The sequence below is a fragment of a genome, unplaced genomic scaffold (assembly GCF_019419815.1).
Source record: "Pyrus x bretschneideri cultivar Hongxiangsu unplaced genomic scaffold, Pyrus_bretschneideri_v1 Contig10, whole genome shotgun sequence".
In the NCBI taxonomy this organism is placed as follows: domain Eukaryota; kingdom Viridiplantae; phylum Streptophyta; class Magnoliopsida; order Rosales; family Rosaceae; genus Pyrus; species Pyrus x bretschneideri.
This window is the reverse complement of record NW_025999391.1, coordinates 5,755,823-5,898,449: the sequence shown is the minus strand read 5'-3', so window position 1 is coordinate 5,898,449 and position 142,627 is coordinate 5,755,823. Positions and strand designations below refer to the sequence as shown.

Genomic DNA, 142,627 nt, shown 5'->3' with positions numbered 1-142,627 from the left:
TGTTCATTGATTGATGCATTATATTATTATTATTATTATTTTTAATAAATGATATTATTTACGCTAAGAGGGAGGGAGATGGGCTTAGCTTCGTAATGAGCTAACAATAATGTGGTTTGACTCACCCCGACCCGGTATGTCCACTAGGATTCCGAATCGAGCTGTGTTGGCCAACACCTAGAAGGTGACGAAGCCATAAAGTGTAGTGATGTGGAAAATGTGAATAAATTTAAACCTAAAAGTGCCTAAATATAAGAGTGCGCTGGTGAGCGGGAATGAACCCATTTCACATATGACGTCAGAGCATAAGTACAGTAGAGTGGATAAGGATTATATCCTCAGTGGTAGCCATCTATATTGAGATTTGCCAAGAATACTTGTCAATACGAAAGCTCAGCCATTAAAACCTGGAGGGGCAAAAAATAAAGATGAGTGGGCCTGAAAATAAAGTTTTAATAAAAATATTTGAAAATGTTATAACCCATCGCCACAAAACATGTATAGTTTCCAGAAAATCATATTACATATAAGTATGAAATCAAATGCATGCTAACAGTAAAACCAGAAGTATGCCACGACTCAATGTCTCATCAGCAATATAAATATAGTCATGTGCTTGATAATCTATACTAGTACGCAAGTCGGAGTTACCTAATCTGACCTGTACGACTGCACCTATTGCTCATCCATCTATGCTAACACATCGAGTCGGCACTGCCTAGTATAGTCTATATGATAAGCTAGGTGAGATAATAATGCTTTAATGCTACGATCACATGAAGCTTGCGCTAGGCACAGTCACCATCGAGTCGAAACCACCTATTGTGGTATATACGACAAGCTAACACCGACTTGGATCCAAGGCGAGCGTGCGGTGCCAAGGGGTGAACATACACGTGAAGGCTAGCCTGGCCTCAAGCTGAGCACTCACCTGGGGTGTAGCATTGATGAGCACTACATGAATATATGCATGCCATAATGATGCAATAATTCCAATCAATATAATAAACTTACATGTGCATCCCGTATGATCATCTTGGTATTTCACAACAATGCAACATTTCTCATAACATAATTTAATCATGGCATGAAGTGCATAAATCAATTCAAAAGCATTTATGGAAGCTATATATATATAGTACACAAAGGAAAAGACCCACTCACCTGGAGTTCGCGCTACATCTCCCTAGCATGAATATCGAGGCATCATGAATGATCGCTCTTGTGGCCAATTATCAAATCACGTCTTAGAATTTTTATTGATATAACACGTAACTTACATAAACACATCCCCAAAAACGTTCTAGAATGGTTTGAAACCCATTGACCAAAAGTGAATCGTCGATCAAAGGTTGGAGGTAAGGTCCATAACCCTACGTAACTCAATCTGGAAGATCTGTACCTCGGATTTTCGATCTATAAGTTTCAAATATCTAAATTATGCTTTTAGAACATCATACTAAAGTTTCATTACGATCCAACAGTTGGATCTCTGCCAATTGTAAATTCAAGTGGCAATCAGCGTTTAATTTTACGAACTTACGAATCTAATTTGGGAAGATCCATACGTCGAATTTCCAATCTGTAAATTCCTATTGTTCTCAACTATTACGTACTATAATGTATTAAGGTTTGGTGACGATCCAACGGTCGGATCGTTAATTCATATAAGGATCAAGTGGCGGTCTCTATCATAACTATGTTCAAAAGATGAGATTTCATCAATCAGACTTCACCTATGGAATTGGGGTATCATACTTAGCTTAGGAAGGTTAGGCGGTGCCTCGGCCCATGTGTCGTCGCACACTGCGGTCGGCCGCCCTGACTCGCTGAAAAAAATCAACTATTTCTAAAAATTCTCAAATTTCACAGAAATGAAGATCTCAATGAGTAGAGCAAATTTTATACCTGTAACCAAGTCCAATTTGGTCGGGAAACGCCTGAATTTTCCCTCGAACGGTAGGAACCCTAGTTTTGGGTGAGCTTCGATTCGTCGTCGCCAGTGCTCCACCGCCACTACCAATGCTTGGGCCTTATTCCTGGGGTTGATGGAAACCTTTTGGTGGTGGTGGTGGTGGTGGTGGTGGTTGAGACCTTCGGAATCGGCCAAATTCAACAGAACACCTTCGGAACCCACGAGTTACATTCTCCTCAAATCGGAGGTTAAACTTGTAGGGTCTAAGGTGAAAATTGCAGGAGGAACGATGAGGAGACGTTTACAGGTGGTGGCAAACTTCATCTCACTAGAAAATCGCCTAAATTTGAGGTTGTTGCCGTCGTGGGCTATTCTCTGACCCGACTCATTGGCTCCCTCATTTTCTTTTTCCCTCATTCCCTTATTTCTTCTCTCTGATTCGTCATCACCACCTTCTTCCTGATTAGGCAGCAACCCTCTCTCTTCCTTCGATTGGGCAACTCTGCCCAATCCTTTCTCCTCCATTTCTTATTCTCCATGATTCCTTCCTTTTCCCCACTCAGCCACACACATGTGGCATAATATTTTATATAATTAAAATAGTGATTTCTTCATAATACTTTCGGATTCGTAGCTTCGTAAAACTTTAACCGTAGCTCCAAATTCACTTCTGCTTGCGTCTACGAGTTCGTATCATTGTGTACTACACAAATAAGCTAAAAGAATAAGTCGGACATCTCTCTATACGTTGGTCAACGAAAGTCAATAACCTCGCCTTTAAGGAATTTTTTGTAAAATCACTATTTTAAAATTTATAAAATTGTAAAGGCAGGGACGAGTTGTCACATGGTTCAAATTCGCCTCTGGTGAGAATCGAACCTAAGACCTCTTACTTACACGTACATGTATTAATAAATTTACTAATAATTTTTTAAAATAAAAATTAGTAATTGATTTAAGAGTTTAATAATCACACCCTTATTACACTCTTAATTAATTTTCAATTCAAAACATTTCCAAAATAAATTAGAATAAGTTTGTACCCGTAATTTTGTTTTATAAAAATAATTTTAATTTTTTAATCTTAAGTGTACCCATTCATATATATATATATATATATATATATATATATTTTTTTTTTTTTCTTTTTTCTTTTAATCTTAAATGTACCTATTTTTAAATACATCAATTAATTATATGTAAAATGTATCATTTTTAATACGATGTACCAGTTTGTTATATTAAATCCATTCAATTTTTTTCTAATCCATTTTTTCAAACTTTTATGGTTACATTCTATTTCGTTGATTGATAATGTATTCATGTCAAGTTTAATCAAATAAATTTACTAATGTTATTAAGCCTAGTATCTATTATTTTTCAATGGTTTTGAAAAATGTACCCATGTTTTGTTACAATATTTTTTGGTTAATACAATATAGTGTAGCTTATAATTTATCCTTTAATATTTTCAATCCCATACAATACCACAAGTTATAGGTTTTTTTTTAACAAATGACAATATCTACACTATTTCAAGGCATTTGCATCTACAATTAAAGATGCATTTATTAAGCAAGATAATCCAACAGGTATTTTTGGCTAATGCAATTACCCAAAATTATAAGTCCTAGTCATTGTAGCTTACAAAGTAACAGTTTTAATTATTTATTTTCGGTTAACAGATGTTTCATTTGGAAAGCCGAATGGGCAAAAGGATAGGATAGAAGAATAAGGCCGACAACCTGGGATTGGTTGAATAAGGTGTATATGTGTTGAGTTTATATCCACCTTATTCAACTTTGACATGAGATCTTTGCTAATTGATGCCTGGCCATGATATTGATGACCCAACCTGCCCCTTCGTTTTAATCGTTTTTCCTTGTGGCAACCTATCTTCAAGGGCATGCATGTAGTATCCCACATCGCCCGTGAGGGCGTGATCTTTGGGCCTTATATATCCATTGCCAACCTTAAGTTTCAACTAGGCCTTTTGTGGACTCCCTGAGGGGAGAGCAGGCGTTGGCTACGGCTGAGTACCGGTCCACAGAAACAAAACCGTGCGGTAGCTCTGTCTTCGGGCAGGGAATGCCAAAGTGGACAATATAGTTGGAGCTGAGGGTTGGGATGTGACAATTTGGTATCAGAGCCAGACGCACGGTCGTGGTGTGCCGACGAGGACGCCGGGCTCCCTAAGGGGGGTGGATTGTAGTATCCCACATCGTCTGTGAGGGCGTGGTCTTTGGGCCTTATATATCCATTGCCAACCTTAAGTTTCAACTAGGCCTTTTGTGGACTCCCTGAGGGGAGAGCAGGCGCTGGCTACGGCTGAGTACCGGTCCACAGAAACAAAATCGTGCGGTAGCTCTGTCTTCGGGCAGGGAATGCCAAAGCGGACAATATAGTTGGAGTTGAGGGTTGGGATGTGACAATGCATGTCCCAGATTGATTGCCCAAAAACAAGGGCATGAGCCTATGACTTTATGACAAAAATCATGACTTCATAATCATATGGGCACACATCTCTTAAATTAAAAGTTTCAAAATACGATCAAGAGAAAGGAAAGAATGAGAAAACTTATTTATGGGACAAATTTAGCCCAAGATCTCCCTGGGTTCGTGGGATTGGCCCATCATATATGTATATATTTTTAGTTTTATATTTATAAATTCACTCCAACGACTAAGGTCTAATTTGATCAAATCCAACGGTAAAAAAAAAATCTAACGGTCCAAATTTAAATTCAATGGCTAAAGTAATTAAAAGAAATTATTTTATATGTTTTATATTCTTTCGTAGTGTTTTGTTTCATGGTGTCGGTTTAGTGATTTTCGATATTTATTGAAATCTAAATATTTTTAGGATAAAATATTCATAAAATTAAATTATGATAGTTTACATATATTTTTTTTAAAGTTACTTTAAGAAAAAAATTATCCTAAATTCATTTTTTAATAATTTCGGGCTAAAAATTTAACTCAGAAGAGTTGGAGAAGAAAAACTGTTTCTGGGTTAAAACTTAAATTTTTTGGGTTAAAAATTTTAGATTTTAATCCAAAGGTTGGAGATGATCTAACGGTGTCAGTGTGAATATTATAAGCATTCTACCATTAAAATTGTAAATTAACCAGCTTCAACTTCATAGCGATTTAATCATATTCTTGGTGACGTAATAACTTCTGGTGCTTAATTGTGCCATTCAGCTATGAAACCCATACCTAGCTTAAATCAACGAAGACAAACTGAGTAAACACCAAGTAAATCAAAACCCTTTTAATTTGTGGACCATGGAATGCTAAATGTAGCACCCGTATATCCTGTGATGAAGGAAAAATTTGCGCTCACCATGCATGTGACACGCTTCAAATGGTTTGGTAAGATCTAATAACTAGCTGCATTTATGCATGCTCCATTTTACTGGGTATATGATATGGTCCCTCAACCAGAACACTTGAAGCAGCATGTGGTTGTTTTTTACTGCTGAGGGACGTTGATGCTTTCTGGCTACTATATTCAATTCAGTCTGCCATCCAAAGCTAACATTGGGCCTCCTCATAATTGTATCATTTTACCAGACACATTTAATTTATCACACTTTATGATTATGTCTACAGCCACCGTCTATACTGGGCTCCACACATTTTTGTCAGGTGACAGAAATGAAGACTTATTGGCTTTAGTTTGCAAGGCTAAGAGGAAGTAATAGCCTTAGGGAAGAAATACATATGGTCCAAACCCAAACCTTAGTATTGCAACATATCAATATGAAATAATAACTATAGGGCTCCATGTTTAGGATTGGCTTGGCTTGGATAATCCACTAGATTTAGTGAATGTTAAATAGAAGTATGGATGTCAATTTGCGTAGTTATTCATGTGAAGATAAAAGACGGATAAGTCATGAAGAAAATTTGTCTCTCTCAATCTTAAAAAACTTGTCTCTCTCAATCCTATTATTTTTGTGGGATGAGGAGGGGATAAGTTTCCTTCATGAATTTTTCTACCTTCACTTGAACAAAATATGTAAGTTGGCATCCTTATTGTGATTCAAAATTCAAATTCATGTGGAATGTTAATCCTTTTTGGCCTGATATGATATAACTAATTAGAGAACCAAATTAATGCAAAAGATGCTAGTTATGTCGGTCAAGACTCAAAAGTAGAACGCACAATGCTGCATAATTTGGAATAATTACTCTTGGTCAAATTTCACATGCACTATATATTTGTGATTTCAGATAAGTAAAAACAAAAGTCACCAAGATTACGTTCTACTGATATTTTTTGTACTTGTAAATTAAATATTTCATGTTCGACTCATATTCTCTGTACTTGTAAATTAAATATTTCATGTTCGACTCATATATATTTCATGTTTGACTCATATAGACTCATATGGATAGTAAACATTTTCTATATTAAAAGGGGATACTGAGTAAAAACATCAATCCTAAGACGAAGATTTCCGTTTCACTTTTTTTAAACACTGAAAAGAAAATAAAACGAGGATTCTTGAGGGAAATGCAAATGTTATAGAATGCATATAGCCCTGTGAATTAACATTGTCACCAAGCAAATTAACTAGCTGCTGGATGGATTCTGGGAAACATTTGATGTACTTTTTAGCAAATTCTGAAAGAAATTTTATACTATGTTATTTAGAACAGAAACATGGATTAAGAGACGAACGGATTTTTTTCATTAATATGCACTAAAGAGGGAACAGTGGTACAGAACAATATGAGTTGCTGAGATTAATAAAGATGACAGAAACATTAACTAGCTAGGAAGACATAAGTGAAATAACCCTAGCTCATAATCTCAGTCACATATAATTAACTGCCAAATACACTTCAACAACTAACTTAACAAATAAACAAAGAAGTAGACATTAATAATCCAAACATTTTAACTCAAGTCTTCAAGGGTAAGGAAGAACACCACTTCCACCACCAACACCACCACCGACTCCCCCACCAACACCTGCACCAGCACCACCCAAAACACCACCAGCTGCGCCACCTAATCCACCAAGTCCACCCAAGCCACTTGTCCCTCCCAGTCCACCGACACCACCCAAACCGCCAGCTCCGCCTAAGCCACCAAAACCGGGTAAGCCACCACTACCACCTAAGCCACCGATTCCACCACCACCACCACCAAGTCCTCCAAGGCCAGCAACTCCACCTATCCCTCCAGCGACGCCACCAAGTCCGCCAGGAAGACTGCCACCAACTCCTGCCCCTGCTCCAGCAAATGGGAGCCCACTGTCGCCAATGCCTGAGAAGCCGCCAGCTCCACCAATAAAGTTCTTTTGGTCTTTGAAACCAGCGTCATTTGGCATAGGCACATTTCTAGCTGTTGTGTGAGCTACAACTAGAGCAAGAACCACCACAATGCACCACCTTGACATCTCTCTCTCTCTCTAGATTTTTCACTGCTTTTGGTGTCTCTAGCTCACTTGGTTTAGAAGAGAAGTGGGTTCAGGGTTGCTTTTAAAGGCAAGATGAGCGGTGGGGGGCAGTTGTGCGTAGTAAAGAAAGTTTAATGCACAAGGCAGGGGTTTTACTTTTGGTAGCTAATAACTAGTTAGCTAAGCTGTCATATATATCTGAGGCTGGTCGATAATCTTGATGATAAAGCTTAAAACTGCTTAACCATTTTACTATACAAGATTCATAATTCAATATATGTTTGAGGTTTGAACAAAACTAGGAGCACTCCTATATAGTACACCGGTGTGCTTGTACAGCCACCCACTCCGGTATGTGCAAGTTGAGAGTGTAAATCTCAGATCGAGACAACTAAAGAACTTTACATGTGTTTATAAGGAGTTGAGCTACTTCACATACTAAAAATTAATTTTTATAATATATAGAACCACAACTACATTTATGGTATCAGAGCAGATTCACGCACTGATTAATTTCATTTCTCATATTACTGATTACTTTTATGATAAACCTGAACTTAATTTCTTAAGTGAATCCCCAGGTACCATGATATAAAAATTACTTATTCAATTAGATGATGACATGTTTATAGTTTGGAACTCGAGCTTCCCTTCATTGTCAATTTTGATGATTGTGTTTTTCTTATGAACCTTTGCGATTATCAGTGTAATTTATTGATTAATATCAGAGCGGTCCATGCTAATGTTGCAGGTGAACTGATGCAAAGACAGCTTGCTGCCTGACAAGAGGACTAAATGTGGACTGGATGAGATAATAAACGATATTGACCACCAAGTTCGTATGTGGCTTGGATTTGGAGTTGGGCGAAAGTTGATATATAATGCACTGCCACCAGACTTTGTATAGAGTTCCTGAGCCTTTTTACTGATCTTCCTAACTGTTTTTAATTACTATTTTTCAACCACTTCTTGATTTCCAACAACATTCATTCCAAACACATTCTAATTCACAGTGAGAAAATTGTCATTCGATGTACAATTGGAACGAATAAAAAAGATCTAACTAGATACTCTTGATCAAAACTATTAACAGTGAGAACCAAGCTATGCATTGATTAAGAAACTGAGAAAATGGAAGAACGAAGTGATACAATTTGTTTGTTTGGATGATTTTTTGTTATAGTTTTTGGATTGGTTTCTTCGGGGTAGAATGGTAGAGAATTAATGTGGTTTTCAACTTCCAAGTTGTGCAGAAAAAATGCAGCAGCCATACTTCATTAAGTAGAGAAAATGTGTAAGGGTATGGTACATTTCCATCACCCATACTTGTGTAAAACAATTGGTGATTAGACAATATTTAAACACTAAAATTACCTTACTACTCCATATTAAACCCTAGCCCTTCATTGGGATTTAAGTGATCTAATCTGGAGTGTACATTTGTCACTCACACATTTAAACAACAAAAAACTAGCTGTTGGAGGCCAACCCTTCATTTTCTTCTTCTTCCTTCTTCGATGCAGACATCACCTTTTGCTCAGGAGCTCCTTGCTGCCTTCGACCACTCGACTCCAAGAGCTGGTTAGCTTCCAACACTCCCTTCTAAACTGCTTCTAGGAGTTATTCCGAGTAAACCCCTCAAGTAATTGAATCTCTCATTCGATAGTGCTTTTGTGAATATGTATGCGATCTGATCTTTTGTGCTGCAATAAATTAGTTTGATTGTATTGTCTTGCAATGCGTCTATGATGAAATGATATCTTCTCTTGATGTTCTTTGTTCTTTGATGGAAAACTGGGTTTTTGGTCATGGCAATTGCAGAGGTGTTATCACACAAGAGTGGTATGGCATCAACCTGTTATTCGCCAAAATCTTTGAGTATAAACCTTAGCCAAATAGCTTGAGCCGTAGCTTCTTATGCACTCACGTACTCCGCCTCGGCTGTGGACAGTGCAACACTTTGTTGCTTCACAGAGGCCCACGAAAACACCCCTGAACCAAAGGTGAAAGCGTAGCTCGATGTGCTTCTACTATCATCTTCACTGCCACCCCAGTCACTGTCACAAAATGCAATTAGGATAGTTGACTTACCCCTTTTCATACTTGATCCTATAATCTAGTGTTCCTTGCACATATCTCAGCACTCTCTTAGATGTGCCCATATGTATCTTGCTAAGATTATGCATAAACCTAGAAAGTAGGCTTGCTGAGAACATTAGATCTGGCCTTGTTGCAGTTAAGTACAATAGACTGCCAACAATGCTCTTGTAGAGACTAGCATCTGCAGATTCACTTCCATCATCCTTCTTAAGTTTCTCATTTGCAATTAGAGGTGTAGAGACTAGTTTGTAACCTTTTAAACCAAACTTTTCAAGCAAGGTTTCAACATACTTCCTTTGATGAATGAAAATGATGTTTGCCTCTTGAATTACCCCAATGCCAAGAAAATGATGCAAAAGGCCAAGGTCAGTCATTTCATACCTCCTCATCATTTCTTCTTTAAACTCTTCAATCATTGCAGCATCATTTCCAGTGTAGACAACATGATCCACATAGATTGAGACAATGAGTGTCTTGTTGTTGCTTTCTGTCTTGGTGTAGAGTGTAGCTTCACTAGGACTTTTTCTGAAATCCTTTTTCAGTGAAATAGGAATCAATCTCATTGTACCAAGCTCTTGGAGCTTGCTTTAGGCCATAGAGAGTCTTCCTTAACTTGTACATTTTTTTTCTGGAGACTCTTGACTTATGAACCCTTGAGGTTGATCCACAAACACCTCCTCCTCTAGCACTCCATTTAGAAATTCAGATTTTACATCCAATTGATGTAACTTCCAACCCTTCTTGGCTGCTAGGGCTATCAAAGTCCTTATGGTGTCTAACCTTGCTACTAGAGCAAAGGTTTCATTGAAGTCTACACCTGGTTTCTGTGAGTAACCTTTGGCTACCAACTTGGCCTTGTTCTTTTGCACAGAACCATCTAAGTTGAGTTTTGTTTTGTACACCCATTTCACTCCAATCACAGGCTTGTCACTTGGTCGATTTACAAGTTCCCAAGTGCATAGGCTCCCTTGTTTGCCTTTTGTTGAGGTCAAGTTGTAGAGAGACACTGTCATTTTCTTCTATCTTTGTTTCCCAGTTCCATTTTGAGTCTTCATCAAAGATAACAGTCCTTGATAAGATTATCTTTTGAGTTAACACATTATAGACTTTGTACCCTTTCTCACTGGTACCATAGCCTACAAAAACACCCTTGTTACTTGATTTCTCCAACCTATGCCTTAGTTGGTGAGGGATGAGAGTGTAACACATTGAGCCAAACACTCTCAGGTGCTTCACAGAGGGCTTCCTTCCATTGAACACTTCGAATGATGTCTTCTTGTCCAGTGCTTTAGTATGGCACCTATTCAATAGGTACAATGAGGTGTTCACAGCTTCACCCCAGAGTATATAAGGCATGTTCTTCTCATGCATCATAGACTTAGCCATTTCAACTATAGTTCTATTCTTCATTTCTACAATCCCATTATGTTGTGGTGAATATGCCACAGTGAGTTGCTTCTCCAACCCTACATCTTCACATAATGCATTGAACTTATGTGAGGTATACTCACCTCCCCTATCACTTCTCAGTCTTTTGATTTGGTATCCACTTTGTAATTCCACTATTGCCTTGAACTTCTTGAATATTGTGAATACCTCAGACTTGAACCTCATGAAATACACCCAACACATCTGTGAGTAGTCATCAATGAAGGTTAGGAAATACTTGTTTCCACTTATTGTTGTTGTTTACATTGGTCCACACATATCTGTGTGAATCAATTCAAGTGGCTTTGTTGCCCTCCAAGCCTTGCCAACTTCAAATGGATCCTTGTGATGTTTCCCAAATGCACATCCTTCACATATTTCATTGCAGTGATCCATCTTAGGTATCCCTTGTACCATTTCATACTTTTGTAGATTTTCTAGGCTTGTCATGTTTAAGTGACCAAACCTTTTGTGCCATAGTTTCATAGAACCTGTCACACTTGTTTTCCTTGCCGCTTCGTCTAAGTACTTCAACACAAGTGGAAAACTTCTGTTTTTCACTTCCACTTTGGTCACCAAATTTGATAAGGATCTGTCATCATAAATCTTAACCACAGTTCCCCCAAAGAGTAGGAAATACTCATGCTCCATCATTTGACCCGCACTAAGTAGGTTTTCATCTAGTCCTGGCACTAGCATCACCTCCCTTATGCATCTTCTTCCTTTCTTGGTGTTGATAACCAGAGTTCCTCTTCTAGTGGCCTTGACAATGTTTCCATCTCCCATGTTTACTTTTCCAGTGAAGTTTGTGTTAATGTCAATGAGTAATGACTCATGTGCAGTCATGTGATTGCTGCAGCCATTGTCAATATACCACACTTCATTGTTTTTCTCCACTTTTGCACTGAAAGCACATAACACATTCGCTTCTTCCTCCACTTGATTTGCGCAGTTTACTTGCTGCACATTCTTTGATCTGTAGTCCTTCATAATGTGCCCAAACTTGTTGCATTTGTGGCACCTAGGCTTGTCTTTGAACCAACACTCTCTAAGATGAAATTTATCATAATTTTTGCATTGTTGTTTGGTTTTTGGACCTGCATTAATATTGCTGCCTTGGTTAGGTCTAGAGTTGTGATACCCTTTTCCTTCCCATTTCTTGTTCTTGCCCTTCCACTATGGTTTCTGATTGATTGCACTGGCTTGACTACCAGATCCAACATTGAGTGATTAAAAGGCTTTCTCAGGTGCAAAATTAGCATGCCTCTCGAGTCTTTGGTCAAAGGCTCTTAAGGATGCCATCACATCTTACACACTGAGAATTTTAGTGTCTTTGGTTTCTTCAATAACACTCACTGTCGAATCATATGGTTTAGTTAAACTAATCAACAGTTTCTGGACAATTCTTTCATTAGGCAGTTCCTCACCATATGTTTTCATCTTCTTTACAACATCAAACAGCCTAGTGAAGTAGTCTTTTCACAACTCATTTTCCCTTATTCTTGTATACTCGAAATCTCTTCTAAGGGACTGAAGTTTTACCTTTCTGACTTTAATGTCTCCTTTGTACTCTTGCTGTAAAACTTCCCAAGCTCCCTTAGTAGTCTCTTCATTTGGTATCCTCGGGAAAATGGTGTCTGAGACAGCACCTTTAATGATTTCAAGTGCTCTAGCATTCTCCATCTGATTCTGCTTCAGTGTTTTGAGTTGTGTTTCTGTGAGATCCTCCTCTAGAGCATCGATCTCCATCTCAGGTAATTCATACCCGTGTTGAACCATATCCCATAGATCATAGATCATAGGATTTGAAAATGGTTGTCATTCTTATTCTCCAAAAATCATAATTCTCCCCATCAAAGACTGGAGCTTTTAGCTCACTACTACTGCTGGATCCCTTCATTTTTAGAATTGTTTGTTGGTTGTTGTTATTGTGGACACTTCGTTGGTGCTCCCAAAAGTTTTAACTTGCACAGATTACGCCCAAAAAATTTCCAGATCAGAAACTGAGCTATGAGGCCATGATACAATTTGTTTGTTTGGATGATTTTTGGTTATAGTTTTTGGATCGGTTTCTTCGGGGTAGAATGGCAGAGAATTAAAAGGATATTGGAGTGTGGTTTTCAACTTCCAGGTTGTGCCAAAAAAACGCAGCAGCCATACTTCATTAAGTAGAGAAAATGTGTAAGGGTATGGTACATATCCATCACCCATACTTGTGTAAAAGAGTTGGTGATTAGACAATATTTAAACACTAAAATTACCTTACTACTCCAGATTAAATCCTAGCCCTTCATTGGGATTTAAGTGATCTAATCTGAAGTGTACATTTGTCACTCACACATTTAAACAACAAAAAACTAGACGTTGGAGGCCAACCCTTCATTTTCTTCTTCTTCCTTCTTCGATGCAGACAACACCTTTTGCTCAGGAGCTCCTTGTTGCCTTCGACCCCTCGACTCCAGGAGCTAGTTAACTTCCAACACGAAGCAAGAAACTTTAGAGAGGAGTCTCGGACAAGCCTTTCATTTCAAGTAACCTTTTGGTAAGTACATCAACGGTTTGCTCTTCAGTTGGAACACACATCAGCTTGTTAATTGATCCTAATAGTCAAGAACTAACTAGAATAAAGCATGATATTAAAAGCAATTTTTCCTGAAATATGATTGGATTTTAAGTTTAAACATCACCGTTCTTTATTTTACACACACACACACACACATATATTTGTCAAGCTTTGCCAGATTGAATTAGGCATGGTAGCAAAGTTAAAGGAAATGTATGCATTTTGACTTGGATTGCTATTGCCTATGTGCTTCGGGTTTGTAGGGTTTTTGAGAATGTTTCTAGCAATGTGGAAAATGACCACTAATTAGCATACTAATTAACCAAAAGGTCGACTGATCTTATCACCACAATCCTTCATCTGCTTATCTTCACAAGGTGTTGACTCTTGATCATCCAAAGGAATCTCCTCTTAGCATAACGTCTTCATTCAGAATAATCGATCTGGCCAGCCCTCTTTGTAATCCAGAAATGATCGCCACATCAGGCTAGCTTTTCAGGATCTGATAACAATGTAGTATCCTTCAAAAAATAAAAGATGATCTTTTTTTCCTTAAGAAAACATCGACTGTACGAGGGGAAATTTTATTGATATCGAAAAAAAGAGTACACCTAGTTAGGGGGACATAAACCTAACCCCTCATAATACAAGAAAAAATGATAAAAAATACATGACAAGAAGAGGGGGGGGGGGACATAAACATTACCCCTTTAGAAACAAAATCAACAAAGATACAGGGAAAAGAAGGGAACATGAAACCTAACCCCTCTTAAAAGTCGAACCTATAGGTCTAAACCTATAAAATAGAACAAGTAACATCACAAGGCTAATGAAAGTAAGACAAACCTGTATGCTGAGATTCACATTAATATTAAGCGGCCGGTGGTTTCAAAAAACGTAGTGTTGTATATCTTATGGAGAGGGAATAAATATAAACCTTGGTTAAGGCTGAGAATTTTCTGGAGCACTTCTCAGGAGGAGGAGCAGCACTTTGTTGCAGGCTTTTTTCACCCCACCTCTTTGTGATCCAGATGCAATAACCACATTAAGCCTTTTAGGATGAGATAACAATGCAATGCCCTTCAAGGTACAAAACATGATAACCTAATATTGTACGATGTAGAGAAAGAAGAAATGCAAACCTTGGTCAAGCCTGAAATTTTTTTTGGAGCAGCAGCAGCCATTGGCCCATGCGCGCTCGTGCAGGTGTTTTCACGCTGCCTTCCTGCACCAGCAATGTGGAAAAGTTCAGTAATTCCTGTTGTGAATCATCAGCAGCCTCTTCAACATCGTAAACTTCTCCATCCTCATCAACTTCACGGTTACGAAATTCATCGAATGACCTCATATCAAGTTGGTAGTGTAAAAACCCTCCCAAATCCCCATGCCCCCATTCCTCGGCAGAAATGTGACTTCTCTTGTGATTTGTTGGTGATAAACTCAAGAGCACAACTGAAACGTTTGTACTCATCAGCAAACCATTCCATCAGTGACATCAATTAATAAATATGTGGTATAAAAATGTGTACATGCCATGTCAAATAATAAATTTTTTTTCTATCGGAAGTTGAATGTAGGCATCATTTGCCACATAAGAAAATACAAAAATGTGATTTCCCTGCCATTATTCAATTTTATATGTTTAATAACTAAAACCTTATTTTTTTATATCAAAGACCAGAAAATAGTCAGGTATGGAGGTCAACGGATTTTTGAAAACATATACCAAATGTATATATAGGAAACTGGAAAACGCTCAAAAGTAACAAATTATAAAAGCTAACAAGGTTCATGTCAATATTAAGAACATGTAAACTCTTATTTTATATATGCATATGATCTATACCTGTCAACAAAAGAATTAGAAAAACGTTATAAATCTTCACAAAAAGATATTTTATCCTACAGTTCGACTGCATTTGGTTGGATATTTCTGCATTGTTTTGCTTTTCACTTCAGGCAATTAGCTCCTCAATTTCTCACCATCACGACATATGTTATATCAAATGACAAAGTCGTGTGTGTGTGTGTGTGTGTGTGTGTGTGTGTGTATAATTTGTTACCTCAATTAACGTTCAATCTGATCAATTTTTATTGCGGATTTATCATGGCAGGGCCAGCAGGAGCAGTAAACGAAAATTTGAAATACCTAAGTCCAGAGTTGTCTTTGAGATTTCGAGAGCCATGTGTGAAATTTATAAAAAAAAATCCATTTTTAAGATATTTTTTTTTTTAAAAAAAGGACAATATATTGGTACTAGAAAATAATAACTTAAATGTCAGTTAGTACTATGGTCTAGTGATATTCATCTTCACTTGTAAGTGAGAGGTCTTAGGTTCGATTCTCGCCAAAGGCGAATTTGAACCACATTATTGCTAGCCTATTGTGAGGCTTAGCACATCCCTTCCTCCTTAGTGTAGATAATATCGTTTGTTTCAAAACAAAAATAAAAAACTTAAATCAAAACAATTTTTAGGATTCACTGATTGTAAGTTTACAAGTGTTATTAAGTAAGTAAAAGAGTTACAAATATAACCTTCATTAAGTAATCAAAAGTTTACAAGTGTTATTAAATAAGTAAAGAGAGTTACAAATATAACCTTCACTAAGTAATCAAAAACAGTTCAATTTTAAGCAACCAAATAAAGAAAAAGAAAAAAAACTCCCAAAACTCTAACTTTAAAGTTTCACTTTGTTGTAGACCTATTTGATTGAACGATCTTAGGGTTTAGAGAGAGAGAAGGCCGTCGGCAATTAGAGAGAGGAGAGAGTGCTTTAATTGTGAGGTGTGTTTGTATTACCCCATTATGCCTTTATTTATAGTAGTAGGATAGGCAAAAACCTTTCCCTTTAGGATTACAACATTTAATAGGTAATCAACTCCTAATAGAAATATAAGATACATTCCCATATCTACTAGGATTTACACAATCACATTCATATTCTAAATATGACTACAACACTCCCTCTTAAGTGTGTAAATACTCAACAAACCATCGAATCAGATCTTCAGCAGATAAGGTAGAATAGTTGATGAAGTCATCGGCACAACGGGTGAACACGAGTCTCAAATTTAAGAAAGTATGCATTTATAGTAAAACTCACAAAACTATGCTATAGTAAAACCTAAGGCATGGGAAAACCCACAGACTAAGGCGAAAAGTCTAAAACAAATGTCAAACAGGACGAAAGTAATGAACTCAACGGAGTATGATCATCCCAGGATGGGTGCCTTATTAAAACCTCATTAGGTAGCAAAAACCTAGTGGGAAAACTGCTCTTAATCGTAGGAAAAAGAGTACATTAAGATCATGTGAATATGCTTCTAGATACTCTCCTTGAGTTAGACATAACTTCTAAATAAGAAAACTACAAGTCATTCAACTAAGATAATTTATGCATACCGATTCCTTGGACGAGCTTCTGAAAAATAGACTTGGGCAACGACTTGGTGAAGAGATCGGCCAGGTTGTCCTGGGAACAAATTTGCTTGACTTCAATGTTCTGATGTTACTGTGCTGGTGTGAGTAAAAGAACTTTAGCGCTATGTGGTTGGTGTTGTCTCCCTTGATGTATCCCTTCCTTAACTACTAGATACATGCTACATTGTCTTCAAAGATCATCGTAGGAAGGTCAACGACTGATGTAAGACCACTAGTGCTTCGAATATGTTCCATAACATCTCTCAACCAAAAGCATTCACGCGATGCTTCATGTAGGGCGAGATTCTCAGCATGGTTTGACGAAGTCGCAACTAGCATTTGCTTGGTAGACCTTCAAGATACAGCGGTGTCTCCAATGGTAAAGACATTACCTGTTTGAGAAAGTGCCCTATGTGGGTCATACATATATCCAACATCTGTGTAACCAACAAGGCGAGAATCAATTCAAGAACCATAGAGGGCGACAGCACTCAAAGATTCGCAGGTATAGAACAAGCCTAAATCCGTAGTACCCTTGAAGTAGCGGAAAATGTCTTTAACACCATTCTAGTGCCTACTTGTGGGCGCATTGTTGTATCTTGCCAAAATATTAACAGCGAAGGAGATGTTGGGTCTAGTGCACCGAGCCAAGTACACTAAAGCCCCAATTGCACTTAGGTAAGGAACTTTGGATTCCAAAATCTTTTCCTCATCCTCATTTAGACGGAAGGGATCTCGTTTAGCATCTATAGTCTGACTATGGGTGTACTCAAAGGCTTCCCTTTATCCTCATTAAAACGTCGTAACACCTTTTGGGTGTAGTTCGATTGATGTACTAGGATTCCATCCGAACAATGCTCGATTTCCAAGTCGAGACAGTATCGAGTTTTCCCAAAATCCTTCATCCCAAATTCTGATTTCAAGTATGCAGCAATTTCCTCAAGCTCTGCGAGAGTCCTGATGAGGTTCATGTCATTGACATAAGCTGCAATGATTGTGAATCAGGAATGTGTCTTCTTTATGAACACGCATGGGCATAATTCGTTGTTCACATAACCCTGACTTGTCAAATATTCACTCAGACGGTTATACCACATCCGCCCGAATTGTTTCAATCCGTAAAGTGACTTTCTCAACCTAATTGAGAAAGTGTTCCATGGTCTAGAACTATTTGAACCAATCAATGGAAGTCCTTCTGGAACTTTCATGTATATTTTCGTATCTAGATCCCCATAGAGCACTGTTCTAAAAAATGCCCTAGGTGGAGCCTAAGTACCTTGGAATAGAGGCAATTTTGTGCAAAATGGCTAGAAAAATCGGGGTGGCTCTAGGCGGCTGGGTGGTTTTTTTTTTTTTTTTTTTTCTTTTGAAATTTGTTTAAAGTCTAAGTTCTTATTATACCTTGAAATTTTGTTAATTTTTTAGAATAGGTGTCTTATGTATTAACTTAAATTCCGAGATGCTAAAGATAAGTATCTTGCATTATTAAATTTCCTTATTTTCCTCCTATTTTCCATTTTATGTTGTTTTAAATTGTGAACTTGTTGTACATGTGTCATCCTACAATACTTCTCACTATGGTTATATGGCATATATGCTTAATGTGTTTTTAAATTTTGGACTTGTTGGATACTCTTTTTGCATTTTATCATTCTTTTATTATCTTATCCATGGATTTCATACAAGTATAATTTTTTGTAAGTGTCAATATGCACTTATTTACAAGATATATAACAAATTTACCTAAATCAGCCTAGGCCGCCTAGGCACCTGCCTAGGCGTTAGGCGCTAGCCCGCCGCCTGACTAACGCCTAGCATTTTTTAGAACATTGCCATAGAGATATGCGGTTACCACGTCCATAAGCTACATATTCAGTTTTTCGAAAACTACCAAATTGATAAGGTAGCGGAACATTATATCATCCATTGATAAGGCAGCGGAATGTTATAACGTCCATTATGGGGTGAATACGCCTCATCGTAATCAATCCCAGGGCGCTGAGAGAAGCCTTGCGCTACGAGGCGTGCTTTTTATCACACTATTTCATTATTCTCATTACGTTTCCTCACAAAAACCCACTTTTAGCCAATAAGCTTCATGCGTGGTGGTGTAGGAACGATAAGTCCAAATACTCTACGTTTCGCGAACGAATCGAGTTTGACCTGGATTTCTTGTTTCCAGTTTGACCAATTGGTTCTATGTCAGAATTCACTGATGCAACGTGATTTAATGTCATCGCTAAGCATGATGTCAGTAGCTACTGAGTATGCAAACGCATCATCGACGATCATCCCATTCTTATTCCAAACCTCATCCAATACTGCATAGTGGACCGAAATCTCACGATTCTTGGGAGTTCTGCATGCTTCATCTAAAGCATCACCGTAATTTAGAATAACCTCATGCGTTGGAATGGATGAGTGAGTGATGGTCGGATTCAAACTAGGGTCACTAATTGGTATATTTTCCTATTCTGGGGTTGTGAATCCTTTGAACCAAGGGGTCTGCCACGTTTCAGGGTCGAAGCAGATGATTGGCTAGCTGCCATTGTACCTTTGAACCAAGTGGCTTTCCCAAGAAGTTTGTTGACATACACGGGGTACATCTATCCTTACAAGTGCGCTTGCAACGTGTATATGTGATCTTGTCACCTTTGCTAGATCATTAAAAGCATCTGGCATGCTTTGAGCAATACTCTGAAGATCTATAATTCGTCGCACCTCAGTTTCAGACTAGGCAATGTGAGGATCTAAATGAGACATAGTGGGAGCATACCACGACAATTCGCGGCGTTCTACATGAACACTAGCATGCCTATCTCCCCTTAATGACAGGAAGACTGTCTCATCAAAGTACTAATCCGCAAAACGTGTGGTAAGAGATCTCCTGTCAAGGGTTCTAAGTAGCGAACAATTGATGGCGAATCATAATCGACATAGATTCCCATTTTTCTCTGATGACCTATTTTGGTACGTAGTGACGGCGCTATTGCCACATAAATGGCGTACCCAAACACTTGTAAATGCGAGACATTAAGCTCGTATCCAGTGACCAACTGTAATGATGAATGTGGTTGGGTAGCGGTAGGCCTTAGGTTAACCAACATAGTTGCGTGAAATATTGCATAGCCCGAGGCAGATACCGACAGTTTGGTTTTCATAACCAAAGTCCGAGCTATCAATTGAAGGCACTTTATGAAAGCTTCTGCCAGGCTGTTTTAGGTGTGAACACAGGGTACATGATGTTCCACATCAATCTCCACTGACATGCAATAATCATCAAAAGTTTGTGACGTAAACTCTCCAATGTTATTCAGTCAAATAGACTTAATTGAATAATCAGGGTGGTGAGCCCTTAGCTTAATGATTTGAGTTAGGAGTTTAGCAAACGCAGCGTTGCATGTGGACAATAGGAAAACATGTGACCATCGTGTCAATGCATCAACCAATACCATAAAGTATCTAAATGGTTCATAGATTGGTTAGATAGGTTCACCAATGTCCCCTTGAATCCTCTGAAGAAACTTAGGGGGGTCGTGAATAATCTTTGTATGTGAGGGTTGAGTATTTAACTTCCCTAAAGAACACGCTTTGCATGGCGGGAGTCCAACATAAGGATGTAACCGATGCCCATGTGAAGATTTGAGGATACAACACATCATGTCACATCCAAGATGTCCCAAACGGTCATGCCAAAGCAACAAAGTGTCCTGGAACTCAGGCATAGAGCCGGCCACACTGTGGGCTTCTATGACTTGAATGATTGTGATGTACAACCCATTCGGCAGACGTTCCAACTTCTCGTGAATACGTTTCTGGCCATATTCGTACGAAGTAATACAAAGAAATTCAGAACCATTATCTTCAGTGGTTTCAATATGATATTGATTATCTCGAATATCTCTAAAACTCAACAACATTCTTCCGGAACGTGGAAAATAGACTGGCTCCTTAATGGTTAAGATAATACCATAGGACAACATGATACGGGCCTTTCCGTATCCTTCAATCAGGTTGGATGGGCCTGAGAGAGTAGTCAAAAGAACTTTCTTGGGTATTAAGTTAGTAAAATAGTGTCATTCACGCAAGATGGTGTGCGTGGTTGCACTATTTGCCAAACAATTAACTTCTTCACTAGACATACCTAGAAATAAATTGATTGAATTGGTCACATGCATAAATATAAGTCCATTCATTCAATTAAGCAATTCAAGAAAATAATATCCATTCAAATAACTATCTATAATTCAAAACAAACCAAAACCAAACAAATTATTCCAAACACTTAGAAAAATCGTTCAAAATTAAACCATAAACCTAGAAAAATAGCGGGGAAAGGGTCGGCTACTCCTATTGGGTTCGGCCACTAGGGGTAAACACCTTAAAAATATGTCTAATTTATTCATCCATAGAAGCTGACGCTTCCTGAAAACCCGATATCTCCATTGATGTAGTAGCATCTTTCAGATGATTCACATGTGCAAAGTTAGACTCACGACGGGAATGATACTTGGCAATAGCCTTAGGGGAAGCTCGACATACATGTGACCAATGATCCCTTGATCCACAGTGGTAGCACATGTCCAGTTTAGTATAAGCAGGCTGAATAAGAGCTTTGCCCTTGCTCTTGAAGTTTGGAGCCTTAAATGCAAGTGGTGGACGCTGCTGGGTCACATTTCCTCCCTTAGGTGCTGCACTTTGTTGACATTTGGCCCATGGTGGGGCTTGCCGCCAATTGCCAAAGCCACAATGATTATTTCGTCATTTATGACTGCTAGAATTGGTCATATGCGCTTCAGGCGCGGCGTTTGAGGCAGTTGGTCAAGCTTGATGATTCTTTATCAAAAGCTACTTCTCGTTTTCAACAAGAAGTAAAACAAAGATCAAATTTGAAAAACTTGGTGAATTTATGTGCCCTATATTGTTGCTGCAAGACAATATTGGTGGCATGGAAAGTCGAATAGGTATTCTCTAGGAGATCTGATTCGGTTAGTTCCACTTTGTAGAATTTCAACGGTGAATGGATTCTACAAACTTCATAATTGTATTCGTCGAGGTTTGTTGGCAACAGGTACCTCGATAGTGGCTCCAATACCCTTTGCAGAGAGATGAAGCTTCACGTCTTGAACCCACTTAAGATAGTTTCTTCTTTAGACTTCTAGAGAGGAGAAATCGAGCTTGTTTAAGTACAACATGTCCCTAAAACTGAGGAAAAAAACGTGATCAATCATATGGTAAGCCATAGACATATATCGTAGAACATATAGGTTCTATAGACATTTATTGGTTTAATTTATGCATGAAAACTACAAGTTTCATGTGGTATGTTTTGAATGAAAACTTTGGGTTTCAAAGGCACTAAATTTGAAACTACAAGTTCAATTTAGTTTTATAAACAATTAGTTCATAATGAGAGGTTCCTGCAAGAAACACATAATGCAATATACTAATTTAAATATAGTGGGTTTAAGTTTCTTCAAGAACTCAAGTGTGAGAGTTTCGTTATTACGAAAATATGTCAACGATTCAAAGTATAAAAATAAATTATTGAATCGTTAATGTCCAAAAGTGATCTTCTGGTCAATAATTTTGGATTCATTATCATATTAATGGACTGCAGGTCACTTTTAATTAATTCAATAAATCAGGTTATACAGGGTTGATTGTAGAAGCAAAATAATACTAAAATAATAGCATTGGGTCGAAAATACTATAGCCCAAAAAATAGGGCTGGGTGCTGTGAGCAAAAAGGCTCGGAGGTGGGCTGCAGGCCACGGGCCGGGTTGGAAACAAAAAACCCAGCAATAAGGCTGTTGGTTTTGGGCCTCAAAAAGGCGCGGAAGACTTGGGCCCAGCACGGGGCTGGCTTGAGTATGGCACGGGAAATCCCAGATAAGCTGGGTTCGATTTGGGTTGTATGGGTGAGCCCAGCCGCATGGGCTGGCTGCTTGTTATGCGAGTCGGGGCTAAGACAAAGCCCAGCCGCATGACAGCTTGCTGGCGTGGGCCGAGACCAAGAACCGGGGCTGTAGGCCCGTGTTTAGGAACAAGCCAGCATCCTTCTGGCATGCGGGTTTAGGCTCGGGTGGACCAGGGCTTTCAGGCCCGTGTGACAGGGAACCCAAGCAGTGGTCATGTCCGAGAGAGAGCAGCAAGCCCAGAGGGTTGCGCAGGTGGTCTAGGGCGTCGGGGCGACGTCATCCCACGATGGTGCCGCAATAAATCACCCAACTTTGTTCTTTTTTTTTTTTTTTTTTTTTTTCTAATCTAGGGCTGGAAAACCCTAATTGCTTCTAATTTATGAATATACTTTGACTCACATATTCCACATAGCAAATATAATTGCGTAATGCATGAAACAAATATATAAACATATACAATATATATATATATATATCGTAAGGAAAATATAAACATAGAAAGGTTCATGCATCATGGAGAATGTTTTTATGCTTCGTGGATGTTTCAAAATATCTTCTTTTATTTTAAGCGTACCTGATTAGTAGAAAACAAATATAAGCCTTTGAATTTTGTGGATGATAGCCTCCTCCTACGATTCGTCAATTCGTCAATTCCTCAACTTCTGGCAAAAGCGTGCTGATAACGTGTTGTAGACCTATTTGATTGAACGATCTTAGGGTTTGGAGAGAGAGAGAGAGGGTCGACAACAATTAGAGAGAGGAGAGAGTGATTTAATTGTGAGGTATGTTTGTATCACCCCATTGTGCCTTTATATAGTAGGATAGGCAAAAACCTTTCCCTTTAGGATTACAACATTTAATAGGTAATCAACTCCTAATAGGAATATAAGATACATTCTCATATCTACTAGGATTTACATAATCACATTCATATTCTAAATATGACCGCAACACACTTGAATATATAGTATTATATATAATAAAATTGAAAAGAAAATTGTTTTGTAAGGTGTTGTTATTGGCACTCCTAATATTTCATTGTGCACTCCAAATTTTTATATTTAGAAAGAAAAAAAATTGGGTCATTTTGGTTTCGGTCCCTTATCAACCTAATTGTTAGATTGAAACCTTGTTTATTTAAATATTTTGATTGAGGTCTTTAACATCATTTAAGATATTTAACTCATGCATTTATGCATTTAATGTCCCTCAAATTATGAAATTTAACCAAATTCAAATAATATCTCTAAAATATAATAACTACTTAAAAATCAATAATAGAGTAATATTGTTCTTCACAAAATTATAGCAAAAAATAATGTACCCACATAATTATTAACATATTTTAAAAAATAACTATTGATATATTTTAAAACGTAAAATAAATACATATAATTAGCATGGGTACATTTAGCAAAATTGAAAAATGGGTACAAATAAATTTAAAAAATATGGGTACAAATACAAATAAAAGTTTAAAATATATGGGCACAAAATGAAATTAATATATGGGTACAAATTAAAACTGAAAATAAAATTGGCACAAATTAAAAAAAAGGTTGCAAATTAAAATAGATACAAACTAAAAACAAAAATATATGATAAAAATTTAGCCATAAATATAAATATATTAAATGTAACGGTTCTAACACTAAATGAATGTATTTAGAAATAAAAAAAAAATTATTATTGAAATAATTAATAGCATTTATTAAAACGTAAGGACCTTAATCAAAAATTGAAAAAGAATAAGGTTTTAATCAATGGGGTAACAAAAAGTGCACTATAAGATTTTAAAGTGCTAATAAAAGTGTTTCTTTTTTAATATATAACATTATTACATATAAATATAAGATACCCAAAATTTTTAGGGGCCCTTCAAATTTAGGACCATGTGCGATTGCACCTTTCATTTCTCCTCAACGCTGCCTCTACCTAGGTCTATGTAACAAATACCCAGGGGTTTGCAATGCGGCTTGCAAATTCTGTCATTATAACAAGGACGTGTGTATGGTATTTGGGAAGAAGAAAGATCCTCTTTGCTACCGCAGCTAGTCTTCTGTCCTGAATAACTAATAATACACTCAAATTTTACAAAAGAATAATATTTAAAAATCAATAAAAAATTTAAATAGTGAAACATTCACAAATTGCACATCTCCTCATTAAAATTTTAATAAATACACTCAAATTTTACAAAAGAATAATCTTTAAAAATCAATAAAAACTCTATCAAACTTCATTAAAAATTTCCAATAGTCACGATTAAGTTTTGATTTTCTCATAATACATTGACATTAACAAAATGTTTTGTTTTACTTCTTTCCCAATTAAAATATATTAAAATTGATTTTCTCATAATGCATTGGCGCTAATAAAAAGTTTTGTTTTACTTTTTCATTCCGAATTTAAATACAGTAATCATCCTAAGTTATTATTTTTACTAATTTTCCCGTTACTCTTTCTCTCTCTGTATACATGAGGTCTGCAAGGCTGGTGGTGGTCTTCTTGTTTGGTGTTCCAAGAGGATTGGAAATTGTGGGTTTGGTTTTGAGAAATTAAACCTATTATGGGAAAGGGAACTGCAAGAGTACCATGATATTCCAATTGGATACATGCTAAGGAGGCCTTCTTAATGAAAGAAATTATAGAAACTCCACCTCATACATGACAGGTGGAGTACCGAACCAATAAGCATGTGACACGTTGTTTTTTTTATATTTGTTTTTAATTGAAATTCTTTTTGTTGAAAATTAGTTCATTTTTTATATTTTTATTAAAATTTATTCTAAAAGTTCTGAAACTTCATCTTCTTTGTTTGCAACCCAAAACTTTTTTGTTTGCAACCCACCAATTAGGGGGTGTAGTCAAATTAGGATTTGATAAGATTTTAATAGATTTTCAAATCCGGATGTAGTTCATTAAGATTTTAAAAGACTTTGAAATCAAGGTGTAGTCAAATTAGGATTTAAGAGGATTTTAAAAAATACATCCAAATCCATTGGTAAGCGATTAAGATTTTAAAAATGTCCAAAATTGTCTAGGAGTAGTCAAAATACCAGTGATTTGCTAGGATTTTAATAAGTGAAGGATTTTGAGGGATTTAATCCAACTCCCTCCCCCTTTGATTTCTGATTCTTTTAATGCTCTAAAATAAGAACAATCTTTCTCTCTCAGATATAGAAGAGTAATGACTGTTGGTTTATTTTTTCTTATTTCTGATTCCTGATTCCCTCATCCCTTAACGTATTGCTTTTCTCTTCCAAATTCTTGTATGGTTTATTTTTATAATTTCATAGATTGCTGTTACTGTTGTTGCTGTGTAAGAAATGAATGTTGGTTTATTTGTGATAATTGTTTAGGACGAATCGCAGATTTTGTGACTTTACGACTTTGTGATGATTGTTTAGGCCCGTTATTTCTTCTATCCCATAATAAACCACTCTATTTTGTCTAGTCCCTGCAATACTTTCAATCTTAGCTTAATTACTTAAGGAGGAACCCTAATTTGCGTTCATGCCAAATTTTTCTTTATATAGGTTGTAGAAGTTCAAGTCCAAGGGTAAACCAATCTGGCTAATTTGGGTTCATGCCTTATGACATTACCTTCCTAATGGTTTACTATTCTTAGCTTTGATGTCATGTGAATTGTCTTGCCTGTCATAATAACCAGCTACACTTAACCAATTTAGTTTCTATCATGGGAAAAACTATCAATGCCCTGTTCCATTAAGGCCTAGGAATTTATTGACAAGAAGACATGCATTGACTCGGTCAATTGAACTATAGAGAATCGTGTTTATTATTCTTCAAAACTGTTGGCTATTATTTCATTTCTAATATATTTCCTATCTTTCCCTGACATTGAAACATCATATCTCAGACTTGTTGGAGAGAGTTGAGCTGTTGAACTCCGAACTAGTATGATATCCATTGTTATATATTCTTCTGGTGTTATAAAATCCTACGTAATTCATAAAAGACGTCCATACAAATTAATATAAATCTATTATAAAAATCCATATAAATCTGCTAAAATCCATATAGAATTATAAAATCCATCAAAATCCTTTAAAATATTTCACTTATAATAAGTCTTTTAAAATCCTTTGAAATCCAAATTTCTTTAGTTTCTTCTAACATATTTGCTGAGTTTTCTGAAGAATTTCCTATATATTCATCTTTAAATTCCTCAAAAATTTCATGACACAACTTTTGTCCTATCAATCCTGGCAATCTATTCATGTATCCTCCACAAGTTGACTTTTCTAAGGCTTATCCTGCCACTGGCATCATGAAAGTCTGATTTGAACTTTAAAACTCCACTAACTTTTTCACTGTCAACCCCCAAAATCCCAAGCATCACCATCTTTAGAGCCCCTCCACTGCTAAATTTCTCACTCAAATTTTACAAATGAATAATCTTTAAAAATCAATAAAAACTCTATCAAACTTCATTAAAATTTTCCATTAGTCACAATTAAGTTTTGATTTTCTCATAATACATTGACATTAACAAAATGTTTTGTTTTACTTCTTTCCCAATTAAAATATATTAAATTTGATTTTCTCATAACGCATTGGCGCTAATAAAAAGTTTTGTTTTACTTTTTCATTCCGAATTTAAATACAGTAATCATCCTAAGTTTTTATTTTTACTAATTTTTCCGTTCCTCTTTCTCTCTCTATATACATGAGGTCAGCAAGGCTGGTGGTGGTCTTCTTGTTTGGTGTTCCAAGAGCATTGGAAATTATGGGTTTAGTTTTGAGAAATTAAACCTATTATGGGAAAGGGAACTGCAAGAGTACCATGATATTCCAATTGGATAAATGCTAAGCAGGCTCTTTTAAAAAAAAAATTCTAGAAACTCCACCTCATACATGATAGGTGAAGTACCGAACCAATAGGCATGGGACACGTTGTTTTTTGTTTTTAACTGAAATTCGTTTTGTTTTCTTATCTTTTTGTTGAAAATTAGTTCATTCTTTATATTTTTATTAAAATTTATTCTAAAATTTTTGAAACTTCATCTTCTTCGTTTGCAACCCACCAATTAGGAGGTGTAGTCAAATTAGGATTTGATAAGATTTTAATATATTTTCAAATCCGGGTGTAGTTCATTAATTAAGATTTTAAAAGATGATTTTAGAAAACTTTGAAATCATGGTGTAGTCAAATTAGGATTTAAGAGAATTTTAAAGAATACATCCAAATCCATTGGTAATAGATTAAGAATTTAAAAACGTCCAAAAATGTCTAGGTGTAGTCAAAATACCAATGATTTGCTAGGATTTTAGTAAGTGAAGGATTTTGATGGATTTGATGATGCTGGTATAAGTACCAAATGCCATCAAGAATCCAACTCCCTCCCCCTCTGATTTATGATTCTTTTCATGCTCTAGAATAAGAACAGTCTTCCTTTCTCAATAGAATAGTAATGATTGTTGGTTTATTTTTTTCTGATTTCTTATTCCTGATTTCCTCATCCCTTAACGTATTGCTTTTCTCTTCCAAATTCTTGTATGGTTTATTTTATAATTTCATAGATTGTTGTTACTGTTGTTGGTGTGTAAGAAATGAATGTTTGTTTATTTGTGATAATTGTTTAGGCCAAATCGCAGATTTTGTGACTTTGCAACTTTGTGCTGATTGTTTAGGCCCATTATTTCTTCCATCCCATAATAAACCACTCTATTTTGTCTGGTCCTTGCAATACTTTCAATCCGATCTTAATTACTTAAGAAGGAACCCTAATTTGCGTTCATGCCAAATTGTTCTTTATATAGGCTATAGAAGTTCAAGTCCAAGTGTAAACCAAACTGCCTAATTTGGGTTCATGCCTGATGACATTACCTTCCTAATGGTTTTACTAGTCTTAGCTTTGATTTCATGTGAATTGCCTTGCTGGTCATAATAACCAGCTATACTTAGCCAATTTAGTTTCTATCGTGGGAAAAACTATCAATGCTCTATTCCATTAAGGCTTAGGAATTTATTGACAAGAAGACAAGCATTGACTCGGTCAATTGAACTATAGAGAATGGTGTTTGTTATTCTTCAAAATTGTTGGCTATTATTTCATTTCTAATATATTTTCTATCTTTCCCAGACATTGAAACATCATATCTCAGACTTGCTGGAGAGAGTTGAGTTGTTGAACTACGAACTAGGATGATATCCATTGTTATATATTCTTCTGGTGTTATAAAATCATGTGTAATTCATAAAAGAAGTTCATAGAAATCTATTACAAAAATCCGTATAAATCTGCCAAGATTTAGATAGAATTATAAAATCTATTAAAATCCTTTAAAATCTGTTACTTATAATAAGTCTTTTAAAATCCTTTGAAATCCAAATTTCTTTAGCTTCTTCAAACATATTTGTTGAGTTTTCTGAAGAATTTCTTTTATAGTCATCTTTAAATTCCTCGAAAAAATCATGACGAAACTTTTATCCTATCAATCAGGGCAATCTATTCATGTATCTTTCATAAGTTGACTTTTCTAAGGCTAATCTTGCCACTGGCATCATGAAATTCAGTCTGATTTGAACTTAAAAACTCCACCAACATTTTCAACGTCAACCCCCAACCCTATTGATTGAGTGCTCTCAAAATCCCCCAGCATCGCCATCTTCAAAGCCCCTCCACTACTAAATTAATGAGGAGATCTTGTCATCCATAAACTTCCCCACCCTTCTCACCACCCTGAAACTGATGGTACCGCGTCGTCTCGTCCTTCACAGCCTCCACCTTGCTTGCCTGCTCTCTATCAAGTCCTCGGTTGCCTCTATCAAGGAAGAAGATGAACGGATTGAGAAATTAATCGAGTTGAACTTCTTTTTTTTTTTATCGTTTCCCCACCATTGAAATATTTTATAAATAGGCTTTATCTCCAACAAAACAAAAAGGTCTGAAATTGATTGGGTGTTTAGTGGGTGGGTAATCCAATCGTCTGATGTACCGAGTATCTTGAAAAATTCCTCCTCTTAAAGTGGGTCTCCATAGATTTTCTGTTACCTTAACAATTTTATGTGTATTCTTGTGCTAACATTATAAAACATTAGGCAAAAAACATGAAATGTTAGAGAGTCCATGAAGAGTCCAATTTTAGAGAGTCTCCTTAAGCATTTCTCTTCGAATCGAGGAAGAGAGTAAAAAAAAGGATAATACTTGTGTACCACACTTAAGATTAATTAACTTTTATTGTCTAAATATCATAATCAGAATCGTTCTTATCATCATCAAAAGATCATATATGCAAAAACGTATTCAATTTGAAGATTGTTTAGTCATCCATACGTGTTAAACTGATCAACGATTTTTGTAACTAGTAAAGGTTCGTTAATCATAAGTAGGGGACAAGTAAGTCCCACCATTGAAGACAAAAGCATTATCCAAAAATAAAAAAATAAAGGTGCAAATAAAATAGTTTTTTTATTTTTTTTTATTTTTTTTAAGCTAAGGAAAACATGAAAAATACATAAATCTCAATATATTGAAGAAAAAAAAATCCAATTCAATTATGATTTCCGGATCTTATGAAGGATTGAGATTAAAAACTTACCTAATAAAAAACGAATACCATATTCTCTATATATTGAAAGCTTTTTTTTTTTTTTTTTTTGAGAAAATATTAGGGATGGTAACGGTTCGGTTTGGGGACGGAAATGCTATATCCATCCCCATAATCATGAAATTAACCATACCCATAACCGCAAAATAACCATCGGGGATTATCCATAACTATATCCACTAGGTAACGGATTTTCAATCGGTTATCGGTTATATCCATCTTTGTCAAAATAATAATAATATATATATATATATTCATCCAATTGACGCACTATTAATTTTAGTAGATACTAATTCTGCCATTAAATTGCCACATCCAATTACAAAAAACATAACAATATATATTTGAAGTTGTTCATTATAAGCCAATATGATAAATTGGTCCAATAAAAAAGAAAAAGAGGACAAAAACAAATACGAAAGGAAGACAAAACAAATTGTCTAATCATTTCAAAACTTGTGACGACAAAAGAACGATGTTTGATGCATAATAAAGATAGTATAGAATTGATGAGGTTGTTGGTATGCCCCATGTATGATGTTTGGTGCATAATAAAGATAGTATAGGGTTTAATGCATGCATAATGAATTAGTACCATAGGGATAGAAATAATTGAATACGTTGTGGGCATGATTCCAAGATTTCGAAAGGCATAATTGAATAAAATTATAATATATATCATATATATATATATAATATTCGGATCGAATTCGGGTACGGATATGGATTGGGTATCCTTATAACCATATCCCAAACCATAACCGAATAAAGTTCACGGTTTTTCCCCATATCCAAACCATACCCGAATTTTTATATCTAAATCCAATCCATTCGGATGGTTATCGGGTTTAACGGTTAGAATTGCCATCCCTAGAAAATATATAGAAAGTTATTAATTAAAGAAACTAAAAGCTTTTTAGTATGTGTGTGTGTGTATCCATACACTCATCAACTAAAGAAATTACAGGGTGATAAATCTTCACGCAAGGGATATTTTATGATGACAGCTGGCAAAGTTTCTCCAACGGTTCTACTGCACCTGGCTGGGTTTCTCTTCGTTACGTTGCTTTTCACTTCAGGTAATTGGGTTCCTCAATTTCTTATTAGAGAGTCTCCTTAAGCATTTCTCTTTGAATCGAGGAAGAGAGTTAAAAAAAAAAAAAAAAAGATAATACTTGTGTACTACACTTAAGATAACGAATTTTTACTGTCCGAACATCATAATCAGAATCGTTCTTTATCATCATCTAAAGATCATATATGCAAAAACTTATTCAATTTGAAAAGATCGTTTAGTCATTCTTACATGTTAAATCAATCAATGGTGTTTGTAAAAAGTAAAGGTTCGTTGATCATAAATAGGGGACAAGTAAGTCCCACCATTGAAGACAAAAGCATTATCCAAAAAAAATAAAATAATAATAAAGGTGCAAATAAAGAGTTTATTTTATTATTATTATTTTTTTTAAGCTAAGGAAAACAGGAAAAATACATAAATCTCAATATTTTGAAGAAAAATATCCAATTCAATTATGATTTCCGGATCTTACGAAGGATTGAAATTAAAAACTTACCTAATAAAAATCAAATACCATATTCTCCATACATAGAAAGATTTTTTTTTTTTTTTTGAGAAAATATATAGAAAGTTATTAATTAAAGAAATTAAAAACTTACCTAATAAAAATTAAATACCGTGTTCTCTCTATATAGAAAGTTTTTTTTTTTTTTTTTTTTGAGAAAATATATAGAAAGTTATTAATTAAAGAAATTAAAAGCTTTTTAGTATGTGTGTGTGTGTGTGTATATATCCACACAATTCATCAACTAAAGAAATTACAGGGTGATAAATCTTCACACAAGGGATATTTTATGATGGCTGCTGGCAAAGTTTCTCCAACGGTTCAACTGCACCTGGCTGGGTTTCTCTTCATTATGTTGCTTTTCACTTCAGGTAATTGGGTTCCTCAATTTCTTATTACCATGGCACATATATATCACACAAAAGCTGAAAAGCATGCATCTTTTGTTGCATATGGGATTTTTTTGTAGATGTATTTTTAGCCCTTTTTCCCCTAAAAGGGCTTTTATAATGATTATGTTGAAATATCTTGTTATAAATCCACGTGCTTCAAGTATATGGCGGGTCTTTTTACGTAGAGCACTTTACGATCCACAGCCACTTTTAAATTTTCTTCTAAATGCAATTAGTGTCAAAATTTCAGAGAGATAATCAATAACATCAATATAATTCTCAACCTTTTTAACAAAATGCCTTGAATAATTACCAGTACCATTCAATTTAAGTTGTATACAATTCGGTTTTGGACTTTTGATGTCGTACTCATTAGTTAATTGTTTGAAGTGTTTTAGTTGTCAAAAACTTTTATAACCCTGTGCAGACCTAAGATTTAATGTTGCAGTTAACTAATTTGAATTTTGTTGAATTGGGATTAACAGTGGCATGGCCGGCAGGGGCGCTAAGAATAACAGTGATTTGCCTAGGCCCATGTGATAAATTCCCAGACTGCAATGCGGCTTGCAAAGCCAAGAATCATCCGAAAGGAGGCATCTGTATGGGACCTGTGAAGGGTTCTCCGGCTTGCTGCTGCAATGTCTCTTCCTGACTAACTAAAAATAGTTAGGGTTCCTCATTTTACTCAAGTGCAGAAGCTCCCCAGTTGTGACTTATTGTAACCTTCGAGTATTTGAAATTAATAAAATTTTGGAACCTTCATCAACTGGCCAAGTTGTTTATTTTCTAGAAACCTTTTGATGGTTCTTGTTACGCATTTGCTAGCTAAGTGTGGAATGACTTTTTAAATTTTTCTTTAAAAAAAAAAGGATCAGTTGGTAGTTTTGCCACGGCAATCCACTCGTCTATGGGTTGAAAAGACTCACAAAGGCATTTCAACATTTCCCGGCTTATGTGGGGCTTGAATTTTCACTGGACTTCACTGAGTGACACTACAACCCACTCAAAACTTGCCATCTGACAAGTCTTAAATATATTCTTTGATAAATCTTTTATATTTGAAATTTTCATAATTATTTTTTCTACTAATAATATATATTAATCTAATGTTTCCTTTTTCTTTTTTTTTTTCGTTCTTTCCCCCTATTTTTTCTTTTCCCAAATTCCCCTCCACTTTGTTTTGCCGTAGGTCTTTAATACTCTCTCGCAGTTTTGTTTCTTGCTTTCCTTCAAAAAAAAAAAAAAAAAAAATTATGCATCCATTCCAATTTTATCATGGAAAGCAACCAAGAATTTGTTAGTTTCTTTTCGTTCTTTATAGAACTTGACATGAATAACCCACATATATAGGCGTATTAGGATTCTTTTTTTTTTCTTAATTATATTTGGTTAGATGTACTTTCTTGAAAATAGAAAGCTACTGCGATAAAAAAAAAGTGAAAGATAACAAATAGGTTATGAAAACATTAACTCGATAATCTAGAGTGTGCACTTTTGTATTTATGGAGAGGAGAGAAGCAATGGGGGGAAATAAAGATTTGTATTTGGAGAGAGGAGAGAAACAGTGGGGAAATATGGCAAAGAAATTTTGTGAAGAAAAAAGTGCAGAAATTCATAAAAAGCAAGAACCACAACTAGGAGAGAGAGAACGACAAAACAAAGTGGAGGAAAATTTGGGAAGAAAAAAAAAGGGGGGGGGAGAAGGAAAAAGAAAAATGAAAGACAAAAAAAAAAAAAAACATTAGATTGATCTTTATAATTTATTAATTAGTAGAAAAATAATTATAAGAATTTTAAATAAAAAAGAATGATAAAAGATTATATTTAAGCTTAGGCATGTGGCGAGTTTTGAGTGGATTGTAGTCCTACTTAGGCTAAGTTTAGTGGCAAGTCAAGCCCCACACAAGTTTTTATCCCCCTGGCCACCATTGTGCGATTTACCAATGTCAGGAGTCGAACCCTTTACCAATGTCAGGAGTCGAACCCAGGACATGTTGTGTAGAATACAGATTTAGAATTCATCCCCAACTTTGGTGATTGAATGACTCTTTTAATTGAAAAACAGCAGAAAACTAACACAAAGACAAGAACAAGAAAAGCAAAAATATTTGTTCAAAAAAAGAAAAGCAAAAATATTAGGATAATGCTAGGGAGAGCCTGAATTTAAACCATATTTGCAAACTAAATTATATGTTACCAATAGAAAATAAGCACATTAATTAATATTTAAGTAATAATCTAATTATCAACCACATCATTTGATTTAAAATATTTGATCTCTCTAGTATTTTCCATAATATTCATATACATGAACTGTGTGGGAATGCCGCTTGGTTAAAAGAGGACAATACAAGACCCATGATTTGAACATCAACTTGTTTCCAATCCACAAATCAAAACGAAAAGAAAATTAATATTCCAGATAAACATACTGTATCAGTCAATTGCACGAGTTAATTTCTGAGCAATTATAACAAGATAAACGGCATAATAAAAACGTACCATGTATAGAGGCAGGTTCTATATAAAAATAAATAAAAATAGAATAAAAATGTATTTAGGTAGGTATGGATATGGTAACTTACCTTGTGTATGTATATAGGAAGCGCTACCATAACAAAAAAGTTAACAAATTAATTACGCGACTTAAGATCTTCATATATCAATCTTAGCAGCATTCAACCATAATAACATTTATCAACAAGGATTTAGCTTACATGCATGGTATGGAGTTATGGAGTGTTGTCGAACAATTCAAAAATTAAAATAATAATAGAATTTGAAATACTGAATTTTTATTTATAAAATATACTTGCAATACATAATGAAACAACAAACAAAATAAATACAGAAAATAAAATGATACTAACTTAATTGACATATCAAAGGCGAAGCCACGTTAAAGACTACCATGGGATACAACCCAGGTAGCTTTCGGTGAAAAAATAAAATTTTACATGTAACTTTCATAGATTTCTGAATGTAGTCCACCATATATTTAGCCGCTAATCCTAATTCTCTCAATTTGATTATATAAAATTAGGGAATTGTTATTAGCAATACAAAACTTTTTGCATTCCAAATTTTTTATATTTAGAAAGAAAAATACACTTGTGAGGAGTCTAAAATGAGCTTTTTTATCAACAAAGATTTTACCACGATTTTCTTTTTATCCCGACAAGTGACTAGCAATCTGGAAAGAATCGTAATATACCTGGCAATTTACCTTCCCACACAGCAAAATCACATTGATAACTCATTCTCACAGCCTACATATGGAGCTTTTCTCCCGGAAACATTGGGTCTTTATGCCCATTCAACCACTTTTCCACATTCCATGGGTCATTTCGCCCAAATCCACATCCACGAGCCATTTTGCCCAATCAAACATTTCTTCCATTCCACGGGCCATCACGACCAAATCAATATTCACGGGGCCACTTTGCCCAATCATACATCCATAGGCCATTTTGCCCAATCAAACATTCCTCCCATTCCACGGACCTTTTCGCCCAATTCAATACCCACGAGCCTTTTTCGCCCAATTCAACATCTAAGCCTTTTTCCGCCCAATTCAACATTTTTCACTTGCCCAGGTATAATACAACTTTTCCATCTACTTGTTAAAATTTCACTATCATTTTAACATTCAACATTTTCATAATGCATATCATAATATCAACTCAATTCAAGATTTATCTGAAACTTTAAACCAAACACTCATCTTCAAAGCTATAACATGAATACGATATTTTAAAATTTTCTACTCCCATTCAATTTAATTCAATTCATGATGATTCACAATATATGCATTCCACATAAATTCCTTCATACTCATAGCACTTATAAAATAATGCAATATCAATGCAATTCATAATTTACAATTCACATCCATAAACACCAATAATATCTCACATTATAAGGTAGGATCATTTGCTCTGATACCATTTTGTAACGCCCTGACCCGAAAATTTTATTTCGGAAACTAATTTCAGTGATGGGCCAAAATTAAGCTCTAATTTAACTAACTATTGTTACTCACAATTCTTTATGTAAATTTCTTAATCACTCACAAAATCTATAATTAAAATTTACTTACCAAAAACATAAGATTTTAGTTTTCAATTAAAACACCATAATTTCTTTTCTTCCCTCAAACTTCCAACAAAAGATTAATCTCAATTATTTAAGGCTGCATCTAACCCCTGTTAGACTACCTACGTACCCTTGAGCGGGATCAAGCCTTTCGTAGTTCACTATTCACCATTTCTAGTGGCGGTCAACATTTTACTTTATGAACTTACAAATGCAATTCGGGAAGATCCGTACATCGGATTCCCGGTCCATAAGTTCCTATGGTCCTCAATTATTATGTACTATCATGTATTAAAGTTTGGTGTTGATCCAACAGTCGGATCGTCAATTCATATAATGATCAAGTGGCGGATCTTAACGAAATTATACTCAAACGATGGAATTCCATTAATTGGATGTCAAATATGGAATTGAGGTATCAAATTGAGCCTAGGAAGGTCAGGTGGGGTCTCGGCCCACGTGCCGCCCCGACTCATCGGAAAATTCAATTAATTCCAAAAATTCTCAAATTTCACAAAAATGAAGATCTCAATTAGTATAGTAAGTTTTATACATGTGGCCAAGTCCAATTTAGCCGAGAAAAGCTCCAATTTCCCTCAAACCCGTCGGAAATGCTAGAAATGAGTGGCTTCGATCCGTCACCTCCGGTGCTTCGCCGCCCCTACAGTTTTGTGCTTTGTTCCCTGCCTCACCAAGAGTCGAGCCATGGTGGTAGTTGACCATGTTGCTTTCCCAAATGGCGGAATCGCCGCCGTCCACCTCGTACACCCGCCGGTGCACTTCCCACGAAACCAAGATCAAAATAGCTCAGGTTTTTGATAGAATTTAGAGAGGGGAGGTCAAAAACACTTTTCCAGGTAATAACTCGAAAAAGCTCGCCGAGAATATGACGGAAAACTATCACGGGAGCCGGCTAACCAGGTCGGGTTCACCGAGTCCAGGGTGATCCAATATTCCCTCCTTATCTCTTTTTTCCTCCCAATTCTCCCTCCCCATTGGTCCACCATCTCCCTCATTTTCTCTCCTACCACCGTCTCTTCCTCACAGCCACACATGTGGCATCATCCCATTGCTCCAGATTTTCTGGGGCCTTCCAAATTAATGGGAAAATGTCTATTTTGCCCTCCACTTCAATCGTTAATAAATTCTTCGTTATAACTCCGTTTTACAAACGGTTTGCACCTACACGTTCATGACATTGAGTTATATTCAAACATATAAATTGTGACCTCGAAAGTTTTATGGATTTTAGATAATTAATTTCCAAACTTCAAACTTCATAACTAGTTTAATTTAGAACTAAATTCAAACAAATTAATATAAATTCTCGAAAAATAATATAGAATCTCAATAATACAAATATGTAAATTATAATAATTTCCAGAAACAAATTTTTTACAATTTCTCAATTCAATTTTCATAACCATAAATCGATTTATTTTTTATTTTCTCTGCATATTCATAATTACGAATATCTAGTTCATAGATTTAAATTTTCAGGGTATTACAAATTAAGCCACAATTATATAGGCTATTTCTACCCTTTTCAAATACCTCTTGGATGTATCTAATAGTAGACAACTTTTTCTACCGGTTGTGTCTCTTAATCAAAACGTGTTTAATATTAATTAAAAACTTAATTCCAAATTGAAATTAATGAACTCTGATTAATTTTAATTTCTAAAGCCCTTGTCTTGATTAATTATATTAGGGTATTAGTTTAGGCAAGCCCAAATCACACAACCATCAAGCCCAAGCACTTGATCCTTCCAACCACCCAATCCTAAATTACAAATCTAAAGGTCAAATTACTTATAAGCCCCAATTGAGAAGGGGACTGCCCTGGTGTTGGACAAACCTTCGCTCAAAACTCTATCATGGAGAAATGAGGGATTAGAACTTCTAATTGCCAGCTTCCCTGCCACAATGATATCACTCCGTCCATGACCTAGGCTTTCATAACGGTGGAGTGTTTTCGAACAACGAATTGTTCTGGCCTTACTTATCGGCAAATTAAGTGTTTCCTGAAACGGTTTCTCATGTAGATATCAAAAGGAAGCCTAAGTCAAAAGTCCTTGGCTAGCTACTGCCGATCCATGAACTCTTTGACTCTGTTAGGCATTACGCTCGTGCTCTTATCTTCCCACTCACGGTCCAATCTGCAGCAACATCGTGCTAATTAACGATGTGATCAAATTCTACTTGAAGAGTCGAAGAGAGAGAGATAGAAGTGTTGCGGGTGGGCTGCAGCAAAGCAACACAAAGCGAAGAAGTACGGAAGAAGAAGTGAGGAGCAGGCGAGCAACTAGGGTTATAGGGGTAAAAAAACGACATCATTTCGGAGTTAAGCGACGTTGTTTTAAAGGTTAAATCGATTTGGTTTGGTTTGATTTTCAAACCACTAAAACAGAAACCAAACCAACCAATTTCGATTCGGTTTGATTTTTCAAATTCGGTTTGATTTTTTTGTTCGATTTTATTAACTTCAGTTCGGTACTTTCGATTTTCAAATTTTTTAACCACCCCTAAGTAGAAGAAATGGGGATGTGAAAGACTAGATATGGGATAAAACAACCCCTATGTAGTTGAACAATAAATTAATAACACTGTATTGAATTTTCTCTTTAATTTCATCATTTAAAGTTGTTCACACTGAATATGTTTATGGCTCCATCATGCAGATGACAGATGGTTTTGCTTTCAGCTGGGGCATGAAAGTCATTACAATATACTCGTGACCAATTAGAATCAATCTTATCTTTGGGGACGCCGTGTTTAACATTTAGCAGAAGATAACATTTCTTCGATCAGAAACAATGGACTTCATTGAGTTAGTATAATTATATAGTTTATAATCAGTGAACGGTGAGGAATGTGTTGCCATAGAAAAGGACTCTACGATCGTCGCAGTCGTAGAGAGGTTTCACTTCTGAAAAAGAATGAGTGGCCAAACTAAAAGAAGAAAAATTAACTTTTTTTATTTTATCTGAGAAATCTCACCGCTTGAATTTGCATTCAAATTCACTCTTGCAATTAATTTGTCAAAGCATATAATATTTCTTTGATCATAAATGCTATATGGACTTCTTTAATTCCAACCAAATAATATTTAGTCATCCAATCAAGTAAAACAATATATATAATTTCATGAAAAAGAACACTCATATATATAGTGAGTTGTAGTTGAGAAATATTTTCGTCATCCCACAAAAATCCCTCTATTAGAGTGATTTTTCGCAATAGTTCTAACTGTTCAAATATCACTCTTACAAATAATTAGTAATCATGTAATATTCTGTTATCTAACGATGATCATACAAATAAAAAAAAAAAAAATTCTTATAAAAATGAAAATTGTCATGTCCAATAATGAAATGATTTCTGATTTAGATAATTTTTTGTTTTAGAGATATCTTTGAATGATTACCAAAAGAATGAGCAATCATAAGATGAATTTGTAGAATGGACTCAAATAAGCAGTTATCGTAGGATTAATTTATCGACTACTTAGCACAAGAGCATTGTTACATAATATTTTATTTGGTTTCGATTCATAAGCTGTTATTGGGTTCGGGTTTTATATATACTTTATTCCTCAACGGAGCGGTTTTATACGTTAAATAAAGTATGGTCTTCAGTGCTGTTTTTAGAATATTTTTTTTCTTAACGGTGCGGTTTTAGGCATAAGCTCTATTAAATGAGTCATTCATTGTATCAGGCGTGCCACTATTGATTTATACTAACAAAAATGTTATTATTTCAATGTAAGCTTGCATCATACGTAAATTAAGCTTCTAATCAAAAGATCGCGTCATAGATGGGGTTAAGATCCTTGTTAAGATTTTTTCTGTGTCTTGCTTTGTAAAGGACTTCAAATATTTTCTTTATGTATGTCTAGTGGCGGAGCCAGGAATTTAAGATAATGGAGTCAAAAGTTGAGCTTCCATTACTAATGACACAAAGCAAGCAATTCTGAATTCAAACACTGCCTTGATGTTTTGTTTGTCATTACCTTGAGGGTCATGGATGGCTCTCCTGAGAATAGCACTTTCGTCTTTGATAGGGCAAGATTTACAGCAGGTAGTATCCTTCTGGCCACACCAAGAATGTCACCTTCTTTGAGTAATAGATCACACTTCTTTTCGGTATTATTTCTGTGAATCAAGTCGAAATAAAACAATGAGCATTGGATACAAATGAATCCTCCTGAAACAAAGAAAAAAGTGACCGAAAGGGAAGATCAAAGGGCGAAAAAATGACTAGGTGCTGTCATGGTCCAGTCCTAATTGTTTAATGACTATGGGCATCAATAAGGATAACAACAAATCCATATGTTAGAAGAATTTAACATCTCATGCATTGCAAATTTGAAAGAGTGAAATGATGGCTCATAATTTCTAGAGGATCTCCAACTGTTTAAGACATTTCGATACAGATTTCGTTATGGGACATCTCGCATTGGACGAACGCTTTTAATGGCTTCTTATATTAAATTGGATAGGATCCACAACGAAAATCCTATATCCAAAAGGATGATTCCAGTTTTCCCAACATAATCCAAAAATCTAGACATATATTTTATCTAATTTCTTTAAACAAAAAGCCAAATCTACGTACATAATTTCATAAATTTAACACATAGGTAACATTCTTTTGGCATATTGAACCTGGTACATATTTACACAAAAATCAACCTGGTCAATAGTCTAGATTCACAGTCGACAAATGATATTTCCTTGATCAACAAAATAAAAGGAATAAAAAGAATTATTGATGAACTTCTACTGAAGATCATCCGGGATCGTATTCTTGGACCGATTGGAAAGCGGATTGATATTGGGATTATTGGAGATCAAGTAAGGATGCAATTCTTGGTCCTCAACGTAAAACCAATCAGGGGAAGCAGTGTCACGAAGAAAGTGAAAGCAGGGGTTGAAATAACCAGAAATTGGCATCTGGGCGTGTGATCTTGGCACAAATTCAGGTGCTTGTGCATTGAATTTGAACGATGGACTTCTTGGGTTTTCTTTCACCTCCATTTCTAGGACCTCTTGGGTTTTTTCCCCAGATGGTTGTACTTGCGCCATTTTTTCGTCCTTTGATCTTCTTCAGTTCTCTCTTTCAAGTACCAGTTCTGTACAAGGTTATTGGGGTCAAGGAATTCCATTGCCCCCACCTTGGCTCCGCTACTGTGTATGTCAAGTGATAACCACAAACTGATTGACTCTTAATTCAACTCAGTTTGCAATACTTACATATATGTTTACATAAATGTATGAAAGACTACGAAAATAAAGGAACAGAAAGAAAATGATGTTAAATACTTGGCAAATATTCAACTACAAAGTAATAATTTGAAGAAAATGCAAAATACAAGTAATAAGTTGAAGGAAATGCAAAATAGAAGAGATCGAACAAGTTTAAACCTATCGGGCAAATTTTCTTACTAGTCGGGCAACTTCGTGCATGTTGTTGAAGTGTTTGAAAGAAATGTTTCTTAAAAGGAATCGATATTACAAGCAATGTAGTAGAGCTTTAAACATAAATACAAGTACAAAGATACTGGATTACAAAAGGAATTTAATAGGCACCATAGCTTTAAAGTCTTTTTAAGTTGTGATTTGAGTATTATTTTCTTCTTCTTTTATGCTGCTTTTTATAGAACAGACCTTTCTTTAAGTCTTTTACTCTCAAAATATTTCTCTCTGCTCCTAGTTGCTGATGTAACTAATAATAGAAGATAATAATTTGCATAATAACTTGAGCTTTTACCCCTCAAAACTACCAAAATGCAGGACGTAGCTTTTCCTTTGTAAAAACTAACCGGTTAAACGAGAGGTCTTAGGTTCAATTCTCACCAAAGGTGAATTTGAACCACATTGTTGTTAACCCATTGTGATACTAAGCTCATCCCCCTCCCTTTAGTATAGATAATATCGTTTGTTCAGAAGAAGGAAAAAAAAAAAAAAAAAAAAAAAACAACAACAACAACAACAAAACTTGTGTTTGCCGTCCACAATCCCATGTATAAAGTATTTTCAAATCTTTGGACTTGACTACTGTTCAATTGTGTTGAAATTAAATATTCAATAAAATCTAGTGAAGTAAAAGCATTTGGGCCTTGTACAGGCCCAAACTTATTTTAAGTCCAAACAGGAAAAATAAACCGTTTTGTTATACCATTCTTTGTTTATTAATTTGTTTACAAAGTGTCAAATTCGATTAATTGAGCATAACCTGTTCCAAACATTTTACCTCAACAGATATACAATCAAATCATGCCGATATTAGGATATTCAAGGGTTGCACTTTCATATATCTACATATATACATGCTACTTTAAACACTTGCAATCCTTCAACTTCTTCAACCATCAAATGATGGAAACAGATGAAGGAGATGATTGTGATAGTACCAAATAAGAGTACAAATCAACACTTAATACATATCTTTGACCTTTTTCATGAATGCACTAACTCCAACAGAATGCTGTAAATTATAAATCAAATTAAGCCAAGATCATTAAACTTCATGATTTCCGCATATGCATTAGATGCGGAAATACAATAAATAACGAAGCGTATCTTGATTCATGATGGCAAACGATATGAGATCCCAATCGGTTTCGATCAGCAGAGAAAATAATTGTTCTCTCTCTTGCCTAATCGTGTTTTATGTCAAGGGATATTGGATGGATGGATATATATATATATATATTCAATTACCACTCATCACGGTCATAAGATAGGAAACCAATTATCATTGTTTGACCAATATGATTGCTTCCGAAACAATATTCATTAAATCGAATATATCACACATGGACTATTTCATATGGGTCACCATAGAATATTCAAATATTCTTACATTCTCCCACATCTTAGACATGGTCTCTTATGCTTGCTCATCCAAGTCTGAACACCATTGGCTGCAAATAGGTTTTTCGTGTTAAGCCTAATCTTGATGGCTCTATTGAAAGGTATAAAGCTCATCTTGTGGCCAAACAATTTCATCAACAGCCAAGTATTGACTATGGTGAGAAATTTAGCTCTGTTGTTAAACCTACTATTATTTGCACGGTTACCTCAATTTGGCTATTTCTCGGGATTTGTCGTTACGTTAGTTGGAAGTCAAAAATGCATTTCTTCATAGGGTTGCTTCAGGAAGATGTCTACATTTCTCAGCCCCTGGCTTTGTTGACCATGCTCGTCCTTATCATGTCAACCACCTTCCCAAATCTCTCATGGTCTCAAACAGGCTCCCGTGTTGGTTCAACTAGATCAGTTATTTCCTCTTGTCCATTAGATTTACTTAGAGTTACACTAACTCATCTCTTTCTATATTTCAATGTCTCACTCACATTATATATTTGCTCATTTATGAGGATGATATTGTCGTCACTAATAACTCTCTAGATCTTGTTACTCAATTTGTTGATCTTCATGGCAAGCAATTCAACATTAAATATTTAGGCCCCTCATATTTTATGGGGTTAGAGGTTACTTGTGACTCCATTGGCCTACGTGTTCATCAACTTAATTATGCTTAGATCTTTCTTACGAAATTTTATATGGTTTCTCATAAGTCAGCCTTGACCCCTCTTGCTACCAAGGTTGCTTTCACTGCTACAAATGACTTTCTGCTCACTTTTGCCACTACTTTTGTGAGTTGGTTGGCTATCTGTAGTATCTTACTTTCACTCATCCTGAAATTTCCTTCACTGTCAACATTGTTGCTCAGTATATGACTTCTCCTCGTACTACTCACATGATAGCTGCTACGTGGATTCTCTATTGTGTTAAAGTTACTTTAGACTTCGATATTCATTTGCATCCTCAAACTACTTTTGCTGCTCTATCTACTTATTCTGATGTTGATTGGGCGAGTTATCAGGATACTAGACGCCCCACTACTGGCTATCTTATTTATCTGGGTTCTAATCTTATATCCTGGTTCTCTGAAAAGCAACCCACTATTTATGAGTGTGAGTATCGCTCTCTTACTCATGAGTGTGCTGAAACCATTTGGATTCGCTTGTCCACTCCTATTTGACTGCATTACGATTATTTGAGAATAACATATCGCGCTACTAACCCAGTTTATTATGCCCTCACACGTCAGATATAACTTGATTATCATGTTGTTTGTGAAAAAGTTGTGCGGGGAGGGGGAAGAAGGTGTGTGTTAGACTAGATGTAATTAATCTGAAATCATATCAGTAATCGTAATATGTGTTATAGGAATGTAATTTCCAATTGTATTTAATGTAGAATTCCTATCTAAACAAGGATAAATATAACCCTATATATTGTTATATTTTCACACATCAACACAAAGAGTCATATTTCTACACTACCATTTGTCACATAATGACATTTAAATCCCCAACGGTTATGGCCCCCCAAGCTTCCTAATCTTCTACCACTTCATACAATATCATGCAAATCCTGATAGAAATTTGCCCCATTTTAAGCTAATTGGCCCCCATTAAATTCTGGGTGGTTAATAACCTTTGACTTTCTTTCCAAATTTAGCCCATTTATACATTATTCCTTTGCAAATTATAATAAACAAGTTATTCAATGAAAAAATAGGTTACTGCAAGTTCAAGTGGCTCTCTATCACAGTGGTGGAAAGAAGTATTGTCCTTGCACCGTGGCGTTCGTTCAAACTCCGTTGGCTTCCTAATTTAACAAATTTATCGTTTGACAAAAAAATAATAATAAAATAAAATAAAAGGTTACAACTGACAAATAATAGATTTTTCATATTTTTATTTGGGTAATACTAGGGGGACCAAAATGTTAAATTAAATTTTGTAACAGAATGATGTGGTTGTTGATGATTGGATTATTACTTAAGTATTGATTAACATGTTATTTTCTATTGGTAATACATCATTTGATTTGTAAATTTGATTTAAAAATTTGGTCTACCTAGCATTACCTCTTTTATTTGGTTGAATATTGTGGAAGTTAAATAATCTCTCATCCCCCTCCTCCTCTATAACATCCCACATTGCTCAGGGAAGTGGATTATATATGCCTTATATGTATATTTCCATCTCTACCTAGCATGAAGCCTTTTGGGAGCTCACTGGCTTTGGAGTTCATTGGAGCTCCGAAGTTAAGCGAGTTTGCGCGTGAGCAATCCCAGGATGGGTGACCCACTGAGAAGTTCTCGTGTGAGTTCCCAGAAATAAAACCATGAGGGCGTGTTGGGGGCCCAAAGTGGACAACATCGTGCTACGGTGGAGTCGAGCCCGGGATGTGGTGGGGGCTCGGGCCAGGATGTGACAATTTAGTATCAGAGCCAATCTCTAGCTAAGTGTGCCGACGAAGACGTCGGGCCCCTAAAGGGGGTGGATTGTAACTTTCCACATCGCCTAAGGGAGTGGATCCTCTATGCCTTATATGTATATTTCCATCTCTACCTAGCACGAGGCCTTTTGTGAGTTCACTGGCTTCGGAGTTCAATGGAACTCCGAAGTTAAGCGAGTTCATGCGAGAGCAATCCCAGGATGGGTGACCTACTGGGAAGTTCTCATGTGAGTTTCTAGAAACAAAACCATGAGGGCGTGTTGGGGGCCCAAAGTGGACAATATCGTGCTACGATGAAGTCAAGCTTGGGATGTGGTGGTGGCCCGGGCCAGGATTTGACATTCCCCCTCCCCCACAAACTTTGTATCCTAGCTCGACATGCTCTTGATTTGTCATATGAGCAATGCGGTTTAAAAGGCCCACCATGCAGAGAACACGACAAGGTCTTTTAGGCATGTTAGTCATTTGATATCATTACAAAAGTAAAAGATGAAATATAATTTCAATTTCAACAAGGCCAATGTGATATTAATAAAAACCGTAGCCCAACCTTCTTGCTACCAAAAACTTTTTGCGATGAGTTGAATCAAATGGTGGCACAATTTTGGTGGGGAAAGGAACAAGGGAAGCGATGGATACATTAGATTCAGTGAAAAAATTTATGTAAACCAAAGGGAGAGGGTGGTATTGGCTTTAAGGATATCTATGCCTTTAATCTAGCTTGCTTGGCAAAGCAAGGGTGGTGGTTGATCCATGAACAATCCTCTCTGGCATCCCAAATTTTTAAAGCCAAGTATTATCCACAAATTGATTTTCTTTAGGCATCGGTGAAAGCAAATTCATCTTATGGTTGAAGAAGTATAGTGAAAGCTCGCAAAGTAATTAGGGCTGGAGCTTGATGGAGAGTGGGAGATGAAGCATCTACTAAAATATAGGGGGATAGTTAGTTACCGAGGAAAAGTTTCTTCAAAGCGCTCAGTCCTATACCGGTAGGGATGGATCGGTCAGACACGATGTCTAAGTTGATCTCACAAGAAGAGGGCGTTAGTTGGAATTTGGACATTATAAATGAGTTATTTTGGGAACATGAAGCTTACTTGATTCAAAGTATTCCCCTTAGTACACGGAAACCACCAAACCAGTTGATTTAGAATGCAGAGCTGAATGGAAAATTTACAACCAAGAGTGCATATTATCTTTCAAGATTCATGGGTGATGTGCATGGTTAAGTAAGTAGCGGATCCTCAATTACCGTATAAATTAATTTTCTATGAAAGGCCTTGTGGAGGGCTCGAGTACCTGAGAAAGTGAAGATTTGTGTTTGGCGGATTTGTTGGAATGCTTTACCAACCTGTAATAACCTGAGAAAAAAGAAAATCACCATGGATGATGTGTGCATGTTTTGTAATGGAGAAAATGAAACTTTGGTGGATTTGATAGGAAATTGTCTGAGAGCAACGTCGGTGTGGTTGTCTTGTCCGTTAAGGCTACGAAGCCGGACAAACTCAATGGAGAGTATGATGGATTGGATAGCTAAACTTGCAGGTGAGTTGTCCAGAGATAGTTTCGATTTATTCCTTATTCTTCTTTGGAGTATGTGGAAAGAAAGGAACTCGAACTAATGGAACTAATTTGTCGGGCAATTAGTTGGATGAAAGAATTCCAACACTAGCATGGGACAAATGAAAAACATAGCTGTAAAGTTTCTAAAAAATGGAAGAAGCCGAGAGAAGGATGGTACAAGTGTAATTTTGATGCGGCTTAGGATGAAAATAAAAGTATTGGTCACGGTTGGGGTGGTGATTCGGAACAATAGGGGTGATTTTGTGGCGGCCTTGGCAAAATGTTATTTCTTCCCCTCTGCTAGCCGAGACTATGGCAGCTAGGGATGCTGCTTGGTTGGTTAAGGAGAAGCATTCACAGGCCTTGGTTTTCGAAGGGGATGCGTTACTTGTGATGGCAGCTCTTCAACTAGATAGTCAACAGGATCACTCGTCGTTCAAAAATATTCTAAATGATTCAGGCATTGCCCCAATGGAAAGTTAGTTTTGGCGGTAGAGAGACGAATAAAGTGGCGCATAAATTAGCACGAATGAGTTTTAGTTGTGATAATCCTATTCTTTGGTTTGAAGAACCTCCTGATGTAATTGTGGATCTTCTCTTTGAGGATAATATTTCCTAATTTGTTTGGTGCGAGACACTTTTTTTCCTTTCGATTGGGTTGAAGTTCGTGACAAGGTTTTATCGAGGCCCATTGTATGCACCCTATCCTCATATTTCTATCATTAATGAATATCATATTTTTTTTCTCAAAAACAAGCCCAATGTGTTACTACTTTTATGGTATCCTCATTAAGTGAAAAGAAAGATTGACGCTAAGCTTTAATTATAATCAATGAAACGTTAAGATATAACATGACTACTGCTGGTCATCTAGGCAGTGCAATTTAATGTTCACCAAGCCGAGAACACGAAAATGTCTTTTAGGCATGTTAGCCATTTGTTATCACTACAGAATTAGAAGAAGAAATTCAGTTTAAATTTGAAGAAGATCTTTACTCCATTAGGTTATGGTATCCTCATTAAGTGGAAAGTGAAAGACCGACGAACGAATCTTTAATTATAATCAATGCCCACTCAATTTACGGCATGACTACCATTTGTCATTTAGGTAGTGAGATTTAAAATGTCCACCATGCCGAGAACACAGTAAGGTCATTTACTCATGTTAGCCATTTGTTACCACAACAAAATTAGAAAATGAAATCTAGTTTAAATTTGAACGAAATCTATCTGCCATTAGGTTATTGTATTCTCATTAAGTGAAAAGTGAAAGATCAAGTCCTAATTTTTAAGGCTTTTTAACTAAAATGGTCCTTGAGGTTTGCCTAACTCTTCACTTTGGTCTTTGAGATTTGAAATCAATAGAAGTGGTCCCTGAGATTGTCCACCATCAATCATTTTGGTCATTTGGTGAAAAATTATGTTAAATAAGGATCAAAATGACAAAATGACCCTCAATACAATAAACAATAGCCAAAATGATTTAACAAAAATTGAGGGTATTTTTATCATTTTATTTTTATTTTATGGAGATTTTTGTGGAATGATCAAAATGATTGAGTGTGGACAAACTCGGGGACCAATTATATTGATTTCAAATCTCAAAGACTAAAGTGAGGAGTTATGCAAATCTCAGGGAACATTTTGGCTAAAAAGCCAATCTTTAATTATAATCAATGCCTAGTCAAGTTACGGCATGACTACCATTTGTCATTTAGGCATTGAGATTTAGAATGCCCGCCATGCCGAGAACACGGTAAGGTCTTTTAGGCCTATTAGCCATTTGTTATACTACATAACTAGAAGAAGAAATGCAGTTTAAATTTGAACAAAATCTATACACCATTAGGTTCTGGTATCCTCATTAGAGCAACTTCACCCCTAAAAAATGAATTGGCTCACCCAAATGAATAGTAATTGACCCTAATGAACAGTAATTAGCCAAGTGCATCTCCACTCCTAAAACTAAATAGCTTAGTCAATTTTTTTTAAAATATTATTAATATTTTATTATAAAATAATAACAAATAATAATTTGATTTTTAATCTATGACATTTTCTTTATTTATAAAAAAATATTATTAAATTTTGACATTTTATTTATTTATTTATTTTTAAAATTTTTATGGCCGAAAAATCTGGACCGTTGATCTGAAAATCGAACGGTCCAGATTGTGCTACGTCAGTAGCCGTTAATTTTGAATTTCAAATTTTTTTAGCATTGGAAATCCAACAGACATTGAGGCAGCACGTATCCCCACGCCATAATCCCATAATGCGCATGCACGATGGGCCCCACCTTTGCGACGTTGTCAGCAACTCATGCCCACGTGCGCGTATTTTCCACGCGCCTAGCTCAAAAAAAGGGTTTCACGTGGCTGACGTCAACTATACGTCATACAACCCGGTTTCTTGCTCAGTCCATTATGTGCTGGGCTCAAAGCTGCCCTCCACTTTGGGCCAGCCTATTGGGTGGGGTGGAGTGGGTTTTTTGGGGGGCGAGGGCTGGAGGGGAAGGGTGTGGAGCGTTGATATATAACTAATGGAATGTTTAGAGTAGCCTCATTTCCCAATAAAATGATCTTGTCAGTATTGGTATAAATGACATTTCTCTCATGTTCGGCTATAGTAGTAACTCCGGAATCTAAAGCCACTTGGTATTCCAATCCAGTTCCAACAATGCACTTTTCAGACCGAGAAAACGAAACTGCTTGACGTTGCATATTAGAACTCATTAAAGCCCAATTCGCATCATTATGCTCAATAAAAGGAATTAAGGAAGCTCTAATAGAAAAATATTGGAAGGGAAAAATACTTCGAAGATGAACCTGTTCCCATTCAATAGTCAGGAATTCTTGACGGTATCAAGCTGGAACAACTTGTTCTTCCTGAATACCTCGATTCAATGCCAAAGAATTTCATGTCGCTACCATGTAGTATTCATATTTACTTGGTGATAAATAAAGCATCCTTTTTTATCTCTCAAAAATTTCATAAAACGGACTTTCTAGAGATCCTCAATAACCAATCTTCGCATGAATTGCTAAGGATCCAATAACACTACTAGAAATTTGGCTATAAGCCACTCTTTTCATTCGGTGGCTATTGTCAAGTGTTGCCACTCATATTGGTGGCAAACCTGTATGGCCACTAAGCACCCACTAAACTAGAGAGTGTGGCCTATGTAGAGGACTCTATTGTTACAATAGCTACCAATATTACATTGGTGGGTATGTGAATAGTACAACATTTTTATATTTTATAATTATTTCTAAATTTCAAAGCATGTCATTGTCTCTCTTATTAGTGGCTAGGTTTGAGACTAACATTGGTGGCTTTTATACTCATACACCCACCAATCCTATGTGTCTCTATTAGGATTAGTGGCTTTTAAAGTTAGGCACCAACACTGGTGTGAATCTATAGCATTCCAAATGTCCGGTAGGTTGGAATTGTATTACATGCATTTTAGTAATAGCTATGTACTCTATTAAAACTCAGCTTCTTAATATAGAATTGGCAAGAAATTTAAATTTTCAAAAGGATTCACATTGACAACCAACCACACTTTATATCCCCATACATTTATCAATAACAAGGTTTGTCTCTATTAAAGACACCATATTACATTCAAGTCTGTTGTCCAACACATCCAAGTACCCAAGGATGATGACATTACATTTTGTTTCACCTATGTACCTATGCACATCCACCAACAACAAACTGAACAAACAACTCCACCCACTTGGATCTATGCCTTCCCTATGGCATTTGTATATATACATGAAGCAAAATTCACAAAAACGTATCACAGTTAGCTTATCACTTACTGAAGCCAGTGACATTCACCATGCATGGACGATACCCAAGCTCATCATCTGTGCCATTATTCTGTACCACAACAAAACCCTCATCTTCAACTTCTCCACTTGCTTGGATCTCCATACCATTCCCTTGTTCAATTCTATTGACACAAACTTGAGGCACATCAATGTGATTTGGTTCCACCATGCCTCTATCAGCAGCCCTCTTCAGCGCGAACATAATTTCAGCCCTCATTTCACGCTTCATATTCTCCACTTCCAATTCCACCTGTCTATTGTGTGCCACCATTGACTCGGCATATTCTTTCCTCAATTGTGCAACCACATTTGCTGCCTCAATCCTTTGCCTTTCTTCTCTCTCACTTGCCTCCATCTTAAGTTTCTCAATTTCAAAGTTAGCAGCTTTTCTTTGCTCCTCATACGATGCTTTAATTGCTTCAACCTCTCTACAAATTCCCCTTTTCTCAGTTATAATACCTGGCACATCAGACCACACAACCCCTGTCCCAAACCCTCTTACACGGTTGTCTCTCTCAGGCCCCAATACATTAGCGTACACAATATGCCGAACCTCATCAGTTATGATCTCATTCCTATCCTCGTACAACTTCAGGTTTGTATTGAATTCATCCTGCAAGTTGTTTCCAAAATTAATTACCAATGTATTTGCACTGTATATACATTTGAAAGCCTTCTAAATCAAAGATATTCCAACCATGTTTCTCAAAAAAACTAGTACTATTAGTTATTGTTCTGTTCTTCAGACTACAGTGCCTACCAATAAACTCATATGCATCAGAATCTTTCATTACTTCACTGTATTCACTAATGCAAGCTGCTGTTGCCTTATGCTCTTTGTTTCACTGACATTAAATAGCACATAATCTAATACGCCTGATTGTTCACATTCCACAAACCTTTTATATATCTCACCTACAGATAAATTGTAGCAGCCGGTAATTGATGGCATACTTACAATTATTGCAGCTGATCGAGCATCCACTGGTTCCCCATTCTTCCGAGTATGTGTTAGCGTAAAGAATGTGATGCGGTCTGGTTTGCTTCCATTCGCTTGTTCCTGTTAACAGAAATTGTCAAACAACTAATTGACGAGTAATTTCATAACATTGTTTTCGACCGGCACCTTCATTCCATGTGCACTAACATGTAGTTAAGTTACCATAACACAGAACTCACGGCAGAGCCTTACATGTTCGTGTCTGAATTGCGCAAAAGACTTGGTTCCAGTCGTGTGATTTATTTGTAGCGCTTTCCTGTTCTTTCTACATGATGTAGCACGCTTCTACAGATGCCAAGTTTAGCATGCATTATTAGGGCTATGTGAAAGGAAATTCATCCTAATTTCCAATACATACAATCCATACATTTATCATCCACATTATGTCATAACTAAAGAAAGCATATATGGTGCATAAAAAAGGAAGAACTTTGATCATTGTGTGTACTACCTGAGCATCTACAGTGTCCCATAGTTGTACTAACAATTTCCATTGGCCTTGGTTGACACGGCCATCATGACAATGGAACCTCTCCGCTAACGGTGAGTGCAGGCATGGCGTATAGTATGCCTTCTTCAGGTTTGCCTTGTAATCCTTCCATCTATCATTCAACTTCTTCTCACAAACCCGCCGAATTTTGGGCTCCAATTCGAGTGTTATACCATCTGTCCAATCAAGAGTCCCCTGCCCATGTACATATACATGATGTTGTTAATTATGCACCATCATTTAATACATGAATTATGAATTTGTATAGTGAACCCGTAATACCCATCCAGTAGGTTTCAAATATTTGTGTAATCGTACAAATTAAATTTACAACAGACAAAGTTAAAAGAAGCCTCATTGCGCATCACCAATCTGCATAGATGCTGCCTTTTAGTGGTGTATAATGTGCTATAGACCCTATTGTAATTGTCTATGGAGCCTCTTACGACATAATTGGTGCATCTCATTTCAAATATATCACAATGAACCCCAATTTATTGTACTGCTACTTTCTAAGTCACCAACTGCAAAATAATTGACATGGCCAATTATTTGTTAAACTTGTGTATGGATAACAGCAGTTCAGGTCAAAGTAGGTTTCGAATGCATTAATCATAATTAAAAGCCTAAGGCTTCAACCCTGCTTGTTGAGTAAGTCAATAATAGGCCATGTGATGCCATTATGTGGTTTTTTTTTTTCCAGGGTTACAACTAAAAAGCAATGAAATAACTAGCTATATATATAGGAAAACCAACCAACCATTAATGCCTTTACTGTTGATTTACCTTAATCCTCTGCCAAGCACGATCCATGTTTGAAGCCCTGTAGAAATGCCTCCAATCAACTACATTAATTGGAAAATATGATGCTTCTTGAGCTAGCATTCCTAAGAACCTAGAAAATCTAGCAACGGTATGAGGAGGCTCTACCGGCTGCCCTTGCTCATTAAATTTCATCAGCTCCTTTGTACCATTTGGTGCCCATCGTGGCCTATTTATTCCCCTACTCGCCTGCACTGAACGGGTTATACGTTGACGTTCATCCACGATGCCTTCGACATTATTTGGAATTGTGAATTGCTGTATGTGGTCATGTTCCATCAGGTTGAATGCCAATGGTTGAGTTTCGATGCCTTCGTCAATCGACATTGATGCAACTGAGTTATTCTTGCTGACCCACAGCACCTTCGTAATAACTTTTCATGTAAACACAACACAAGAGTGTTTAATTAACATTTGTAAACAAAAGCATTTCAATTTAACACCTCAATTAATTTCCTAGTAAGAAGAGAAGAGTGGTAGATACCTGCTGCAATGGCTTTAATGTAACCTCTGTGCCTGAAGATAATTTCTTCTTTGAGTTGATAACTTGATGCATCTAAACAGCTAAAGTGAATAAAGTTAATTAAATGAATCCACACACGTTTCCTATTTGAGAGCAGCAAATTGAAAATTTGGCAGATACTTAACTTGAGCGGGAAATCCTCCCGCCCAGTAATCCCTAGGAAAACAATTATTTAATTCATACACACTTATGGAGGTCAGCAGGTAGCCACAAAAAATGGCCAGGTGTTGCTATTACCAAATAAAATAATTGGCAACCCATTAAATAATTGATCAGTCTGTGAGGTGGCAGATGGTTGATGAGATTGGCATATGCATTGTGTGGTCAAATTTGAGTGCTTTTGTAAGAAGAATCCCGGAACTATTAATTTTCCACACCCTAATTAAATGTTAATCCACTAAGTGGGTGTGAACTTACAATTAAGTGCCCTGCCCTCCATTCTAATCTCAATTATAAATATCAACCTTGAAGAGGTTTTTGGACGTACAGCAGTTTCAACTTCGTCTGAAATTTACACCTAATCACCAATGTCGCCTTTATTCCCAAATGCTCGCAGACAGCTATTTTGTAACAGAAGTGAAGACCTTTTTCCTACAGTGGATCATGAAGTGCTTAGTCCCACGATGCGTGCCCCAACCAATAACATTGCAACCCCAGTTCCCACCCAAGAAAACCTTGTCCCTGTGCTCACTGCCAATCATGAAGATCCTGATTTTTGGCGTTACCTAGAAGCTAACTTTCACATTCAATTCGAGTACGACCAAAACCCCACACTGGATTCAGGTGCTAACCAGCAGTTCAAATCCCCTGCAAAGACAACTACTGCTTCGGGTGAATGGAACGACTTCTCGCATGGCTCTAACATGCCTGTTTACCCTCCTCAATCACCCAATCCCTTGATCAATATTTATTGTCCTCGTTATGATGAGGCAGCGAAAAATGTGATCTTGAAAGATGAGCACTTTCCATCTGATCTTCCAGGTTTCGGTGTGAATGTGATTCCTCCCTGGTCCAACGAAATCGGCTACATGAAGCATGGTAGCAGTGGAAAACATCCTTGCATCAATGGTGATATTGACAAATTAATGAGTAGTGGAAAGCAACCTTCCATCAGTGGTGACACAGTGAAAATAATATCATCTTTTTTCCCGGGTGATTCATACCGCTTTGATCCTATTGAGATTTGCAATGCTGTACATTTCGATTCTGATTCTGATTGTACCAGTACTGCGAGGACTCGTCATCCTCAAAAAAGGTACAAGGCAGTTAAGGAGTGTGCTGCGTGCGAATATGTAGGTGGTCAAGAACATTGTGATTGGATGAATCGTGCTACAGGTCAAGCAAAACAGGAAGTCATCCCCAAAGATATGCAGAATGCAAAATCACCATCCGATGATGCTTATGGTAAGAAGAGTTGAACCTGTTTGGGAATGGATGTTATATTATGCTATTAGTATTCACGTATGTCTAGTGCAATGCAAGATATCAACCTTTACAAAACAAATCTCTAGTCTTTTGCTCTATGTAAACATTCATACTCAGATTGTACCTCCGTACAAGATATGGATGTTTATCTTATGAACCTATGCAGTTGGTAACTATATAGACCGTTATGTTATTTTTGTTTCTGTATGGATGGTTTCTGGAATCAATATCATGTATGACTACTCTATGTATTTTGCAATTATAATAATGTGTAGTAGTTTGATTTATACGTATTCAGCTACAGTTGCGCTCATTAAATAGCATGACAGAAAAACAAAGAAATCTGAAGACAAAATATATAGTGAAGTAATGCTTACATCTTCCAGAGCAGATGAATGGTTAGAAACTTCAAAGTTTAGAGGAGAAAACGTTGGTTGCGAATTTCCTTCAAGATCCCCAGCTATACCATGTAGAGCTTTAATAGTAGAACCAAACATGTTTTTAAGCTTTCCTAATCTTCCTCGTAGTTCTTCAATAGCTTTCAAAATTAAGCCAAATTAATAATGAAGTTGTATATAGACTGACAATTCAATCTCAGGAATGCATGCAAAGACAATCATCTTCTTATCTAGACCTTACCTCCGCCATCGTTGATACAAAGGACTGCATGTCCTCTTCCATATATTTTAATTGCTGCTCCTGTTGTGTCACTGCAAATGCCACAATGTTATGCAAGACTTCAAGGTGCTGAGTTAATGTGGACTGAAATTTCTTGACTAGTATCCGGTTTTCATCTTCAATTTTGTCATTCCACTCTACAAAACCATCCATGGTCATAATCATAAATAACCCGAAGTTGTGAGGGAGATCTGATGCAGCATTCTCTAGCTCTGCTCTAATTAGCTCAAATGCACGCCCAACGAGTGATTTCTCTAAAGTTAACAATGGAATAATAGTAAGAAAAGGGCATTTAAATGTACCTTCCAGCTTTAAATTAATATATGCATAAATATAAACATGAACTAGTGTAGAATAATCCCGAATGTCGACTGTATAACTTTAAAGTAAGATGAAATGGAGAGAATCTATCTATGGTCTAAAAATGCAGATGGTGGCACGACAATTTGTTTTAGCAGCCAACTTTGCTCACCCAATTGGAGGAGATTGACTATCAGAAATTCCTTCTCTTTCATGGTCGCATTTGCTTGTCAACGCTTGTCGTCAAGATTATATAGTTCATGTCCAGTTTCCTCAAGCATTATCTGAATATAAAGTGTTTAATTATCTCAGAACAAGAGCAGAATGAACAAAATGAGACTCTGTAAGTCCATATTACAAATGTATTACCTCAGTTTTTCCAAGTTTATCATTCAATTGTACAACCAAAAGTTGTTGACAACTGTAAAGTTCCTGAAGCTCCAGCAATTGCTGCTCTTAGGCCAACGTAACGTTTATATTAGTTCCCACCTTGTAGTCAATATTATTCAAAACGAAAGGAATGAAATCTTGACGGAGATACCTTGTCTTTTGAATCATAATAAAGTTCAATCCGCTCTATCTTTTCAGCCATTGCATACAGTAAATAAAGAGTTAATGAAGTTAATAACCAGTCAATTGTGAATGTAGGAAAAGCAGTCCATAATTCATTTAAATGACAAGAATAAGACCTTCTTCTCTGCTTCTTCACTAACATAACGATCTCATGGTATATATATTCCATTCTTCTCTCCGGCAGCATATACCTCTGCATGAACATAAGAAACATGTCATACAATTTAGCTTGCAGCACAGTAACACTAAAGAATCATTAAATAACCTGTGAAACAAAAAAAAAATCTCTGGACAGAGAGATTGAGAGCACATCAACGCTGGAATCAGTTAACAACCTTGCTTGAACATACGATCAATCTCAGAATACAAATCGTTGATCAAAGCAGACTTCATCATTTTTTGATTGACCTGAAACATTAACCAACAACAAACCATAACAAGGGTTAGAATGAAAGACATTTGAACTATATAATTTGTGAGAACAGGGATGGTGCAAACTTTTCACCTCTGGTTTGTTCTTTATATTTTTGGCACGGTGTGCATAGTCGAACGTGTTGAGTGTTTCTTCCAAACACTACATGAAGCTGCCACTTAAAGACACCAATTAAATATATTGCATATAATACGAAATCAAAAAACTAATAGTCAGGGCAATGCTTGGTTCAGGAATGAATGTCAAAATGTACAAATATTTCCATATCCTACAACACTGTCAGCGAATCAATACTTCGTATAACTAGTACGTTCATCAAAAGTGAGATGCTTTTACAAGCAATCTTCAAAGTCTTGGGCGTCTACATCGATTCTAACTCGAACCTCATCATTATCACCAGTTGCATGTTCGACATCTTGTCCATCGCACGGATCATCATCATGTGTTGAGGACATATCAAAGAAATCACGTGGTCTTGTTTTGATTGCAACATGCCATTCTATATCTGTTGGGTCTTGTACATAGAACACTTGTAGTGCTTGTGATGCGAGAATGAATGGGTCACTTGTAGACGAAATCTTATTGAAGTTAACCAATCTAAAGCCATATCTGTCTGATTTTACTCCCTCACCTGTATTTCTGGAAGTGCCATCAAACCAGTTGCACTTGAATAATACCACTGTCCGTTCCATATGGTACTTGATTTCAAATACATCTGTTAGAACCCCATAGTAGTCTACCAAACCGGTAACAGGGTTCCGGTCACGTGGGCCAGCATAACTTGGAACATTAGACTGTAGGAAAACACCATAGTTTTGGTAATTCCCATTGGATTGTGTGCCTATTACTTTGAACCTGAACCCATTACATACAAAAATCTTATATCTCCGACACCATTTACTAGGTCCATTAGCAAGCGCTACTAAGTCGTCAGTTGCCCTTGGGTCACTTGATTGTTGCAATTGATTAACCTACACAATTTACACCCACGTTCATATGCATAGTTAAGAATAGGAAGCTAAATAGGAAACCAGTACACGCAGAATCAACTTATTCCATACTAACATGTTTTTCAAACCAATCTGGGAAGGATTTAATAGCTTCTTTCTCTGCTTATAGCATGGTTACACGCCTCCCTCGAGTTTTTTGAGCATTCTCCACGTAACTTCTGTATGTGAAAATAAAGTCATTCTCACTCTGTATAACCAAAAGGAGAGATTCAGAAGTTGGTGCCATTTAACTGCAATATATAAGATTTAAGTGTAATCACCTCCTATATGCCATTGACTTATCACAATTGGCTAAAACATACGATCGTGCAATCTCCCAATCGTGGTTGTCAAGATGATAATCTTCCCGCATACCAAGTGAATGCCCAGTGGCACAAAATATGTCAAAGTCACCCTCATAGTCAGGACGTATTCTATCTGCATTTCGGCTTGGACGGTTCAAACGTGTCTCCACGCCTTCCAAATACATCCCACAAAAAGACAAGCACTCCTCAGCCAGATATCCTTGGGTCATGCTTCCCTCTGGTCGATTTTTATTTCGAACATACTTCTTCAACGTCAGCAGGAACCTAATTTAAATAGGACAACATCAAATTTGTTGTTCTAAATTGTATGATGCACAGATGTAATAACCATACAAATATATTAAAAGTTAAGGAATACCTCTCAATTGGGTACATCCATCTGTAGTGCACCGGACCTGCAAGTGCAGCTTCCTCGGCAAGATGTATTGTGAGGTGAAGACTGACGACAAAGAATGCAGGCGGTAATATCCTTTCCAATTGGCATAGGATCATAACTATTTTGGGTGTGAGTTTGCGAAAGCATTCCACTGACCCTTTTTTAGTACACAAATGTCTGAAGAATGCACTTAGTTCCAATAATATCTGTGCAGTCGCAGTTGGGAGGCATTTACGTATGGCAATTGGAAGGAATTGCTGCATTAAAACATGCCAATCATGACTTTTAAGTCCCCTTACGATCTTTTCCTTTGTATGCACAAGTCGTGAAATATTGGACGAGTAATTGTCAGGCACTTGTATTGAGGCTAAAACCTTGCAAAACAATTCCTTCTCTAATGGTTTCATAGTATATACACCGGGAGGCATCTTTGGCTTTCCATTGACAAATTTTCTGTGCAACTCCGGTTTCATGCCCATCAATTCCAGATCCAACCTTGCATTCAAGTTATCCTTGCTTTTCCCAACAATACCCAGCAGAGTTGCAACCAAACTTTCAGTGACATTTTTTTCAATGTGCATGACATCAAGGCAATGTCGAAGCACAAGATGTTCCCAATACGGCAACTTGAAGAAAATACTATGTTTCTTCCATGGCCCAACTGTTGCTCTAGGTAGTGGTCTTTTTTCTCCAACCACTTTCCGTGGGGTCTTACCATATTTGAACCGTAAAATGGACAACTGTCGACGACATTCACATCCGGTCACGGGGGAAGGTGCTTGCTCTCTCTCGTCAGAAAGATTAAAGGCTTTCCTCTGTCGACGAAAAACATGTGACATGGGCAAGAAACGACGGTGACCCATATAACAATATTTCCTACCCTTTTTAAGATATGTCGACTCAGTCTTGTAGTTGCAACAAGGACATGCTAATTTCCCATGTGTGCTCCAACCGGACAAGTTCCCATAGGCGGGGAAGTCGCTAATAGTCCATAAAACAGCTGCTCGTAAGGTGAAGGTCTCTTGCCTAAATGTATCATAAGTGGGAACCCCTGAGGTCCACAATACTTTCAGCTCGTCTATTAATGGTTCAAGGTATACGTCAATATCATTTCCCGGAGATTCTTTTCCCGGTATTAACAAAGCCATCAATATGAACGGTGCTTTCATACACAACCAAGGTGGTAAATTGTAGACAGTCAACAATACTGGCCAGATGCTATAGTCGGAGCTGCATTTTCCGAAGGGGTTGAATCCGTCACTTGCCAACCCAAGACGTACATTGCGCATTTCATCACCAAATGTTGGAAATTTCAAATCTAATTGCTTCCATGCAAAGGAATCAGCTGGATGTCTTAAGAAGCCATCCTCGGGGCGAGAAAGCCCATGCCAACACATATCTTCACTGGTGTGTCGAGACATGTAAAGCCTTTGTAAGCGAGGTGTAATAGGAAAATATCTTAGCACCTTCCGAGGTATTCTCTTTTTACTGCTTCGTGATGTCTCATCAACCTCGGTTGTATATCTGGACACACCACATGTTTGACAAGCATCTAAACCACTGTTATGTTTCCAATACAACATGCAGTCATTTTCACATGCATGGATCTTTTGGTGAGGCAACATGAAATTTTTCAGCAATCCCTTTGTACTCATCACGTTATTTGGTAAAGAATGACCATTTGGGAGTATATGTTTCAAAAGCTGAAGATTAGCTTGCACTGCACTTTCGCTGCACCCATATAAACACTTGTTTTGAAATACTCGTATTAGGAAGTCCATTTTCTTCATACCACAACCCGGATATAATTCTGCGTTGCCGTCTTGCACCATGGCTTCAAACTTACGTGCATATGCAGGTATCACAGTTTCCTGCCCGCTGTGATTATTAATAGGCATGCCACCCATTACACTGGGACCAGAGAAAATATCTTCAAGCAAGGGGCCTAGTTCACAATAAGGATTAGTAACAGTAGCACTTTGTTGTGCAGCTTGGCTACTTGCAATAGGGTCACCAAATGTCTCTCCATGCCATACCCACGAGCCTTCCAAGTATGAACGGTCCATACCTTCAACAATTAGATGTGCTTCAACTTCATTCTTACTCAACCAGAACCTATTCAAGCATTTAGCACATGGACATTTGATGTTGCCATCAAGAGAAGAAACTTGCAATGAGTTTGAGATAAATTTTGCTAGCCCTGTTCTGTAATCCTCTGTAAACGGATTCAAACTGGCCCAACTTTTGTCCATCATTACTGAATATAATCAATAGTTTGCAGAATTGGAACAATAAGGTGCCTAAAAATGAATGCACCCACCCTCTCTCTCTCTGTCTCTTTCCTTGTAATTGCGCACCCAAACCCTATGGAAAATCCAACTGTCAGAAAAGGAAATGAATGGGAAATCCAACAGTGAGATAAGGAATTCTAACCTATATTCATATTAGAGATAAGCATAAATGTAGGAAAAGATTTATAACATATTCGAAAAGTGTAGAGAAATGGGATTTGAAGAACCATTTTAATGAAAACAGAAAGGAAGGAATATGCAATTTTTAACACCCCAACCACCATTATCACTTTTACACCCTGTTGTGGTTTCATAAGCTTCTCATTTTCTTAGTATGAAGCTCTCTTTGTGGGCCAAAATTATAATAATAATAACAATACTAATTCAAACAGTAATGGAGATTACCAAGGAAATGAGTTTTAGGTTCTGAATGGTTTACTAATTCGCATCCATTTGGTGTGAAGACTTTCTTTGTTTCATGTTAGGTGACGCACAAAATCTCACAAATGGTGGTTCGACAACTGACCTTGCTCCTAACAAACTGCAAGAACAGAAATTAAATCATATGAAAATAGTAAAAAATTATTCTTTCATCGTAAGTCATAAGGCTCGAAATTTTCTATCAAACTAATTCAGAACCTCAAACAGAAAACAAAACTTCAACATTCACAGTAACAACCCTGAACAATGAACGAAACATTAAACTGAAATCAAATCATGTCATACCTTTTTAGGTGATGCCCCTATCAGAACATCAGATAATGTACCTCAAAATGGACTGAAAAGTGGCAATGAGAAGAAAACCAAGCAATAAATAGAAGCAAATACTTCATGATAAAAACTGTGTTCCAATGTACGACAAAAAATTGTAGTGCTTAGACAACTGGCTCAGGTGAGAGCACCAAAAGGGAGACCCCAACAGTCATTGATAAAGAGAATGTGTTTGTGCCAATAAAAGCCTCCTTGAAGTTAGAGAGAGATATGAAGTACTACTCTACCGCTCTTTGATTATAACTTCTAGATTTTATTAGATCATCTACGTCATCTATGGAGGAATAGACCATATGGGTTTGCTCACCCCCCGCAAGTGGTTAAAAAAAACAATGCAGGCTCAAGCTAAAGATGTCTGCATCTGCTAAACAAAGAAGTCAATGCCTACAAGCAGTTAGTAGGCAAACCTGGAATATGAAGACTCAGACTGTCAAACAGAACCATTACAGATGCTTACTTTGACCTTAAGCTGGTTCTTTACATATAAGATGGTAGTAATACCTTTTCATGGAACACGAACACACTGAAAAAAATATATCCAAAATTAGAGTGTGTTGTTTTTAGCAGGTGCTTCTAAAATTTTACAGTATGATTGTCGGACGGCCATGTGATATTATGTTTATATTTCATATAAATAATACATATCTAATTAATGTATATCAACTGTTATTCACTCATAATTTAGCTAATGAATATGCGTAACTATGTGACTGAAGAAAGACACAGCTCTTTAGTAAAGCTGTGTCCAGCAACCCATGGGATTATGGAATGTTAATCCATCACTCTTGGAGAGCGGTGGAAAAGCTCTAATAAGGGAAAATCGCATAGTTATATCTATTGACGAGACAAAATGAATGCACGTAGGTAAACAGCAGGGAGTTGTCCAACAGAGGTCATGTCGCTTCCTCGTCCACTAATAATAACATCGTTTTGAAGGTGTAGACCACATAACGAAGCATGGAATGTAGCTTAACTATTAGTTCTCATGCAGTGGTAGTAGGTATCAGCTAAAAAGCATACCAAAACTTAAAAACAGACAAATTATCATATGCAAGTTCGTTCATAGCCATGTTTCAATAAGCCACTTTCTCTACCAAAGTCTTTTTTTGTGTTTATGATGTTTACAGAACATACACAGAAAATGCGATATCCGTATAGCATAAGCTTAACCAACAGTGGAACTTTACATTGACATTTCTACTTATATCCCTTTTCTTTTAGTTTGTACAAGCTGTAAGGATAGTAGTTTGTAAAAAAAATGTAGTTGCGATTGCCTAACTCGTCCTTTCGTTGAAACAGTAAACGAATTCATATATTTATATAACAAGAAATGAACACCTAGCTTATATCTCCAAGAACAATAATAAGCTTAAACCCTATATGGTTTGCAGTTTGATCCAACTTGAACAGATAGAAGAAGCACTTCAAACCCAACCTTTAAAAACTCCAAAGATTCAAAGACTTAATAAACAAATTGAAAAGTTAGATCTTAAAAATGCTGAAATTAAATATAAGAAACACAAAATTACCTGTTTTTACTCCCTAAAAGCAATTCAAGGTGATGCAGCCCCAAATTAATTGTAAGAAACCCAAGCGAACATAAATAATGAACCGAGCAGCTTAATCTGATGAGAAATTGAAAGGGTGATGTATGAGAAACAGATAACCAGCATCGCGGGAGTGGAGCTTCCGCTGCCCACGCCCGTCGCCAACTAAACGAGCCTGCTCACAGTCTTGACAGCTATGCCCTGTCCGCATCGTGGGAGTGCAACTGGTTCACGGAACTACCCGACTTCATCATCGATGCAATAATGGCCGAGAGATGCGATTAGGGTCCAACGCTCTGTCCTTCTATGGGTTTTGGCCTCTCTATCTCCCTTTAGTAAGTCATCATAGGTTTTGAGAACCAATCAATATATATCCCTGCTTTGAAAACCAAAAAATTAACCAGCACCAGGTCCGAACAAAATAATAATGTAATAAAAAAGTAGAAGAAAAGTAAATTTAAGAAATAAAGTTAGCTAACTGATACCAATATTGGTGGCTGATTTTTAAGGCCACTGATATCAGTGGAATCCCACTGTTTCGCCACCAAAAAATAGTAAGAGTAGCAACTTTATATCCATGGCCACCAATTGCAAAGGGTGGGCAAAAAATGGTGTGTAATGAGCATATTTCTAGTAGTGTAAGTCCAATGTTGATTCCTTCAGACATATCAATGGGGCAAATGCGTCCATAGTGACTATGGTGGATATCTCGTATACGAAAGCTAGCAATTCGCCCTGTCAATCCTCCAGGGCCCAGATAACTTGATTTTCTTCCATGAACTATTTGTGTCAATGGATTAGTTTGGGATCTTATCCAGATCCTTTCCTCAGGGATCCCGACCGTTGAAATTTGATTCAACGACTATAAACAGGGGCCTTCTTTAAAAGTTATAATAACTTTAGCCGTTGAATCAAATTTCAACTGCCCAGATCCCTAGACTTGGTGGCTTAGGAGGAAGGGATCCATCCCTTTCCGATGGAAAAGATCCCCTCTGGATCTCTCCCACCAAATTCTAGGGATCTGAAGATCCGGACCCTTAAAATTTGATATAACGGCCACAAACAGGAGATCCCTCTAAAAGTTATAATAATTGTAATAGTTTGATCAAATTTCAAAAGTCCAAATCTCCGAATTCCAATGATTTGATGGAAGAGATCCGAAAGGAATACGATAAACATGTTTGAAAAAAAGAAAACCCCCGAGGTGGCTGTTCGTTGTTGGCTAACATCACCCAGATCCACGTGGGACCCCACAAACCAGAAGTCGTAGGAGAACAAACCCGAAGTGACTGTGATGTACGGAAACAAGAAAGCCCAATAGAAGCGGTGACGAATGGCATCACTTCACCCATCCCAGCGGCCAATAACAAGCAGCCAGCTACAAAACTGAAAGGGATGCCCCGCGCGCGTCGTAGCTGATTTACGGTAGGTGGCAGAACATGATTCGCCCGTCAGGAGTGGTGGAGCTGTGTAGATGTGAATCTAACTGGTGCTTGGAGAGTGGCGTCAGATATCGGGAAGAGACACAGTGAGTTGAAACGGACGAGCGCGGTTATTGGCAGATGCAGAAGAGGGAGAAAGAGAGAGGAAAAGGAAAGGGAATTACGTCAGAACTGCATGGACGCGTAGCATCAAATGGCGATGCCCGCCGCTTCACCCGCGAATCCAGACAAAGCTTGTTAATTAGGTCAATTATCGAACCTTTTAATTTAATTTTATTTTGTTTTTGGACTAAATTTTGGACTTTTATTTTATTGGAATTAAATATTGGACTCCGGGAATTACAATCTAACCAATAGAAGTTAGAAATGCGTAGTCGGTCCACATACACACTGTCTCTCTCTACAAATTCTAGAGAAAACGGAGAGAAAAATATCAAAGATGTTAACCGTTCCATTTAACATTCCTTAGTAATTAGGGGTTGGTTTACATGTTTGTTTTTGTTGTGTAATCATGGCATTTTCACAGACTGGACTCATTCCATGCATTATATGATTGCATTTTTACCTTTTATAGTAACTAGGGTTTGTTTATATGCTTTATTTTTGTTCGTTTATTGGTGTAACCATGGAAAAAATATGTAAACGAACCCTTTTGAACTAAAAAAAAAGAATGGTAAAAAACCTAATTGCCAGCCAATGTTAATGTAAATATGTAAGATGAGGTTAATTAATTATGATGGGGGGTTAATAATAATAAAGGCTGAGGCACCGCACGGTGGAACCATTCAGGTGGGAACGTATGGTTGGTGGCACAAAATACGGAGTTAGGGCTGAGAAAGCAGAGGCACGAGGTTTTGTTTTGTTGTTTCTTTAATCCGTCCTCTCTTATTACTCTCCCTTCTCTCTCTAAAACTGCCTCTTATTTTCTTCTCTCTCTTACTTAATAGGTCATGTATGTGAATGGATAGAGGGATGAAATTCAGATAAAAAAACCCCAGGAAAAAAACCAATTGAACTTTATCTCCATAAATAAAAATAAATAAATAATAACTAAAAAAACAAAATTTATCAGAAATCTTGGTGATGCAAATACATTGAAACTCCCCAGAAACAACCAAACCACACATGGGGGTTGTTGAGAGATTTTTCTTCCCCCCCCCCCTCCATTTAACTATGCGCCTTCTCTCTCCACACTCCTGAACATAATCACTTCTATATCCTCCACTATTCTACTCTCTCTCCACCGCGGCTCCGCCAGGTTCCAGCCCTGCCTGTGAAGAACTAGGGTTTGTTGAAGTTGTTTTTCTGTTGGTCTGCGCAGAATCAATGTTTGTTGAGGCCGATGTTTTGTGATAATAACGTGATTAAATATGAATAGATTCACGGATTAGAGAGTGGTGACGTCGCTTTCTGTGACTAAATAAGTTATTATTATATTTTGTGTGGTTTAGATATATGTCTTTGCTGCTGTTGTTGATAGACCAGATGTTTTATGTTGCCTCTGTGTAAGGGTTTGATACCAAAAGCGGGTCCTTTCAATCTCTTGCTTCCTTTATCCAATACAGTCTTATTTCCCCCCCCACTTGCACTTATCCGTACACAGAAGAAGAAGAAGAATTAATCCCCGTATTATCCACTCTCTCTTTCTCAAAAATATCTGATACCAACAGAAAGGCAAAAAATACACAAAAAATTCCGAAAGGGTTTTGTTTTTGTTCATTGAAGATCAAAAGTTTCAAAAGAAATGAAGAGGGAGCAAGTTCAGGTTCAGGTTCCGGTTCTTCATCACCATCAAGATCTGCATGCAGAAGATCAGGAGGATACTCTCGGAGTGGACCCCAGAGAGATGTGGCTTGACGATAGCCAGGAGACTGCTCTCCTTGCCGATATCAATGACCCTTCCATCTTCTACAACGACCACTTCCCTCCTCTCCCGGACTTCCCATGCATGTCCTCCTCTTCCTCCTCATCCTCCACTCCTGCACCGGTCAAGCCAGTCACGTGCTCTTCCTCCTCTTCATCGGTCTCCTCGTCCTCCTCCGCGGCCTCTTGGGCCGTTCTCAAGTCGGACGCGGAGCCCGAAGATGGAGAGAGAAAGCAGCAGCCCAACCAGAACAGTTACCACCACCAGCACTCGCAGATTGATGATCAGACAGTTGATGCGCATGCCTTGTCCTCCACCGCCTCGATGGAGATCTCTCAGCCGTTGGATCTCAGCGGTGGTGGTGGCGGAATAGATTGCATGGATGAGACGGAAACTTTTGGGTACATGGATCTCTTTGAACCCAACGAGTTTTTTGACCCTTCTTCCATTTTCCAAAGTGACAGCCTTTTCATGGAGCAGTTTCAACAAGATCAAGATAATCAGCAATTAGCCATGGCTCAACTATTACAAGACCATCATGAAACCGTTACTACTATTCAGTCTAATCCCCAACAACAAAAACAAGTAGTTGGACATGATGAGGAGAATACTAATAAGGATCTGAGTAATGAAGACAAGGATCCGGACGACATGGCCATGGTGTTCTTGGAGTGGCTGAGGTCCAACAGAGAGACGGTCTCCGCCGAAGACTTGAGAAGTGTGAAGATCAAGAAGTCGACGATCGAGTGCGCCGCCAGGCGCTTGGGCGGAGGAAAAGAGGCCATGAAGCAGTTGCTTAAACTTGTGCTTGAGTGGGTTCAGACCAACCATCTCCAAAAGAGGCGCAGCAATAGCATCATCACCAAAGACTCCAACATAATCACCCAACAACAATACCAAGATCCTTTTCTAAACCCTAACCCTAACCCTAGTTCTAGAGTATTTGAATCAAACCCTTCTCGTAATTTCACTCAAACACAATGGATGGCGCCTCCACCACATGCAGCCGCCTATGATCCGGCAGCCGGGGGACTACTTATCCCCACTCCTCCTCCGGCTCCTCCTCCGCCTGCGACTTATCCTTCCATGATGGGGTACATGGCAGCTGACCCTTTGGGGAATGGGCCAAGCCCATACCAAACATCTCCGGAGTATCATCATCACATGATTGAATCCGGTCAGCCATCATGGCCGTCTTCTCTGTTCGGTATGGGAACAGCCCCTTACGGGTCATTCCAGGATAACAACATTCACCTAGCCCCTCCCCTACACCATCCCCAGGCTTTTGCCGGGTACGGCAGTCAATACCAGCCTTATCAATATTTTCCCGGGAATGGTGAGCATCAGTTGATGAGGTTAGGGTCTTCGGCTACCAAAGAGGCAAGGAAGAAACGGATGGCGAGGCAGAGAAGGCTTGTGTCTCACCATAGGCACCACGGCCATCAACAGAATTCTCAGCAACTTAATAATCAAATGCCAGATCATCACCATCTTCAGCAGACAAGGCTTGTTGGGAACACTACTGATCTTAATTGCACTGGTGCTGTGCCGCTGCAGGCCAATCCGGGCAACTGGTTTTACTGGCCCACCGCCACTGCGGCCCCGTCCCCTTCTGCGGTGGCCATGATGCCTAGCATTATGCAGGAAGCCGCACCACTTCCGCCAGTGCAGCAGATGGATCGGCCAGCTAGTACTCAAGCACAGAATTACAATCACGGTCGTAGTGCTGTGCAGGAAAGACAAGAAAGACAGGAGAGGCGTCAGGTGGGTTTGTAATTTGGTGCAGTTTTTTCTTAGCATTTTTATTTCGTTCGATATTAATTGATTGGATACTCTCCAAAAATTTATTAATTGATTGGAATTATATGAACAACAATTGATTACATGCAATTGTGTTTTTTTTTAAAGGGATGGAAATCTGAGAAGAATCTGAAGTTTCTTCTTCAGAAGGTGTTGAAGCAGAGTGATGTGGGTAGTCTTGGAAGAATTGTGTTGCCAAAAGTTAGTTATTAATTTCCTTAATTGGTTCGAAAGATTAATTGTATTACTTGTATGGGAAACAAATTGTATTGAGTGGAAATTGTTGTTTTTGGTGTTAATATCAGAAAGAAGCAGAAACCCATCTTCCTGAATTGGATGCAAGAGATGGGATTTCCATTCCAATGGAGGACATTGGGACTTCTCGTGTGTGGAACATGCGCTACAGGTATTCTACAAATATTGAGTCTCTTAATGTCCATTTTGCAGTCACAAATATTAGGTTCATTAATGTTAATTTCATTGCTTTTAGTACATTCAGAAATTATAAGTAATTTTGTTGTCCCCCTTTCTTCTTTGTATGTGGAGTTTCAGGTACTGGCCCAACAACAAAAGCAGGATGTATCTCCTTGAAAACACAGGTGCGCATTGATGAATTATATTTATTAAGCATCAAGCATTGTTTTAATTGTCTTTCTAAATTTCAACTGATTTATGTTATTGAAGGAGATTTTGTGAGAGCAAATGGACTCCAAGAAGGAGACTTCATAGTCATCTACTCCGACGTGAAATGTAACAAATATGTAAGCATCAAGGACATCACATCCTCTTTTTTAATTAGTTTTTTTTTATCACATGAATATTAATGTTATTAGAGAATTAGTAATTTTTTCAAATATTGTTGTTAATTAGTATAAACCAAGTTGGCTACTAATGCGATCCACTCTAAATAAAAAAAATGGTGTTAATTATGTTTTTGTTAATGTATATGTATATATGTGTATAGATGATACGAGGAGTGAAAGTACGGCAAGCGGGGCCAAAATCAGAGAGGCAGGCCGGGCCAAAATCAGAGGGCAACAAAAGGCCAGGAAAGTCGCAAAGGAACCAGCATGCAAGCACTCCACCTGGCAACAATGGTTCGTCACCTTCTTCAGCCACAACCGCACACAAGAAAGAAAGAGTAAAGTAAGAGATAAGGGAAATGAAAGAGATGACCAACTGCAACTTAGATACCTCTTACGTTTTTTCTTCTCTCTTACATGCATGAAACGAATCGGCTGATGGACGGTGAAGATAGCCTAGGGTTTGATGAATCTCAGTTGATCGACGACTCTCTGCAAATCATATCTAGCTAAGCCTCCTTGTCTTTAATTGGTCCATTTTTCTCTCTGGTCAAGTTAAGCTGCTATTTCATGGAGGAGACGATAATGCGTTAGAAAATAGTGAAGCTTTTTACGCAGGTTGGTTTCAGTCAGGAATGGCAGGACTTTTGGTTTCTGGATAACATGGTCTGATCAGTTACAATGTACAGGCAGTTTCAAAATATTGTTTTGGTTAATTAGGGAGGTGTATTATTATGTGATATTATATGTGTTGGGGCTGATAAATCGGGTATTATATAGCACCCCAATTAAGTTTATAGTGTATGTTGTGCTTGTCAATTATTGACATGTATTTTGTAGAAGTTAAAACTCTTAAATTATTTATATGGGAAGGGATATAATGCTCCTCATTCGTTGTGTACTATTAAAAACATGTTTGCATTGCTGTTTGCTGTATGTTGTTATAAGTGGTGTACTATTTGATCATATTAAAATATATAAACTCAACTGCACTATAAATGTATAATTTTCAGCCAGTCGTTATCAGTGACCTATGCCGTTTTATGTATTTTTAATGAATATCATCGCATTGCACTCGACAGATGGATCGACTTATGTAAAAGGTAATTGTTCTTTTAGAAGGACAAGAAAGGGTATATGGTCATTATTTTGATTATTCATATGGAATTGGATTCTATCATACGCTAGGGAACTAGTATTAGGGAATTATTTTTGGTATTCTAAAAATTTAATTATGAAATTCTCGTTATTTTTTTTAAATATAGAAAGTTACACATTTAGATTTTTAGAGTTTTAGTAACAGTTTTTATTTTTGGAAGTATAAGGATGGATGCTGCTTTGTGTTCTTTCATCGAGAGCATACTTATTTCCTCACTTATAATTAAGGTCTAAGGTGTAGAATAAGGTATAAGGTCTAAATTAAAAACGATGAATATTTTCTTATTTAATTGGCAAACGTTGTTGGTGATGGCCAAAATAAAGATATAAGGTATAAATTAAAAAGGATGGATATTTTCTTATTTAATTGGCAAATGTTGTTGGTGATGGACATGGTAGTGGGAGTAGTCACGACAACATAGATGGCAACAACATTGGTGGTGATGGGAGCGACAATGAAGGTGGTGCCAATAGTAAGGTGTGATGGTTGGGGTGTACAAGTACAAGTGGTGGCATCATAAGTGGTGGTGATATGGTGGTAGTGAAGGTGGTGGAGGTGGTGGCGGTGGTGGCGGTGGCGGCGACGTCTTTGGCCGTGTGATGTTAGCGATGGTGTAACGCTAGTGGTTGCAATTGGAGGTGGTGGCAACAAGGGTGGTAATGGTGGCGTCGTTGACCGTGTGATATTAGCGGTGGTCTAGTGCTAGTGGTTGCAGTTGGAGGTGGTGGTGATAAGGGTGTTAATGGTGGCGGTGATAGTAATAACACGTACTGCAGGTGTCTCTATATAAGTGGTGAGATTTTTGTGTTAAAACTTTAATAACATAAAAAATAAAATTTCTCATCACTTACATAATAACACGTGGTGTACTATTTGTGTTACGGACACAAGGAAAAATTTCTGCAAGATGATACCCAAGCTCAAGATATTGGATGGAGAGCTACGTTCAATTATTTTAGGTATGTAAAAAATGTGAGGGAGTTTTAATATGGTAATTGAAAATAACTTTTGAAATATAATTACTGAGAACATAATCTTCTCAAGGTTTCGATTTAAAGGATCACTTATGGGCTCATCGTTTTTGGCGCAATTGGTGCTTTTACAGGACCAAACAAGGTCTAAGTTTCAAACTTTGTGAAACTAAACCAAGAATAAGACACTATTTATAAAATTTGACCAATAAGTAGACACTATTTATAAAATTTGACCAATAAGTAAACATTATTTATGAAATTGGACCAATAAGTAGACATTATTTATTAAATGAAACCAATAATTAGGTATTATTTCTAAAACTAAACCAATAGGTGGAAACTATTTATGAAACTAGACCCAGTAACTAAGCACTATTTATGAAACATGACCAAGAACTATGCATTGTTTATGAAAGTGGACCAATTACTAGTGTAGTACCATTCAGTTTCATAAATAGTGTAGTACCGTTTAGTTTTATAAATAGTGTTCAGTTTCATAAACAGTGTCTGTAATGGAATGGCGGGTAATATAAATTTTTTTCATTAAAATTTAAGTGCTTTTGTCCATTTTATTAAAATTTAAGGGGTTTTCATTAATATTTAAATTTTTTCATTAAATAAAGTTATAGCATGAATTTTGGTTAAAATAAACTTAGTCTAAACCCTTTTCATTTTAGGCCCATGCTAAAAAGGGGGAAAAAAAAAAAGAGTTTTAATGAAAAGGGCTTAGACCAAGATTATTTTAATAAAAAAACACCATATAGTTTTCTTTAATAAAAAACACTTCAAAATTAACCATAAAGATATAGGCCTCCAATTCTACATGGGCTGAATTACAGAGCCCAACAGAAACAAACATAAGTTTCCAAAATTACCCTAACAAGGAGGGGCAAGACTGAAACTTGTTTGTTCTCATGAAGGAGAAAACTCATGTCAGCTCCAAGCAGAGCGTCGATCAGCGTTTCATTTTTTGGGTTTTTCTTCCTTCATTCTCGGTGCATATATCAGTTTTTGAATTTCCTTGTCCAAATTAGATTCAGATTTGGAGAATAACCAGACTTTGAGAAGAAGAAAAAATCCCAAATTATTGAATCCAAACTCCAAAAGTACAATTAAAAAGAAACAAACAGGAAAATAGTTGTGTAATTGAATCAAGGAGGAGGACACTCAAACTAAATCCATTTTCCATGGAACATGAAAAAACCAAAAATTCCAATTCCTTACACCCATTTCTCCATAAAACTAGAAAGAAAAATATATCTTTACCTGTGATAGAACCACCTTCCCCAATTACAAAATCTGGAAAAGAAAAAAAAAATGGAAAAAGTAGACGAGAAAGAGAGAGAAAAGTGACTTCAACCATGGCATTCAACTTTCATAACACTGTTAATGTTAAACATTTCTAGGAAATAGTATGATTTTTTTGCCACTTTTTTAGAAAACAATGCGACCCGTTATGTTTTGAATTCGTAACTGTTTCTGGAAAAACTAACACTGTCTCTGAAAAAACTAACACTGTATCTGAAAAAATTAACACTGTCTCTGGAAAAATTAACATTGTTTCTGGAAAAACTAACACTGTCTATGAAAAAACTCTGGAAAAACTAGCATTGTTTCTAGAAAAACTAACATTGTCTCTGGAAAAATTAACATTGTCTCTGAAAAAACTAACATTGTCTCTAGAAACAGTGGCTTAGATTTCAGAAACAATGTTACCTAAAATCTAGAAACAGTTTATTTTTACAGTCCAAAAACAGTAACTCGTCATTGTTATTGAATAGCATGCAGATCTCAAATTTATTTTCTGGAGAAACAAACAATGAACTCCACTGACGAAGAAAAATTGAAAAACATTACCTCAAAACCACTATGAATAATAACGACGATCACATTTCAACGGAATAATACAAAATATAAATTAAATAGCATGAGAATATATATTTTTGTTTCAAAGAAAAAGAAGAAGGTCTGCAAAACAACGATGAACTCCATTAACGATGAAAATCTGGAACTCAACCTAAAAAAGTTAAGGGTAAAATTGACAAATCATAATTTATTATAGTTTGGCCATTTTTAGTTAGACTGCTTTAATATGGGCCTTGTACTAATCATAAAACTTATAACATGGTTTTTTATTAAAACTAAAACTTTTCAAGCTCTTTTCATTAGTTTTCCTAAAAAAAACTAAGCTTTCCATCCACTACGGAAAATCATTTCCTTTACTGTGAGAAAGCAAAATAAATTATTGGGAAAATTACATTTTACCCCCTCTAGTATGGGGTCAATTGCAAATTCATACAACATATTTAAAACATTTCAATTTCATACATTTCGTTATATTTCTTTTCAGTTTCATACATCAGTTAAAAAATATGTTAAATTAACCGTTAAGTGATGATGTGGCAAATATAGGGTCCACATTTGTGCTGACATGGATGCCAACTTTGCACCTTGTGAATTAAAAGTAATGAAAAAAGGATTAGTTAATAAAAAAAATCAAGAATTTGATTCTTAGTTTGGGAAGCTTCTTCCGACGCCGCCTTCTCCTTGATTCGACTCCATCCCCATTTGCTTGTTCGTCTCCAATAAGTCCATCAATGACATCCTTACCGGCTTTACCGTCCCCAACGCTGCACCCATCTCTCCCGACGACACGTTATTTCCTGTTTCTTCTCCCCTCTCGTCGGCTTCTTCGTCAAGACGATGCTGCCGTGACAGCTTCTTGCACTGCTACAGCTTCCTACACTGACAATGATCCCTTCTTGTTTAGCTTCGCCATTAATCACCGTCTTGGCGAGCCTTTCGCGACCTCATCGACCATGAACCGCACGTAGCTCTAGCACGAGAACATCAAGGCAGGGGGTTGTCTATTAAAGAAATCAACCTCATCTCATTGAAAGACTTACACAAATCTAGAATAAAGAATTCTAGAACATTCACTAAAGTTGGTTAGCTAGATTATCCAAGTTAAAGTAGTCCTTTGTAGAAAAGACTAGAATGTTGTTTCTTAAGTTGGTGGAAGAATTTAGAAGAATGGTGAGGCTTCCACCAACATGCAAGATTAGTGTAGATAATTATAGCTTAGGAAGTTAGTGGAATTATCTAGATATCTTTAGCATGATGTGTCCATGCTTCTCCAAGGTTCCATCCATGCCTATAAAAGGAGAAGGCATCCACACCATTTGTATCAACAATAAAAAAAGCAAGAAGAAGAAGTAACCAACCAACCAAGTGAGAGTGAGAACTAAGAGTAGTCTTGTGAGGAGTGTGAGAGGTCAAGAGTTTGTCTCTAGAAAGTGAGTGAATGTCATTACTTCTAGAGTGTCTTTGAGGGTTTGTGTGTTGTAATATTTTGTGTGTGTAATACAAGTAATTTTTACTTGTGTTGTCTCTCCAACACTTGTGTTAGAGTTGTGTACTCTAATCTTTTTCCCAATGAGACATGACGATTGCCGAATATTTCCACAAGGTAAAGTCTATTTACCGTGAAATTTATGAATTAGATCTTAGTGCTGCCATTGTAGAATCCAGGATAAAAAGAATAATTATCCATAGATTGAGACCCGAATATCGAGACTTCGTTGCCGCTGCACAAGGATGGAGAACCCAACCATCACTTGTTGAGTTTGAGAATTTGCTTGCCGATCAAGAAGCTTTGGCAAAGCAAATCGGAGGATTCTCATTCAGATGTGAGAAGGAAGTGTTCTACATAGAAAGTAAAGGCAGCTTTAAGTAGCATGCTGGTGAAGGATCTAAAACAAATGGTGATAAGGCGAAAAGTCGTCAAGGAAGAGGGAGTTCTCGGCCAGGGAAAGCTCCGAAGTATCAAGGCAACCATGGTCAGTCCTAGAATAATAAAAGGTTTGAAGGTAAGTGTTACAATTGTGGAAAAAAAGGCCACATGGCAAAGGATTTCTGGTTCAAAAAGCCTGCAGAGAGTAACGTCGCTGACTCAAAAAATAAAAGTGAAGATGACTGGGACGCTGTAGCATATCTAGCTATGAATGAAGAATGGGACGCTAAAGCATCTTATTGGTGGTGCTCAGAAAATAAGGTGTTGACTGACTTGAGAGAGATTGAAGATACATTGCATGAGGAAATGGAAAACCAAGTTGCCCAAACCCAATCTAGTCTGGATGAGCTCGAGGAATTGCTTAATGGTGACGATGTCAAGCAAGAAGTACCTAAGAGTCCTTGGCAAACTGGTGTGTGTCAACAACCAGAAAAAGAAATACCTAGTGAAGTGGAAGTATCAACTCCACAATCACAACTAAGGAGGTCAACGAGAATACCGAAGCCAAATCACAAATACGCCAATGCAGTAATAATAGAAGAAGCAGTTGAAGCTGAGATGCATAAAGAAGCATCACAGAATTCTGAGTGGCATACATCTAGGCGAAGAGGATGTTGTGTTAAAGAAAAATCAACCTTGGGATCCAATGGCAAGGCCAAGAGATGCGAAACCCATATCATGCAAATGGGTGTCCAAGATTAGAGAGAATAATAAGATGGTGTTGAAAGGGAGTGTTAAAGAAATCAACCCCATCTCATTGAAAGACCTGCACAAATCTAGAACAAAGAATTCTAGAACATTCATTAAAGTTGGTTAGCTAGATTATCCAAGTTAAAGTAGTCCTTTGTAGAAAGGACTAGAATGTTGTTTCTTAAGTTGGTTGAAAAGTCTAGAAGAATGGTAAGGTTTCCACCAACATGCAAGATTAGTGTAGATAATTCTAGCTTAGGAAGTTAGTGGAATTATCTAGATATCTTTAGCATGATGTGTCCATGCTTCTCCAAGGTTCCATCCATGCCTATAAAAGGAGAAGGCATCCACACCATTTGTATCAACAATAAACCAAGCAAGAAGAAGAAGTAACCAACCAACCAAGTGAGAGTGAGAACTAAGAGTAGTCTTGTGAGGAGTGTGAGAGTTCTAGAGTTTGTCTCTAGAAAGCGAGTGAGTGTCATTGGTTCTAAAGTGTCTTTGAGAGTTTGTGTGTTGTAATATTTTGTGTGTGTAATACAAGTAATTTGTTTACTTGTGTTGTCTCTCTAACACTTGTGTTAGAGTTGTGTACTCTAATCTTTTTCCCAACATTGTCTACATCCACCTCATTGGACGACATCGAGGTGTTGGGGTTGAACCGGATGGAGCCCTACCGCTAGATCTGTCTCTCGCTCTACTGAGTCATGTCGAGATCGAACTTGGGAGTGACAGAACGGACCCAGCTGCGAGCGAGTTGTGAGATCGTGAGTTATGGTGGTGGTGATTAGAAGCGTATATGAGTGTGAACTGATATAGAGGACTGGGTTATTGGGGACAACGGTAAAAAAAAAAAAATTCCTTCACCAAGCTACCAAAATCCTCTTTTCAAATTTTTAAGTTTTTAATTATAAAAACATTAATTTTTTTTATTAAATAATACTTTTTTATTATTTTTTTATTCACATGGTGCAAAGTTAGCGTCCGTGTTAGCACAAATGTGAACCCTACATTTGCCACGTCATCACACTTAACGATTAACTTAACAGATTTTTCAACGGATGTATAAAAATGAAAAGAAATATAACTAAGTATATGAATTTGAAATGTTTTAAACATGTTGTATGAGGTTGCAATTAACCTCATACTTAAGAGGGTAAAATGTAATTTATCCAAAATTTTTGTGTACTTTTTTTTCTTCTAATGATCTAACTACTCTTATTGATAGTAAAAATGTCCATCCCATCTAAAAACGTGGGAAGGTTAAACAGAAGAGAAGCAAGAAGTAAAAAAAATGTTGAAATGAGGATGTACGTGAGAAGGTTTCTAACATTTCTATTTTAGATTACGTCATAACATTTAGAATTTATACGAAAAAATAATTAAATTAAAAATAAATTAAAAGATCGAAAACCAAATTTTGTAAGGTTAATTTGTGATATGTGTAAATTATAATGTATTCAAATGAAAATAATTTCAAAACTTCTTTATATTGTTCTTGGCAAAAAGTTCCGTAATTCATGGCCTTCTTTGGTAGCCCAAATCAATTACATTGCCCATTGTCGAATCCACACTCCCATTCCCATTCTGTATTTGGACCGACCTAGATCTAGCTCAGGTGACATTACGTGATCCCAAACCCAAACGACCTGCATTATGACGTCGTTTGACCCTAACCTGTCTGTCCCCCCAATTTCTGGGCAAGCTTGCAACAAACACATCGGTTATGGAGGAACACACTCCTCACAATTTCCGGGATGAAATGATAGCTTCTCGATGACGTTCTTGTGGGCTATGGCTACGAAAATACTCAGGTAATTTAATATGACATAAATAACATTAATAATTTTCTCATCAGCATGACATGTTTATTTACTTAGAACACGTTTATTTATTTAGAACGAGAGAATACGATTAATTGTTGAAGTCAATAATAATGATGAGAACTAATATATATAAGACCAACTGCTCCGTCTAATGAATTAAGTCCTTGTTTTTTAAGGTATTGAATTACCCATTGTAACATAAAACATCGAGACTCACATATTTTTTTTGATTTTGTACACGTAAGTAAACAGACAAGAAGTCAGAAATCAGGATAATTACAACACACATTCTCGGCGATTAAAAATGCAATTAGTCGAGTATCTATAATCTTTGGTGAAAGGTTGGTTTCACTTTCACAATATTCTAAACGGTAAATTATATTTTACCCCCTCAGGTTTGGGGTCGATTGAAATCTCATACAACATTTTAAAAACATTTCAATTTCATACATTTACTTATCATTTTATTTCAATTTCATACATCCGTTAGAAAATCCATTAAGTGGTGACGTGGCAAATATGGGATCTATATTTAGGCTGACGTGTCTGCCAAATTTGTGCCATATGGCAAAAAAAAAAAATTTTATGCATTTAAAACATAATAATTTACCTATTATAAATTTAAAAAAAACCCTAAAACCCATCTTCCCTGACCCCTTCCCTGCAACCCAAACCCCCCCATCCCCACATCCCCCGTAACCCACCCCACCCCACCCCATCTTGCCTTTCTCTCAAATAACCTTCAAGCCTCTGAATTTCGTCACGAAGCGACTCTCTCTCATTAGAAATTTCTCCGACGACTTTGGTTAGCTTGGCGTTGTGAGCCAGGATGTTGTCTCTTTGCTGCCGAATGAGAATACAGTTTTCCTCCATCGCCGCCGACTTCGATAGCAGGGCATGGTGTGACTACTTGTGTGACTAGTCGAGGGACTCGAGCTCGGCAAGAAGACCATCACCGGATTCGGAGGTTTCTGGGTTGTTCGGCGCATCTGGGCCATTGACTTGAGTTTGTCGAGGTCCAGATCTAGGGATCGCTCGGGTGGGGTGGAGTGGGGGGTTGCAGGGGAGGTGGGAATGCGGTGGGATATATTTTATGAGGTTGCAATCGACCTCAAACTTGAGGGGGTAAAATATAATTTACCCTATTCTAAATGGTTCCATGCCGGCTGAAATTACTTGCAACCAAGATATCACTCTAAAAAAACTAAAAAGTAAACTTTTTGCTACTTCTGATGACTAAAATTTCTCGCTTTTACACCAGAGAAAACCTGAGCTTTGTACCAAAACTCAAGCAGAAGACAAATTTCCAAGCTGAAGTCTGAAATAACTTCTTATTTGAAGAGTAATTATTTGGAAATTTTGTTAACATCAGGAGGAAGTGTATAGCAATGAGGACGTTGAGAAACTTGTGCTAGCTAGTACTCGAAGAGTACGGATGTTGTTGCAGCGCCATAGCCAATGAGCTTCCTCCGTTGCTGCTGGTGATGTTATATTCTTGTCCACCATTTTCAGAAGAGCTGTTTCGGAGCATGTTAACTTCCATGCACTCCTCTCTCTCTCTCCTGCCTTATTTCTTTGAGCATTGCCGATACGTCTTTCATGGTTGGTCTGTCATTTGGGGTTGAGCAAATGCAGAGCAATGCCACACCTAGAGTCTGCAACATTTCCTCAATTTCGAACTCTGGACGGGCACGTAAGCTTTGATCTAGGACTCCAACTCCCCTTCTATTCTGCCTTACCCAATCTATAATGTGCAGCCCGTCTGGTATGGTTGGATCGATCGGTTGCTTCCCTGTTAGCACTTCTAGCGCAACTACGCCATAGCTGTAGACCTAGCATTCGTGTCATGTTTCTTATGTTCGTGTCGTTTTTGTGTCATAACCGATAGCTTAACGGGTTGTGTTGTGTAATACCCGTTAAAGTAAACGGGTAATATGACCCGACCCGAAATCAACCAATTAATATTATCAGGTAATATGATCCGACCCGTTACTTGTTAAAAAAAAATATTTTAAATCAATAAAAATGAAAATGAAAAACATAATTTGACCCAAAAAAATGTAAAACATAATACTAAATTAGTATATACATACTAAATTTTGGGGTTGACCCCCTTCATGAAAGTTGTAAAACTTTTCATTATGAGTGATTACATTTTTCACACTTCTACAATAATTATTACTAATTATATTAATTTTGCACTCAAATAAAAAACATTGTTCATGAGATTTGGAGGGTTTTAAAAATCTAAACGACTATGTAACCATTATCTAAGCGTTGAAGACGCAATTATGAACATTTATTATGCTTAGGGGTGGGCATAAAAACCGCCAAACCGCAAAACCGCATCGAACCGTAAGAAAAAAAACCGAAAAAAACCGTGTTGACTGAAAAACCGAACCGAACCGTTCAAACCGGTTCCGGTTCCGGTTTCGAATGACCAAGAACCGGCCGAACCGAACCGAACCGTTTTATTAATAATAAATAAATTATATATACACACACATGTCATGGTATAATAGGTTGAAAAATAGGTTGAAAAATTGTGTACAGGAGCTACTGCTTCTTGCTTGCTCTCTGAAGTCTGAAAACTTGCAATTTGTTTCATCATTTTTTTGTTTGTTAACTGATTGACCAGTGCATATGTATTTTAGTTGTCTCTTTTTGTTGACTTGATGCCACTACCAAAGACATTTGCATTAAAAAAGATGTGTTGTATGCAACTTTATGTAATCAGTTTTAAAAGATGTATTTGAATGCATAATGATTTGGTGTTCAAATAATTTATTATTAGGAACCGTAAACCAGCAAGAGCCGAATCGGAACCGGTGTAAACCGAACCGTAATGTTCTAGTCATAAATTTAAGTGGAACCGCACCGAATCGAACCGTTAATATATTTCGGTTCCGGTTCCAATTTAGGGGTGGAACCGCACCGAACCGCACCGTGCCCACCTTTATGCTTTCACATCTTTCAGACTTATACATTAATGATTATGAATTTTGTTTATTTTTTATGGTTATAAAAATTCAAACAATCATATACCCATCCTCAAAGCGTAGAGGATGCGATTACGAGCGTTTGCATATTTTTTCATATTTTTCGCACATGTAAATTAATTATTATAATTTTTTAATGTGTTTGATATTTTTAAATTACTCGATATTTTTATTTTGGGTAAATCTCAGTTTACTACCCTCACGTTTCGTGGTTTTCAACATTTAGTACATCAAGTTTTTTTCGTTCCAGGGTCATACCTAAAGTGTTAGTTTTGGGACAATCTCATACATTCGTTAGTCAAACTGTTAAGTCTGCCGTTAACTAATGACGTTGCGCCTATGTGAACAATGACTGGGTGCCACGTGTCATTAAGGGCGTGGACTTTTTTTTTTTTTTGGAGAAGGGGTTCAAAAAAAAAAAAAAAAAAAAATAAAATAACCCCTGTCTTCTACCTCCCCCAACCCCCCCCCTCGCGCACATTTTCCCTCCCTCATCCCCCCGCACCCTCTGCAACCCCCACCCATCCTCCCTCATTTCTCTCTTCTACAACCCTCATCTCTTTTGATCCATAACCTGCCTCAACTCCCCCAAATTGTAAAACACCTGCAGCCTAGTCCCCACCTCAGCCTAGTTCAAACCCTTCATCCCTCTCTCCTCCGTACGCAACTTGTCTCCGGTCTATTTGACCCACTCGAGTTCGGAATCCACCATATCAATAGCGGCGAGGTCGTATTCATTGTAGAGAGCTAAGATCTCGTAATGGAGCTGAGTGGCCTTGGTGAGATTCGAGGCACTCAGGGTCGTCAGAGGCGATGGGTCCAAGCTTACTGAAGAGACGGAGGGCTCTGATGGAGTGGTGGAGAAGATCGGATGAGGCATGGAGATTTTGGAGCTGATAGAGTGGTGGAGAAGATACGGGCTTTAGCTGGATCCGACATCAAGGTCACTGTCGACCTCCCCAACAGGTTCCTCTCCTCCACCGCCAAGTCTCAGTCTTTCGCTACCAACTAGGTCCAGCGAAACGTCGTCACTTACCACCCCAACACCTAGATCGAAGCTATCGGCGTCGGCAATGAGGTTTTCATTGACACCCACGACACCACCAAGTTCCTCATCCGTCAAGTATTATTCAGCGGGGAGACCCCCTTGAGGCCCAAAGCAAATCTGGTGCGGTTTGCAGAGAGAATAGAGGGAAAAGGGAGGAAGGATGAGAGAATGGAGGGTGGTGCAGGTTATAAAAGAGAGAAGGGAGGGAAAGGGTGCAGGTTGTAGAAGAGAGAATGGAGGGAGAGGGTGTTGGGGGTTAGGTTTTTTTTTTTTTTTTTGAATTTTTTTTTTTGAACCCCTTCTCCAACAAAAAAAAATCCACGTGGACCCCTTAATGGCATGTGGCGCCCAATCATTGTCTATATAGGCGTCACGTCATCAGTTAACGGCAAACTTAACAATTTGACTAACGGATGTATGAAACTGTCCCAAAATTAACACTTTACGTATGACTCTGGGACGAAAAAAACTTGATATACTAAATGTTGAAATCCATGAAACATGAGGGTAGTAAACTGAGATTTACCCTTTTATTTTTAATGTGTTTCATGATTTTTAATCTCAATCTTTGCCTATAATATCCTATAAAAATAAATAAATAAATAAATAAAACTTAAATTTTAAAATTTATATTGAATAATAATTAATAAACAATATGTACATATTCATTATATCTATGGTATTTTATAGTAAGTTTTTTTTTAGTAGTTTAAAAAATTTAAATCATCGAAATAACTTTTTTCTTATTGTGTCGAAACAAGTTACTTGCGTGTCACTTTCGGGTAAACCTATTAAGGACCCGTTATTATCGTGTGACCCGATTAGTTATCGTGTTGATCCGAAACTCGTTATTTTCGTGTCATGTTAACGGGTCGTGTAAGAAATTGTCAAGTCTAATTATGAGAGCTTGTCTGGTCTAATAATGCTATAGATGAATGAAAAATAGGCAACTATGCTGACTACAAGGTTATAAATTTTACTAATTGATCAGACATACAAGATTGGATATTGTTGGTATTTCCTCGATATTGTTGGGCTTCGGAGTTAAAAAAGGGAGAAGTTTGAATTCCTTGCGAGAAAAAGAGAATAGGGTTCTTTTTGGTCGAAGGAGAATAGGGTTTGACTATATATATTTTTTTCCATTGAAAACTAGAGCAAAACTCGTACGCAATGTCGAATGTCATCTTCAGTAACAAAAGAAGGTTGTCGCCAGAAGTCCACCTACTCTTCTCATTTGAGGATTTCCCGGAAGCCCTTCCAAAAACGGGCATTAATTTAGGAATAATATTTGGCTATTCAAAGATGAGTAGGAACTCTTACTTAAAAATTTTCTAAATTGTTCGTTGTCAACTTATAAAAGTTCGTGTTTATAATCAGAACCGTTCATATTATAAATCACCCTATAAAGATCGCCTCTGCAAAAAATCAATTAAAACTAATGTCGTTTAATCATCAAACTGTTTAAAAACAAATGAACGGTATCAGTAAAAGCATTACGAACCGTCTATATATTTACTACAATAGATTGACTAAACAACCTTAGTTTTTAATTTATTTTTTGCAGAGATAATCTTTACAGTGTGATTCATAGTATGAACGGTTATGATCATAAGTACAAAGCTCTGTGATTAAAACACTAAAAGTTTTGAGTAGGAGTTCCTACTCATCTTTGAGTAGCTAAGTTTTGTTCTTAATTTAGGGGTGATACTTGCATCGATATTATGGGCTGCACCACTTTATCTATGTCTTGCCGTAAACGTATTATCGTATAAGTTTGATAATCAAAATCCTTTGTTTCCTTGTTCATCATTTAAAGGTCATCTCTAGAAATGTCCATTCGAATAAGAGATCATGAAGTCATATATATCAAATAGAGATTTTACTGATATTTTATAGAGATCATCTTTAATGAAGATTAAGAAAATAAACATTTCTAATTATAAAATTTGTAATGTGAAAATAAGTTAGTCACAAGGGTGGACAAGGTGCACACCCATAGGAAGATGTAAGTATTTTCCTTAATTTGGCCGGAATGATCATTTAACACAAATAATATGTGGTTGGATTTCGTCCGGGAATGGGAATAGAAATACCACCCCTACATCTGCATTTCAGGTCTTAACCAAATACTACATCTTAAAGGAGTGGTACGTGGCCTTGCTGTCCTAGTTGGATAACAACTACAATAACAAACTAATAAGAAAGTTTTATCTTACTAAGTGTGATCGGTTGTTTGAAATTGTAGAACATTATTTCGCTCAGTTTTGCACCAAGTTTTTCGTTAGCTCCAAGTACTCTGTCTTTTCTTAAAGTTTTTTTCTAAGTCTTACCGGCTTTTCCTTTATCTCTTTTTCCCTGAGCGTCTTTTTCATAATCACATTGTCTAACCAGATCATTTATAAATTTTTGTTTCACATGTCTAAACCACTTTAATCGATTTTCATAGCCTCCCTCCTAAATTGATGTGGCCTTCTTCATAAATTAATACTTTTTGATAGATTTTCTTCTCACAAAGTGAAATCTTAATAGGAAGTGCCAAGAAACTTTTTATCATAATCGATTGAGTCATGTTATATTAATTTAGAACTCATTTAGATGTGTTTTTAAAATGACTGAAATCGTTTTTGGTGAAAATATTTTTTGAACCAATCTTTAGTAAAAACGCAAGTAAATTCTAAAAAAAAAGACTTAAAGTGCTTCCTAGAAAAAGCACATAACTAGTGATTCTTGCAAAAAGCACTTTAAGTGCTTTTGAAACTAAAAAATATTTTCTCTAAAAACGCTTTCAGTTATTTAAAAAAAAAAGTATATAAAGTGCTTCCTAAAAAAAGTACATAACTAGTGATTCTTACAAAAAGCACTTTAAGTACTTTTGGAACCAAAAAATATTTTCTCTAAAAACGCAGTTATTTTAAAAGTACATCCAAATAACTTCTTAATTTGACTTGGTTCTGCTTAATATGCAAATAGAAAGCCCAAAAAAAAAAAAATTGGAAAGACATGAAAAATTGGCCCATAAAAAAAGGCCAGAGAAAAATAAACAACTGTTACATTTTGGGCCAAATTAAATTTGGGCATCGGTAGGCCCTTTCCAACGCACCGCTTGAGAGGCTGAGAGGGAGTCGCACGCTAATCTCCTTCTTCGTGTGTAAAACCTCAAATGGCCGTTTAAGCTCTCCCAATTAATTTTCCGTGACATTTTTGCAGAAAGATAAATTCGATGGCGGGTTCGGTTATGCTGCAAAGCCTGTGCTGCATAACCGTACAATCCCCAAATTGTTACAAGAATCAATCCCTAGCTTTCACCCACTCTCAGTTCTTCTCCTCCAATTCATCTTTAAGGCTAAAGAAGCAGTCTTTGCTCTCAGCTATTCGGATTAAGAGGCAGAGGACTCAGAATCATCGCTTTGTTGTTCCTATTGCATTTGCTTCACAGTCCAACTTCTTCAACGGTTAGCTGCACTTCACTGCTTTTGTTCTTCTAATTTGTAGTATTGAATGGCATCCTGAACATTTTTATTTGGTGGGTTTGTCTAATTTTTTATGTTTCTGGATTGGGTTTTTTCTGTTTTTGGTTTTTGGTTTCTGGGTTCTGATAAATGATGTTATTGCAGCTGAATAGTAATGGTGAGTAGGAAGTAATGCGCATATGTATGCAGAAAGCATGTTCGTTTTCTGTTAGATAATGGAATTTCGTAGTCTCTAGATTTAGATTTGTGTATTAATTCCAGTGATTTTTGGTTAGGAGAGTGAAAGTGTACCTGACTGGCCTGAAAAACAATTGCGATGATTTCTGTCGTGCATGAAACATTGAGGTTATTGTAGAGGCAGTGAAGTTGTGACTAGAATGATAATTTTTGTGAATACTTGAATGTTCTTGCAGGAAGATTAAAGAATATAGACTTCAGTTGAGGGAACTGGTTAATCATGCATAACCCATGAAGGCCTAATACTTGGTGGGTGAAACACTGACTGATTACTGATTTGCAATGTGCAGTAAGTGTGATTTTCTTAGGGAAATTTTGGTTACATGACCTTTGTTCTTTTACGGTTCTAGGTTCATAAGAATAGATCCCCTTATTGTTATTTTTCCGTTTTCGTCAACGGGAAACTCTTATAGAGGATCCACTTCTAATTCCATGAAAAGTAGTCCAAGAAGGCATTTCTATGACGACCTTTAAATGCAGGCTAATTTTGAGTCGGGATTTTTAATTGTTAGGATAAGATATTAGGTTTGTGGTTGAGTTTTTGAGTTACATTATCACTTCAAGGACGTTATTTTGTTCTTTAAAACTTAAATTCACATCAAATTAACAATGTTGCTACCCCTCTGCGTCACATGATTTACTTTTGTTGTTGTCCTGCTCATACAAGAGAGCAAGTAGTTACTACCAGTTTTATGTTTACATTTGTGTTAACTACTGGTTAAATTATGTAAATAGCTCTGCAAACGGCATGGAAGGTTGGGCGAGATGGAGTTGAGGCAGGAACCAATCTCGTGCCGGTAATTCTGCGGAGTCTTAACCTTTCGAAGTTTTATTTGCATTTCAGTGCACAGTGTTTTTCTTGTTTTCAGTACAAATTGAAGATCGTTGATATTCTGTTTTCATTTTGCTTTTGGGGTGCTAGAATTCAGTACCGAGACCAGTTGCAAGGGTTTCCGTGACTATGGTGGCGTTGACTCTTTCACTATTTGTGCTCAAATCTTTCCTGTCTACAGCTTTCTTTGTGCTGGTATGTTGTCTATTTCTTTCCTCCAGCAAGAACAGTAGATTGCTTATTTTGCTACCTTAGAGCATCTCCAAAGGAGATGTCAAAAGGTCCACATCATAAATAACAGTAACAAAAAACAGCATTATAATCCTACATGGCATGACATGGAAAGGCAGCAGGAGGGGTTGCTGTCAAATTTGACAGCAGCTTCAAATAATTTTTAATTAACTACTAAATCTTTTTTATTAAATTTTTTGCCCTCTCTTGCTCTACCCATCTTCCTGTTGAAAAGCTCACGAACTGCAATCACAAAGAAAATCTTTGATTTTCCATCTATCACACACTATGTGGACGAATATCGACTAAAAATCATCGCTTTCGAAAACCCCCAAATTGAAAAACCCTAGTCTCCACCAAATGTGAATCTAGCACCTCCACAATGCACCAATGCCCAATCCAACTCACAGAAGATGACTTACGCCAGAGACGAAGCGGGTGGAAGCAACAACGGCGATGGTGCAGGCGGATTTCATAGAGTGCAAGCAGAGCGTGACCTAGAATCCAATTGGGAACTCAATCTCGCGCAAAAACTCGAAGAGTATCTAGGTGGAAGCAACGTTAGCAATGGAGGTGGATTTCATAGAGTGCAACCAGAGTGTGACCTAGAATCCAATTGGGAAGTCAATCTCGCACAAAAACTTGAAGAGTTTTTGCTCAAGATTTGCTCTGGTGACATGCCCACTGAAGCAGGAGGCCATGTCATTGTTATTTTTGCAGAAGGTGTTCCTTTTGCTTCAAACTACTATTTTTCTATTAATTTAATGTTTTTTTAAAATATAAAACAAATCTTCACCAATATATATAACAAAAATAAAGAAAACAAAATAATGTAATAAAATAATAATTTAATTTGACATGTCGGGTGGAGAAAAAAAAATTTAAATGTCAAAGTGCCACATAAACTATAAAATTTAAATTTTTTTTGTTTAAAATTTGACATCTTCTTTCGAGATGGTCTTACTGTAAAGAAGGCCTTTTTTGGGCATGCCCCCTAGAACTCCAATTTAGTCTCACTTTCCCTTCTGAAACAAAAAAATCATCACTTTACACCCGGGAACTCAATATTCGCTCCACTTTGGTTGAAATCTGTCCTTTTCGTTAAATATGTTAATGTGGAAGGGCAATTTAGTAATTTTCTCGTAGGTGGTATTAGAGTTCCATTTTCTATGGTGACATGACAATAAAAAAAAAAAGAAAAAAAAAAAGAAAACCCATCTCCTCCCCGTGCCCTCCCCACTCCCTCTTCCCTTTATTTATAATAATTACTTTCTGTTACTCTCTCTCTTCGATGGACAACGGCTGACGAGGGAGGGGTTAATACTGGTGTGGGTATGGGCCGTATGGCTTATGATGAGGGAGGTCGGGGAAGAGTGAGAGAGAGATGTGTTAGTTGTGATTTGTGTATTCAGTTCTTTGAGTGAAGCCTCATGGGTTGGTAGTATTCAAGGACATAGTCGGGATGAAAAGGTAGATAATTGGAAATTTGGAACCCACCTGATTTGAAACAATTGCTCTTCCACGTAAGCACTTTTTCATTGAGAATGGGATGCTTGGATTCACCATATTGGGACCAGTTTTTCTTCCACGTAAGCAGATTTCGTCTCTTTTTAACGGAATACACGGAATCTAACCAAAGTAGAGCGAAAATTGAGTTTCAAGGTGCAAAGTGGCGATATTTTTGTTTGAGGGGGGAAGTGGGATAATGTTCGAGTTCCAAGGGGCATAAGAAAAAATAAGCCTTCAAAGAAATGAGATGCTATGTAGACAATATATTCGTCGTCAACAAGAGAACATTATTCTTGTATGGATAGTCTTCGTTTTTTAAGTACATGTATCATATAACTGTATTGAAGTAAGCATTCAATGATAACAGGCTACGATGGGACTTGTATACTTTATATTCATTGCTTTGAATAATGATGGAGGGCCGAGGAGTGGAGGCACCACCTCGACACCAAAGGAGGACGGGATGGACGACAGTCTAGAAGAAGCCAGAAGAATCATGGAGAAGTACAAGTAACAGCCACATCACATGGGTGGAACAAGGGATTTGGTTTAAGCTTTTAGGAAAGGCCTAGCACAGCAAACCTGACTGTGAGGCGTCGCCCCTCTTCGAGAAGTGGTGCGGAAGTTAAATACTTGTATTCTTTGCGGAGCTCATGGAGATCTTATTAAACACAAAAGAATGGTCTTTCCCACAGAAGTTAGCATTGATGGATGGTAGGAAACTGTGACGGTGTGTAGTTAGTGGCGGCACAAAATCTGCTTGCTTGTTTTTCACAACTTTTAAAAAGATGTTACAATAACATCAGACGACGACGTATAACATTCCTCTTTGCATTACAGATTTTGTGTTCGATTCTTCATTCTCCAGTTTGTATCATGTATTTATAATTCAACCACCATCAAATTGTACACCGCCACCAGCTTCTGCTCCTCCGCTATCTGAGTCTGCATCGGAGTCTCTATCTGATTTTGAGTCTCTGGGCACTGACTCGCATACACATTGGTTATCTTGTGATGTTAATTAAGAGCTTTATTGCTATTATTATAGTTAATTCGTATATGAATTTGGACATTAATCCTACTCTTCCATGCTAATGACGCACCGCAAGCCTTCCCCCTTCAACATTAGGTCAAAAGCTCTGTTGATCTCCGAGAAAGGAAGTCGATGCGTTATAAACTTCTCTACTTCCAGTTTCTGTATCGAAAGTGATCAAGAAAACATTCGTTAAAATCCACAATCGAAGAACCGATCACTCGAGAAAGTATTGGATAAACTTAGGTTACCTTGTTCATGTACATGTCCACGAGAGAGGGAAGGTCGCTCCGAGGCTTGTAGTTGCCGAAAAATGTTCCTTTGAGGGTTCTTTCATCAAGTACTTTCATGGGGTTTGTCTTGAAGATTGCATCTTTGGTTGGCACTCCTACAAGCACCGCTACACCCCACCCCTGTTTCATTACCAATCCAAACATATATGTTTCTTGAGTTGCAAGTTATCAACCCTTAAATTGTAACTTCTGTTAATATAAAAATTAAGCATACATCATGAACACATTCGAAAGCGGAGATCATCGAATTAATGTTCCCGGTGCACTCTAAGCTTCTGTCAACTCCACCATCCGTCATCTCAGCGATAACCTGTCGATTGTAAAGATAAGATATAGGATTAAGTATAGTTGAACTATCTGTGAGGGGGTTTAAGTGTAAATTAAGAACGAGTCTTCACCTCCTGCACTGGCTTGTTATGGTCTTTCGGGTTCACAAACTCGTTTACTCCGAAGTTCTTGGCTAAACCAGGTAAACCAAAGTTTTCAGCAAGAATTGGTTTCTTATGTTTTGCCAATAGTTTTTAAACCATGGTAATTTAACGATGACAATGTGTAAAATTTCAACTATACCTTGCTCAAATCTATGGGGATTCAAGTCTACCCCAATAATCCTTGATGCCCCAGAAATCCTTGCACCTTCTGCAGCCTGAAAGAGAAACACTTACAATTCTAACCACCAAATGGGAAACAACGCTAAGTATTTGATCGAACTCTCGTTTCCTCCCCCTGCGGTCCTTTTTTTATGTCCTTAGGACTGAATAAATCAAGAGAGAACCAAGGATCGATAAAATTAAAGGGGTGTGTAATGGGAGAAAACGGGAATGTAAAAATCATTTTGTTCCCAAAACTTACAGCGAGGCCAACAGCTCCAAGTCCAAAGATAGCAACTGAAGAACCCTTCTTTGGTTTTGCTACTTTCAGAGTGGCACCTAAGCCAGTCGACACACCACAACTGAGGATGCAGACTTTATCCAATGGTGCCTTTGGGTCGATCTTGGCAAGGCAGCCTTCGTGGATAACTGTGTACTCGCTAAACGTGGATGTGCCGAGAAAGTGATTAATCGGAGTCCCATTCTGCGAAAACCTTGCTTTCCCGTCACCAATCATGACTCCTCTATCGCAATTGATTCTCAGCAGCTCACACATGTTGCTTTCCTCAGACTTGCAATGTGGACAATCCCCACATTCCCCAGTGAAAACTGGAAGCACATGATCCCCCGGCTTGAGGTTCTTAACGCCTTCACCAACACTCTCAACGACGCTGTCACGAAAAATAAGCATTTGCATTCATAATTTGGACAAAAACATGGGGAAACATAAGAGAGAAAAAGAATCAAGACTGGAAGGCAATTAGACATAAATACCAACTTAACTTTTGGTAAGATTCACTTAAAAGCAACAACCTACCCAGCTGCTTCGTGTCCGAAAATCCTAGGGAACAATGGTGTCTGGCCCTGAATTCCCGGAAGCAAAACAAATAACAGAAGATTAATAAGTTATAAAAAGTAAAATGAAAAGTTTGAGAGAAATATGCGTAAATAGGACCGTTTTAGTATCCTTCCAGTCCAAATTTTTACTGAAAGTTTGTAACCGGATTCTGTTTGCGTATATTTCTCGGTTAATTCATAAAATCATGTATAAATGGTCATATGGATTATGTATTTGCTGACCTTAGCTTCCCAGAAGTAGATATCAGTGTGACAAAGAGAGGTGTATTTGATTTGGACCCTAACTTCATTGGCTTGCGGTGGAGCAACATCCACCTTCTCTATCACCAAGGGCTTCCCTGCTTCCCAAGCAACAGCCGCTGCAAAAACCACAACAGAAAATCCCATCTTTTAGATGATCACAAATTCGATCAAATCCATACATACGTTCTTCGAAAGTAAGAAACTTTGCGCTGAACCTTTGCTGGTGATCGCACGGCCAGCATGAGCCGAAGTGCTGTAAAGTTCCGGTCTGAGGAACCTAGATTTTTGGTTATTTAGGAGCTTCAAGAAATGGTCATTGTGCACCAATGTTCTAAAACTCTTATGCATTTTGTGCATGGTGTGTAATTCACAGTGTTCTACTTAGAAAGAAAAAAGAAAGATGAAAATGCCAATTGGCAAACACAGATGGTGAAATATAATATCAAAGGTCAAGAGCAATTCTTTGCCTATTTTTGGGAGGATGTTGAGAAAAAATGGCCTCCAATAACTACTCCACGGGACTCTCTGTTAACTTATTCTTAGGAGAGAGAAGATGAGTCTCTCTCTCTCTCTCTAGAACACTTTGATGAATTAAGGCATCTTGAAAGTGAATCGTATTCCATTTGGACTCGAAGGTTAAGTGTTATATGAAAAAGGTGGAGTGCTGGCAATGTATAGAATATATGAAAAAGGTGGGGTGTTGGTGAAGTATGCAATATATGAAAAAAGTGGGGTGTTGGTGATGTATGTCATATAGGCCGAGTCCGACATTCGATTGCTTTGATTTGAATTAACCGGAGGATACCTTATATATATTATTACATTAAAAAAATAGACAATCAAACCGTTTAAAAAAACTTATAATGAATCTATGTACGTTTTTTTCTCTCATCTCCTCCTAATATGATAAGTCAAAAGACGACAGAGATAGATAGAAAGCGGTATACACCATTTGCATCATGAGTGAAGGGTTCCCTTTGCAGTTATTTCATGTTATCATTTTTCTTTCGAAATTTGTGTTGTTGCTATATTAAACCAAACTTATCTAGCGGAAATTCCAATAAAAAGAGAATTGTATTCAATTCCTTCCAACTACTGTTGTATAACCCAAGTCCAATATGAATTAGTATTGCATCAACATGCTTTAAAATACCAATGTCAAAGTGTCACAGAGTTTTAGATTACACAATTTCACAGTTACTGTCACAGAACATTACATATTCAATTCAACTGTCTTAGGATTAGGGCTATAAATTGGCTCGAAACAGTTCGAGCTCGCACTGTGTTCTGCTTGTCGAAGCTCGGCTCATGAATGAGCCAAGCCAAGCCTAGTTCAGCTCGATTAATAAACAAACCAAACTTGAGCATTGGTGGTATGTTTGGCTCGTAAACCTCATGAGCAGCTCAAAAAAAATTTACGACATAACTCGAAGTAGACTTGAATTCGGCTCGGTCGAATATATATATTCTCAATTCTAATTCAATTTGTTATAAGAATAATAATAGTTATTTTTTTCGTATTTCTTGTATAATACTTGGAAGAAAACGGGGATACGAAAATCACTTTGTTTCCAAAACTTACAGCTGAGGCCAACAGCCCCAAGTCCAAAGACAGCCTACCCAGGCGGCCATGTTTTCAGAGTGTGCTAAAGTTCTGGACCTTGTATGCATGCTTTCCTTGTATGAGCACCGAGCACGTAGGGCTTATTGAGAAAAAATAGCATCCGGTCACCTCTCCAAAGGACTCTCTATTTTGATCCCAGACCCTCCGGTTCTCTGGAATGTCGAACGAGCACCGTCACCAGAGGTCCGTTAGTGAACGCTCGCTATAGTGGCTTTGTTTTATCACAGATCTGTCATCCGTGATGGTTTACACGGGTGACCGTATAGGCGGATATAAGAATTTCCACCGACTTCAGGTCCTGTTTGTCAAATGGCCTGTGATGATCAAATCAGGTTGTCGTTGGCTGCGGACCGCAGTAATACATATTTGTTTTCTTATATATGTGATAAGGGTACTTCATTTTCGAAAGGTAAGGATGAATTTATCATTGCAGGAAATGTTGAGACTGTATACGTGAGTTACTCTCTTACGAAAAAAACGAGTCGATAAGTACTTATTTGAACCCAACTTGACATAACATTCGTAGATTAAACATAGAAGATCGCTTAAGCAGTGTAACACTGCATACTTTGGGCAACACTAAAGTTGTTCCATCGAAGTTGGAAACTTGATGAAGTTTATTTATGAACTGATAGCTACTCTTCCATGCTAACGATGCACCGCAAGCCTTCTCCCTTTGTCATGTAATCAAAGGCTTTATTGATTTCTGAGAAAGGCACCCGATGCGTTATAAACTTCTCTACTTCCAATTTCTGTTCAGAAAAGTAAAAAGGAAAGGCTTCATTCATTAGAATCTGCAATAAAGGAATTGAATGCTTGATAGAGTGGATGAAATCTTAGACAAAAACTATGTTACCTTGTTCATGTACATTTCGACAACCGAAGGAAGGTCTGTCCGAGGTTTGTAGTTCCCGAAAAAAGTTCCCTTAAGCGTCCTTTCATTAAGCACATTAATGGGCTTAGTCATGAAGACTGCATCCTTGTTCGGTACTCCAACAAGCACAGCCACACCCCAACCCTGCAATACCAATTGAAAGGATGTAAGCTGATAACTGTAGCCGCAGGTCAGGGTAGAATGTAGATAGGCAAGCATTAAAAGATGAACTAGCACACACATATTCTACATTGAACGGGAGACTGGTGACTCTGTGAACATGATGAATAAATTACCGATTCAACCTAACTGAAGCAATCAAAATGTAACTGCTGTAACCAGAAAACATACATCATGAACACATTCAAAAGCCGAGATCATGGCATTAATATTGCCGGTGCACTCTATGCTCCTGTCAGCTCCACCATTTGTCATCTCAGCAATAACCTGTTGATTTTGTAGATCAAATTACTAAATTAGAAGGTTGTACACAACTTAACGATCTATGTTGATATATGGAGCAACATCTACTAAGAATAACAAATGAGTTTTCACCTCCTGGACTGGTTTGTCATGGTCCTTTGGATTCACAAACTCATTCACTCCAAATTTCCTGGCTAAAACCAGGGAAAGAAAGTTTTAAGCAAGAATCTGTTTCTCTGTTTTTCCAGTAAACTACCTGTTAAACCATGGCAAATGGCAGTGGACAAAAATTATAAATACCTTCCTCAAACCTCTTGGGATTCCTGTCAACCCCAATAATCCGTGATGCCCCAGAAATTCTTGCACCTTCAGCAGCCTAGACAAAGCCTATATCAGTATAAATACGGAAAAAGAAAAAATGCAATATATTAAAGTATTTGGATCAACAGAGTTTGTCCGAGACATACAGCCAGCCCAACAGCCCCAAGTCCAAAGATAGCAACTGAAGATCCCTTTTTCGGTTTTGCTACATTCAGAGTGGCACCCAAACCTGATGTTGGAAAAGAAAATATTCAGCATATCATCAGCTTTGGATGCATAAATCAAGACCGTAATGTTTTGAGTAGAACACCAAACCTGTCGAGATGCCACAGCTGAGGATGCAAACTATATCCAAAGGAGCCAGGGGATTGATCTTGGCAAGGCAGCCGGAATGAATAACAGTGTATTCACTGAAGGTGGATGTGCCGAGGAAGTGATTAATCGGAGTCCCATTTATAGAAAACCTCGTTTTCCCATCACTTAGCATGACCCCTCTGTCTGTATTTATTCTTAACAGGTCACACATGTTGCTTTCCTCAGACTTGCAATGCGCACAGTCCCCACACTCCCCGGTGAAAACAGGTAGCACATGATCACCAACCTCGAGGCCTTCAACGCTTTCCCCAACACTCTCAACGATTCTGTCAAAACAATAAGCATTCGTAGGTCATAACCTGGACTAAAACCAGAATTGCAATTAGACACCTCTCAAACTGGTATGGGACTCAATATTTGGTGAAAGTTAGAAGTTAAAACATAAGGTTGACTTAATAAACAACGTACCCAGATGCTTCATGGCCGAAAATTCGAGGGAACAAAGGTGTCTGGCCCTGAATCCCAGAAGAAAAATATAATCCAAATAAGTAAATGTAACAATAAACATATAAACCGGACGATAAGCCACATTCCATAGGAGAACAATTACACGCCAATTGTTCAGTTTCGAGTACGACTGCATTTCGTGGTTAAAATTCACACATGTTCCACAAATTTGTTGTCGAAGTTCATATATGCTAAAGAACTAATGATCCTCTAGCTTTTCTAGCACGAACGGCATTTGCAATTAACTTAAAGAAAGAGATGGCAAAATTGGCCGGAAAACTCTACTCGTAGTTTACAAATCTACAAATTTCAAATCGTAATCATATAAAATCATATATGCGTGTGTGTGTGTGTGTAGTGTGTATTGCTACTGACCTTGGCTTCCCAGAAGTAGAGATCAGTGTGGCAAAGTGAAGTATATTTGATCTTGATCCTAACTTCCATGGCCTGAGGTGGAGCAACCTCCACCCTCTCCATCACCAACGGCTTCCCTGCCTCCCATGCAACCGCCGCTGCAAAATCCACAACACAAAACTCCCATCATTTACCAGAATCATATAATTCCGATATAACTAAGAAACCCATTTAAAAAAAGATTCAAATTTGCACTGGTACCTGTACAGGGGATCACAAGGCCGGCTGTAGACGACATGTAGTAAAGATTTGGGGTTAAAGAAGTGAGATTCAGTTGATTTGTTAGAACTCAGAGGATGGTTTTAGCAATGGGATTATCCACTTCCACTATAAATACGAAGTAAAGTTGTAAGCTTTGTTTTGGTTTCAAGTGGACGTGTAATGCGTCCACGGTACAAGTGACTGTTGAACTCAAAAACCAGAGGAGAAATACCACTTGGCAACCACAGATATTTTTTACCGGTCAAATGGCAACCATAGATCTGGACTAGTAGTAAATATCATGAATAATGTTAGAGAGACTAGTTTAAAGTAATAATTTAATCATTAATAATTACGTTAGATGATTTATAAAATATCATTTAAATATATGATCTTTCTAGTATTATTCTACTGATGAGTGATGAAATTTGTTTAATACTAGCAATAGTGAGAAGTGAAATTAATTCTTCATTTTTAGATTTTATTAATTGGGGACGGTAAGTGCATACGCAAAGTCCCTTCGTCCTCACGGCACGTAAGGGTTTCGAGTCTAGGGTTTGTGGGCGGCAGCTACTACAAATCGGTGTGTGGCAGCGGTCCGTTCTCTTTTCAGTGACACGATGGATCTGTTTCTTCGGCTCTTCAACTCAAGATTGCAGTTGTCGGAGTCTAAGAATCTGGAGGTGGTGATCAGCAACACGACGACGGAGAGGCTTAGGGTTTCAAAATTCTTCTTGGTTGGTAAGGTTCTCTCCCATAAGTATTTGAGGCCAAATATTGTTATGGGGGTAATTAAGGATTTATGGCGTCCTAAGGTAAGTGTGGAGACCACGGTGATCGGTGATAATTGCATCCTCATTAGCTTTAATTTTGAGGAGGAAGTTTGAGTTGTTCTAAAGGATAGTCTGTGGTTCTTTAGTAAATCCTTGTTGTTATTGGCGGAAGTTAATAAGTTCTAGGTTTCGGTTGACGTTCCACTGCGGGAGCAATGTTTTTAGGTCCGTATTCATGAGGGAGGTTATTAGAGCAATCTTGGGTCGGTGCATGAAGGTCGATTGCAATAATGATTTCTGTTTTGGCAAATACATGCACATTAGGGTTGCCATTGATGTGTTTAAACCTCTCCGATGGGGTGTGCAATTGAGGTTGCCTTCATCGGAGGGCGGGGAGCTTATTAGAGTTCTGGTGCAATACGAGCGTCTCCCGACGTACCGTTTCCTATGTGGGTTGCTTGATCATAAGTGTAATCAATGCCATCTCTTTAAAGGTGGAGTGTGGATGATACATGTGTACCATATGGCAAGTAGATGCAAGTAGGTAATCCCACGTTGGGATCGGTGCTTGGAAAGCCTGGGTCTTGAGCAATGATGGAGAATGGAGGATGGAGGCACCGAGGTTTTCCCCAGGGTTGGGCCACGATGTTGACACTGAAGTGGTTGAGGGGGCTGGGGTTCATTCAGAACAGGCGGTGGTTGATGGGGAGGCGAATATGGGGGTGGGTTCGAATGTCTCAAAATGAGGTGGTGTAGGTGGGCCTGACAATTCCTGATACAACCTGGTAACCCGACACGAAATTAATAGGTGTTCGGGTCTACACGATAAGGAATCAGGTCGTTATTGAGTAACCTGATAAGCACCTAAGATAACAGGTTGGTTCGGGTATACACGTGAGTAACACGATACACAATAAGCAAAATATTAATTTTATAATTTTATAACCTTAAAAAAAATACTATAATAATTATATATATTAATTTAACAATTTTATACCCCTAAAAACTATAATAATTATATATATAATTAAATTTAAAAAATTGGTGACCATTGGATTGGCTGAGATTTAATCTCAACCGTCCATTGTGCATTAGGTTGGAGGCTAATGTATTTTTATATGGTATAGTACTAGTGTTTTATTTCTTTTCATAATTATTTTGGTAAACTTCTCATAATTTGAATGGTTTTTAATGTTTGGTTTTTCCATACTTAGTTTATGCGGAAGAGAGTTCTGACGTGGAAACCTTACTGAAAACATCATCAACATAACTCTTGAAGGCAATAAATCAAGCCAAAGTTCCAATACAATTTTCTCATGATGATCGATGAAAATTGAGGATTTTGTAAAAGGAATAACATGCAAGCTTTGAGTTCCATTGACAAGGTTTAAACTTTTGAGAAATGCTTCACAACCTTGAAAACAAAAACTCTTTCATTTTGCATATCTTTGCACATTTAATATTTTGTAATAGACTAATAGTGTATGGATGTTTTTTTTATTAGGCTCTTATTTTCGAGTGTAGATGTACTGCTTAAACGACAAATGTGTTTTAATGTTTTGAAGTAATATTTATGTGGCAATATGTGGTATGTGCAAATTTAAGAAAAAATATATATTTTTCTTAACGGGTCATAATGGGTCGGGTCACTTTACATGTTGGGTAAAGTGACCCAACCTGTTAAGGACCCATTACAATATAGGCTATTACTGGCGAAGCAAAAACCGACAAGAAACCCAATTTCTGTCGGAAATTTGGCAAAAATCCGACATAAAACAATGTAATGTCGGATTAGAATAGCGACACTAATGTTAGCGTCACGAAAGGCCTTCAATGTCGGTTTGTTCGCTTAATCCGCCACTACGCAGTGTCGATTAAAAGTGACACTGACATTAACGTCGGTTTAAAGCGATCTATACTTGAACATTACGTCGGTTTAAAGCGCGTTCATTAGCAATTTAATTATAATATATCCACCCTACTCCACCCTACTGTCGGTTTTAACCGACATTGTGATAAAATTAAATAAATAAAATATACCTAAACCAATGTCAGATAATAATTAAATAAATAAAATATTCATCGGAACTCACTCGCTTTTTGGGAGCTCACTCGCTTCGGAGCATTGGAACTCCAAAGTTAAGCGAGTTCGCGCGAAAGCAATCCTAGGATAGGTGATCCACTGAGAAATTCTTGTGTGAGTTCCAGAAACAAAACCGTGAGGGTGTGGTATGGGCCCAAAGCGGACAATATCGTGTTACGGTAGAGTTGAGTCCAAGATGTGGTGGGGGCCCATGTGACAATTTGATATCAGAGTCAATCCGTGGCCGGAAGTGTGCCAACGAGGACGTTGAGCCCCTAAGAGATGGATTGTAACATCCCACATCGCCCATGGGAGTGGATCCTGTAAGGCTTATATGTATATTTTCATCTCTGCCTAGCACGAGACCTTTTGGGAGCTCACTGTTTCGGAGTTCATCGAAACTCCAAAGTTAAGTGAGTTCGCGCGAGAGCAATCCCAGGATGGGTGACCCACTGGGAAGTTCTCGTGTGAGTTCCCAGAAACAAAACTGTGAAGGTGTGGTAGGGGTCCAAAGCGGATAATATCGTGCTACGGTGAAGTCGGGCCGGGATGTGACAGATTTTAAAGGATTTTAATGGACTTTATAATTGGAAGATTTGTATGGATTTATATTATAGATTCTTATGGATTTGTATGAACTTTTTTCATGGATTTCTTAGGATTTTTATTTGACTTCTACAACATAAAATAAATTTATTTCTCAGTACACAATCTAAAACATATATGATATCAAAATACAAATCAATACAATATATTTTTACTTTTCTCATTTGAATTATAGTTTTTTTATGAAATTTTTAACAAACCAAAACATAAATCATTGATGGTTTCAGATGACATCTAGATCAAGCTAATTCCAACTAATCGAACCCAACCCAAGCATACAAAATTAATAAATCTTTGCTCCAGTAGCTAACAACTCCAAGTACAAGACAAAAATACTATTGAATCCTAAAGCTCATCTCTTTGTTGTTGTAGCTTCCAAAACTGAAAAACTCGCAACCCAATTCACCATTTTTCACTTCAGCACCCAAGTTACTCAAAACCCCAACATCCCATACTCCAATCCCTACAACACCTCCATTTTCCCACAGTTTCCGACATTTTCTAGGCTACCAAACAGAGTTAAAACAAACAACTAAACAAATAGCGATAAAAATGGTAGAGAAGTATAATATACACATAGCAGAATAGGGAATGGATATTTTGTGGGGGCTGAATTTGTGGTGAGATTTTGGATTTGGTGGATATATTTTTAAGAAATAAAGGAACTTTGTATGTCGTCTTCTTATCTTGAGAGATGGTTTGTCTTCTTCTTTTTTTGAGAGATGGTTTGTCTTCTTCTCCAAAGAGAAGAAAAGAAATCCTAGAGGTGGATGTTAGATTGTTTAAGGTGTTTGGTATTTATATCACCCACTCTCAAATCCATCAAAATCCCTAATTCATTAAAATCCTAGCAAATTTTTTATATTTTCACTACACTTGGATTCTTGTCGACTTTTTAAAAGGGAATTTTAATGAAAAGTTTCCGCTACTATTCATCATAACGAAAAATCATATTGTTAAACTAAAAAGTCAATTATAATACTATTCATTTTACTCTTTATTTTGTCCTTATCGTTAAAATTCAAAGTTTTTAAGTCATTTTTATTAGTTTTCATTTTTTGAAATCCTAATCGACTACCTATGGATTTGGATGTATTCTTTAAAATCCTAATTTGACTACACCATAATTTCAAAATCTTTTAAAATTCTCTTTTAAAATCTAATTAACTACAACTAGATTTTAAAGTTCATTAAAATACTATCAAGTCCTATCAAATCCTAATATGACTGCCCCTTAAAAGATGGACTATCAAGTCCTGACAGATCCTAGTACTGTCTTATCCAAATCCCACAGAGCTGAGAACTCAAACTCTTTCTCCTTCACCAGACATTCCCAGCTCCGCCATGACCTCCACCGTCTGCAACCCCACAACTCCACCGTCCTCTCACCCATCTTTTCTCTTCCCACAAATCACATCATGCAAAACCATCAGAGACCTGCACCAAGTCCACGCCCACTTTATCAAAACCCGCCAAATCCACGACCCCCTCGCCGCCGCCGAAATCCTCCGCTTCTACGCCCTCTCGACCCACCGCAGTATCCAATGCGCCCGTTCTGTTTTCACCCAGATGGAGAAACCCAATTACTTTTCCTGGAACACAATCATCAGGGCTCTCGCAGAGAGCTCTGTTAACGACCACTCGCTCGATGCCCTCTTCTTCTTTTCTCAAATGGTTGCTGATGGTTCTGTGGAACCCAATAAGTTCACCTTCCCTTCAGTGCTGAAAGCCTGTGCAAAAATGGGGAATCTTGAGGTGGGTAAGTGTGTTCATGGCATGGCTGTGAAGTTTGGATTGGAAACTGATGGGTTTGTTGTGAGCAATCTGGTGAGGATGTATGTAATGTGTGAGGTTATGGAGGATGCAAATTTGTTGTTTTCTAGGAGTGTTGGGGATTTTGGTGTTTTGAATGGAAGGAAGCAAGAGGGCAATGTGGTTTTGTGGAATGTGATTGTTGATGGGTACGTTAGAGTTGGGGATTTTAGAGCTGCAAGGGAGCTGTTCGATAAAATGCCTCACAGAAGTGTGGTGTCCTGGAATGCGATGATATCCGGGTACGCGCAAAATGGGTTTTTAAAGGAGGCTGTGGAAATGTTCCGGGATATGCAGATTGGGAATGTGTGTCCAAATTATGTGACTTTGGTTAGTGTCTTGCCGGCGATATCACGGCTTGGTGCACTTGAACTAGGGAAGTGGATACATTTGTATGCCAACAAGAATGGAATCGGGATTGATGATGTGCTTGGTTCTGCTTTGGTGGATATGTACTGTAAGTGTGGGAGCATTGAGAAGGCACTTCTAGTTTTTGAGCAACTGCCGAAAAGGAATGTGATAACTTGGAATGCCATAATTAGTGGACTTGCTATGCACGGTCGTGTTGAGGATGCACTAGATTATTTTTTGAAGATGGAACGAGCTGGTGTGGTGCCTAGTGATGTAACGTACATTGGCATCTTGAGTGCTTGTAGCCATGCCGGTTTGGTGGAGAAGGGGCGATCATTCTTCAACCATATGGTTAATGTAGTCGGCTTAGAACCTAGAATCGAGCATTATGGATGTATGGTTGATTTATTAGGTCGTGCAGGATTGTTAGAAGAAGCTGAAGAGCTTATACTGAACATGCCAATTCAGCCAGATGATGTTACATGGAAGGCGCTACTCGGTGCTTGCAAGATGCAAGGGAACATCGATATCGGTAAAGGTGTGGCAGAGATTTTAATGGACTTGGCTCCTCGTGATAGTGGATCCTACATTGCTCTCTCGAACATGTATGCCTCTTTGGGAAATTGGGAGGAAGTAGCAAAGGTGAGATTGCGGATGAAAGATATGGACATTAGGAAAGACCCGGGAGGTAGTTCGATTGAGCTTGATGGAGCAATTCACGAGTTTGTGGTGGAAGACGACTCTCATCCTAGAGCCGGAGAAATCCATTCAATGTTGGAGGAAATTTCCGAAAAACTGAGCTTGGAAGGCCATAGGCCTAACACCACACAAGTGTTGCTCAACATGGATGAAGAAGAAAAACAAAGTGCTTTACGTTGTCACAGCGAAAAGATTGCAACTGCCTTTGGCTTAATCAGTACAGCCGCTCAAACCACGCTTCGAATTGTTAAGAATCTACGCATATGTGAAGATTGTCACTCTTCGATAAAGTTGATCTCGAAACTTTATAAACGCAAGATTGTTGTCAGGGATCGCAAGCGCTTCCACCACTTCGAAAATGGTTTATGCTCTTGCAAGGATTACTGGTAAATGCCTACATTATCAATTCAATTGTATTCAGATTCTTCTCCAAGTTAACCATTGCGTTATGTGATGAATGTACAATATTGTTATGTTTGACATAGTTTAAGAAGTCTACGTGCGTACTCATTGTCTGGAGCAGGAGCTGCTATTTGCACTTCAAAATAGTTATCATGCACTCCTTTCCAACAAAAAAAAAAAATTAAAAGGAGGAAGAGGAAAATGCGTGATAATTTTCCTGCTGCTTTAACTTTAACACTTTTGCTTCAAGAGCTAGACACATCAACATGAAAGTAACAAACCCAAAATCTTGAGGCAAGTAGCATCGCATGCAGCCATTGACCGAAAGGGGTTTTTTCATAAGCACTTTGACTTCCAGCCAAAAGCCAAAGTTATTAAACAGAATGATTAAGCAATTCAAATTGGGAGAAACAAGAAAGATTATAGTGATCATCTGGATTCACTTATGAATAGTCAACATTTAAAATTTAAATTGGAGGAATGCATGATTTATGTACTTTGGGGAGGCTAATTACATTTTGCATCCTTGAGGTTTGGGGGGCTTTTTTAAAAAGCCATGAAGTTTCAATTTTTCTCGTTTTATGCCATGTATTAAAATTGTATTAATTTATATTTTTGGTAGGATTGATTGTTTAATCTTTTATTAAATTGATGACATAATGAGTGTGTAATTCTTATATGAATAAACGTGTAAGATACATTTGCATCATATTGACAAAAAAAATATTATCAATTTAATGGAGTTTTAAACATTCAAATAGATAGAAGGTGTAAACTAACTTCAGTGCATAATATAAAAAAGGCTTAAATGTCAAAATGGTCCTAGCGTTTTACTATATCGACCAATTTAGTCATTGTGTTTTCAATTTGGCTAAATTGGTCCCTTGTGTTTACATTCATTAACCAAATCAAGACAATCTGTTAAAAGACACTTGAAATTGACACGTCCTAAATCGTATAATATTGAAGTGAATTGAACGAAGTGTCAATTTCTATACAAATACATTGTATTTGTTAGTGGGTGTACATAAATTTACATTTTTATCCTCTCACGTGCCTGACACATTTCAATTTTAACGGTCTTTTAATGTATTGTCTTGAATTTGGCTAATAGATATAAACACATAGACCAATTTGGCCAAATTTAAATCACATTAACTGAGTTGGCCGATAAAATAAAACACAAAGACTATTTTGACATTTAAACCTATAAAAAAAAAAATTGAAACCTCGAGACCAAAATTAAAATTTCCTTCAAACTTAAAGAGGAAAACCAAAAGAAGCAATCAGTGTGTCACCACCATGCTTAACAAACAGCTGTCGGTAAACTTGATTAATTATCTTAAAACAAAAAGGGAGATTCGTCCAATTAGACGAGGGATTGATGATGAAAAACATGCAATTAAGGGAACGATCAATTTCAGATTGACTGGCGTGACGCGGGAGTATGAACAGAAATCAATCCCATGAAATCTTTATTTCCTAGTCATTAATTTGAACATTATTTCTTGAAATTTCCACTTCATGTCTAATAACAACAGCAACACCACTAACAACAAAATTTTATCACACTAAGTGAAGTTGGTTGCATGATTTCTAGAGCGTCACTAGATGTATGAAATTAACTTCCACTTCATGTCTAATAAAGAAAGAGAATATCTTTACTCACCACTCTCAAGTGATCATGATACTCACCACCGTATTTATTATCGTTTTATAAGTTTAAATTTTAAGATTTGTTAAATTTTGAGATTTGTGTAATGGATAGTCACAAATTTAAAATTTAAACTCATTCAATAATAACAAGTAGGGTGGTAAACAATACTACTACTTGAGAATGTAAGCAAAAATGCACCCTTTCAGAACATTAACTTTCTAGTTTTATATATAAGTGTATTCCACATATCAAAAGATGAACGAAAAAGCCTCAAATGAGAAGGTAAATTAAAAAAATAGCTAACATTCCTCATGTAAATGATTTTTTATCAAATGAAACCTTCAACCTAGTATATTCAACTATATATTCTAAAAGGCCTATTTGGCTCCGGAGAGAAAAAAAAAAAAAAAAACCATTTCTCTCTACTTGTAAATCGTAATCTAACTTGCAAAAAAAAAAAAATCACTCGTTAAATTGGGAAAAATTCTTCAAGGATATCAAATTATGACATGTTTTTTCTGTGAGAAATAGTTCTCACACATCATTTTTCTCATTTTACACACACATATGTTTATTTTCGTCTTTTAATTTATTTAAGAAAATAAAAAAACTTAACGACCATAAATGAATATTGGTTTGCAGAGTCACTTCTCTTTTGTTTTTGACAAGTTCTAACAGCTAAACTAAACTACTCTAATATACGGGAAGTTCAAATTTAGCTCATTTATAGTCTTAACCATTTGACCTAATCTACAAATACGAATGACTCCATACATGTGAAAAATCAATACTAAATTGTGACCCACATGATGGAATGCTGGAACTCACCACATGTGAACATCACCTTTAACACCCTCTTTATCCAACGCCATGCTTTTATCTTTCACTCATAAACTTTTGCTTTGTGAAATCTGACTCACAACCTGTCAACCACAAGCATGCGGACCCACAGGATGCGGCGTGTGGAACACCATCAAAACCGACACTCAAATACATAGACACGTGTACGTCTCTAGGTTAAGGGCCACAGTAACTTCAGTACACCTGCACCTACCTGTGCCTTGAAAAGCAACCGTTGGTGCAACCCAATGAGTTTAAATTAATAAAAATAAAAAGTAAATCCAATTCCAAAGGTGGGCGTGCACCGCGCAGAACAAAAATTAAATATCAAAAAGCAAACCCCAATAATTTATTGAACAGAGTGAGGACCGAGGAGTGTTCTGTTTGTCGTGCTACAATCAGACTGAATGAGTTTCTGGTAAAAGTTAGTTAATTTTGGTCCTTGAACTTTAGTGTCAGTTTCACTTTGGCCTTTCATTTTGTTTATTTTTTATTTACTTATTAACTTCTAAATTGTGTTAAATGAGAACAATATAGTAACATAAGAAATAACGAACTTGATTAAACATGAATGTACAAATAGATAAAAAGAATGTGGTTATAACTTTAACAAAAATATTTTGACTTGCCTAACGGTAGTACTAAGTTTAGTTGGGCTTTTATGAATTTTGTAATCAAAACTTTGGTCGCTACCTGAAGGAAAAATCTAAACGAAAAATCCCTTAGTTGCCGACCATGGTGGTTGGCCTTAGGTTCGGCGACAATCTCTCTTGATCTCTTTCTTCTAATTCTTTATTTTTTTTTTTTTGTTTCTTTTATGTTTCTTTTCTGGTTGTGGTCACTCTTTTCATGTGGCGAAAAGTGTTTTCGTAATTGTAGTTGCTCTCTCACTATGTTGAGAAGAGCTTTTGTGATGGCTATGACTTACGGATCAAACTCGGATCTTTAAGCAGCGGCTATTGTTTAAAGCAAAGGTTGGTTTTTGGTTTTGTGCATGGCAAAGGACTATAAGGAGGAAAGTCGACATTTGTTGTAGTGCTTCTTTGCTAACAATTGCAAGACCATCAGAGGTGGTGCAACATTTTCCTCGTGATGCTAGCTGTTACAGTGGTTCTACAACTCGCAATGTTGTTATCTTTTTTGTTGGTTAGATATGACTCTTAGTGGTGGTTGGGGAATTGTAGTGTTTTATGATGAGTTTGTAATTGTGAATTTGTGTAGAGTTGTTTTGGCATGTGTGACCTCTTGGTTACGTTCAAGATGCAGGCCCATGTACCATGTATGTCGCTAATAGTTTGTTAATAAATTCTTATTACCTTCAAAAAAAAAAAAAAAGTTCGTTTTTTGGTTGAAACCAACCACGGCCGAATATATCAACAAGAACCAATGTTTGGATCAACAACAAATCAATGTAGCATTAAATTTAGACACATGTAAAATAGTTGTGTATATATTATTGTTTTAACACCCATTAATAAAAAAACTAAGAACCAAATCCATTGTTTTGGTTTGGTTTAGTTTGATCTGTTATATTACTACACACATGCATAACTAGTCACATGTAAGTAGATAGAGGACATTTTGTCAAAGTAAATGGATTTTTCAAGAACATCTCCATTGCACTTACAAATTTGGACTCAAATCTTATATGTGAATCTAAAGTTCTCCAATGCACCGGAGACTTAAAACTCATATATTATATATAAGTCTCCAACGAAGTCAAGACACAAATATGAATTTCGATTTGAGAATTGAGTCCAATGTGGAGCCCACGCCAATCAGAAAAATAGTGATTAAAAAAAAAGATATTTAAGTCTAGTCATCTCCAATGCACATAACCAAATTGTTAAAACTCAAATATGGGTTTTGAGTTCAATGTTTTCTCCTCCAATACAAAGGCTTAAATCTTAAAACTCTTTGCATTAAAGAAGATCAAAATATATAAATCCACTTGGTCTAGAATTTGAGTCTTTGCATTGGAGATTAATTGCACCTCAAGAATGATCAAATCTTATTATCTAACTTTTTATAACGAAAGTCACATTTTTGTCTTTATATTAAACACACTGTAATAGATAAGCAAATCTCAGTGAAGGTGAAGTATTCATTATGGACAATAATGCAAGAGGATTCTATGATATTGTAACAAATCAAACAGTTAAGAAACACTATTATTTTGTTATAAATGTTATACCATGTCCGTTGTCAAAGAAAGCAAACACATACAAAAGTCTAGGACCAATTTGAGAACAAAAAAATATGAAGGATCAAAGTGACAAAAACCTCAAAAGTATTGGGGCCCAATCACAAAATTAACCCGCTAAAAATTGAAACTTTATGCACCAATCCAACGGTGGATAATTAACATAGTACGGATGTGATATCAAATCAAAGGCCCCTACCCATAATAGACTAGGAGATCACTCATAGTCAACACTGTTGTCAGCTTTTCCACAAAAACAGAGCTTCTTTGAATTGCCCACCACCTACAACACCACCTTTCCTCTTTCCACTCTCTCTCTAAACCCTCTGCTTCTTCCATGGAGGTTTCGAAACGTTTCTCTCTCTACATTTTCCTCCTCTGCTTCCTCCTACCCTTAAACAGCACCCCCACTGAGTCTGTTTCTGCAGATGTCGAGCTTCTCCTGGGAAAAATCAAAGCTTCACTGCAAGGTAACTCTCAGAACTTGCTCTTATCTTCCTGGAACTCCTCTGTGCCTCTCTGTCAATGGAGGGGACTCAAATGGGTTTTCTCCAACGGCTCTATTTTGCTCTGCACTGACCTAACCTCCCCCCAATGGACCAATTTGTCTCTCTCCAGAGACCCATCTCTCCACCTTTTCTCCCTTCAGCTCCCATCTGCCAATCTCTCTGGTTCGCTCCCCAGAGAGCTGGGGGAGTTCTCAATGCTCCAAAGTTTGTACCTTAACATCAATTTCCTCAGTGGGACCGTACCATTGGAACTTGGGTACAGCTCTTCCCTCTCTGACATTGATTTGGGAGGAAATTTGTTGAATGGGGTTTTACCACCCTCGATTTGGAACTTGTGTGACAATCTGATTTCCCTTCGGGTTCATGCAAATTCGCTGTCCGGGTCGGTTCCTGAACCTGCATTGCGAAACTCCAGCTGCAAGAATTTTCAGTTTCTTGATTTTGGTGGAAACAAGTTTTCTGGGAATTTCCCAGAGTTTGTAACCCAGTTTGGTGGGCTTAAAGAGCTTGATCTTGGGAGTAACATGTTTTCGGGTCCGATTCCTGAGGGTTTAGCGCAGTTAAACCTCGAAAAATTGAACCTTTCACATAATAATTTTAGTGGGGTGTTGCCTGTTTTTGGTGGATCAAAGTTTGGTGTGGAGGCCTTTGAGGGTAACAACCCTGGACTTTGTGGGGCACCTTTGAAAAGTTGCAGTGGAAGCTCTGGGTTGAGTCCCGGGGCAATTGCCGGCATCGTTATCAGTTTGATGACTGCAACTGTGGTTTTGGCTTCATTGTGTATTGGATATGTGCAAAACAAGAAGAAAAACAGCAGGGAAGAGAGTGAAGATGAGTTGGAGGAAGAAGAAGATGAGGAAAGTGGCGGTGGTGGGGGTGGTGATCAAGGGAGGCTTATTTTGTTTCAGGGCGGCGAGCATTTGACGTTGGAGGATGTGTTGAATGCCACAGGACAAGTTTTGGAGAAGACGAGCTATGGGACTCTTTACAAGGCAAAGCTTTCAGATGGAGTGACCATTACTTTGAGGTTGTTGAGGGAAGGTAGTTGCAAGGATGGGAGCTCTTGTCTTCCTGTGGTGAAACAATTGGGGAGGATTCGGCATGAGAATTTGATTCCGCTGAGAGCTTTCTACCAGGGGAAGAGAGGGGAGAAGCTTCTGATATATGACCATCTTCCTCACAGAAGCCTTCATGATCTTTTACATGGTATGCATTTATTTCGTGCTTATGCAGTTGTTCTGTGATATTGAATAGTTTATGTTTGTCTATTAAGTAATTAGCTTTGAAATACTTCAGTACTTTGTTTTGTAGTTGATACATTTTATGTCCTTGGCCTCTTTTGATTGTTGAAACATTTCAAACCATCAATATTCGATTATCGTCCTAGATATCAGTTTCTAGTAATAGCTAATTGTAACATCGGAAAACACGATCAAACGAGAGTTTAACAGTTCACTACCCTAGGCTTGGGAGGACTTTGATACCTGAAAGGATTCACTGGCATTAAATGTCACAGGAGATGGATTGTTTTCCCAGTCCAGCATACGATTACTTTCTACAATTTATATGGATATGAAAGAGTGGAAACTTAATTACAAGGATCTTGCACTCAACTCTTTCGTAGGGGTCGTTTTGATAATTCATAAAAGCCCTTTGGAAGATTTGGAAACAACAGATTATATTTAGGCTGGCTCACGTTGAGCAACCTCAAAATCTCTTTTTCCTAACCCTATGTTTCTCAAATTGGAATCAACATATCTTCTACAACCAATGACCAATAGAGTTCTGAAAGCTTGTTGAAGAAAATGCATACGTCTTCAAAGGGTTCACATCTTATTTGCTACCTACTTGTTAACTTATCGACACTCACTGCAGAATTGTTTAACTGTTTATCATCTGTTTTTGCTGGATGCAGAAACCAGAGCGGGAAAACCTGTGCTGAACTGGGCTCGGCGACACAAGATTGCACTGGGAATAGCTCGAGGACTAGCGTATCTTCATACCGGTCTTGAAACACCTATCACTCATGGGACAGTAAAATCTAAGAATGTGCTAGTGGATGAATTTTCTGTAGCTAGGCTCACAGAATTTGGGCTTGACAAGCTAATGATCCCTACAGTAGCTGATGAAATGGTGGCAGTTGCAAAGAATGACGGTTACAAGGCACCAGAGCTTCAAAAGATGAAGAAATGTAGTTCAAGGACAGATGTTTATGCATTTGGAATTCTTCTGTTGGAAATTTTGATAGGCAAGAAGCCTGGTAAAACTGGGAGGAGTGGAGAATTTGTGGATTTGCCTTCGATGGTGAAAGTTGCAGTCTTGGAGGAGACGACACTGGAGGTTTTCGATGTGGAGGTACTGAAGGGGGTGAGGAGTCCCATGGAAGAAGGTCTTTTTCAGGCTCTGAAGCTCGCAATGGGTTGCTGTGCACCGGTTGCATCGGTTAGGCCCTCCATGGATGAAGTTGTGAAGCAGTTGGAGGAGAACAGGCCAAGGAATAGGTCTACTTTGTACAGCCCCACAGAGACGAGGAGTGAGATTGGTACCCCATTTTGAAGCTGCCATTTCTTCAAAAATGTTCAAAATTATGACTTACATTAAATTGAAGGCTTCTTTCGTTCGCTCGCTCGCACTAACGCTTGCTCTTTTATTTATTAGCCTAAGCGTCTTCGCAGTTGAAAATGTTATGCATCTCTGATTCAGTAGAGAATTGCAGGACTTCATGGTGATAGGATTTCTTCATTTGGTGCTTATATTTTTAGGATGAAAAATCAATTCATGGTCTGTGTTTTGTGATGACATGCTTCTCTTTTAGTCTTCCTTTTCAAGCAAGTGTGCTCGAATGTGTACCCAAAATCCCATCCATACATACATGTATGTATGTATGTATGTGTGTGTGCGCGCGCGCACGCGCACTGCAAATTTCAATGCAGAAAAATCAAATGTTTTAGGAAATATTTTGGCTTACTATCTTATTTATCACCGTTGGATGAGTTTAAATTTTGAGATCTATGTATTAGATAGACAAATTACAGAATTTAAACTCATCCACTGGTAATAAATATGGTGGTGAGCATTACCAGTAATTGAAGGTGGTGAGCAAAAATGCACTCAATGTTTCACTATAAAACAAGGGTGCAGTTTTGCTCATCACTCTCAAGTGATGGTAGTAATGCTCATCACTCTATTTATTATCAATGGTTCTTCAACTAAAACTTCATGACCATTGATTACTTAACTCATCAAAATATGCAGCTATAGTTTTTTTTGTCAATTCCGTTAGAATTCTGTCAAAATGAGTCATGTTGGAAAGACCACAGCTACAATTAAGTTAAAGTTGAGAGACCATTTCTCCAATTGAGTTAAAGTTGAGGGATCATTACTAGAAGTGGGTTAAAATTGAGGGACCATTACTACAATTTTCTCTTGTATCTATTCACTACACATATCTCGAAATTTAAACTCATCCAATAATGATAAATGGGATGGTGAGCAAAAATATTCTCATAAATAGGATGGTAAGTATCATCATCACTTAATCATCTTTGTAATAATTAAGAATGTCTAAATTCTTATTTATTTATAATTTGTTTTTGTTTTATTATCAATTTAGCTCATGAGAATAATGGGCTTTATTTTTTGGGAAAAACTCTTAAATACCACTATTATTGCAGCAAGGTTCTCAAGAGAACTTCCTGCATGTTGTGCCTGCAACATATGGTACTTATGCTATATAAATTATACTTTGCAATTGATGTGCAGTGATAATACCAACAATGTATTGATATAAGGGAATGATTTTTGCACCACTCTTTATTTTTCGATGTTCGAATAAATAATTAAAGGAGAATTAGGGAGCTGAAACAAAAGAAGAACGGTATAGAGAGAAAACAGAAATGATGGAGAATTAAGGAGCCGAAACAATTGAAGACACGTGGAAGGAGAAAACAAGAATGACGAAGTCATTTCTTACGGATGCCATGAGACTATTTGTTACCGTAATAGCGCTATCTGGGAACATTAGCCTATTTGGTTTCTTTGTTTCCTTGCCTAACCATATTGCAAGAACAAAGAGGGTGACAACTGCATAGCTTGTACATGCAAAATCTTAAACAAGCTTAGTTGGATAAAATGTGCTCATGTTTTTTAGGTCACATGTAAGACAATGTGGCCTTGTCATCAAATATTTCATTGCCTAAAGTGCAATTACAATATTATATGGACCAAAGAAAATACAATTACAAACAAACAAAAATGCAACAGGTAGAAATGTGACTAGAAAAAATGTACACTTTTTGGGAGAGATCACGTCCAGTATTCTGGACGTGGAGCGGCGCCCTCGCCTGGTCCAGTAACTGGCCGAAGTTCGCCGGGGCTTTCATCTCAAATATTTGATTGGGGCAAATAGTGGGAAAGGGATGTAAATATAAGTGCTGCAAACTCACCAATAATCAAAGGAAAGAAAGAATGGGTAATAATTTCTTTCTTCCTTCTGTTCTTGTTTCTCTTCTTTTTTTTATTTTTTTTATTTTTTTTATGGGATTGAAATATAATTAACATTGGAAACCCCTCTGGCAGTTGAGGACGCCAGCGCTGGCCGTGATGGAGCCAACCAGGGAAGATGACTTGGCCCCCAAGCTAGAGGCCCTGGCATAGCTTGCTCCGGAACCAGTTCCTGATGCAATGAAATAGGCTCCATTCAGCAGCAGGTCTCCTTCTGATCTCCAGTTCCAGTGCTTCCAATCATTTGGGTCAACTCTATGTGTCACCTGCAAATTATCAATTAAAAAATTTACAATGTTTTTCAAATTCCAACCTCGCCATCTTAATTAGAGGCAGACAATAACGGAGCATTAAATTTCGATATATATACAGCTTATTGGCTATTACCGTTCCCTAATTCATTTACTTACAATTTATAACCGATTTTATTTGTGCATTTTAACTCCTTTATCAAAATTAGCTTTTTATTTTATTATTATTATTTTTTTTTCAAGTTTATACCTCCTTAGCAAAAGCATTGTTAGGGGCCAGATATCTGTTGCCCTGGCTGTTAATTGTGGGTTCGGCACTTCCACCAATGGCGTACATCTCCCAATGTGTGTAGTCATTGTTCACCACATGGAAGTACCCGTGCCTACACCTGCAAATTTAATTCAATTGGGGACCAATTAATAAACTCAGAACATGTGACAGTTTTCTCAATTGCAGGATAGTTGCGGAATGTGATCAGCTGGTAGACAGGCAGAATGCAGCCGATCGACCGGTGACTCACAACCCGCAAGGTAATAATCACTTAAAAAAAATGTTACCTTGGCATCCTCTGAATAAGTCCCTCACCAAAATGATTGTAGGCAATTGTCACTTGCATAAGCTTGTCCCTTACATAGGAGTCACTGTGGCCCAGTAGCATAACCTTTTCCAATTACCAACATAAATTTTTTGTTAATCTCTTGTTGTGCTTCTGATAAAAGTGCTTATGAGTAAATGTTTCTTACGAAAGCAATCCGGACAAACCTAGTTACGTACCTCATTATGGTGGGTGAAATAGTTGTTGGAAATGGTAAGTGCAGTAGAGCCCATGATAGCATCAACGAGCCCATCAGCACATTTGGAAAGAGAATTATGGTCGATCCAAATGTGGCTGGATCCAAAAATGGAAATCGCGTCGCCGTCCGCCATCGTTCTCCAACCGTAATGGCTCGGCGAGCTCCGGACCATGGCATTTCCGGTGGGTTTGCAGTCATGGATATGCAGCCCATGGATGATGACGTTAGTAACATATTGAATCGTAATGCATGCCCCATATGCAATGTGCACATTGACTCCACGTGCATCAATTGTCTTGAAGCTGTTCATAATTAGCTCTTGCTTTAGTGTGATCACCATGTCACGCTTGAACACAATCCACAACGGCCTATCCTGAATGACAGCGTGGCGGAGTGTTCCGGATCTAGGGTTGATGGGATCGTCGTTGCCGGGGTTGTTCACGACATAGTATTTTCCGTCGCGTCCGCCCACGGCGTTGCGCCCGAACCCTATGCCGCAGTTGGCTAAGCGCTTGCGGTGGAGCTGCCAATGTGGGTCACACCTCCAACAATCATCAATTGGATTCCCCGTCGCACACGAAAAGAATCCCAAATTTCTTCTCTCTGTGCTATTACGAATGCTCCTGAAAATAATTACAAATAAACAAATAAATCATCACATTGTTAATTTAAATAAATGAATAAATAAGCATGTGAAGCAAATAATGTAATGTCACATGCATAAATAATGTTAAAGGGGCCAAAGGGCCATGCGAATAAAATGGTAGGGACATAAAATATTTTGACAATTATTAGGGATAAGAAGGGTACGGTCCATACGGAAATTGGGTTTCTTTTATTTTATTTTTTATTTTTTTTCCTAAATTTAGTGACACAGAGTAATAAATGGTAAGTTGCACAATATTTTTAATTTGTTCATATTGTTGTGTCGGTGGAGAATTAGGGTTTTATAAAAACTGCATGGGAGCATTGAATGAGGTCATGGCGGACCTATTGAACAACGTAGTTTCTGTCAGTAGGGTTAGTTGCTGGTGCTGGATCGGCTAAAAAAAGAAACAAAATTCTGATGAGAAAAAAGGTTTTCTGGTACAAAACCAGATCTGCGATATCTTGCCAGGCTGGGGATGGGGAGCAAAATTGAAGCAGAATAGACCCCACTGAAATGGGGAATTATGATCATTTCTAAGTGAATTAAACAGTTAAATGAGTGTTAGAAACATAATATTAGGGGAAAATAATGTAATTACTGACTGTGTCTTGATATGGATGAGACAGATTGTTCATATGATGATGGGGTGAATGATGAAAGTTTTTTACTCTTGAGTGCATTGTATTCATCACATAAAAAGCATTGGATTCTAAAGTGCTAATTATTGCAAATTTGGTTCCCATGATTGGTGTTGGAAAGGCAACTAAGAGAGTTTGAGTGCAAACAGGATATGGTTTTATATGATATATAACTGAAGTGTGGTATGTAGTGATTGATATTTGTCTTGAAATAAGTACGGGTAGCAATTTTATCATTTTGAATTTAGTTTTTCGTAGTCCAAATGAGTATACTACGTAGCTTTGTAAACTCCTAGAAGAAGTGTCGAAAGCTAAACTGAGAGGGATCAACTCTTTACTCCTAGTAAGTACATTAATTAACTAAACTTTTTTTTTTGAGTTGAGCGATATTGTCATTAAGTTAGAAATTAGATTTTCCACTAACGGGGTTCGAACCTACACCATCATGCAAGGGCGTCACTTCTCTCCACCACTGTGGTAAAGGGCCACTTGCAATTAACTAACTTTTTAGATAAGTTATTGTGTGGTACTGTAACATTGTTACGTGATATAATCTGTTTGCATGCAATATATAATATATATGAGTGATTGTCTATTGATATCAAACAATAAACTCTACACCAGCATCCATCTGTACAATACATGAGCTGATTATACCACGTGCTAGTGTTTCACTATCACGCTAACAATCTTTCCACGTGAAGAGGAGGCTTTAGAATTTAGTGAGGTGGAAAAACAACCCTAAGGTGCACAAAAATATGCATTGGCACATAAAGCTGATGGAGATAGAATGAGATTTGGATAAGGGGAAGGAGAAAGAAAAAAAAGACAAGAAAATAATAATGCAAAACGTGAGGAGCGGATCTGGCGACATGGGCATGTGAGGAAAAAGAAAGAGAGGTTGCTGCTGCAAGAACATGCCAACAACTGGGTGGTTGATTCCCCAGAAATACAAAATGTTTAAACACAAATTCCTATTTAATTAATGATTAAGATAATAATATGCTATTAATATAATATAAAGGATTTGATTATTTAAATCATTAAAGACGGAGGAAAATGGGTCTTTGGAATATAAGATGGCAGGGAATTTGTACTACAAGAGAAAGAAGCAACATTACAATGTATGTGCCAAAAAAAGGATATAGTTTTGGATTCTCAGTCAATTATTTTTTTACCATGACATGTGTTTTAGGTTAAATTTACAAAAAAGTGGTCCTTGGGATTTTCTTTCTCGAACAATAGGAGTACCAAATCTAACCCAGCAGGGTTATCTTTGCTCTGAAGTCTGAACTGTTGACTGTTTTTTTCATGGAGTTTTTGGAGGTAAAATTTGAAATGGTATTTAACTGGATTGAACCTACATATAGGAAGACAACAGAAGAGAGACTTGTATGAACCCGAATGTATTTCTCTGTAACTGTCTCTCTTCTTTCGTATATATCTCTCTTTTTGCATAGTATATGATACGTACGTGAAGACAAGAAAATACATAAAAACTTACATTTCGTGTAATTTTAGTCGGAGATATAAGCATGTGGAAAGGACATGTAATGATAAAGTGAGTTAATTGATGCAAAGATGCATAATGCCATGTGACACTTCTTTTATATGATTCCATGATAATTTAAAATATATTTAGGGTAAATGCAAATCATAAAAGAGAGAAATGAGAGACTTACATGTCAACCATAGAGGCAATTTCATCTGGATTATCTACTGCGTGCTCATTCAAAGCTTCTTCAGACCTGCAAATTAACAAAACATCGCCAATTTTGCAAAAACAAAAAATCAAAACAAGTTTTTTATTTATAAAAGTTTGGTACTCTGTTTTTAATTAAGAAAGAGTTACTAAAAGTTATTAACGTTAACCACCTAATTAAATAAGCCCAAAGATACACACACCGCCCGATAAGCGTGGAGAGAGAAGTGAGTTATTGCAGAAATGATATGATTAATTATGATTTAATTTAATTACTCCAAGCATTCATATTGCTATTGGATAACTGTACATGATATGAAAAGGGTACTTTTTCGTACGTGAAAAAAAAAAACATTTATAATTTGCGCTCTTAGCCAATTCGACGACCAGATCAGAAGATCTAAAACCAGCTGGGGAAATATTGAGTTGTCATTGAAAATAAATCTACGTCTCTCTATCTTTCACATTACGTTATTAGTTTGTTTAAAAATTATAGTATCGAAAATCTCAGAAGCTTAGAGAGGAGGATACATCCCCAGTTGAATGCTCTTAAAACCGAGAAGTTGAAAAAGATAGCAATAGCAACGACTACTGAAAAACTGACCTTTCTGCTATTGACGAGTTCTTGGAGCTGATTGACTCCTTTGGTCCCATAAACCTACCACAACAAAAACCCTAATCCAATGAGCACTCATAACTCATATATAGACTCCACTTGAAATGCAGCTACAAATAAATAAAGGGGAACTGCATATACCTTGAATTAACATTCTTGCCACTCTCTGTAGAGGCATTTGTGCTTGCAAGCAGAGCTAGAAGAACCGCCATTGTCGAAAGTAACGAAAACAAGTTCAAAGAGACCGCCATTGTTGCTTCAGAGCAAGCTCTCATTCTCTAATCTCTATATTTATATAAACAATCGCACTCGATCGGTTGTCGAAAGAAGAAGAAGAGGAGGAAAAATTGCAGGCAAATGGAGTCAAAGAAAAGTTGTCATAGTGCAGTGTTTATATAGTGAACTGGCCGGGCCTAATCACTTTTCTAATCTTACTTAATTAAACCCTGGTTAAGTTAATCACTAAAGTAAACAACAACATTTGACAACCTTTACCACCACCCTTAACTGTCATTAACTGATTCTCTCTCTTTAAAGTCCGCCACTTGTCAAAGGTGGGTGTCGGTCGGTCACGTGCCGCACCCTCTTTGGTCTTTGTCTGTTGAGAAATTTTTTTTTGTGCCTAGTGGTGCACCACGTCTTAATATATAAGAGATAAGAAATTTTATTTTTATGCTATTAATTTTTTAATATAAGAATCTCACCATTTGTATAAAAACAAATGATTTACTAGCTTGTATTCCGGATACATTAAAAATCTCTCCTCTATCTTCACACCTCCACCAACCGCGACTGCCCACGTCAACTCATTTATTTCCATTTTTTAATTATATTTTTCTTTTCTTTTTTTTACTGATCCATCTTGTTCATATGACGTACTCGCGGTGTCTTTTAGTCTCGTGTACTCGCTGGATTTTGGAGCCACGCAGCCACGTGGGAGTAACTGACTTTCCGGTAAGCGTATGTACTGGCTGGAATATATAAAAGGTTGACGACTGACAGGGTGTCCTATAAAATTCCGAATGAGTACGGCACTTGCGGTTAATCAAAGTTTCGCGATCTGCTAGGTCACCGGTTATTTCGGTAATCTTCCGTACTCAAATCCGATTAGTGTTTTTTCTCTTCTATTTTAATACAATTGTGCTCAACAATTATTTTATTTTCCACCAAACTGATATGAATTGTTTTATTTTATTTTAATACAATCGTACTTAACAATTGTTTAATTCAAGGAAGGATCATTTGTTACTTGTTTCCATGCAGCCACCATACTGATATGAATTGTTTCATTTATGTATAAATTAGGATTGTTTGATTACTAGTATTTGTTTTCAATTTTCATTTTTAATTATTTTTTAAAATTGAATTAAATATTTTTTTTTTTCAAAAAAATAAAAAACTCGCGAAAGTAACTTCTATTTTCAGTTATTTTTGGAAACAGCAGACGATTACAAAACCAACCCTTAATATTTGTCTATTACTTAGTAAGGTAAAAATTAGTTGATGCTTGAAAAAATCATCATATATGCACACTCCCATATCAAAAAAAAAAAATGCTCATGACTGTTTTGGAGATCAATTTTTGTTATCAACTTTGTGGAAATTTAAAGAGTTTTTCCTAATTGACATTCTCAGGGCAGGATCATTTGTTAGTTGTTTCCATGCAGTCACCATACTGAAATGAATTGTTTCATTTACATATAAATTAGGGTTATTTGATTATTATTTTATTTCCATTTTTTTTTTGGAAATGAATTAAACAAGTTTTTCGGTTTAAAAAACAAAATACAAAGTTGCGAAAGTAGCTTTTATTTTTGCTTTGAAAACTGCAAACAATTATCAAACGAACCCATAATTTTTGTCTATTGCTTAGGAAGATAAAAAAATAGTTGATACTTAAAAAAAATCATCATATGTACACTCCTTAAAATGTAATTATCCCTTTAGACTATATTTAAAAAAAAAAAAAAAAAATCTCATGACAGTTTTGGCTTCTGAGTGTGAATATCAGTTTTCAAAAAGAGGTAGATTGAGATAGTGTTGCTTAATTTGAGTGTTTTTTTATCCGATCTATGGAAAAAGAGATGTGGTATGTGAATAGATTAAGATTTCACCATAAAATTAATAGACAATATGTATGTGACGAATTTTCAAGTCAAACACGTGGATAACACAAACGAGGTGACATAGAACCTGTGTTAACATTGGGTTTTACATGTTGACAACACGATCTGATAACACGAAGAAATTAAAATTCTATCAAAAAATTAATTGACAGTATAAAAAATAATTCAACTACTTATAAGCTAATGAATTTGAAAGAAAACAATCAAGTGATGTTGAGAGAGAATATCATGTTAACAGGTTTAAAGAAAATCTCATTTGATTGGACATCCAATCCAATGCACAACCCAAAAGCCCATGACAATGAGGTGTCTATTTTGTCGTTCTATTAATCATATACCACGTTCGTTCATCAATCGTGGTTCACCTAATCCACTCAATTTTACTTTGGCATGCTTAAAAGATTTGGATAGATTGGCTACATTCTGATATAAATATTCGAACTCAATTTTTCATTATTTTCGTACACTTCAAGTGGAAAGTTAAATTGCAAGATGCTTGTAGCTTAATTACTTAAGAACATTTTCTTTTGTATTTGAAGTTTTGAGCTTGAATTATTCCGTCCCTAGTATCCTTTATATAAAAAATAAAATTTATAGTGGAATGTTCTTCTCTGGGGCATGTGATAAATGATGCTCGAAACTTCCTCCATTCGGTTTTTGGTTTCAAAATTGTCCACGCTCATCGGGAGGCCAATAAGGTGGCACATATATTGGCAAGGCTTGGTTTGTCATTGGAGCAACAAGTAACTTGGTTTGAGAAACCCTTGATGTAATCACTGATCTTTTATTTCAGGATAGTACTTCTATGTAATGTTGGTGCGGAACATTTTTTTCTTTTGTCTGGGTTGAAAACCTTGACAAAATTTTTATCGAGACCCATTGTATAGCACCCCAAACAAGATTTTTATTGAGCCCCATTGTATAGCATGTTATCCTCCATTTTACAATGAATATTGTATTTCTTCAGTTCTTCTATTAAAAAAAAAAAACTCAATTCCTAGGAAGCTTTTAATAGTATTTCTTTCTCACATGTTCAAGGGATGTTATTATTGTTGTTGATGTTTTGGCTAATTAGGTAATTTTACCGCTTGAGAGTTTTTTTTCTCACTAAAAAGTTATTTCACCTTGAATTAAGAAGTAATAAGTGTTTGGAAAAATTAAAAAATGTTGCTTATTTTAAAAGCATGCAATGGTCTCTTAACTATTAACCACAACTTTTAAAAGCATCGTTTTAGTTGATTTTTAACATTGCTTTCGTAATAAGCAGAATACAACATGTCATATATATTTTTAATTATCATTATTACCGCTGTAGTTTTTAAAAATGACATCATCTACTTTTCTCTTTGTGTTTTTCCCGCCACCATCTTCCATCACTTTCCACTGTTAGCACTTCTGCCACCACCACCATCATAATTCCCATCACCATGGCCATCACCTCTCGCCACCATTTTCGGCCCCACCACCAACTCCTTCATCATCACTACTCTTGGCACACCATCGCCGCATCACCCCTCCACTACACTCCATTGTCGTCGTCGCTACCACAACAATCAATATCACAATATTTACCGTATCTTATTCATTTTAGTTATTATGCACACATTAAATGTTTTTATATAAAATTTTACCAAATATACATTGTGACACTGCTTTTTACAAGCTAAACACTTTTAAAATTACGTTTTACCAATTACTTAACTATTCTACTTTACAACTAATGATTCTCAAACCAAACAGAAGCAACTTTTATTCAAGTTACAAAACTAAACCAAATTCGCCCGTAAACCGTTTTTTTGTATTTGGTTTTAATGTTGTTCCTCCTTGTCTAGAGAATGCATTGCACTTTGACTCTGCGTAGAAACATCCAAGGTGAATTAGAGAATGAACTTGCGCGTAAACGGATGACAACCTAATTAATTGTTGAAGATTCATGCTGGATTTGAGGATGGTGATTGAACAAATCTGATTAAGTTCTTAATAAAAAAAATACCATATGGGCACAAACAAAGTGTATGAGAAAATTTTTTATTTTTGTTTTTGAAATAGAAAGAGGGAGGAAGGGAGTGATAGAGAACGTGAGAGTGAGAAGTTTTTTTTTTAATTTTTTAATTTTATTTTATGATTAGAGATATGTTAGGATTATATATATGCGAGGCTTTGAAAAAAAACATCAAAATTTTGTTGTGTGAAATTACATTTCTGCCCCATATTTGTTATTTATGTTTTGTTTTAATTAGAGGGTTAAATTAGTAATTTCATATAGTTTTGGGTTTTGATTTTGGTTGATAATGAGTGTTTTATTAATTAGTACAAATATATCAAACGTACCTAACTCAACCGTAGTGTATTGCACCCTAGGAACAAAAAATTGATCATATGATATGCAAGCCTACATGTATCCCACGTCGTTTAGAATCTTTCGCCCTAATTTGTTTATAAGAAATGATAGCAGTTTTTTTATAGTAATGCAACATTTATTCATAACACATTCGTGTCACCTCTCAAATCGAGGGAGAACTCATCAACACATGTGTATCTCATCTCTATTAGAGAGGTTAGACAAATATGGTATAAAAAATATGGTAATAGTAACATTTTGTGTTTTATTATAATATTAATAATTGATACAAATATCAAAGATGACATTTTGGATAACATTCTAGAGGTGATCAATCCAAAGACACTTCAACAAAATATAAAAGGCCATATTCGTTAAATTAGTTACCATCGTACTGGTGCATTTGATAGTGAGACAGACCTGAGAATAAACGAAGGCACAGGCAGAGCCAAGTATATGGTTCTAGTGGGCTATAGCATACATAGTGTTTTAGTTCTTTAAGGTGCATTTGTTACACCAGAATATTTCGGACTGGACTAGCTTCAAGGACTAAGTTGAACTAGCTCAGAGTATTTCGGACTGAACTAGCTTCAATGACTAAGCTGGACTGGCTTAGACTAGACTAAACTGGACAGACTTAGTGAAGTGTTTGGTGCAGAGCTGAATTAAGAAGCAGGATAATAAACAAATTGAAATATTATATTATTTATTCTATATTTATTAATATTTTATTGTTAATTTATCTTTTTATTATTTTATAGAATCATCTATCTCTCTCTCTCTTTTTTTTTTTTTTTTCCTAGAATCATCTCTCTCACAAAACCTATTTTCCTTCTCCTTCCCCTTTCCCACTTTTTCTATTGTTTCATCATTTTTGTCTAGATTCATCTATCTCCCTCTAACAAATTCTAGAAGGCACGGCAAATCAATTCAAAGATTTCGGTTTTGGTCGAATTGGGGTCTGGGTTCTTGGCGGGGTTGAACCTAGATGAGAAATTGGCCACTTAGGTGGGTTTTTTTTCTGGGTGTTCCGGGACGAATTGGACGACGGCTTGGATGGTTGGACCGATTGGGGACGGTGACTTTCTTCATCTTCCCCTTCTGGTGTTTGTGCTTGGGTATCGGTGGGTTTTGGTTTTGGGTTATGTGTCAGATTTCGTAGATTCAGAGAGAGAGGAGAGAGATAGCTGTTAGCTTTGGAGGTGGCTGCTGGTTTGGGAGGTGGGTGGCTGAGGGTAATTGGGGGACGACCAAGGAGGACCTGTGAGGAAGACGACCGAGAATGACTAGCGAGCAACGCTCTCAAAGACGGGCTTAGCAATCCTGTGATAATTGGGGGTCCTCTCTAAGAACTTTTAGCGAAGGGGTTAGTCGGAGCAAGCACTGGCTAATCCCATTAAACTTAATCCCTATGTTTAACAAACAATGGACTATACTAATAAGTAGTTTAGTCTAATTCAGTAAAACTTAATAAACCCAACCAAACACATCCTAAACTTAAAACTACTAATCATGTAGGCTATTTTATGATTTTTACTTGTCATAGCCTAGCTAGCAAATGAAAAATCTACATACTATGGCTACTTATAAGAAAATAAGAGTTAATAAATCTTAAATAAACTAATTACTTTAATTAATACAGGGCTTTTAGCGAATAAAGAATGTATATTTATTTGAAAGTTTTGAAGACTAGATGCCTAGAAAACATACCGTATCTTTTAGTCTTTGCCAATTGACACACTGCTGTCAATTCCAATTTCCATTCATCCAAACCTTTTTGCTTTTTGAAGGCTAGAAGTCTAGAACAGTAGCCAAGCATTTTGCCAAGGAGCCAGTCATCCACATAGACAAAGACAAAGGCAGAGACAGAGTCAGACGTCTCTTCTTAGTCTGCAAGCGTATTGATTTCTTTGATAATTAGTAGGTTCTTGCCACTTTACTTTCAGTTCATGATCTAACTGCGGGTTTATTTGATTTGTTTATTGTTTGGGTTTTAAGAGTTCATACTTGAAATCTCAATTATTTTGATATTTTCAGTTTACATAATTTGTCTAGCAAGTTCAATAATTTTAGCTTAGTCCATCTACTGTATAATTCTTGATTCCGTCCTTGAACAAATAAACTCTTTCAAGTTTCATGTCTTCAAATCATTTACAACCAAACTCAAAAGATTGAGATGGCTCTCCAAAGTTAAAATAACTTCATCATTGATAATAATGTCAAACAATTCACGAATTGGGTAATCCTTAACCTTGTAATTGTCCGTTAACTTGACCATATTATGGAATTGTATTTGACATTGATTTTAATCATTGTAGTGCATATGCATGTAAACATTTTTTGTGTACGTAATATATAAATTCAAATACAACAAGTAAATCAACTATAATTCTATATAATGAGTTGACACCCACTAACCAAACCCTAATTGATATATATACGTACGATTGTTGATAAAAGTCAATGATAACAATGCAATATTTTCTATTATTCATGGACGATAATGTGATACGAGAGGTGCTATAAGCTATTGGCAATTGACATAATGAAACTTTTGATAATTGTTTTTGTATTTCGTATTTTGGGTGTGATAAGTCAAATGCATTCTCCTCGATCGGCACGTAGGCTTGCAGTTGAAGGTATGCATGCATGTGCTTGGAAGGAATCTGCCTTTGTCATTGGTTGGTTCAAAACCCTAACTATTTTCACAAGGGGCAGCCACTTTATAATATACAAACATATGCGTTTAACTAATTAAAATTTTGGTTAATGAGAACCTAGCTAGGATATTCATTAAGACATGATAGTACTTTTCTCCGAAATCTACATGTCGGTACGTACCTGGGAGCATACATTTTGCTCCATGATTTTCGTCTATGAATGGAGACTAGGGTTAGATTTAATATCAAGGACTAATACATAAATGTGTTTTTAGTGTTTTAATCTCTACTCTTGATATAAAGTGTAAAGATGGGTGACCATAAATATTTAATCACCTAATGGCCTATATAACAAGACTGTATGGGAAGCGTTTTTACTCAAATTTAATGTTAATTTTCATTTTGTGTTCAATTCGGTACCATTTGGTACGCAGACGGGACGGGACGGGACAGGACGGGACGGAACAGAGGTTCCATGTTATGCTTGGTACGCATAGGATGGAACGAGACGGTTGTTCCGTTTTGCGTTTGGAAAGCGCAAGACGGAACGGAACCAAAATGTTAAATGACTAACTTACCCATGTTCCGTCTGTTGTTTGGTACAATGTAAGCATGGGACGGGACGGGACAATTTTTTTTTTTTTTTTTAACACATACTTATCTATGATATATTTTTTACACTAGCACATAATTGAAGTTATGTTATGCCATGGATTCAAATAAAAATAGGAGAGGAAGCTGCAAAAGTGATTTGCAAACACACAAGCCTCTTTAATAATAACAAAAAATTATGTCAGGTTTTAAGAAAGTGACTTAATTTATACAACAATGTTGTGCAATGCAGCTCATTTGCCTCCCATACCATATAATTACATAAACACAAACTGGCATTTCTCAGCTTCCAAAAAAAAAAAAAACTAACTAGCATTTCTCATGAACTAGAGCTGCTGGTCTTTTCTTTGCAAAGGCACTAGTTCTGCTGTCTTCTTCATCATCAATATCATCGTCATCATCGTCATCATCTTTAGCAGCTAGTGTGGACTCCTCCGCAATTTTAGCAGCATTTCTTCTTGCGGCATCCAACATGTAACGTAATTTCCTTTCAAGGGATCATTTGAAGGTACAAACTTGGATGGGCGGGGAGCTGCAACACCTAGTCCAAGCTTGCAAAATTCAATAAAGAGTTCAGCATAAAGTCAATAATGTCTCAATAACAGCCAATATTGGCAACTAAAGATAATTATACTCTCTTAAACCCAAAATAGATAAACAGCATTGCACATCAGTCAATTTTCATGCACAAAGAAAGTTAGCTTTTGAACATCAACGGAAGGATTGACGTCAACAGCATTGCAAAGAACCATATAGTGCTTAGACTCCACAACACTCCATTCATAAGGATTTTCGACCAGATTGTTATGACATCTTTGGCAAAAACAGATACTCTTACCTAAAAGATTACAGAGATACCGCGTTGATGTAAATGTTATTTATCCCCATAAACATATAAAAATCATATAATCGTCAGAGTTATCATGTACCCAAAACAATCTCATTTAAAACAACCTGGGGAGGTTTCAAATTAGTTCGAACTTGAACCCCATTCCTTTCTTGTCTACAAGCCTGCTGCAGATATTCACAACCCAGTTACAAATGACAAATCAATCTTTTAGAACAACATTTCTCTTCTGAGGTCATTAACTACACACACGATTAAGGCATTAAAGCCTGATTCTGACCTTAGAATACCAAATCTTCAGATTAAGGAATTAAAGCCTAATTACAAATTGAATCTAATTAAATTTTGAATCTAATTACAATAACCTTGTGGTGGCTGACTGATTCTTCGATACTGTATATAGACTACAATCACGGGCCTGATCTTCATTAACAAATAAACTATACCCAGACAATCACGGGCCTCTGTGTGTAATATTTATAGAGGAATCACGCTGAAATATATGCTCCTAATTCCTAACCCTAAAATTTGATTTAACACTAAAACCCCCAATTTCTAATTCAATTTTCCAAATTGAATCTAATTACAATACCAAAATCTTCAAATTAAGGCATTAAAGCCTAATTCTGATCTTAGAAAGAAGAAAAATTAAGAATTAAGAAAAGATATATACCTGGGTGAATCTGCAGCCTGTCGCACACGCAAAAGTGGCTCCATAATACGCACCCAACGGTACATTATTGATACGTATAAATTAGTGGACATATTGTAGGCCAAGAGGTAGGTAGTTTACAATTGCCTATTTGCCTACATCCATTCATTCATACCACAAAATGATTCTTATATTGGATGATTGGAGCGCGGCATTAATGCCATAAACTCATCATTAGGGATGGCAACGGTTTGGTTTGGGGACAGAAATGTTATATTCATCTCCATAACCATGAAAATTAACCATACCCATAACTGCAAAATAACCATTGGGGATTATCCATAACCATATCCACTGGGTAACGGATTTTTAATCGGTTATCGGTTATATCCATCTTCGTCAAAAAAAAAGAAAAATTATATTCATCCAATTGATGCACTATAAATTTTAGTAGATACTAATTTTGCCATTAAATAGCCACATCCAATTACAAAAAACATAACAATATATATTTGAAGTTGTTCATGATAAGCCAATATGATAAATTGATCCAATAAAAAAAAAAAGAGGACAAAAACAAATACGAAGGGAAGATAAAACATGTAAACTAAATATATGACAGCAAACAAGAAGACAATTATTGATTTAATTTTGCACAATTCTATGGGCTCATAACATATGTAATAAACTGAAAAACTGACGCTAATTGATAATTTACATGAATCAAATAACATGAAAAAAGAATGAGCTTACAACAATATGCACCAATTTCTTGATAGTGAGACTCTTGAAGATAGATGAATCTGATAAACTTGGAACATTTGATAATTGATATATAAAATGATTCAATGAATTAATGTGGTTGAGTATAACAATAAGAGTATTGAATTGATGAGGTTAATGGTATGTCCCATGTATGATGTTTAGTGCATAATAAAGAGAGTATAGGGTTTGATGCATGCATAATGAATTAGTACTATAGGAATAGGAATAATTGGATACGTTGTGGGCATGATTCCAAGACTTCAAAAGACATAATTGAATAAAATAATATATATATATATATATATATATATCAAATATATATGTAATATTCGGATCGGATTCAAGTACAGATATGGATTGGGTACCCCTATAACCATATCCAAAACCATAACCGAATAAAGTTAATGGTTTTTCCCGATATCCAAACCATACCCGAATTTTCATATCTAAATCCAATCCATTCGGGCAATTATCTACGGTTAACAGGTTTAACGGTTAGAATTGTCATCCCTACTGATCATGCTTCATACTATTCTTTTTCTCCATTTATTGTTTTTTCTTCTGTCTCTTTCCCTCGGAAAAATTAATTTTCCCTCCTCGTCTCTCTATCAACTTGATATATTGTCCTGCATTATTGCTCTAGACACCTGGCAAATGGAAATAACTAATACTTGCTTGAGAAGCCAAAACTGCCACTAAATCCAAGTCCCATCTTTGTCGCTCGATGAAGCCTAACTTTTAACCCTCAAAGTCTCAATAACCTTTTTGAGCTTTTTTTACAAGATGTTGTCGTCGCATATCTTGCATTGCACATCTGACAGTCGTAGTTGTCATTCTACATTCTTGAGTTTCGTTTCCCTAGATTTTATATATAGTCTAAGCAAAATATGTCAGCTATTGTTCGATCTTAATCCAACAATGAAAAATAAAGTACGACATATACAACAAAAAATAAATAACTACCTACCGTTGAATTAAGATCCAATGGTGGTGGGTAACCACAGTTTTCTTAGAAGATTTAGTCTAGGAGAACATGACTACTATACTAAGAGAGAAAGATAAACTCGATTGTCACAATCCATGGTTTAAAAGAGTGCAAAATTTCTCCCCTTTTTAATCACTGAAGAATCATTATAATTAATCACAAACAAAAAAAACATTATTACAATCACGTGATAAGCAAGACAATAAAATAGAGACATATCTTTGATTACAGCCAAAGTTTTTCTCCAACAAAAGATTCAATCTTTAAATTTTTTCAAGTCACTCAATCTTACATCTCAAGCATATACATTGACCTAACCACACACACACACACGCATATACATGGCATTGAAAAATCCATATATAATGACCACAACTATTTCCTAATCTCTCTCTCTCTCTCTCTCTCTCTCTCCTCTCTTCATTTGGAGGCAGGCAGAGGATCATATTGGTAGGCGTACTAAGTTTGTCCTTTTGAGTTTGAGTCGTTGTTCAATGTCATTATTTGGCCCACATGGGTTGTGTTATCCATTTGTGATAGATCTCTATATGCATAGCTTTACTTGCATCCAGCTCACAACACATCCCATGTTACTTGATTGTGTTTGATGACCTGTGTTTATTTTTCCGCTGGCAATTCCAATTCTTCTCCAACTTCAAGTGGTGTTTACACTACTCTAAAAGTAGGTTTCGACAACATTGTGTTCAGACTATTCTTGGCCATTAATTTTTTCAGTTAGCAATCTCTAGCTAGCAGAAAGTCGACCGTCTTCTTCAATGCAATACCTAATTTCTTATATTTACGTTCAAAAAATACTAGTCTAAAACCCATGATTTGGGTTTTAACTGTTTAGCTCGAAATAAAGATTTTGATATGGATATTTGCGTATTATGGGAACAAATATGGGAAACTAAAACTTTTCTATTCAATTTTGGATATGGTTACATAGCCGTTCCTGAAATCTGTCCTGTTCTACATTTTAAAATAATTTTAATCATAATTTTTTTTTGGGTTGATGATGTCAATTTTACGGTTAGGTTCTTGATTGATAGTATTTTTTAACCATATTTTTTGTATGTTGCTTCAAATCATATGAACAAAACGCTTTTTCTTCATTAAGTATGAGAAAACTTGTGATGAAATGGATAAACTTTTAACCAATAAGGAATGTATTACTCGACGAGAATGGTTATAAAATACCATATAATTGATTTGGTGGTGATGAATATAGATATGAATAACTTTCACGGTTATGAGGATAGATGTCGCGCATACGTCCCACAGTGAACCATTGTCATCTCTGAAAGGAATATTGTGCAAAATTCCACATCGAAAAGTAGAACAATAATCTCAGCTTAAAAGTAAGTGATCAACTACTAAAGGCACAAATGAGACATGGGAGTCGAGACAGCAAACCTCTTATACCTAATGGATCTGAATCTGATTCTCTTTTTATTAACCTTTTGGACTTGTTTTGATACTATTTCCTTTATTTCCCCAATGGTTATGATGTTGATTTTGAAGCCCAATTAGAACAGTTCAAAGACCCAAATTTGAAGCCCAAATCGTGACAAGTAGAAGGCCCAAACTAATTTCCTTGTGAGAGAGTATGTATTCCCCTATTCCTTGTGTGAGAAGAAAAACTAAGTTCTAGGAGTAGGAGAATAATTTTGTTGCAGGATTTAGGATTTTCACTTCTTATAGTTTCAGTTTTTGTTGCACAACCTGGTAGAAATCAATACTACGTCAAAATTTTAAAAGAGACAAGACAACAAATTATTATTATTATGAGCCAAACTTATATCTTACTGCTTTCACAACATGACTAGTGTGGAAGTTTTATAACAAAACAAGTGGAATTAGAAACCAATTGTCAATTCTCAATGTGAGATTATTTTTAAACATTCAATTGAAGGCATAATGCATATGTAGGACATTCGTTTTATCACTTGTAAATGCGAGGGTTTACGTGTTGTGCCTACAATTCATAGAGTTTCAATTCATATAAGTTAGGCGTTTTTCTTTGCTCTAAACCACTCGACTATTTTCTACAAACTTTCATGTTTATCCCTGTTTTCTCAGAATTGTGCCTTTTCTCTACAAAGCTTTTCCAATTTATCTGTTATCAATGTTGTTGCTGCTTTGCAAAACCATTTTTCAAGTCTTTAATACACCATTTCAGTTGTTGCTGCACAACCTTGTAGAAATCAATACTACGTCAAAATTCTAAAGAGACATGCTAACAAACTGTTATTATTATCGGCCAAACTTACATCTTACTATTTTTATAACATGACTTGTGTGGAAGTTTTATGACAACATCAGTGAAATTAGAAACCAATTGTCAATTTTCAATATGAGATTATTTTTAAACATTCAATTGAAGGCATAATGCCTACGTAGGACACTCATTTTATCACTTGTAAATGTAAAGGGTGATGTGTTGTGCCTACAATTCATAGAGTTTCAATTCATTTAAGTTAGGCATTTTTCTTTGCTCTAAACCACTCGACTATTTTTGCTCTCTATTTAACCTACCAATTCGCACTACTGATTAAACTGCAATAGTTTCACACTAATTTTTTCCACATACACACAACACATTCGTGCTCATTTTTTACTATGAAGTTGAATAAACTATAAAAGAATTAAAAATAAAATAAAATTACATGTGCAAAACGAGAAAAGATGTACAGAGAAATCGTTATATCCAACTAATCATGTCAATAAGGCAAAAAATCCCATGACAAATTTGCAAGTACAATATCTCAAAAAAGACTAACTTAAAGCTAAAGAGATGCTTATTATCATGACCAAAATTGCAACTCCACAATCCACCCTCACTATTTCTACAAATGGAGAGAAAGATCAAGCTTTTGCTCTTTACCCTTACATTCACCACCAATCCCGGAATTGTGATTCCCATTCGCCATTGATGAATGTTGTGATGAACCTCCTCCACTGAGGCCATTGTATCTTATGCTCCTCTGCCAATTCAAGAAACTTTGCTCATCCTCCTCACACTGATAACCATTCATGTTATTGCTCGGCGACGAGCCATTCCCACCATAATATGCTAAATTCTCAAACTTTGGTACTCCGTTGGATCCGAAACTGTCTGATGAGAACTGATCAGGATTCGCAAAGTATCGGAGATTGGATGCATGGGCAGTTATATAAGGATGCAAGAGGCCTAAGTGATAGTTTGGAGCAAAAACCATGTGGGGTTGTGTGTTATGGGATAGTATTGGGAAATTCATCGAGGAAGCGTAGTCAGAAGCGCGTTTCGCTTTTCTTGCAGCCGTTCTTTCTTTCTTATGAGCGTTTTGGTGCCCTCCCAGTGCTTGAGAACTGTAAAACTTTCTTGAACAAAAGAGGCACGGAAACACTCTGGAGTTTGCGTCTCTATCTTCTTCTGCATTGCTCTCTTGGTGATCAACTTCCGTGACGCCGTTCTCTTCGTCTTCCATGTCTGCACGAAAATTAAAATACGAAGGTGAAAAAATATTTGAAAAGAAGGAAAACCCAAGTGAGAAAATTCAGTAAGGTTGAGGAATCAACCTTGAGAGGCAGTAGAAGAGTTGAAGAAATGGGTAGAGAGTTGAGAAATAAGCGACAGAGAAAACGAAGGAAAATGTGGGATAAGTGTCTTGGAGGTTTGGCGCATGGGGTGTTTTTCTGATCAAAAGTGTTAAATAAGAGAGTTCAGAACCTAACTTCTCAAAGAGTTGGAAAATGTGAAGAGTCTCTGAGTATAATTATTAAAGAGAGTGCTTGACACAGAGGGCTGTATGGGCTTGGGAACACAAGAGATAAGATCATAAGAGAGAGAGAGAGAGAGAGAGAGAGAGAGAGAGAGAGAGAGAGGGATAGAAATTCCATTTCCCAACCCTAATTAATCATCTGTTTATAGTTAACCAATGAATTCTTCTTTCCCAATTATCTGTAATTTAGTGGTTTGGTGGGCAGTAATTAAGTTTGTTGGGTGATTAAGTGATGAGTAAATGAAGGTCGAAGACTAGGAACTACTTCGCTAATCAGGTCCCCTACAGATATGGAAAGACACTGTTGCCCCAATGAAAACCAGTGTGCTAAACCATGCAGCCTGCAACTCTTCAGTGGAGCGAAGCGGAGCGGTTTCTTATCTTGACAAACTGTTTTTGGTAATTAACCAAGTTGACAATTTTAAGAAAACCTAAATTAATCAAAGTCAAGTGAGTGATTAATTTAAGATAGATAGAAAAAATCAATGGAAGTTAGTGTGTCAGACTAGTTAAGGACTTGTTCGATAGTCGTTTTGTAATCGGATATATTGGTGCAATACCTAAGGATACACGTGCCACAGTCTGCAACTCAAGTGAGCAGTTTCTTATCTTCTCATCATGTTTTAACCATTTTGTTTTGTTTTGTTTTTTTTTTTTCTTGAGAGAGAATCGAAGATACATGATTCATGGGACAGTTTCTTATCTTGACAATTGTTTTTTATAACTTTTGAACAAGACATCATTTTGAGGTTTAACCTAATATCTCACATCCTCAGTGTAGATTATCGTTTGTTCAAAAACAAAAACAAGACAGCATTCTAAATTGGTACATAGAGGGAGATTCAAACTTACAGCATCTCCAAAGGAGATATCAAAACTGCCACATAGACATACAATAGTAAAAAAATGACAATAAACTCTCTCCAATTGAGGCTTCAATTTCTTATGTGGCACTGAATCAATTGAAGGCAAATCCTTTTACGGTAGCAGATGTCAAATTTATTAAATAATTTTTAATAGAATATATAATAAATGTTGTTATGTTTTCCAAATATTTAATTGGTTGCCTAAATCATTGGACCTGCAAAAAGATAAAAAATTTATTAGATAACTTAATATATAATATATCGGGTGAACAAAAAATTGTATAAAATATAAAATTGCTACGTAAGTTATCAAATATCATTTGATGTTTAAAATTCCACATGCCATTTGGAGATAATATGCAATGCAAAAAAACCCAGATTAATGAGAGTGAAGTGGCTAACTAATTTAGAGGGGTAGAGAGTGGAAGTCAGATTGTCGGAGGAAGCTCAGCTTACATGATCAGGTTTGTTATCTCCAAAGCCAATGTGGAAGGATTGGGTTCTCTCTCTCTCTCTCTCTCTCTCTCTCTGCAATGCAAATGGGAAAATGGCTTCTTCTTTTCGTCTGCAGCAGAATTTGCAGTAATCCTCTGCGATTCTCTATAAAAGGAGTGATGGGGCTAACGACCGCTACTCTCCTTCCTCCAATTCTCCACCGCCAATCTCAAATCTCATCTCTGTATACACGTGGCACCAACCCAGAGGCTCAAAATATCCAGCACTGAGTCAGAGTTCCATGCCACTTATCTCCGACTCAGAACCCAACGTTTGTTTTCTGTTTTTTTGTCTTCAAAATCAATTTTATAATTCAGCAAAATTCCAAAAAATTCAATCACTTTGTACACTAGAACTGGCTCTTGCGACAACAGAAACAGCAAACCGTCTAGTATGTTTTGGGACATCATATACATTTAGATTTTTGGCCGTTGGATCTTGGTCATTGAATGCGAGTCTAACGGCCAAAATTCCCGGTGTAGAGTAAAATTTCCGTAGAAACTGAAGCCCCGGTGAACCTTTTTGAGGGGAAAAGACGATTTTCGTTTGCAAAATAGTGTGAAATTTACAAGCTTCAGAACAATAATGCCCTTTCTCTGAATAAATGTTGGAAGTGAACAATATAAACTAATTTAAAAAAAAAATCAAGATCGAGAATTATGAACACGACTAGAGAGTAGGGGCCTGTGCTTTTCTTTTTCTTTGTGAGCACATTCGAGGAGTAGGTTGCAGGGAGAATGGCTAGTTGAAAATGCCATCCAGGATTCATGAACAACCAAAACATCTCCGTACAGAGAAAAAGCTCGACGGCCCTGGTTCTGGCTCGGGGTCAGGTTTTCTGCAGGGAAGATGCTTAAAGAAGGCCTTTACTGCTCCCGTCACGCCATCCTCCTTCTCCATAGCCTTGGCAAGTTCGACAGAGCGCTCCTTCACCTGGTGTAATTTATGAGTAAGCTCAGTTTGCACCAAGATAATAAGCCTTCCTAACTATTTCATGAAGATTTCTTACGAGAATCAAACAACTGACAAAGTTAAGGTTTGCTTGTACTTCTACTGAAGTTCCGGAAACTCTAAAATAGAAACCTAGAAACTTGAACATCGAATCTCGCCACTCATGTAAGATGCTGGAGGTAGCATTTTACATGCCTTTCGAATGTATATAGTCTGTTCAATTTTTTGGAAAAAAAAGATTACCCTGGGATCAAGCATGAAACTTATTGCATCAACCAACTTGGGAAGTGAGAACTCATCAACTGCAATGGGTGCAGGGCCCACTCCTCTGGCATGTACTCGCTCTCCCCAGAAAGGTTGGTCTCCAAAGAAAGGAACAATCGTCGTTGGACACTAAAAAGGAAAAACAATGTACGTTGGACACTAAAAAGAAAAACAATGTACGTTTAGGCAAGGGCTAAATCACACGGACTGAAAGTATTCAACCACTAGATAGGTTATCAAACAATTACTGCAGCTTTTAGACCAGCAGCTGTTGTTCCAGCACCTCCGTGATGCACCTGAAGGAAAGGCAGAAAACCATAAGAACCGTTTAAAATCTAAAACTACTCTAGAGCATGTGGAGAAACAAACACTTGAAGACTGGAAATATTAAGAGATCGTTGAATGAAATTTTACAAGTAACAAAGCAACCACCCTAATAATTTCACATCCACTTGGCCATCGGAAAATATTCTCCTATAGATCACAAAAGCATAGTAGAGATAAAGGACCCAGGCTCCCAGCTCAAAGGTGGTGTTTGCCCTCCGATGCCCATTTATCCAACCACAAAAATAGACCCGACCAAATGGTGGTGTTCCCTGTTTCTGTTTCCCCCTTTTCTTCTCAGTTTAAAACGACATAAAGAAAACCACAAAACTAAGGTGTTAAATCTCACCACAGCCTTGCATTGTAAAAACAGCCAGTCATGAGGGCAGTTGTCCAATAAGTATATGAAGTCCTTTGGTTCAGCCACTGAGGAGACACAATTAAGTGAAATAAATCAGTGCATTCCAAAGGGTCAGCTGGATAGGGAAAAACGAGAATAACGGAAAAAGGAGAATAACGGAAACCTCCAAACAACAATGAAATCGTACTAAGTTTGTCGGAATTAACAACTTACATTCCCCTAGGCCACCCCATCCTTTGTTAATGATGCCCCGCTGCCCCGTCTTTTCCAATGCTTCCACGATTATTTGGGTCATTTTTTGGGGCTCTTGAACAGGCTGACACATGGAAGTAGATTCTGGTCACGAAAGCTACATAGGTATGTGCGTAATTACATGTGTGTTTGTGTGTCAGCATGTGTGTATGCACACATCCATGCATGTGCAAATTGTACACATCCATGCATGTGCAAATTGTAAGTGTGTCTGTGACTCTGTTTAAGCAATCAAAGGATGTCTCCGAAGAACACTAGTTTTCTTTTATCCTTGAGATGGTAAATAACTTTGGTTGTATAACTAATCAGATTCATTCTTTTAGCTTGCAGTAGACTAACAACAAATAGCAATCTCAATTATGTACTAAGCGGTTTTAAAGTGAATAAACGGTGTCCTGAGCAAGTCAACTATTCTATCAATTGATGGATAATTATGGAGGCCAACCTCAAGTTTGGACAAAACTCAAACAAGTCCCAAGGCTGCTCAAGTATGCTTTACCATATAGGAAATCTTGCAGAGATAGAAATATGTATATTAAAACAAAACTCACCAAGCTACCAAAGCCAATATATATAGGCTTGTCACCAGCTTCAAGCCACTTCACAAGTAATTCTGGAGGTTCATAATTTGATGCAAGGTCAAGGAAGCAAAACCCCACCACATCAACCTTAGGTCCCCAATCTGCAAACCAAGTATTATTCGGTAAAGACTGACATACAATGGCATACTTTAATAAGATTCAAGCCTTCTTAAGCAAGAATGTTCAATAATAAAAAATGCAGAGATACGTCTGTAAACGGAGTCCAATATACTATCCTAGGCGGCACTATCTACGTTATTGCCACTCAACCTACAGCCACATTTCTGTTGAACTCAACAAGTTTCTCAAAACAATCCTACCTTGTTTACCTGAGGGACTCCAAATGATTATATATGGAAGACTAAAACATGCAATTAAAATATACCTAAAGTACCTTTTGGTTTAGGAACAAGATGGGGGCTCCATATATATCCATATGGCACATCAGAATCAGAGCCTTGCGAACCACTTAAATATGTGACAGGTCTTAGTTTCAATTTTTTCTTGCGAAGATCATTAATCATGTCCCGTATACCAAGCCAGATTAAGGAGTCAACAATTTGGTATGATAGCTGAAAATTTACGTAGGACAGAAAGTTAGAGTTAATTATAAATCAGGAAGTGGAAAATATATATAAAAATAAATAAGGGTTAAAAATCAGAGGACTCACCCTATATCCAGTTGTTTGCTTGACACGGGACAAAGGATGTGGAAATTCACTAGTTGGCCTGGTAGGAAAAGGTAAAACATACACAATACATACTTAAACATTGACAATCATGACAAAACATTGAAAAAATGCAGAAACCCAAACTCCAAAACAATTAAAGCAGTATACAACTCAGTAAGATTCCATTACCCAAACAAGACTTACGTCCATGGCATGGTGAAAAACACATGAATAGGAATTTTTAGCGCCTCCGCCACATGAGTATGCCCTAAAGAAGCATTTGTGTGGTTAGTAGTAAACAAAGCAATGCAATTGTAAGTGGAAATACTTTTTGTGAAATATGACAATAAAATGCAGATGTATCTTAGCAGAAGACAAAGTTTAACTACTTCAGAACACACAAACTCTTTAAAGGGGGGAAAAGGAACATTGTTTTAATACAGAGTTATAAAAATTGGAAAATTATTGCAACCAAATTTCCTACCCTCCATTTCCCAAACACAGAGAGAATTAGTTGCCACACAAAAAATCCAACTTATTTGACCATAAAAAAAAAAAAAGATTTAAATTTTTTACTCAAAATCATTAAGTGTCAAAAGCTAACCATATGCTGGGGGATTTGCTATTATTGCATCCGCTTTAAAGGGAATACCAGAATCCATATCAGCCTCTTTGCAAGCAGGAAGTAAGGAGTATATAATTTCCTTCAACTGATTACGTTGAATAGGAATATCAGAAGGCCCTGATGGCAGGAAGCCTTTATTTTTAACCATATCTGCTCAAAAGACATATAAGTAAACTGGTTATACGGAAATTAATGGGGGAACCATATTAAACTTTGACAAATATTTTAAGATGACCACTAAAGGCAACCAAACAAATCAGCATATAGGGCACTTTGGTACATACAACCAGCAAGGACTTTTGGATCACCGCCTAAAGGGTAAAACTCCAAACCAGCAGTCAAGACAAACTCTTTGAAATTTGAATGAGTAGCTAGTCTTACACGATGGCCATAGTCCTGCAACAAAAATAGTTTCATAAACAAACTTTAACATATGCTTTTAACCATCTTGAATATCCATAAACTCTAAAACACCAATCAAATCTTTAATACAAAATCATAAGAGTTTATACCATATAACCATGCTCTCAAAATGGTTACTATTTTCGACAATTAAATTTCAACAATGGAAAACACTTATATAAGTCTTGAATATGTGAAAAGTGAGAACCTGCAAACGTTTTCCAATTGCAACGAATGGCTGCACATCTCCACGAGTTCCAACAATAAGCATTACTATTTGTATTGGTGGTATGCATTGAAGATCTTCTGTATCAAGATTTTCATCATCGGCAGCTCCAGTAGAAGCAGTTCTGCTACAATCTCCCAGATATTGAGGTTCAACATCGGCTGGAACTTCAAATTCTACGGTTCCATCATCTTTCACCGTAGCTATTCTATTTAACAACTTAAGCTGCACAATTGAATCTTTTGAGTTATAAAACAAAACTCGGATAGCCTTTTACTGTTTATTATATCCAGGATTAGTCAAACATTTGAATAATAGATGCGGATTGGCCACCATGATTTTATCTCAATCTATTACATTGCATCATCTTTTACACATCAACTTTTTTTTGGTCAATATTTTACACATCAAATGTTGAGACCATCAGTGATACACGTAACATTCGAAAATCTTAAGGCTACAGAACTAAAATGATACAAGGAACAAAACAGATATCATCTCTGATAAATCAGACCTTATGGTGCACCGGAATCTTGTCGTCGAAAATCTTTGCGGCATCTTTGGACAACTTGTTCTGATGTCTGGTGGTGTCAGTTTTTGATCTTTCCAACTTAACCGGAATGTTTGATTCTCGTCTCTCAGAGTTTGGTGATATCTCCGCCGGCGGCAATGTTTTCCCTTTAGACAAGTTCCCGCCAGAAATTCCTGAATTGCGTAAAATCCGATTTCATCACCATAAAATCTTACTTAATGTGATTGTCAATTGGAGGCCAAAATCTCCATTACCTAAATTATAGCATTTCTTCTTTATGATTAAGAAAATACATAACATTTGAATTTCCTGAGTACTACAGTACTGAGAATAAACGCAATTTAACTAACTAATTACCAAGAAAAAGCACACAAAATCTAATTAATTATCTTGTATTTTCTCATCAACCAAACAGAATCTAAATTCCGAGTAAAACCGACAAACCTGTAGAGCTACTGCCACCGTGAGATTTGTCCACCGATTTCTCCAATTCTACGCTATTTTCGCTACTAGCGCCGCCAGTTGCATCCTCGATTCTCACCGGAACTTCTCCCGAACTCGCAGAAGAGTCCCGGCGCTTCTCCGGCGGCTCCTCCATAATCGGCACTGATTCCTGACGGGGAGGCTTGTTGCGATGATCAAGATCCGAGGAAGCTTAGGTGAAAAGCGAGCGCAGAGAGTGGCGTAGGGCGTGTTTGGATGGCGAGAAAATTGTGGAAAGATTCGAAAGCGAGAATCCTGCGGTGGCGTCGGTCCGGAAAAAGTGGTGGGTGGGAGAAGGAAGGAAGTGCTCGTAATCGCTGTGTAATTGATTGAGTAGGAGACACGTGCGCACAACCGTTCGGGGGGACCTGTAATTTTTTAACTGCCGCGCTGTTTGTTTACTGTTTAATCTCCGACAAACATTGGATTACAGCTATTTTTACGCTTCTTTTTTACTTGCTAATTACTTGTAATTACAGAGTTACAGTAGTTTAAACTGAAAAGTTACTCTTAAGTCTTACCTTGTTTGGTAACTTGTAGACCGGGACTTACCCTTGTTTGACTGTACGGTTGCTCTGTCGAATTGCAATTTGTCTGAGTTGGGCTTGGACGACAAGATTTTGGGTTCAGTAATTGGGTTAAGCCTACCTTGTTTATACTTGGGTCCAAGAGTAAACTGGATTGAACTAATCTATTGGGGTGATGGCCCAATATAAGCAAGTGGTGGCCTATTCATTAGCCTAAACCCTAATTACATATTTACCAATCAATAATCGTCAAATTTTCTCTAATGCACATTACTATGTGACCCATAACAATAAAAATAAAAATAACAACAATATAATAATAAAACCTTTGTTCCAACATGGACAACCGAAACATCTGCTTATGGAGAAAAAGCCTGACGACCCTAGTTCTGGCTCGGGGTCAAGTTTTCTGCAGGGAAGATGCTTAAAGAAGGCCTTTACTGCTCATGGTTGAATTATCCAAGCAGACAGTGAGTATTGAAAACAGGGGCACTAAGACCTTTGGTGAGAATGTCTGCAAACTGTTCACCAAAAGACACAAACTAAACCAGAAGCTTTTTGCTAGCAACTTTTTCTCTGACAAAGTGCACATAATTTCAATGTGTTTAGTCCTCTAATGGTGTACAAGATTAAATGACAATGCTATAGCTAATAGATTGTCACATAACGAAACAGAAGGATTAGGCAACTTAATCTGTAAGAAACCAAGTAATTCTTGAACTCAATCCAATCATGCAATTGTGAAAAGGCCTCGGTAGAAGTTCTTCTAATTGTTTGATGTTTCTTTGAAGATCATGAAATTGGATTATTGCCCAAAAACACTACTAACCTAGTGGTTGATCTTTTGTCCTTTGGGTTACCAACTCAATCTGCATCACTGAATGCCTTAAGATACAAGTCACATCCGCTATACTTGATACCATAAGATACAGTACCTTTGAGGTATCTGAGTATTCTCTTCATATCAAGAAACTATGAAACCTTTGGTTCATGCATGAACTGACAACCTGATGCACATATAAAACAATATCAGGCTTCTATATAGTTCAGGATTATTAAAGGGTTGTTCATCATCCTTGAGAAGTCTATTATAAGTCAGACAAGGAGTAGCACATTGTTTAGACTCAGCCATCTTATTTTTCTGTAGAAGATCCTTAATATACTTTAAAGACCAAAGGAAGGGTGTGTTGTAGAAATTCTCCCTTGTGTTGCTTTCTCCTCCAGTCGAGAAGGAGAGCTATTATTTCCCTTTTTCCCTTTAAAAATCTGATTGTCATTTGCTTTGAGAATCCTTGAATTAGAATTGGTGGAAGTAGGAAAAGTGAAAGTATCTTATTGCATGTTAAAGCTCTAAAGTTGAGCATGAAGTGCTTGATTAAAGTCCTCAATTAACTTTGGACAAAGGTTTGGCTTGTGTAGTATTTTGTACAAGTAGAAATTAATGGTTTTTCTTAGCTATAGATAAGAAAGACGAACACCGTGGGAGCTGAACACCATCAAATTCTGTTGAGGTAGAAGTTTTAACCATAAAAATATTTGGGTTTTCTTCCTGTTCGATAGATAACCGTTGGTGTTAGTACTTGACCAGTCACCACTCATAATGTTCCAAAATTAATAAATTAGCTTTCCTTGATTATAATTAGGGAAACGATATAGGCACACTCAAATTATTTTATTTTTATTTTTTACAGCACACCCATGTTTATTTGGGCATTTAATTCTCTTTTTATTTGTTCAGTTTAAAAGCCAAAAATAAACGTAAGTGTATAAAAAGGAGCAAATACATTTATGAAAATAACTTCTTTTTACAATTTGTCATGGGTCAAGTTGATTGAGAAAGTCTTCTAACAAGGTCAAGGTAAGGCAATAAGGGGCAAAAGTGGCCTCAGCTTGCATTGTTGGCATGAAAGAAAAACGTGACATGGTTTGGGCTGCATCTTGCTCTTAAGAAGAAATTTTGCTAGATCCACCACTGATCCCAAATACCATATCCTCTGCTCTCTACTTTCGAGTGTCATTCCAAAAAGCATAAATTTTATGAGTATATTCTTGTTGGCGTAGTTTGTTATATTACGGTTGCGTTTATTGCATTAGACTATTTCGGACTGGACTAGTTTCAGGGATTAAGCTAGATTGGCTTAGCATGGACAAGTAGTATAAGAATAATGATGCGTTTGATACAATGTCAGACTAAATTATTTTTGGGATTCAAATCCACTTAACCCAGATCAGAGTTCTTCCCAAAAATAAATTGTTGTAGCTGGATTCAGAGGAATGCCGAGAATTTGGTGATGGGTATTCCGAGACAATGAGAGATTTTGGCGACGAGTTCAATATAGGCGAGGTGTCGGGATCCGTCTAAAACCATCCCATCAAGCATGCATGAAACTTTCCAGCATGACGTTGATTTAGGTGACGAGTTCGGTTTGGGCGAGGTGTTGGAGTTGGCGACGAGGGTGATTTGGGCGACGAGGGTGATTTTTGCGACGAGCCATCGCAAACGATGCATGAGAGACTAGGTTCGAGGGACTGTTTGCAGACGAGGGAGACAGAATAAGTAATCTCGTAGTTTTTTTTGGGGTCTGGCTAAGACCTCCCAATGAGGGATTTAGTCTAGGCGAATCCTTCTTTATCCCATTAAACTTAATCTTGCCTCTAACAGACACACGCATACACTAATATGTAATTCATTTCAGACCAATAAAACTTAACGAGTCCAAACAAACGTGTAAGTTGAAGGAATGAAATCGTTGAAATGCGAGATCCCACATGGAAGAAGTGCACAATAATTTAGCTACAGTTGAAAAGTAGGTGATAACATTTTTATTGCACAGAACTTAAGACTTTTTAAGAAGAGACTCCATATCTGCTCGTCACAAAGCAACAACTAACTAGCCAACAGTCAAAGTCAACACAAATATTCTCAAAGTTTAGCAAACTTTGAGAAAGAAAAAACAAGTCGGTGTTGGAGTGTTGACATTGGTGGAGCCACTAAAAAGCCACAGTTGACATTGACAACCTAGCCAAGCTAAACACATAAAACTAAACAGACGCAGATACAGCCTCCCCAGTCCCCACCCATGTATTGGTTTGTTATTTCTTTTTATTTGCCATGTTGCCATGCATGCAGGCGCACTAATAGAGATTAACATCTTGCATTTTACAAATTAAC

At 36.9% G+C, this 142,627-nt stretch overlaps 13 protein-coding genes and 1 long non-coding RNA gene across 17 annotated transcripts; 5 read left to right on the top strand and 9 right to left on the bottom strand.

The window, feature by feature from the left end:
- Positions 1 to 6,837: 6,837 nt before the first annotated feature.
- Positions 6,838 to 7,329, bottom strand: LOC103961537 (glycine-rich protein 23-like). The gene has a single exon (XM_009374107.2). The coding sequence runs from the start codon at positions 7,327 to 7,329 to the stop codon at positions 6,838 to 6,840; it is 492 nt and encodes a 163-aa protein (XP_009372382.2).
- Positions 7,330 to 43,548: 36,219 nt separating this feature from the next.
- LOC125480423 (uncharacterized mitochondrial protein AtMg00810-like) lies at positions 43,549 to 44,464 on the top strand. The gene is made up of 2 exons (XM_048591282.1): positions 43,549 to 43,695; positions 44,099 to 44,464. The coding sequence occupies exons 1-2, from the start codon at positions 43,549 to 43,551 to the stop codon at positions 44,462 to 44,464; spliced, it is 513 nt and encodes a 170-aa protein (XP_048447239.1).
- A 6,525-nt stretch (positions 44,465 to 50,989) lies between these two features.
- Positions 50,990 to 53,776, bottom strand: LOC108865627. The gene is made up of 4 exons (XM_048591277.1): positions 53,414 to 53,776; positions 52,589 to 52,822; positions 52,096 to 52,197; positions 50,990 to 51,750 (listed from the first exon to the last, which is right to left on the bottom strand). Exons 1-4 carry the CDS (start codon positions 53,774 to 53,776, stop codon positions 51,118 to 51,120), a joined length of 1,332 nt encoding a protein of 443 aa, XP_048447234.1. The 3' UTR covers positions 50,990 to 51,117.
- Positions 53,777 to 57,713: 3,937 nt separating this feature from the next.
- On the bottom strand, positions 57,714 to 61,324 carry LOC103926522. The gene is made up of 3 exons (XM_048591272.1): positions 59,055 to 61,324; positions 58,694 to 58,960; positions 57,714 to 58,236 (listed from the first exon to the last, which is right to left on the bottom strand). The coding sequence occupies exons 1-3, from the start codon at positions 61,322 to 61,324 to the stop codon at positions 57,714 to 57,716; spliced, it is 3,060 nt and encodes a 1,019-aa protein (XP_048447229.1).
- A 5,543-nt stretch (positions 61,325 to 66,867) lies between these two features.
- On the top strand, positions 66,868 to 69,937 carry LOC103961562 (B3 domain-containing transcription factor ABI3). Its single transcript, XM_048592127.1, has 6 exons — positions 66,868 to 68,751; positions 68,896 to 68,988; positions 69,093 to 69,193; positions 69,334 to 69,386; positions 69,472 to 69,548; positions 69,752 to 69,937. The coding sequence occupies exons 1-6, from the start codon at positions 66,868 to 66,870 to the stop codon at positions 69,935 to 69,937; spliced, it is 2,394 nt and encodes a 797-aa protein (XP_048448084.1).
- Positions 69,938 to 85,162: 15,225 nt separating this feature from the next.
- Positions 85,163 to 89,197, top strand: LOC103960411. 3 transcript variants are annotated; one of them, XR_007251901.1, is made up of 5 exons: positions 85,164 to 85,531; positions 86,522 to 86,583; positions 86,709 to 86,813; positions 87,222 to 87,572; positions 88,726 to 88,861. XR_007251901.1 is itself a non-coding variant. In XM_048567374.1 (5 exons), the coding sequence occupies exons 2-5, from the start codon at positions 86,069 to 86,071 to the stop codon at positions 88,870 to 88,872; spliced, it is 321 nt and encodes a 106-aa protein (XP_048423331.1). In that variant the 5' UTR covers positions 85,395 to 85,531; positions 85,963 to 86,068; the 3' UTR covers positions 88,873 to 89,197. The 3 variants fall into 3 exon arrangements, 2 of the variants coding, with proteins under 2 accessions (XP_009371161.2, XP_048423331.1); XM_048567374.1 differs by lacking the exon at positions 87,222 to 87,572 and adding an exon at positions 85,963 to 86,075 and having other exon boundaries at positions 85,395 to 85,531; positions 88,726 to 89,197; XM_009372886.3 differs by lacking the exon at positions 87,222 to 87,572 and having other exon boundaries at positions 85,163 to 85,531; positions 88,726 to 89,197.
- Positions 89,198 to 89,411: 214 nt separating this feature from the next.
- On the bottom strand, positions 89,412 to 91,993 carry LOC125469685 (alcohol dehydrogenase 1-like). The gene is made up of 9 exons (XM_048567351.1): positions 91,591 to 91,993; positions 91,355 to 91,491; positions 91,092 to 91,138; positions 90,537 to 90,945; positions 90,255 to 90,330; positions 90,083 to 90,144; positions 89,899 to 89,994; positions 89,643 to 89,804; positions 89,412 to 89,553 (listed from the first exon to the last, which is right to left on the bottom strand). The coding sequence occupies exons 1-9, from the start codon at positions 91,730 to 91,732 to the stop codon at positions 89,437 to 89,439; spliced, it is 1,248 nt and encodes a 415-aa protein (XP_048423308.1). The 5' UTR covers positions 91,733 to 91,993; the 3' UTR covers positions 89,412 to 89,436.
- A 1,472-nt stretch (positions 91,994 to 93,465) lies between these two features.
- LOC103961574 (alcohol dehydrogenase) lies at positions 93,466 to 96,215 on the bottom strand. 2 transcript variants are annotated; one of them, XM_048567355.1, is made up of 10 exons: positions 96,055 to 96,215; positions 95,815 to 95,951; positions 95,401 to 95,447; positions 94,933 to 95,258; positions 94,764 to 94,846; positions 94,597 to 94,672; positions 94,429 to 94,490; positions 94,225 to 94,320; positions 93,856 to 94,017; positions 93,466 to 93,751 (listed from the first exon to the last, which is right to left on the bottom strand). In XM_048567355.1, the coding sequence occupies exons 1-10, from the start codon at positions 96,089 to 96,091 to the stop codon at positions 93,635 to 93,637; spliced, it is 1,143 nt and encodes a 380-aa protein (XP_048423312.1). In that variant the 5' UTR covers positions 96,092 to 96,215; the 3' UTR covers positions 93,466 to 93,634. The 2 variants fall into 2 exon arrangements, with proteins under 2 accessions (XP_048423312.1, XP_048423317.1); XM_048567360.1 differs by having other exon boundaries at positions 93,466 to 93,705.
- Positions 96,216 to 100,760: 4,545 nt separating this feature from the next.
- LOC103960421 (pentatricopeptide repeat-containing protein At5g48910) lies at positions 100,761 to 102,876 on the top strand. Its single transcript, XM_009372895.3, has one exon. It carries the CDS (start codon positions 100,861 to 100,863, stop codon positions 102,766 to 102,768), a length of 1,908 nt encoding a protein of 635 aa, XP_009371170.2. The 5' UTR covers positions 100,761 to 100,860; the 3' UTR covers positions 102,769 to 102,876.
- Positions 102,877 to 107,717: 4,841 nt separating this feature from the next.
- Positions 107,718 to 110,788, top strand: LOC103960431 (putative kinase-like protein TMKL1). Its single transcript, XM_009372907.3, has 2 exons — positions 107,718 to 109,195; positions 109,905 to 110,788. The coding sequence occupies exons 1-2, from the start codon at positions 107,818 to 107,820 to the stop codon at positions 110,543 to 110,545; spliced, it is 2,019 nt and encodes a 672-aa protein (XP_009371182.2). The 5' UTR covers positions 107,718 to 107,817; the 3' UTR covers positions 110,546 to 110,788.
- Positions 110,789 to 112,490: 1,702 nt separating this feature from the next.
- LOC103960439 (probable pectate lyase 8) lies at positions 112,491 to 117,502 on the bottom strand. The gene is made up of 7 exons (XM_048567339.1): positions 117,285 to 117,502; positions 117,132 to 117,185; positions 116,508 to 116,573; positions 113,519 to 114,161; positions 113,302 to 113,405; positions 112,994 to 113,132; positions 112,491 to 112,758 (listed from the first exon to the last, which is right to left on the bottom strand). Exons 1-7 carry the CDS (start codon positions 117,416 to 117,418, stop codon positions 112,543 to 112,545), a joined length of 1,356 nt encoding a protein of 451 aa, XP_048423296.1. The 5' UTR covers positions 117,419 to 117,502; the 3' UTR covers positions 112,491 to 112,542.
- Positions 117,503 to 125,007: 7,505 nt separating this feature from the next.
- LOC125480887 lies at positions 125,008 to 126,662 on the bottom strand. Its single transcript, XR_007261158.1, has 2 exons — positions 126,403 to 126,662; positions 125,008 to 125,433 (listed from the first exon to the last, which is right to left on the bottom strand). It is a non-coding gene; the product is annotated as an uncharacterized LOC125480887 (long non-coding RNA).
- Positions 126,663 to 130,704: 4,042 nt separating this feature from the next.
- LOC103960447 (protein LATE FLOWERING) lies at positions 130,705 to 133,638 on the bottom strand. Its single transcript, XM_009372929.3, has 3 exons — positions 133,218 to 133,638; positions 131,693 to 132,976; positions 130,705 to 131,603 (listed from the first exon to the last, which is right to left on the bottom strand). The coding sequence occupies exons 2-3, from the start codon at positions 131,796 to 131,798 to the stop codon at positions 130,981 to 130,983; spliced, it is 729 nt and encodes a 242-aa protein (XP_009371204.2). The 5' UTR covers positions 131,799 to 132,976; positions 133,218 to 133,638; the 3' UTR covers positions 130,705 to 130,980.
- A 191-nt stretch (positions 133,639 to 133,829) lies between these two features.
- Positions 133,830 to 139,276, bottom strand: LOC103960500 (sterol 3-beta-glucosyltransferase UGT80A2). Its single transcript, XM_009372987.3, has 14 exons — positions 138,890 to 139,276; positions 138,428 to 138,618; positions 137,896 to 138,138; positions 137,570 to 137,681; positions 137,265 to 137,435; positions 136,865 to 136,928; positions 136,661 to 136,718; positions 136,384 to 136,561; positions 135,960 to 136,090; positions 135,370 to 135,472; positions 135,145 to 135,221; positions 134,720 to 134,767; positions 134,451 to 134,600; positions 133,830 to 134,189 (listed from the first exon to the last, which is right to left on the bottom strand). The coding sequence occupies exons 1-14, from the start codon at positions 139,041 to 139,043 to the stop codon at positions 134,022 to 134,024; spliced, it is 1,848 nt and encodes a 615-aa protein (XP_009371262.2). The 5' UTR covers positions 139,044 to 139,276; the 3' UTR covers positions 133,830 to 134,021.
- Positions 139,277 to 142,627: the final 3,351 nt, after the last annotated feature.

Bases quoted from the DNA above. Each gene is read 5' to 3' on its own strand.
- LOC125480423 (XM_048591282.1), top strand. From the start codon at position 43,549: ATGCATTTCTTCATAGGGTTGCTTCAGGAAGATGTCTACATTTCTCAG. The intron at 43,696-44,098 runs GTTATTTCCTCT...GGCTATCTGTAG, and splicing joins GTGTTGGTTCAACTAGATCA to TATCTTACTTTCACTCATCC.
- LOC103960439 (XM_048567339.1), bottom strand. From the start codon at position 117,418: ATGAGAGCTTGCTCTGAAGCAACAATGGCGGTCTCTTTGAACTTGTTT. The intron at 116,574-117,131 runs GTCAGTTTTTCA...GTTAATTTGCAG, and splicing joins AACTCGTCAATAGCAGAAAG to GTCTGAAGAAGCTTTGAATG. The intron at 113,406-113,518 runs GTACGTAACTAG...TAATTGGAAAAG, and splicing joins ATTTCACCCACCATAATGAG to GTTATGCTACTGGGCCACAG.
- LOC103926522 (XM_048591272.1), bottom strand. From the start codon at position 61,324: ATGGACAAAAGTTGGGCCAGTTTGAATCCGTTTACAGAGGATTACAGA. The intron at 58,961-59,054 runs GTATTCCTTAAC...TATTTAAATTAG, and splicing joins TGGATGTACCCAATTGAGAG to GTTCCTGCTGACGTTGAAGA. The intron at 58,237-58,693 runs GTATGTTTTAGC...TAATGGGTTCAG, and splicing joins GATTGGGAGATTGCACGATC to GTTCAAAGTAATAGGCACAC.
- LOC103961562 (XM_048592127.1), top strand. From the start codon at position 66,868: ATGAAGAGGGAGCAAGTTCAGGTTCAGGTTCCGGTTCTTCATCACCAT. The intron at 69,387-69,471 runs GTGCGCATTGAT...ATGTTATTGAAG, and splicing joins GTATCTCCTTGAAAACACAG to GAGATTTTGTGAGAGCAAAT. The intron at 69,549-69,751 runs GTAAGCATCAAG...ATATGTGTATAG, and splicing joins ACGTGAAATGTAACAAATAT to ATGATACGAGGAGTGAAAGT.
- LOC103960431 (XM_009372907.3), top strand. From the start codon at position 107,818: ATGGAGGTTTCGAAACGTTTCTCTCTCTACATTTTCCTCCTCTGCTTC. The intron at 109,196-109,904 runs GTATGCATTTAT...TGCTGGATGCAG, and splicing joins CCTTCATGATCTTTTACATG to AAACCAGAGCGGGAAAACCT.
- LOC125469685 (XM_048567351.1), bottom strand. From the start codon at position 91,732: ATGCACAAAATGCATAAGAGTTTTAGAACATTGGTGCACAATGACCAT. The intron at 91,139-91,354 runs GTCAGCAAATAC...CCGGGAATTCAG, and splicing joins TCTACTTCTGGGAAGCTAAG to GGCCAGACACCATTGTTCCC. The intron at 89,995-90,082 runs GTGAAGACTCGT...TACAATCGACAG, and splicing joins ATAACAAGCCAGTGCAGGAG to GTTATCGCTGAGATGACGGA.
- LOC103961537 (XM_009374107.2), bottom strand. From the start codon at position 7,329: ATGTCAAGGTGGTGCATTGTGGTGGTTCTTGCTCTAGTTGTAGCTCAC.
- LOC103960447 (XM_009372929.3), bottom strand. From the start codon at position 131,798: ATGCGCCAAACCTCCAAGACACTTATCCCACATTTTCCTTCGTTTTCT. The intron at 131,604-131,692 runs GTTGATTCCTCA...ATTTTCGTGCAG, and splicing joins CTCTTCTACTGCCTCTCAAG to ACATGGAAGACGAAGAGAAC.
- LOC103961574 (XM_048567355.1), bottom strand. From the start codon at position 96,091: ATGTCGTCTACAGCCGGCCTTGTGATCCCCTGTACAG. The intron at 95,259-95,400 runs GTACGTTGTTTA...TTGTTTTGACAG, and splicing joins TTCGGCCATGAAGCATCTGG to AATCGTTGAGAGTGTTGGGG. The intron at 94,847-94,932 runs GTTTGGTGTTCT...TTCCAACATCAG, and splicing joins CAGCTGTGGCATCTCGACAG to GTTTGGGTGCCACTCTGAAT.
- LOC108865627 (XM_048591277.1), bottom strand. From the start codon at position 53,776: ATGTCGATTGACGAAGGCATCGAAACTCAACCATTGGCATTCAACCTG. The intron at 52,823-53,413 runs GTAAATCAACAG...GTACATGGGCAG, and splicing joins GTGCTTGGCAGAGGATTAAG to GGGACTCTTGATTGGACAGA. The intron at 52,198-52,588 runs GTAGTACACACA...TTCTGTTAACAG, and splicing joins GGGACACTGTAGATGCTCAG to GAACAAGCGAATGGAAGCAA.
- LOC103960421 (XM_009372895.3), top strand. From the start codon at position 100,861: ATGACCTCCACCGTCTGCAACCCCACAACTCCACCGTCCTCTCACCCA.
- LOC103960500 (XM_009372987.3), bottom strand. From the start codon at position 139,043: ATGGAGGAGCCGCCGGAGAAGCGCCGGGACTCTTCTGCGAGTTCGGGA. The intron at 136,091-136,383 runs GTACTTTAGGTA...CTTGGTTTGCAG, and splicing joins TCTTGTTCCTAAACCAAAAG to ATTGGGGACCTAAGGTTGAT. The intron at 135,222-135,369 runs GTAAGTTGTTAA...GTGTCTCCTCAG, and splicing joins ATGGGGTGGCCTAGGGGAAT to TGGCTGAACCAAAGGACTTC.
- LOC103960411 (XM_009372886.3), top strand. From the start codon at position 85,300: ATGGCGGGTTCGGTTATGCTGCAAAGCCTGTGCTGCATAACCGTACAA. The intron at 86,584-86,708 runs GTAATTCTGCGG...TTGGGGTGCTAG, and splicing joins CAGGAACCAATCTCGTGCCG to AATTCAGTACCGAGACCAGT. The intron at 86,814-88,725 runs GTATGTTGTCTA...CAATGATAACAG, and splicing joins CTACAGCTTTCTTTGTGCTG to GCTACGATGGGACTTGTATA.